The sequence below is a fragment of the Bombus pascuorum genome, chromosome 10, assembly GCF_905332965.1.
Source record: "Bombus pascuorum chromosome 10, iyBomPasc1.1, whole genome shotgun sequence".
NCBI classification, from domain to species: Eukaryota; Metazoa; Arthropoda; class Insecta; order Hymenoptera; family Apidae; genus Bombus; species Bombus pascuorum.
In genome coordinates this window covers 11,232,258-11,334,076 of record NC_083497.1, presented here as the reverse complement: position 1 = coordinate 11,334,076, position 101,819 = coordinate 11,232,258, and the positions used below count along the sequence as shown (strand labels likewise).

At 39.2% G+C, this 101,819-nt stretch overlaps 15 protein-coding genes across 24 annotated transcripts; 6 read left to right on the top strand and 9 right to left on the bottom strand.

The window, feature by feature from the left end:
• Window positions 1-12,709: 12,709 nt before the first annotated feature.
• LOC132911489 (uncharacterized) lies at window positions 12,710-28,370 on the bottom strand. 2 transcript variants are annotated; one of them, XR_009659013.1, is made up of 16 exons: window positions 27,808-28,370; window positions 27,046-27,184; window positions 26,743-26,876; window positions 26,379-26,619; window positions 26,168-26,284; window positions 25,337-25,566; window positions 24,017-24,226; window positions 22,595-22,838; window positions 21,852-22,126; window positions 21,452-21,770; window positions 20,724-21,200; window positions 19,572-19,702; window positions 14,803-14,954; window positions 14,430-14,692; window positions 13,271-13,978; window positions 12,710-13,234 (listed from the first exon to the last, which is right to left on the bottom strand). XR_009659013.1 is itself a non-coding variant. In XM_060968144.1 (15 exons), exons 2-15 carry the CDS (start codon window positions 27,179-27,181, stop codon window positions 13,698-13,700), a joined length of 3,210 nt encoding a protein of 1,069 aa, XP_060824127.1. In that variant the 5' UTR covers window positions 27,182-27,184; window positions 27,808-28,370; the 3' UTR covers window positions 12,710-13,697. The 2 variants fall into 2 exon arrangements, 1 of the variants encoding a protein (XP_060824127.1); XM_060968144.1 differs by having other exon boundaries at window positions 12,710-13,978.
• A 585-nt stretch (window positions 28,371-28,955) lies between these two features.
• LOC132911520 (partner of Y14 and mago) lies at window positions 28,956-30,360 on the top strand. The gene is made up of 3 exons (XM_060968222.1): window positions 28,956-29,111; window positions 29,386-29,482; window positions 29,558-30,360. The coding sequence occupies exons 1-3, from the start codon at window positions 29,081-29,083 to the stop codon at window positions 30,081-30,083; spliced, it is 654 nt and encodes a 217-aa protein (XP_060824205.1). The 5' UTR covers window positions 28,956-29,080; the 3' UTR covers window positions 30,084-30,360.
• Window positions 30,361-30,495: 135 nt separating this feature from the next.
• On the top strand, window positions 30,496-31,815 carry LOC132911519 (GATA zinc finger domain-containing protein 1). The gene is made up of 3 exons (XM_060968221.1): window positions 30,496-31,092; window positions 31,171-31,373; window positions 31,453-31,815. The coding sequence occupies exons 1-3, from the start codon at window positions 30,817-30,819 to the stop codon at window positions 31,664-31,666; spliced, it is 693 nt and encodes a 230-aa protein (XP_060824204.1). The 5' UTR covers window positions 30,496-30,816; the 3' UTR covers window positions 31,667-31,815.
• On the bottom strand, window positions 31,812-34,165 carry LOC132911524 (AP-3 complex subunit sigma-2). Of its 2 annotated transcripts, none has more exons than XM_060968227.1 (3): window positions 33,706-34,150; window positions 33,249-33,632; window positions 31,812-32,440 (listed from the first exon to the last, which is right to left on the bottom strand). In XM_060968227.1, exons 1-3 carry the CDS (start codon window positions 33,772-33,774, stop codon window positions 32,318-32,320), a joined length of 576 nt encoding a protein of 191 aa, XP_060824210.1. In that variant the 5' UTR covers window positions 33,775-34,150; the 3' UTR covers window positions 31,812-32,317. The 2 variants fall into 2 exon arrangements, with proteins under 2 accessions (XP_060824210.1, XP_060824211.1); XM_060968228.1 differs by lacking the exon at window positions 31,812-32,440 and adding an exon at window positions 32,537-32,839 and having other exon boundaries at window positions 33,706-34,165.
• Window positions 34,166-37,373: 3,208 nt separating this feature from the next.
• On the top strand, window positions 37,374-42,020 carry LOC132911510 (beta-1,3-galactosyltransferase 1-like). 2 transcript variants are annotated; one of them, XM_060968203.1, is made up of 5 exons: window positions 37,374-37,764; window positions 38,414-38,654; window positions 39,212-39,477; window positions 39,549-39,820; window positions 39,900-42,020. In XM_060968203.1, exons 2-5 carry the CDS (start codon window positions 38,414-38,416, stop codon window positions 40,321-40,323), a joined length of 1,203 nt encoding a protein of 400 aa, XP_060824186.1. In that variant the 5' UTR covers window positions 37,374-37,764; the 3' UTR covers window positions 40,324-42,020. The 2 variants fall into 2 exon arrangements, with proteins under 2 accessions (XP_060824186.1, XP_060824187.1); XM_060968204.1 differs by having other exon boundaries at window positions 37,376-37,764; window positions 38,414-38,597.
• A 149-nt stretch (window positions 42,021-42,169) lies between these two features.
• Window positions 42,170-44,375, bottom strand: LOC132911506 (G patch domain-containing protein 4). Its single transcript, XM_060968197.1, has 2 exons — window positions 43,905-44,375; window positions 42,170-43,730 (listed from the first exon to the last, which is right to left on the bottom strand). Exons 1-2 carry the CDS (start codon window positions 43,951-43,953, stop codon window positions 42,274-42,276), a joined length of 1,506 nt encoding a protein of 501 aa, XP_060824180.1. The 5' UTR covers window positions 43,954-44,375; the 3' UTR covers window positions 42,170-42,273.
• Window positions 44,376-44,526: 151 nt separating this feature from the next.
• Window positions 44,527-47,790, top strand: LOC132911501 (peroxisomal targeting signal 1 receptor). Of its 2 annotated transcripts, none has more exons than XM_060968175.1 (8): window positions 44,527-44,792; window positions 45,109-45,479; window positions 45,574-46,021; window positions 46,106-46,649; window positions 46,721-46,889; window positions 46,967-47,124; window positions 47,188-47,355; window positions 47,432-47,790. In XM_060968175.1, the coding sequence occupies exons 2-8, from the start codon at window positions 45,132-45,134 to the stop codon at window positions 47,469-47,471; spliced, it is 1,875 nt and encodes a 624-aa protein (XP_060824158.1). In that variant the 5' UTR covers window positions 44,527-44,792; window positions 45,109-45,131; the 3' UTR covers window positions 47,472-47,790. The 2 variants fall into 2 exon arrangements, with proteins under 2 accessions (XP_060824158.1, XP_060824157.1); XM_060968174.1 differs by having other exon boundaries at window positions 45,104-45,479.
• A 1,218-nt stretch (window positions 47,791-49,008) lies between these two features.
• Window positions 49,009-53,366, bottom strand: LOC132911488 (BLOC-2 complex member HPS3). Its single transcript, XM_060968142.1, has 3 exons — window positions 49,481-53,366; window positions 49,276-49,390; window positions 49,009-49,205 (listed from the first exon to the last, which is right to left on the bottom strand). Exons 1-3 carry the CDS (start codon window positions 52,703-52,705, stop codon window positions 49,024-49,026), a joined length of 3,522 nt encoding a protein of 1,173 aa, XP_060824125.1. The 5' UTR covers window positions 52,706-53,366; the 3' UTR covers window positions 49,009-49,023.
• Window positions 53,367-53,850: 484 nt separating this feature from the next.
• LOC132911514 (borealin) lies at window positions 53,851-55,127 on the bottom strand. Its single transcript, XM_060968210.1, has one exon. The coding sequence runs from the start codon at window positions 54,864-54,866 to the stop codon at window positions 54,006-54,008; it is 861 nt and encodes a 286-aa protein (XP_060824193.1). The 5' UTR covers window positions 54,867-55,127; the 3' UTR covers window positions 53,851-54,005.
• Window positions 55,128-55,266: 139 nt separating this feature from the next.
• On the top strand, window positions 55,267-56,292 carry LOC132911522 (leucine-rich repeat-containing protein 51-like). The gene is made up of 2 exons (XM_060968225.1): window positions 55,267-55,667; window positions 55,757-56,292. The coding sequence occupies exons 1-2, from the start codon at window positions 55,550-55,552 to the stop codon at window positions 56,236-56,238; spliced, it is 600 nt and encodes a 199-aa protein (XP_060824208.1). The 5' UTR covers window positions 55,267-55,549; the 3' UTR covers window positions 56,239-56,292.
• LOC132911508 (cyclin-L1) lies at window positions 56,232-58,483 on the bottom strand. The gene is made up of 4 exons (XM_060968201.1): window positions 58,161-58,483; window positions 57,876-58,060; window positions 57,198-57,782; window positions 56,232-57,107 (listed from the first exon to the last, which is right to left on the bottom strand). The coding sequence occupies exons 1-4, from the start codon at window positions 58,389-58,391 to the stop codon at window positions 56,861-56,863; spliced, it is 1,248 nt and encodes a 415-aa protein (XP_060824184.1). The 5' UTR covers window positions 58,392-58,483; the 3' UTR covers window positions 56,232-56,860.
• Window positions 58,484-59,001: 518 nt separating this feature from the next.
• LOC132911359 (serine-rich adhesin for platelets-like) lies at window positions 59,002-70,268 on the bottom strand. Of its 4 annotated transcripts, none has more exons than XM_060967977.1 (7): window positions 69,548-70,268; window positions 65,054-65,205; window positions 64,890-64,980; window positions 64,705-64,808; window positions 64,096-64,511; window positions 63,180-63,709; window positions 59,002-63,107 (listed from the first exon to the last, which is right to left on the bottom strand). In XM_060967977.1, exons 2-7 carry the CDS (start codon window positions 65,166-65,168, stop codon window positions 60,053-60,055), a joined length of 4,311 nt encoding a protein of 1,436 aa, XP_060823960.1. In that variant the 5' UTR covers window positions 65,169-65,205; window positions 69,548-70,268; the 3' UTR covers window positions 59,002-60,052. The 4 variants fall into 4 exon arrangements, with proteins under 4 accessions (XP_060823960.1, XP_060823962.1, XP_060823958.1 ...); XM_060967979.1 differs by having other exon boundaries at window positions 59,002-63,271; window positions 63,380-63,709; XM_060967975.1 differs by having other exon boundaries at window positions 59,002-63,709.
• Window positions 70,269-76,640: 6,372 nt separating this feature from the next.
• Window positions 76,641-89,541, bottom strand: LOC132911494 (polycomb group protein Psc-like). Of its 3 annotated transcripts, XR_009659014.1 has the most exons (5): window positions 85,805-87,069; window positions 83,810-83,950; window positions 82,779-83,380; window positions 80,639-82,555; window positions 76,641-80,582 (listed from the first exon to the last, which is right to left on the bottom strand). XR_009659014.1 is itself a non-coding variant. In XM_060968155.1 (4 exons), exons 2-4 carry the CDS (start codon window positions 83,925-83,927, stop codon window positions 80,759-80,761), a joined length of 2,517 nt encoding a protein of 838 aa, XP_060824138.1. In that variant the 5' UTR covers window positions 83,928-83,950; window positions 89,427-89,541; the 3' UTR covers window positions 76,641-80,758. The 3 variants fall into 3 exon arrangements, 2 of the variants coding, with proteins under 2 accessions (XP_060824138.1, XP_060824137.1); XM_060968155.1 differs by lacking the exon at window positions 85,805-87,069 and adding an exon at window positions 89,427-89,541 and having other exon boundaries at window positions 76,641-82,555; XM_060968154.1 differs by having other exon boundaries at window positions 76,641-82,555.
• A 1,096-nt stretch (window positions 89,542-90,637) lies between these two features.
• LOC132911491 (116 kDa U5 small nuclear ribonucleoprotein component) lies at window positions 90,638-95,167 on the bottom strand. Its single transcript, XM_060968150.1, has 8 exons — window positions 94,912-95,167; window positions 94,381-94,655; window positions 94,054-94,325; window positions 93,294-93,982; window positions 92,991-93,220; window positions 92,192-92,910; window positions 91,492-91,772; window positions 90,638-91,219 (listed from the first exon to the last, which is right to left on the bottom strand). Exons 2-8 carry the CDS (start codon window positions 94,624-94,626, stop codon window positions 90,714-90,716), a joined length of 2,943 nt encoding a protein of 980 aa, XP_060824133.1. The 5' UTR covers window positions 94,627-94,655; window positions 94,912-95,167; the 3' UTR covers window positions 90,638-90,713.
• A 249-nt stretch (window positions 95,168-95,416) lies between these two features.
• LOC132911523 (ras-related protein M-Ras-like) lies at window positions 95,417-101,086 on the top strand. The gene is made up of 4 exons (XM_060968226.1): window positions 95,417-95,585; window positions 95,862-96,183; window positions 96,311-96,627; window positions 96,732-101,086. Exons 2-4 carry the CDS (start codon window positions 95,994-95,996, stop codon window positions 96,819-96,821), a joined length of 597 nt encoding a protein of 198 aa, XP_060824209.1. The 5' UTR covers window positions 95,417-95,585; window positions 95,862-95,993; the 3' UTR covers window positions 96,822-101,086.
• The last annotated feature ends 733 nt before the right edge of the window (window positions 101,087-101,819 follow it).

The following is a 101,819-nucleotide window of genomic DNA, read 5'->3' as shown; positions in this document are numbered from 1 at the left end:
ACCAAATTTTCACTAAAATCACCGACCGTTGCCGGAACCGTGAAAAAAAGCGCAGTTGCTGCGGAAAATTGGCAGAAATTGGACTTCCTTCGACTAATAAAAGTTGGAGAACGAAAGGAAAACCCTCGACGCACAATTTCATTGGATATTTAATATCGATAATTGGCACTCTATGTCCGTGGCGAAGCATCGTTAACACGAGCCATCGGTAGTTCGAACACGACTTCGCATTAATTGGCACGGCGCATTGAAATTGCAACTGCAGTGCGGTTGCCTCGAGGACACTCCTGCGAGCTCGGAGGCGTCGTCGCAGGATACAACCGCCCGCCAGTTCGGTTGACATCGTATAACGAACTCGAGTTCAACCTTAACAACGTAACTTAACAAGCAACACAGAGGAGATTATTAATCGAATTGAAAAGCGATTCCTTCGACTTTCCAACAAAGTTACCGTCATACGCGCGGAGCTTGCTTTCCCATCTTTTCGATGAATGCCCGAAACACCGACCACGGCTAATATATCAAACTTCTGACAGGAACGTTCGCCGATTCAACGAGAACCTGGGAGTAACGGCGATTATGCGACGCCCTGTGTATTTTCACAACCTCTTTTATCGTCATCCCTCATTTACCTCGACGCGCAGAAACTTCCAGGAATATCCGATGAACGTGACGTCTTCGGCCTGGAAATTATTTTCCAGGTAGCAGCTCCTTGTACAAACTATGACCGAGTCAAATTACGTTCAGCTAGAGTACGTTCGTGGAAAGTCCCTAGTGTACTGGTTCATCGAGAAGCGTTAGGGGGTAAAGAACATTCAACGTGCAAATTTATGGAAGGAAAAACGAAATATTCTCTTTGTCGCGGCGCAAAGGAAACAAAAATTTCCGACGAGCAGCAGTCGCGTAATCAACGGGAACGTTGCCTAGCTTGTCGCAATCAACGGTGAAATCGCGGAACCGCAGAAACGTAGGTGCCCGTGAGCCGAGATTTTAATGAAAATTTACATTCACCGCCGGTGTTCCCGGAATGCCTGTCAGACTCGGTACGTCGTGCATCTTCCCGAGAAAATCAGCTTAACTCGGTTACCGTGTGGGAAGAAGATGATTCGCGACATGGTTGCTCGTAAGTGGACGAAGGGTCGAACAGGCGGGCAAACCGCCTTCGAGATTCGTTCTCTCGGTTCGACGAACATCTGGCTGTTATGGCGGTTTAGTAATTCTTATGTAACGCGGCTTCCCCAAGATCGCGATGCCGATTTGCATAATCGAACTCGCCCGTTTGGTCTCTCGTGCTACTAACAGCCACGCCAGCTAAACGCAATTTCGGCATCTGCGACGTTAATAAGAAACTTTCTCGGCATTAATTCCATTAGGTTCGTTTAATCGACGCCGTGGCAGCGACTTTAGTGACTGTCTGTTTTAACGGGCCACACGGAAATACCGATCGGCTTGGCCTAAGAGTCTAGGTAAGTAAATACGAATTTCTAAGGGCGCCAAAAGTCGTCGACTCGTTATTAGTTCATTACACAGCTAGTTAATTTACTCCGAGTCTATGGACCATTGAGTGGAATAAATTTCGCGAGCTTACCCGCTGGGAAGATGGCGAAACATTTTGGACTTTGATCTTCGATACTGCTCCGAGGCAGGAACACGCTTTATAATTAACTTTTGCCGGAGTTCCTTTTGCATCTCTAGTTTCAGCCGACGCTCGTTAGTGGACGGAGAACGGCACTCGCCTCGATTAACTATTTCCTTGCCTGACACCGATCGGTGAATCTATCATTGAAAAAAATCTTTGGTGTAAAGCGAATTTTATCTGTGAGTTATAGCATGACATGATAATGATAATTTTCGGAAAGAGAAGAGCTGAAAATCGATGATTTTATAATTATCGTCTTGACGATCGATCAAACTGTTGGTACGTTTAATCAGCCGACAAGTTTTTGATCAATCGCCCATCGTGTTACTACACAAGCTACGCGCCAAATAACGAATGATCAATTAAATTACGCGACCTTTGCCAGTTTAATAGCCCTAATTACTAACTTAACGTACTCAATGCGCTCTCCTTGTACAATGAAAATCACGCTTGTACGGTCGAGATAAAAGCTGGCTCTAGTCGATAAATTTCTGGCAAAGCATGCTTATTTAATCGTATGCATTTGTAAAAAGCTCGCGCGTATAGAAACCGATCAACCGATCAAAAGCAAAGCAGAATAATGAATTTCGTTAGGCTATTTGGCATTCTATACAGATTCTGCGCTATAGCATAGTTAATCAATCCTGTAACCTACTTGATAATATTCTATACTACGCTAAAATAAATAGCCTATTAAACGAAAAATACAAACTTCTTGCGATTTTGTTGGAAAAATAATGAATTAATCTTTTCTACCGATAATACGTATCTTTCTGTAATGTACCTCTTTTCCAAGAAGCACATTCATGACGTTTGATTCGAGGAGTATGAAACTTCGAATGCACTGTATTCGAAACATGAAAATCTGAAAAGGCAATGTAACGATCGTTTCTACTGACTGAATGATTCCCTTCGATCGATATTAACCCAAAAGAAAGTCGACGACGAACTGGAATCCGAATCCCAGCGGATCGAGAAAGTCACTGGTGAACAAAGGGCACATCATCTAGCCCGAGCTTCTATCTTGTGGTTGAACTAACCCCTATTCTGTCCAAGTAAATGATGCGGAAACTCTGAAGCCTGCATAAGGATGCGCTCTCCTGAAAATGCACCCGAAAATGAAGGCAATTTACAGCCACGTAATTTGCGACTGTCCGTGGTGCTCCTTTATCTAATAATAATGGAATTTTGGCACCGTCTGCTAATAATTGATCCTGCATTTCAATTTAATCTCAACGTGTAGGAACTTAATATACGTATAATTGATATGCTATGTATATATACAATATACAATCCTTCGTGACAAAATTTCTACCAAAAATTGCTTCGATTATATTTATCACTGTACATAGGCTATCTGTAAAAGTTACGGTAATATAATATCGCGACCCAATAAGTTTTCAACTTGAATGAGATAATACGGTAACTTTGGAAGATTCTGATAATTTTCTAAAATATAGCTATTCAAATTTACTTAAATTTCCATACGTATCTCGAGATCTATGAACGAGAGTGTAGTTTTATAAAAGTCCGATGCTCCCGGTGGACAAATTTTCAACTTCTTAATGTTTAACACACAGTTTTCATGAAAACGTCAAACTCGCGAAACTTTCTCACAAAGTTTTAGTTTATTTCTAGTGAACCAAGTCGATCGTATATCTGTTCGCCGACGTGCCTGTTATCAATGATACAATCGCGTTTACGACACTGGAAAATTCTCCGGAGTAATATTCCGGCAGAATGTTTCGCAACATTGCATCGCCCGTGGCGCAGCATCCTGCCGACATGGTGATTCATGGAAGCGGTTGGTCAAAGGGCAAACGAACTGCTTACCGAACTGAAAATTTATGTATTCGAGATACCAGGACTATCATAGGAAGGAACGCCTGAGAAATTTGCTGAACGATCGTCGAGGGTTGACCGGTCCCTCGTTTCGCGTACCATAGAATTTGAAACAAGCATTACTTTCGACCTTGTCCTTTTCTTTTATGAAAAGTAAAAAATTGCCTGAGGTAAATGAAAACATCAAAAATTATACTCTCTGTCCCTCGCTTATGATAGAACTTTCCTCCAAATGTCTTTATCCTTATCCTTATTTTCAATTCAATCTCTTTCTTCCGTGAAAACCGAATATCGTCTAAAAAAAAAACGAAACGATTAAAAATTGTTCCTCGTGTTCCCTACTGGTAATGGAACCTTCCCCAAAGTAACCGTTACTTTTGATTCAGTTTCTCTCTACCATGAAAACCAAAAATCGTTCCAGAGATAACCGAAAAAGACCGAAGATCGTTCTCCTGACTGGTAATAGAATTTGCGATGTGTTGGATCGAGCCGACATTCCAACTGGCTACGTAAACGAGTCTCGAAAATTCGCCTTCCGCTCGGACAAGTTAGATCGCTATCGAATTCCGTATAAGCGACGCAACAATGTCGTAATGTTTTCCCATGGAATGACGATAAACGTTTTATAGACGAATACGTATAGGATAACGTTTCGTTGCTGAAACGAAGGACAAAAAAGACAAAGAGCAGAAGAGAGACGGGGCATAGCGTTTTTCGCGAGAAAATGAGATTCCCAGGCTTTTCTACAACCTGTGCGAACATACTGCTTCCATTTCCCTAGCCGATTCTATGTTTCAAGGCGTTGAACGTGTGAAACACACACGCGCAGATGCGAGGACGTCTAGGAAGTTGCCAGTGGCAAATCGAAACGCGCACAATTCCAGAGAATATCGATCATGAAATACACCGATAAGATTACAATGGAGTTCCGTTCGAGTGGTTTTTCAAAATTTGTCAACCGTAAATTCTTGGAAAGCATATTCCGAGGTCGAGATGCACGTTACCAGTTGTCTTTACGATCGCCAGACCCAGCTAGGGGTAGGTGGGTCGAATCGCCAGAATCGGTGCGTAATTTAATTAAATCGCGTATCGTCGGACATTCCACGGTCTGGTCGTTGTACAATTAAACATGGTCTGACGAACATCGAGCGTAGAAGGGATGCAAGGTCGACCCTTTTGGCGAATCTACACTGGCCTAACTTTCTGCTCGATAAGATCCTTCGATCGCTCGTTCGACTTTGAAAGACCAGCAAGAATACGCTTGGCTACGCTAGAGATGCCAGTTCTTCGTGTACACCTTATTTTTACGTTGTGTAACAGTAAACTGAGATTCTCGAAAAGCAAATTGATCAACTCTACTTTCTATTGGTTTCTTAATTTTGTTACACAAGTACCCTACTATATTATGTAATTAATTAACCTATATTATGCAGAATGACGGTACACGTCGGTATCGCCAAGCTCTTTCGATAAGTTGATTAACGAAAACCCGAGGAGAAGACTTGTCGAACGTCACGACTGATCCGCGAACGTATCTCAAGCAATCAGGCCATCCAAGCTAAACAAATTTTGTTGCAGACGAAGACTAATTACGAAAATCTAATAAGATCAAGTGGTATATCGAATTATGGTTGTCAGGAGGAAATCAAGCCTAATTACTTGGATTCCCTGTAACAGAGCCAAAGATAGCGAATATCTGATCAAGAACCTTCTACACAATTTAATCTAATATTATTAATGGGATTTTACAAGTCAACGAATATTATACGGACTATACTATTACGAATGGAATTTTACAATTCTCTTTCACCGTAGATATAAATGATGAGTAATCGTGTACAAGGGTGCAGAAATTAATTTCGTCGAATTTCGCGTTATACATCGGATCGTGTAACAAGTACGCTGTAATCTTAGGAATTTCGCTTCGTAAATTAATTAAAAGCCGTAAAATAGCTCAAGGTTCGTGGTTTAAAATAACCCTCGCATTGTCATTTCGATCTCATAGAAATGCCTAAGAGGAACACTTAGGAATCCGAAGAGAAATTCCTACTAACATTCCCAAGCATGGTACACCTTTAAGAAGATCTCGTCGCCTAATAGAATGAAAGACAGCGCACTTTGTGCTTGACGAACGTTTCCGTGGTAACTTGCGATTCGATTGGAGGAGGGGGTACGCCACCGGAATAGACTTTCCGGTTCCGATTCTGAAAATGACGAGTTGCACGTGCTTCGTGCATCGGTGGAATCTCTCTGTTGGGAAATTCGCCAAGGTTCGTTAGCCCACTCAATTTCGACGAAGACCTTTTGAAAAGCGTAGCCGTGGTAGTCGCTTGTTACAATAGTCGCGTTCGATATCGCTCATCGTCGATTGTTGTACGGACACGGAATCGGAGGCGGTTCCTGCCTCTCTATAGTTTCATAACGCCTACAGCGGTTAAAGAATAGCTGGTCTGTCTTCGATGCAACGAACGAAGAGACAAAAAAGGGAAAAACATTTACAACGTGCAAGGAAAAGCAAGTATCGAGATAAGGAGAAACGTCTCTGGAGAGACTGTTTTCACCGCTATCTTAGAAATGGTGGCGCTAATAGAATTCTAGAAGCTGTTAGAGGCCCATTCAGCTGGTTGATGGCCTCCCATTGAATCGTAACTTCTTTAAAAACCCAGTAACGCGGTCTTCCCCCTTCCAGCGGAGTTAAAGATCTCTTAAGACGTTTCGCGAAAGCAAAGGCGCACGGTTTTATACATGGAATCAAAGCGATTGTATTAATTTACGTGCAAGCATAATAACTAAATAATTAGCTCAGTGTCCCTATCCAAGAAACGTTCGCGCGACGAACGACAACTCGAGCTTCAAAGCGAACGCCGCGTCGTGAAACAGAGCGTTTGACACAAGCTGTTAACACGTGTACGGCTTGCCAGACATACCGACCAAGTCTGTCGATGTACAGGCAGCCCGCAAAGTGCATGCGGTGCACTGCAATGCAATATCTCGGCGATGACTTTAGGAATGCACGCCACGATTCTAGGGAACGTATAATACATATTTCGAGTCTGGATGTTTGACTGTTGCAGAAGTACGGGAAAATCGTCGACGTTTACCCAAATAGAGCACCAAATATTGATATTAAACGCATCAAAAGCAAGACAGCCACGCGAAATACGAATACCGAGAGAAGATCTCGAGAGGAAATAAAACGTATTAATTAAATTAGTACCGGGAATATTAACGATACTGGGAAGAGAACGAGGCAACTGTCCTCTGTTGATCTATTACTCTACTTTATTTCTAATTCTGTAATATTTCTCGGAAGCCGTCAATCTCCGAAGGAGTTTAAGACGTTCCCCTCCCCAGACAGCAAAGTTGTTCATTAATTACTCGAGCCGGTTAATTACAGAATTCCTTTCCGGTGTACATCGTCGTGGAGCATCTCCGGCGCGCAGTAACCGGCGAACGAGTCTGCCGAGATTTCTCCCGGACTAAATTTTTCCCGTGCGCTGACACCATTAAACACCTTGAAAATAAATCAGCCTGACCCGTAAATTTCCGCAGTTTATCGCGTTCTTTTTATACGACGACTATTAAAACAAGACTTTGAACTTTTTTTTCTCGCTTCTGCTTCCTTTTTTCCTCAACGTCACGAAACACGCGCAGTCGCCGTGAAAAATATCAATCGAGGCATTTTGAAATTTTTTCGACTCCCTCTACTCGACCAAATACGTAAACGAAGAGCGAAAGTGTCTCTTGGATGATGGTCGTTTTCACGTGCCGAGCTCGTTCTCGCGACGAACGCCGTGAAACGGTCGGTCGGTCGGTCGAGAATAGGATAGAAACGGACGAGAGAACGTTGAACACGCGACGACCACTTTGAAAATCATCGTATAGCGAGAGAGTGGTTAGGAGGGGTCAAGGGGTGCTTCGCTGCCGCTTGCTCCAGTTAAGTCGAACTGCTGACTGTACCACCGGGTGACGATCCGACAGATGCTTCTCTACCATCAAAAGCTCTCGTTTTTCTACCACTCACGAGTCCCGCCGCTTCTTTGGATTCTCCGTCTACGTCGAGAAATCTGTCTTCGAAACGATCCTCGTTGGAGACGAGCGGAGATACATCCATTTGAGAAACGTAAACGTTCCGCTACACTTTAGGGTGGCGAATGATAATAGAGAGAAAGTGCAGGTCAAGGAGTACTCCTCTCAAGAGCTGGAATGCAGCTCGCCGCACACCAAAACCACCCTTTCGATCTTGTTTCCTTGTCCGGCCACTGACACCAACTTACTTCCAAGCAAATGTTCGATAATTCCTTGGCCAGCCTCTGTTTGTGCCACGCCTTGCACGGCTGAACAGAAATTAGTGGCAGGTATATACAATCTTGTAGTTGTTGCTAATCGCTAAACGTTTCTCGGCATTGTAGTTTCCAACTACGCTGCGATTTTGCTCGCAAGTAAATTGAACTTTGAACGTTTAACGTGCAACGATAGTTCGCAACCAGTGTATTGTAAAGAATCGATCTCGGCTACTTTTCAACCTTTTTTAACAACGAACGAATTAATTTCCTACGGGCATCCGGCGCCGTTGGAACGAGCGCAGAAATCATAATTGATTCGACTAATTTATGAAAAACGTCGGAGGAAGCAAATGAATTCATAGAGCGCAAGAGAGCGTGGAAAATGGAAGGAGACAGGGAAAGCCAGGAGAGAAGATAAGAAGAATAAGAGAGGGAAGCAGGATAGAGCTCGTTATTATCCTCTAGAGACAGCCTGCGGAATTCCTGAGGAACAGTTTCACGTACTGTACGGCCACAATGCGAGCGACACTCAGCGCGTAAAGCCATTATTATTATTGGCGTTACTATTGTTCCATTTTGTTCTATTATGCCGCCATTTATGCTTCAAGAATACCGTGAAACGGTTGCGAGTGGTAGAACAACAAATGAATTCTGACATATATCTCCGTGGCCGGTTCTTGCTATTGGAAAAATGTCGTTTGTTTAAAAGCATGCTGCAATTATTTGCCGGTCGATCGCGTTCGAAAATCGGTCCGAAAACGACTCGACCTCGAGTTGCTCCTTCTATTCGGGTCAACCATTCGGTTGGCAAATGAATGGTTGAAATATTCAAAGGTAATCGCCACGCGTGCGCCAGCCGTGCGCTATTAACATGCGAAAATTTATCGCAATCCCGATTGAGGCTCGATCCGTTAGTGAATATAACTGATCGGTCTTACGAAAATGTATAGCTTGGTCGTTTGTATTCGATATCACCGACCTAAGCACCCTGCCAGGCAAAACTTCCCATTTGACGAAGACAAATGTGTATTTGTGTGCTGGACAAAATTTCATTTCCAAGAGTCCCGAGGATATTGGCACGGACTGCTCTAACTACTTCGTAACTTTCCTCCAGTTCAAGTTATAAATAAAGTGATCGCATCGTTGGAGAAATCGATCAATCAACGGGAATGCGACTTATCGTTCGTTAAAAAATTATATTTCTTGGATAAAAAAAGAGGAGACTACGTTGTTCAGATGCGACGCAAAGGAAATTACATCGGAGACGGTTAATGAAAAAAGTAGGAACAAACCGTAACCTTTGTTACGCGATCAGAGCAGCTGAACTCTGTAATTCTGTATTTTATGGCACGGTAAGTTGTTCGTCCGTGTTACAGGTTTTTCCTTCAAAATGAAAATCGACTTAAACATAAGAGACGGTAATACGTCAAAGGAGTAAGATGGAATAAAGAGCACGAACGTTTGCCTCTACGCTTACACCGCTGACTCAGCGTGTCTGCTACGTTTCAAATTCGTTGTTGCACAGAGAAATTATTCGCTTATCGAGTTACGTGCCTTCGGTATGACTGCTTGTGTCCCACTTTCGTTGGAAACGGCATTCGATTCGTGAACGCACGGTTCCTGTCGGCTACGCGAATTCGATTATCCTTCGTTCGATCATTCGATAATTGCAAGAGATCGCAGATCGGTGTGCCAGGGAGACGCGGACGTTCGAAAATCAAGCAGACAGTCGATTTATGAAACGAATGACGGAGAACTCGACGCGACATCAAGCATTCATCGGTGCATCGTTTAATCGAACGATTGTGGAGCGTGACTGACTTTGGTCCGGTTAAATTCGACGGAAAATAGCGTCGACGCGAAATTAATCACGGCTACGATACCTCGTTAACTTTTCTGTGTTCAAAGTGCCGATACCAAGCTTGTAATTATCTCTTTGCCGCGCAAGGAAATAATACTAGATATCGTTGTTGCGAAAATTTATCTGTTTAACACCCTTACCAACAATGCGTAGAGAATTATTCGAGAAGAATAGAGAAACAACCGAACCATTTTTTTCACGGACGATACGCGTTAATCGCTCTGTTCTTGCGAGATTATTCAGATTTCGTTCGGATTAAGTTCTTTCTTTTCTTTTCAGCTGGCATTCCTGGATGAAATCCATGAACGTGCCAAATCCGGAAGACCGGATCTCGTATATCGAAGAACCAGCATGGGAGTACAATGTTCGGGAGAAATACGAAGGTCCGGAAAAGGTTCGCCATAAATCAAACGCATCGATATTGGCGTTGGTTTAATAAATGACCGTAAAGCGTAGAAAAAGGGGAGCACAGTTCGTTCCCCTGTATTTCCAGCGTATCTGAGACACGCTATATATGATTTACATGAGAAATCAGCGCTATCACGGATGTTACTGGTTGATCGGAACGTTTGCAAAATATCCGATATTGCGACAAAATACATTTTATCCCATCGTTTTCAACTCTACTGCTCGATAAGCTCGTCTTTCTCTCTCTCTCTCTTTCTCCCTCTTTCTACGTATCCCCCTCTCTCTCTTTCTCTCTCTTTCTTGAAAGAAAACAGAAAATTTTAGTACGAACGAAGAAACCAACGTTATAAGCAATAGTCATCGATCAATGATTATGCATGAACGCAACGACAGCGTAGCGAAGGGTATCAAAAGTTATCTGAAACGGAAAAAGCAGCAACTGAATAGCAAAGTAGTTTACAGACCGTGATAAAACTCGTTTGAAACTCGTAAAATGATTTCCAGTCTAAGTTTGATACAATTTGCATATGCAGTATATTTCAGTAACGTCCTCTCACCTTTATTTCCAATACAATACCAGCTTCGTATATATCTCGACTTCGGTTTTCAACTGCAACTGCACCGCCAGTTTCTAAGGCGACCGATTTTCCGACGATTAAGTACATTACTCGTAATGACGGTCCAAGGGGTTCAAAGGATGCTCCGCCGTCCTAACCAGTGACTAGAAGTGGGGAATACGCTATTCTCTCGAGGGTACAATCGACAAAACGGTTCTCGCGGAATTCACTACTCCATCTCGTAGAACTAGCCAACAATTAACGGTATATACGGGCGTTCCGACGTTTAAAAATCAATGCCGGATCCACCGTGTCCTTCGAGCCGGAGCAAACGCGCGACATACGCGATATACGCGATCCAAGATCAAACGTCGATACGTCACCGTTTCGCGTGAAAGGTTAGAAGAAAAACGTACAAATGGTGCGAGCTATAGACACACTGCGACGCAAAAAGCTACGTTTGCTTACCAAGTTACACGCGTCGGGACCTCCGCATCGCGCACCATTATTCTGCCAGTCGTCGCTGGATCACCTATCGCACGGTAACATACTTCGCAGATGCGTTAAACGCGAATGTTACAAGCGCAAAGAGAATTTTCACTCGTCTCGTTATCTAACGCGACTCTCGACACCGTTCTCCTTTACAACTCGACTGAATCCACTCGCCAGAGATGCTAAATTCCCGATGGAACGTCCTACAGCGTATTCGGCTACGAATATCGAAGAGGCGAGTATATCCGAGACGAGATACAACGAGGTAAACGCGGATAAAAACGACACACCTCTATGCCAGCGACGACAGAGTTGATGCGGACCGCGGAAGGGAGGCTGCGAAACTGAGATGAAACCACGGCGCAACCCTGGTGCGCGCGCGCACCAAAACCACCCCCGGAATACACGGAAGCAGCCCGGCCGAACGAACACTACCCCTCGTCCGTCCCCACTTAGTTCTCTCCAGGACTACCTCGACGAGGACGATGACGATGCTCCCGCTTCCATTTTTCCTCTGTCTCGCTCCTTTGTCCTCCTGCGTCTTCTCTCTCGGTCTTCTCCCTGCCGTTTGGTCGCGAAACATCCATACGAATCCAAGTCTCCATGATTTTATGAACAATATCTTTTTGTTATCATTAACCGATGCATCCTTCTCTGTAACTTTGTCGACTTTACGATACATCTTTTCTTCTCGCTATCTCATTGCCGCGCAATCTTGATCGATCGATTTGCCCATTAGCAAGTGGTCTGTAGATCGAAACTAGTTGAACTTAATTGCGAGGACATCACGGAGTATAGTATCAAACTATAGTCCAAAGTTGTTTGGAGGTAACTTCGATGCTGTACATTTATATATATAAATCACCACGAATAACCGTACGAAAAGGAAAGTAACGAAGAGTATCTCGATGGACGTTAAACGTTCACGTAACGAGAAAACCGACGTGACTCGTATCCCGAATGTTCGAAATTTGATACTTTGGATTCGTATACAATAGCTGGTCGTGAAAAAAGAGAGAAGAATAATACAACGAACTCGAGGCTTTTCGGGCCAGTGAAATTCACGCGATTAGAGCCCACATGGGTAAAGCTCAATGACTCGTCGATGATGCTACAACAATGTTGCTCATTCCAACGACTTTAATTGGCAATTGCGAGGCTGTTAGCAAAACTGCGCTTTTTTACATCCAGTTAATCGAATCGCGCTCTGATAGAGAACCTTTGCCTATTTCCAATTACCCGCGATCCTCACGTTAAATCGCTGACTGACCAATACCAAACGAACTTTTTTCTACTTCGTCTAGTAAGAATAATCAGAGACCTTCTGAACATCCTAGATAGCGCGTACGCGATTAAACTCGCTACGAAATCCGTAGAAATCGAATATGTGTACAATGATATATGAGAATTTAAATTAACACGTATCCTGTGTATTGTCGATAGTGTACGTAATTACAACAGGGAGGATGCAAATAAACAAGCTGGAAACATAAACGAACAAGCAGGAAATGCAAATAAATAAAACGAGGTTGCAAGCAAACACGCCAAATATATAAACAAACAAAGGAAAAAGGTGAATAAATGAATTTTCTAAACGGAACAAAGTCATCGACGCATCACGGTCTTCGTATGAAAGTTTATTTTCTATTCGGTGTGTCGTATAAAGCGGCGCGCGATTAAATAATCCTAGCGTTACATCTTTTCACAATTTAGGGAGCACAGAAGTTTGGATATTAGATGGAAACCAAGAGACCGAGTACTCAGGAAAGCTTCTCCGAGAGGAAACCTTGCCGGAGCTCTATACTGGGGATCCTTAATAAAAATGTACGGTCATGGAGCGTAACCGTAGGTGGTGAAGATTGATGGAAGTATAGAAAGGAAGGACGGTGTGTTGCAAGGAAATTTTTCTTTCGTCGAATTTGCCAAAATCAGTCGACGTTAACTCGGATCGCTAACGGAATTCCAATCAGCCTGCGGTTCTCTTTAATTAACGAAGGGTCAGAACGAAAAGTGGCAAGAGCTAAACGAACGTAATCGTTCTCAGGCATAGATTAAAATTTAAGGCGATGTTCTAGTTGCGCGTGTACCTCTGCCGAGTTTCACAGCTTTCTCTCTCTCTCTCTCTTTAGCTCTCTCTCTATCTATCTATCTATTTATCTCTCCATCTATCTATCTCTCTATCTACCTATCTATCTCTGTAATCATTATATACTTACGAGTCAACGAGACGCATTCTCGAAACACGAAGTTACCCGTTGTCTGCGAAAATTAAGTTTTCATCGCGTTTCATCGAAGAGCTGAACAAACGGCAAAGCTCGATACTACCATAGCTCTACTAAATATCTTGCAAGGGAAACATTTATTTGACGGTTGCGAAAGCACGAAAGTCGTGTCGCGAGCTGTTCAGCGGCGCTTCAAGAGCTTGAAAATGTCGGCCAAGTGTCAAAATCGATGAACATGTATCTTAAAAGTGATGTATCCGGGACAGGAGGGGCATCAGGCGTATTCGCGACATGCTGAAATGTAAAAACGATTCCACCTAGACAATTTCCACCGACTCGCCTCGAGATAAAAAATTCATTTCCCTGGAAGCACCTACTACTTCGAAGGAATCATTCTCGCGACTTCGCCACGCAGTTTCTTCCAATACTTTCATCCGTTTCCAAGGATCCTAACAGGGCGTTGCCGTAATTACACAGCCTCCTATTCAGAGTTGCCTCGAGCGTATCCCAAGATGGCAATTCGTCTCCATTCTTCGACTCGGAGCAGTCCAACTTCCTTCGAGCATCTTGCGTGCTCCATGTCGGCGATTCCTCTCGGCTTATCATCTCGTCGAATTTATTTTTCTCGATATTACCATCCACGCGCAAGCTAGACCCAGCCGGTGAACTTCCTGAAATTGAAAAATCGATCGCCGTATTGTTTGCACGGCGTTACCAGGTTCCGTTTGGAGAAAAAAACCAATCTCGCGCTGCTGGTAAATTGTTGCCACGTTCGTATTAAGCAATCGAGTGCCTCGAAACGAGGCGGGAGTAAATCAAGTGGATCGCGAGTCGGGTTAAAATAATTGACTTTATAAAAGATGGTAAATGGAATGACTATTTCAACGTAAATACAGTGGCTCGCGAAAAGGTTGTCTTCTTTGCCTGTAGTCTTCATACGTACGTGTAAGATTTTATACATATATACATTTTCATATTAATTTCAAATTTTATCGATATCATGACGATACGAACGCGTCATGTGACACCGACAAGAAAATTCCAAAATGTTGCATATAAGACACAGAATGCATACCTAAAACATGCCACTGTATTTCTAGAATATACCACAAATAAAATAACCTTTGATAACGTCCCATATTGGAGCGCGATATCTTCTAAGGCTGATCGTGCCCGCGATAGAATCGATCGAAGAATTCCAGGAGGACAACGAGTTCGAGTCCCAGACGTTACACGGACGTCGTCTTCTCAACGCGTTACGTCTCACAGTGTCATGCATCTCCTGTATCTCTCTCTCCAGCTGTTTCTGATGCTCCGCGATGATTCGCCGCTCGCGAATTCCTGGCGACAGACGCGCGGCTGAATCCAGAAAATCCGACTCCGGTCTGAAACGAAGAAAACGGAATTCGTTATACATCGAGTACCAACCAAAGGGAACCACGCCCATTAACGACTCGTTAAAAGCGAGGATCTTCTCAGAGAGACGGAACCGTACCTCGGTCTGTAGACTTGGATCGGTGAACTGGATGTATACAAGCAGGTGGTCTTCTTCGAACGACGAGAGGATTCTCTGGCCACGCGTTGTACCATTTCCAACACGGCCACTTGCTCCTCCCGTGGCAAAAGAGCGGCGACTTCTTGCAGAACCTAGAGAGAAGAAAAAGTTTCGTACTGACTTTACATCCGATCCACGATTTAGCTCTGCACGTCTGGAAGATTTAAAGGAATAGGATAGCTTCCGAGTAGATAAAACGAAAAAGTATTTCCTCGTGTTTTTAAAACACTGCTGATGACGTTAAAGCAGCGTAGAAAGGTTCCTTTTATTTAACGAAAAATTTGTTCTTTGCTAAGAATCTTTGGTAACTCCAGCACTGCTAAAATTCCCCTTCGTTCGATGGTTGAACGAGAGGAAAGTGGTGCTCGGCAGTGGCGCGTAGAACATGGTTCGGCGGTAGCTAGGATTAAACTTAGTTTCGAAGCGCAAAACGCATTTTCCATAAGCATAAGGGGGTCCCGGTGAATCGGGCTGTCGCTCTTTAAGTAGAAAGTTACTTGGCACATGGAAGACGGCGACGAGGGGCAGGAGCCAAGAGCTCCTCGGTGTGCAGAACGCGCGAGAGCGCTCCGGGAAAGTAAATACGTGTCCATTTTTTCCCTTTTTATTCGTCTTCAGTGGCTCTGGAAAAACATACATCCGGAGTGCCAGAAACACGAGCGAGTCTCTCTTTTTACTCCATCTTCGAGACTGTTTCGTGCATCAGGTTCGAACGATTCCTCGGCAAAATCGTTGAAAAATACATATGAAGAATCGCTGACGACCCGGGCGTAATCCAATCGAAAGATCTTCGCAAACAAGCCCGCGATCCGCGAGCGAAAACTGCTTCGATTTCACGTGTACTGATTGGTACGACAAACAGAATGAAAATTTCTCACAGTCACGATCTGGGGGAAATTCCATGACAACTTTACGACGCACGGAAGGGAATCGTTCGCGAGATAAAAAGTTCGAATCTATCGTCCAAAGGAAAACTTCTTTCTGAAACAAAACTGCGCACAAGAATGTTGAAGAGATCGATTCCCGTCCAAGCGCTACCACATTTCCTAAAGGCTATCACGGCAGAGGTACGCGCAACCGGAAATTAGTTGAAATGGAAACACCTGACCTCCGAAGATCCTCTCTTCGCTGCTAGGAATAAACAAAGCGAAAAATACGATCGCACACTTTCATTCTTCTCGACTGCGTAAAAGTTTAACGATATTAATTCACGAAGAACTTCTGTGATCATTCGAGTTTCATTCGTTGAAAAAGATGGTCGAGGACTCCGCGACGAAGTTATCGTTGCTTCGAAGAAACTCACGATCTATCGTAATAATAACGTAAAGTCGAAGAAATATCAAACCATATCTTGCGCCGATGTAATATTACGAAATGAAATATGTAATAGAAAAGCATATCTTCCTTTACAAAACTCTATCACCCGTTGGACAGAACAAACTTTGAGGAGCTTTGAAAACGTTAGATTCTCTACTTACTCTCGTGGGAGATACGAACGAGGAAAGAATCGAGTGTCGTTTATTTTGTTCGAAAGAACAGCTCTAGACGCCGATGCCTCGAACGATGGGGACGTTAATCAGGTAAGTAGGAACCGACTCGGAACCTCTATAGAAGAATTCCGCTCTAACTGTACCATTCTACGCGACGGGGGAATTGGACAGAGTTTTATTGATCTTACATGGAAGTCTCGCTGTGGATGCCGCGGATCTAATCACTTTTGAGGCAGAAAGCATCCTCCAAATTGTTGAAATCATTCATCCTCGAACTCTTCCGCTATAACTTAACATTCCGACTAACAGTGAAAAGCTCTATATGAAATTTTATTCTAAGAGAAAAGCGAAAATGTCGTTCGATACGATGGAAAGTAGGCAGGTTATTTAGTTCGACTCGTGTTACTTCACCCAAAGAAAACAGGATCGAAACAATTTCGCGGTGAATGACGTTAGTCGTGGAAAATAGGATCTCAGGACGTCTGACGAAGAATTTCGTCGGTACTAGTTTATCGGCCAGGGTATCGGCCAGGATATCGACCAAGGAGGATTTTGGTCTAACGTCCACCCAACGCGTGTAAACTCGTCGACACCTATTAAGTTTGGTTTAACTCGATCCTCCGAGCCCTACGAATGCTGACACGTTTAAGGTTCTCTGGAGACTCGCTAACCTTTAAGAAAATCCCTTTGATCCCGAGGTGAAATCTCATTGAGAAAGTACGCGGAAACAGGCGAGCAGAGGGAACGATTCTCCTGACAGACAGTAAAAAAAAATCGGCCTTCGTAAGTGCGGGATCGTGTCCTCTCATTTACAACTCTATCGCTCATCTGTTTCCAGGGGAGCAAAGTGCCTTCTGTCTAATTACCCTCTGAGTTCGATCGAAAGTTCTCGTAATAGCTCGGAGAAAATTAAACTGTCGAAGACATATCAAAATGTCATTTTGATAGATTGATAAACGCTGAAAGAAGTTGGAGCTAAAATTACATTGCAATTGTTAAAACGCGATTAGAATTTCTATTCTGGATTCGTTTACCGGAACGTCTACATCTATCCTTTAACTGTTCTCTCTGCTTTTCTCTTTACAATCGTCTGCTCATTCATTGAATAAAAGACGTTACTAGCGATCGACACATCCAACAAGATATTTATATCATTTGACACCGTAAAGAACTGCAAAATGATCATAAATACGGTAAAATGAAGATTAAATCCAGAAGGTATGAGTATAGGTAAGAAAGTATATCCCGTAATAAGATTCATACTACGGATATTTTCAAGATAAAGTAATTTCCTACGTTATGGGACAACGCATGCGATGATAATTTTTGACAGTCTATCGATATCGTTTGCGAGAGCATCGTTCCCATCGCTACCTTTATGAACGTCGTTGTGGCAACAACCTTCTTGTCGTTATTACGGTAACACGATCCTTTGAAGTAACATTGCAGCCCGATTTTATGATCTCTCCGTAAACCGAGGTTTCACTTCGCAGTTTCTCGTCGTCGGCTTTCCCGAAGCATTAAACCGGATTTCAAACTGCCGCTCGAAAATGCAAGAAAAACGGAAGTCGTTTTGACGCGGGCTAAAAAGCGGACCCGTTCGTAAAACGCGAACGTCTTTTTAGCCGTCCCTTTGATTACGCCCGTTTCAAATTTAATCTCAAGCGTAGACATCCTGGACGAACGCGTTTTTCCCAGCTGCTCGTTCTCTCGAAATTATTCTTCATATTAATTAACAATTACCGTTGCGCGTAACTGTTTACGAATAAACGTTGCTTTATTAAAATTGAAAGAGTAACACGGTCCAGAACAAAAGCTGATTTCTCTGCGCCACCGACGACGATTTAAATAATTTGTTATAATCTCGGTCAATACTGTAATCGTATAGTCGGATGTTTCGTGTGAAATTTAATAAAAGGGCCGATTTAATATACACGTTCCATTAACTCTTATTTGCGCCCCGATTAAAAGTCAATTTATATTCGTCGAAGATTTATGCGAACGGAAAGAGGAACGATACACAAGAGGGGCCGGTCTCTTAACAGCGACGTGTGAGCGACGTTTAATTCGCGTTGTCAAGGAAGAAGCCTCCTGGTGAGAGATAACCCTTCGTCATACATATATACGTATATACATATGCGCACATACGATCACGCGTTGCACGCGCTTAAAGCCTTACGGAACTTTTGGCTCGTTCTCGCTTCTCCCGTTACAACAACCTTTCGAATTTGATTCGATCCTCCCCTTCTTACCTTTAATCCTGTCCGTGAAAAAGCATTAACGACCGATTCAATGGCGTTCTACCGGCGCGAAATTCATAAAGATCGGTGGTTTTTCTATCTAGGGTAGCTGGTCTTAACATGGTTACCAGCGTCGCTATTAAATCGACTGAGACTCGATTATACAAGCAGAGGATAATGGGCCGCCGCGCGTCAGAGAAGAAGCGGATCGTCGGAAATGGCGGAATTCGAGCAACGAAATCTGCAGTTCCTTCAAGTTCCGCCTCGATATTATTGTCGTAGAATCTGGCGCGATTCGACGTCGTTCCAACGTGTTCGCACGGCGGACACCCCTGTGAAATTACTGTCCTGGAATTGCCTTCGTGCACCGGAAATCCGTGCTCGTCTAATCTAATGAAACTGCGCGAACTGTGTGTAATTAAGCTGCCTCGCGTCTGCCGCGCGCGGAATGAAAGCTGAGCCGAAACTCCAAACCGAGCAAACACAGTAGAACGCGAAGGACCAGGAACGCAAGTTTCACCGCGGAAATTACTCCGACAAATAATCGGCCATCGAACCTATACCTATACCGCATTGCAGAATGATATACTGGTCAAAACGCTTGCAACTGCCACCAGCGTTTGATTTACATACGTTCAAACTGCTGAATTGCCCATACGACAGTACAGAAATTCGGTACTTCGAAATATCCATCCTACGACGTAAGACAAATTTCGATCGAAGGATTGCTTAATCTCTCGGAGATATACAAATACGGGAAACCTCTTCGACTACCTTTCTCTCGTTGCAGTAGTTTATTCGGAAGCTTAGACTGTTCTCGATATGTTTGCGAGGACACTGCAGGTTGCAAAAATATCTGAAAATAACTAGAACGGAGGATGTTGAGTTAAGTTAAAGTAGACGCGAAAGTTGAGACGATAAAAAGAAAAATCACGAAAATATGAGAGAGGTTGTGAAGTTTGAAAGTTAGACAACTCACCCTGAACTTGCCGAGGGAGACCATGGCGGAAATCAAATCGCCAGGACCACGATGTCGAGCTCGCGATCTGCTCATCGACGCGACGTATGTCAAAGGGCTGGCATCCCTCAATTCCGTGTGTCCTGCAACCCCTAACGAAAATATTGATTTTGCGACACGTACCGCATATACGTAACTTACGTAAACGCTTCTGTGATCCGGTGACCGAACATCGAGACATGGACCAGAAATTTGCCTACGTCACCGAACGACGACGTTGATTTAAAACGCGAAGCCCAAACCGCTCTCTCCCCAGCAACTCGCACGGTTGATCTATCGCTCGGCATTTTCAACTCGAATTTTACGTGCCCGCTACGTATGAGATTCTCTGGCGACGTCAACGTAAATCTTTGTCTCTTCCGCGCGTTTAGCCTCGCTCAACGAATGACACTGCTCTTCAATTTTTAATGCCAAACACGTATATTCTATGCACGATCGCGGCTAGATAGGGCTACCATACAGTGGAGAAAGGATTTTGTTCGATGGCCTTTCCAAAGCTGAGTGAAAGGATTTCGGCTACTACTATCCTCTGTCCAACAATGGGGATAATTTTAAACTTCAGTTGAATCACGTTCGATGGGAACAAAAGATGTCAGCAGGAAATAATGCTCACACGAAAATCTCACATAAATCTTTATCAAGAGAAGAGCGAATATTTTTTTGTTTATTTTCGTGGTTTCCCAAACAAAGCTTTTTACGCGAGAAACAAAAGCCCCGCGAATGACGTATTGGAAAAATTGTACAGAAATGGTTTCGTCCGGTTTTACGGTATCGACCTTTTTCTCTCACCGATGCGGCAATGGCAAATGCGAATTTATACGCAACACGGAAATAATTAATTTTACTCGTTTCTATTAACCGGAAGAATATTAGACTAATGTTTTCCAACAACCGTAACTAGAAGTTTCACGTGAAAACGGGAACTCACTCGAATCACGGCTGCGGCTCTAATTAATTCTCGAAACTCGAACACTCGGCCGAAATTCGTTATTACTACGTGACAGTTTCCGCGAGTAAGATAGCGAATTCTTGTACCTATACTGTATACTACTCCGTTTACTCGCTTATGAATTCGATGGAACAAACCAGTAAATATCTTATATTTCCTCTAACCTTCCTTTTCAGTCGAGGCAATCGATCCTTGTAACTTCGATAGAAAATCAAATAGCTCGCTGATTCTGTAATGTATACTTTTCTTCCTCACGATCGTACTGACACTCCTAGCTTTGCTCCACGTGGAGAACGAGCTGAGACTCTTGTTCTCTGTGAAAGTTAAATTGTATTTAATCGCCCTGTCTCTGGGAAGAAAAATCAGACGCAGAGAATTCCCCGAACGCTCGATCATCTTCGTCATATTTTCTGCCCAGCGCCAACCCTTTGATAGATAGTCCACGATCCCGTTAGCAGGTGATATTTCCTCGCTTATCACAGATTTACAGAATATCGATAGCGATTGCATCTCGGAAGCATAAACCTCCTGTCCCTTCTTCCAAGACGTTGCACACCAACCATGTTCGTGAAGGCTGTTGAAAAGATTGTTCAGATACGGACGTAAAATAGGCTCGAGAAACTTTCGATCATAGTCCATACCTTGAACAATGAAGTATTCTTAAAATTAAAATAAAATTTGGTATTTCATAAATAAACCGTGGATATTCGTGCAAATATTTTTATGAACACGACTAAAGAATCTAAATAGAAATTTATTTCACCTACTACGAGTATTTTACTTTGGATATTTTATATATTTTTGCGCAGCATTCTATACATTTTTGAATCTTACATTTTTTTCATAAATGCACAAACACTCACAGTTTATTCATGAATAGATATATTCCTACCAAAGTATAGCCATTGTAAAAGTATTTTGGTCATTATTGGAAAAGATTCCAAATCCATATTAGCTGTTTCTCTGTCTCTTGCGATAACATCGATCAGCAGTCCGACCGAATAATCAAACTGACTGCTCGTATTGCAATGTCTTCTTTTTTTTGATTCCTTATGATCGTTCGTTCGCAGCTTGCGATTCGCCATCGGATAACTCTGGTTCTTGGCCTGTGTTAGAATTAATTTCAATAGGAACACGAGATTCTCCACCTGTTCCGTCATACAGTAGGATAATTCCGAGAAATTCGAGTAACTATAGTTGTCCGGGTAGTTCTGTCAACACAGAAAACGAGTCTTTGTCATACTATCGGGAGCTGTAACAAGCAGCAAGCTGTCCTGTCGTGGAAATTCTACCTGTAACAAAGCGTTCTTTGCTCGTAGAACTTGCTCTAGGATCATGCTAAAATATTCCAACTGTTTCTGGCTATATCCGTAATCCTCATTGGACGTTTCTCTGGGCAACGCGGCAATGATATCTCGCCATCTCACAATGAGCTCATTCTCCATAACGTCTAAAGGTCTTGGTACATCACGTGTCATGGAGAAAGAACGATAATGAAGAGTCTCCAAGTAAGATTCTAATAATCGACGATCAGAGACGTAAGAGTCCTCGTGATACGCCATTCCTCCTTCAAAATACAAAGACATGAATTCTATGGGCTATGGACTATGAATTATATCGAATTCAAGTCGCGCGCGTCCGTGCTAGTAAATTTTCAAGCGTCTTAATTAAATCACGCTACGATTAAATGATACACATCGTTGGACGTAACAGGCGTGACGCGAATAAACAGGCAGCCGGTGAGTAAAGCGCGATGAAAAACGGCGGTTCGATCGAAGAGTATCATCGAACAGCTTATGAATGCATACAAATTGCCGATACATTCAACATTCTCAATAATGGTACACGTCGTTATCATCGCTAATTAAGAATTTCCATGGAAACCAGACGAGCCGCGCGTGTCGCCGAGATATTGATTGTTATATGAAAAATAGCAGCGAAAAGAAATCGGAGATTGGATAGAGCGAGTTCGACGAAAACAACACCGGTTCCATTCTTCTAACACACTTTTTTTTCTTTGCTCAAACTGAATTACCTCTCGCGCATTGTAGCATCACGTTGCAGCGCGGATGAAAGTAACACCTCAGGCTCTGGCATTTCAGAGCAGCGACTAACTCGTCCAACGCTAATAGAACATGACACGAAAGGGTATCGGGCGCCCAGCTCGTCAACGGATCCGGTCCTGTTCTTTCTAGAGCCCATCGGTGCACAGTTCTCAGAATATGTCTGGAAACTACTCGTAAACGATCTGGAGGCGAGGGGCCGTTTTTCCGTCCTGCCTAAAAAAATTTCACTCGTATATAAATTGCGAATTTTCATGCATTTATGGAGAATTTAAAAATGTAAAAATGTGCGCAATGTACGCATGATATGCAAAAGAGTATGTTAGATATGCGTAGCATATAAGCATCGGATGGTTTGTAGCGTTTTTGACAGCCGATATATTCTATTACGATCTATATACATATTACTATTAAAAATATTCACAGTCTACCCATATTTATCTACGAATAAGCATTGTTAAAATAAGAATGGCGATCAATAAAGTACAACGAAACTAGTCCGCAAGTGGAGGAAGGAAAAGAAGGAAACTTTAAAAATCGATTCAACTTTTCTCATTACGTATTCATCGATACGCCCTCGATTACTGCAGTTTCAAGAGGACAGATAAATTATTTTTGAATCCATAAATTGTTAATAATAACATTTTTATTAAATAGCTAGGAACGCAATGGCGTGGTTTGAGAGAATAGGTGGATCTCAGGCTTCAACGCCGCAGTAGGATCTCTATCGTGAAAAGAAGAAGGTAAGGAAAAAAAGAAACTGGTTCGTGTCAGAGGAGGGATGGCTCGTATTTCAGAAATAGGCCAAAGAATTGAAGATCGCGTGAATGCAAGCTCGTCTGTGTGCGGATACGATGCACCAGCTAGATGCACGTTGAATTATAGCAGAGACGTCGTGTGAAATCAGTCGTTGTTCCCCTGCGACAAGTGCAAAGGCATGATATGCACCTAATATTCCCATAGATGAAAACGTCAAAAGGAACAGACCAAGCTCGCCTTGGAATATCTCTAAGACGATTGTCGCCAGCGACGTCCAAAAAAGACAAATGATATATCCAACTGAGTTATTCAAATGTAAAATCCATCGAGACAAAGTGTATGTGTCGAAAATGTAACTGGGAATCGGATTTAAAATATTATATGCAACATCTTGTAAAACAGAATAAAGTAGGGATATTTGAGTCATCTTATATTCAACGTTTTAAAATTCTAAATCTTGAACTTTACATGGAATAATCAAACTCGTATATTATAAGAAATCATTAGCCTTTGAGGAAATACTATGTACTTTTATATCTAATACGAAAAAAATATAAAAAATGGGAGAATAATTCTTTCGTAGAATCAACGAAGCGGTAACTTGCAAAGTATTGATTGATTGAAGGATCGATTACCTTTGGTTTCGTCGGTAAATGCAAAGTACGGCCTTCGCGCAGCTCATATAAAATTTCCAAAAGCACGGATTCAGTAAGGGCTGGTACACTGTCGGCGGCGTAGTGTTGACTCATAATTTTCTCGGCTGCCGGAACACGTACTCTCCAGAGAGTTGCTCGGTTCTCGCAACGTGCACCGGAATACGGACCGACGACTACCGCGTACATGCCCTGGAACAGCAGCGACAAACAGATGACGCGAAACAAACGAATCTGTCCATTTGAGCAAGAATATGGAGATTGCCTAGTCAAAATCAAATCTTCCACTCTCTCTCTCTCTCTCACGCACGCACTAACGCACGTTCTAACGCACGCACGCACATACATACATACATATACTCTCGAAAATTCCGAAGCGAGACATTACAGGCACGTATACTTGGGAAAAACTCATTTGCCTTTGCTTTTCCATTAACGCATCAATCGTATAAAGTGGCACCAGCAAACGAGTTAATTCGTTTAAATGGTTACCGACTCTGTTACGTTCGCGGAATCAAAAGGGACTCGCGTGGTGAAACGATATACCAGTCTCTCGTTCATTAATTTAATTTACCAGTGAATCGGTTGAATCGCTAATAACTTCAACCAACCAAGGATTTACCTTGCGGACCTCATGCAAATCGATGTTTCAAGCAATCCTCGTTTATACGTAACAAGCGTTACATCGTCGCGTCAGTTGTGCAGCACTACGTTGCGCGAGCTATGCACTCAGCACGCGTCACGGTACACGGTAAACCGATAGATCGTTAGAGCGCAGCCAAGAATAATAAAAGATCGCGTCGGCATCGTTTGTGGCGGAATGCAATACTTATCTCGAGATAGTAGCTCCGATGAAAAGTGTGAAACAGAATTTGACGAGAGCACTCGAGACTTTTTGCGAGAAAGCATCCAATGCTGCGTATCGGAAACAAGTGCACTTAAAGCACCTCGTTCAAGAAAACCTGCCTTTCTGTTACCTTATTTTCCACCGATGAAGAACGCATAGTTTTTGGTTTTTAAAGCCTCGTCGATGATTCCCGCGCTATTTAATAATCATTTATCTACGAACGATATAATGAGGATAATCAATGCTCTAATTACATGACGCGTGCGTAAAACGCGAGTTAATAAACTTCACATTTTCGATACTTTTGTATTGATGAAATGGAGCGGAATAAGTGCCGACGCGATAACGAACTCAAAACTTGATAAACAGGTTACGATCTATCAATACGGCGTAAAAATAGAATCAAAAAGCACGCAAATTGATATCGTAGCACTTATTTTTTTATATACACGTACACTTTGCGCTGCGGTGTAATGAAGAAGAGCATCGCAATGATAGAGAGGTATCCGTTGAGGATAGTCCGCTAAAGTGGGCCACGACGACACTCCGATACCGATTAGTAGCCTGACTTCAACTTCGCGAGCTTTAAATTTATCCAATCCGATTCTAAGCAGTATCCCTCCGGAATCTTCGATCAAGGCCACTCGATGATTCCTTGGCTCTGGTAATGGTCCGTCCGAGACAGCTAGAAACAATTACACGATCCTGTTATCTAGGGAACACTGTTAAAAAATCACATCGTTAGCTACGGTTATTGTTTCACACGAGACTCGGCACGACTTGATTTATAAGATGCTCCTTAATACGGTTATACGGAAACTGGGCGATACAATACTTGCTAGGTGCTCGTTATTCTAAATCCCTTACAGTCGTTATTAAGCAACTTTGCTCGAGCGCCTTGTCCTGATTTATTGAACGCTCGGTATATCGAATTACCAAGTTACTTGGTACATCAGTTATTTAGTACAAGCAGAGACTAACAGGAACAGAGAATTAAGAATGAAAAGAACGATTAAAAGAAAGCGAAAACGAGAACAAATCGTTGAGAATGGGTTTGGGGACACGCGTAATGCCAAGATAATATTACATTGATAAGGAGCACGAAATGTACGAAATGCACGAAATGGAGAATTGGATGAATAATAACGAAGCGATGAATACTTTATTCTTGTTTATGGTCCCTCGACGAGTGACTCTTGTCGACTGCGTTGCATAGAAAGAATTTATCGCGCATTTCTATTGTTCTTAAATTAACAAAAGCATTTAAATATAATTTAAAACATTACCTGACCCGTAAAATATTCGACAGTGGTCCGGTTGCTTCAATATCTTGTCGAGAATTTCAGCATCGACCACTTGACCAGGTGAAACACAAATTCCGTCGTTCGTTTGATCTGCAACGTCTGAAACAGCGACTCCACATTTGTCCCTGTTTAATTTGTTTAATTACTCTGTGAACCATTCCGCAAACTAAAGAATTCCGTAGATACGAAATACCTCGTTTAATAGCTGTGGCCAATAAATTTGCCAATTTGGCTTTTACAAGATCTCTCCTCAGCCTTCCTGCGACATCCACGTACTCCCGCCAGACTTCCGCCCCAACGCCAAGCATCTTCAGCCGAATAAAGCCTGGTAGAGAGGCATCCTCCTCGACACACACCATCGAGCGTCCCTGCTCGGGACTTACACTCGAAATCGACAATGCATCTATCCGCAGCAGATATTCAAACCTACCTTGCTAAAAAGGAAAAAAAATATAATTCGAAAGTATTGGTACTTCTTCTTCCTATGGGGTTTACCAGCTTCTCAACTTGACGTTATGATTACAATTCCAGAAATTCCGATCTCCTCGCCCTTTTACCTTTATTCGTCGAGGTTCGTTTAATGAAACGAGAAACATAGATGAGAATCTTCGATCGAGATTACCAGCGCTTCGCATCAATCGTTGGACCAATCTTTCCACGATAGCTTCGATCGCAAATGCATTAGAGGAATCTGTAACAAATCCATTCGATTCGACACTCGACTGGTAAAACTCTGGCGGTTCACAATTTCCTCTTGAATTCAATATTTTTATTGTTCTCAACGCCTCCACAGACGGAATCTCTCCATTGTTCGCCAAATCAAAGAGTAAGATTTATTGAGAAACTGGTTAAGCATTCACCATTCTGAGCCTCGTCGACCAGTTTGCGAAAATACGTGTTCAGGTTGCACAGCTGACCCTTGGTGAAAGTAAGCTTCGTAGTCATTAATCGAATGCTGCCCTTCTTGCACGATGATCCACTAGGTACGCAGCCCATCCTCTTCCGAAAAGAAGGTAACTTATAATAAACTGACATTTATCATAAATTCGATACATTAATCTACAAAACTATAGAACAACCAATATTTTTCAACTCAAAGAAGGAAAGGAGGAAAACTTGAAATATTTTTTTCAAAGTAAAATGTATCGTTATAATTCGTTTTCTGAATCAATCAGCATCACAATAAAAAGCAGGCAGTTAAACAAGAAACGATGCAATAAATTATTAGAAAATATCAATATTTCGAGAAAAGGGTTTCTAAAAAATTGACAAATACAGACTTATCGCTTTCATTTGATCCATTATCTCCTGCGTCTAAAACTGTACCGAAATAATTTATGTAGGATATTCCACAAACATGCACACTCTACTTTCTCGACAGATTATATGCACATGCGTATTTCTGTCAACTTGTTACATAATTTCACGTTCATTCATCGTGATAGCAACCCTTTTCTCCCCGTTGAATCTTGTTCGACTCCCTTCTAATCGTCTCGGATGACTCGTCTTAAGTAACATCAATTTAGATGTAAATATATTCTAAGGATTTCGCAATAATGTAAGGAATATTTCATCACACACGAAGACAAAAAGATTCGCTTCATTTTACTTTTAGTACGTACCTTCGAAAGGACGATGAAGTCACAGGCATAGATTCACGGCAAACGCTGAACGAACACTATATCACGGAGCAAAGCCACCGAGTGACGTTTCCATTCCATCCGGAAAGATATTGACACTCTGCGATCGTGACCATGTAAATGCACCGAATGCCAATTATTATTCAGCAGATCGGCTAACAATACCATCACAGTGTTCGGCCACCGGAATTACTTCCGATCCTGATTGTGTGTGCTTGACTTCCGCTCCGATGAACGTGTATCCGTTGCTTCCTATACATTATGTTACCATTACAATGTTTCCTAACTACGCGTACAGAATCTTCGAGTTCACTCTATGAGCAATAAAAAATAGACCTAAAATTGTCAAATTACAGATCTATAAATCATTATATATTGAAATCATCATATCTACATAAATCATTTTTTCCCAAATATCTTTACATTTTCGCTATTTTACTATTATAGATACACAAACTATAAAACTAATTTGCTGCTATGACTTCATACCAAACAGATCAAGAACTTAATCGGAATCGTAAAAGAATATAAATAGATAATCATTTTACGTACATACATATATAATTTAAATTAACAAAAAAAGAATAGAATTTCTAATAATATATTTTTATAATAATAATTACTACGAATATATTCCTATAGCAATTAAATCATTTGTCTATATGCCGGGCTTAAAAATTTTGTTCACTACTATATGGTTCTTTAGATTCAATTGTGAATACATAAGCGTAACAACGACTCTGATCTCATTTATAAAGTTTCGGTATGCAGTTTCTATATTTTCGATATAAATTGTATAATCTGAAAATCATAAATATAGATTGTAATTTCAAAATTGTAGAATATTAATTTTTGTGTTTCAAATACATTTTCCAATCGTAGTTAATGATTATACTCGATGCTGAATCGATAACGTTGGAAGCAATGCCAAATGGTAATGGTTTATTAAAATAATATCCTAGCTTAATTATGTTTCTGAAGATTAACAAAAATTTCCAGTTATCCCCAACTAGTATTTCATGTGCCCATATTCGCATAGTTGTACAGCAATATTTATTTTAAAATCATATTGGAATAACTATATAGTAGCGACATCTTACAATCATATGGAACTATACACGTATTGTTAATTTCAAGACACATACTATTTCTCAAGGGTTGAGGTCCTCACGATCGCAAAATGGCACGCGGATAGTAGGAATTATTAAGAAATATAATAAAAAATATTCACGGCGAACGATCGTACTGAATAACGATGGCGTCGGCTTACATTAAAGATGAACAAGGTGATAAATTTCGTTTCATTCAATCATTTGATTTATTTTAGCTGTTGCACTATTTATAACCTGCAACATGTAAACAACCATTATTTCACAAAATTTAAGTCAAGCTCTGATACTCATCTTTTTTTTTAAAGCATTAATAAATATTAAAAATATTTACAGTAAGATATGTACGATGTTTTGAATGAAATTCAATGATGTTAATGTAGCAAAGATATTTAAAAAATAGATTCATGTTAATTCATAAAATTCATTTCTTATTACAAATTTTTCATAGGTGGAACATTCATCCCGGCTAGTCAACGTCCTGATGGTACATGGCGTAAACCACGACGTGTGAAAGATGGCTACATACCACAAGAAGAAGTTCCACTGTATGTAATAATTTATAAAACAATACTAAACCATTCTATACAGATAATATTGTTAGTATCACCATTTTTTTCCAGATATGAAAGCAAAGGCAAACAGATAAAGAATAAACCTATGTATCCAATAGGTGCAAGTCCAGAATTCATAGCAGAGCATAAAGCTAAACAGGAAGCACTACTAGCAGCAAAATCTAAAACTATTCCTGGTGCTCCAGTTAAAACAGAAGTCAAAAAGAAGAAGAAAAAGAATAAAAATAAAACAACTGAACGTATAACAGAAGAACTGGCTAAAACTACACTCTCAGAACCAGATCAAAAAAAAGAATCATTATCACAGAACAGTAAACCACAAACTAATATAGAGATAGTATCCAATAACCAGACTTCAACACCTAAACCAAATGTTTCAACTCAATCTCAAACTTCTATATCAGATCCACAGAAAAGGTTGAAAAACCTCAGGAAAAAGATCAGAGAAATTGAAACATTGGAAGAAAAGATAAAAAGTGGATTGTTAAAAAATCCAGAAAAAGAAATACTTGACAAGTTGGCAAGAAAAGCTGAAATTTCGAAAGAAATAAAACGATTAGAATCAAGTCAATAAAAAGAGGGAGTTGAAAAAAAATATATTTACATACTCATAAAATATCACTTTATAGTTGTACCTAAGCAGATGTGTGTTTTTCAAATTTTTAAAAATTTTAATATGATCTTATGTAATGTCACAGTTTCATCCTCTTTATACAGTAAGCTAATAGCAATATAAAGATGTACATTTATATACAGAAGATAAAAATTAAATACTAATGAAAATTTAGTATGCTATAATATCACTATGTGAAAGACCAATCAGATTTAATAAAAATTGTTTTTGCATATTACATGTTGTTATTTATATCATCAAAAATAAATATTATGTCTATAATAATGAAATTCATTTACGTTTCTTAAATTCCTGACTAATTTAATGAAACTTGAAATACTAGGGATTTTATATGCTGGACACACTGACTAGCTTTATTTTCTCAGCAGCTACTGAAATTCCTACAGTGTATATTCTGTATTTGCAGTTTACTATATACAATCGCGTCTTTTGTACTTAATTTATTATGTGAAAAATGGAAAAACTCGTATAATCGTTTTACTACATTCTTGTCTTTGATATATTATCATAGACGAAAGCTTGTAATTTTTATTTATTACAATATCATATACAATTAAAATGATATTTAGTGAAATTGAAATTATAAAACGATTGAGACGCAGATTAAAGCGAACGGTTGACGGTTGACTATCGATGGGTAAATAACTAACAAGATCGAATTAATTAAAATTCGATGCCTCTCGGCAATAAACCTGAATGTGTCAAGTGTGGGACAAGAGAGACCCCACTTTGGCATTCAACCGAAGCCGGTAATCTTTGCAACGATTGTCTTGAAGAAGAAAGAAATTCAGAAGCGAGTACAAACGTAAGAAACGAAGATGAGGATAAGGGAGGTCTGTTAAAACCTACCAGGAGAAGTACAAGGATTACAAGATATTGCAATTCTAAATCAGTTCCACATAAAATTATACCCAAAGGGAAAGGAAGAAGAAATTTGTTCAAAAAAACTGTATGTTTCTTGATTTTCTAATTACTGTAAGTATTCCAAAACGAAACATTATATATTATCTTGTTCTCTTATTTTTAGCCAGTTAAGGCGCCAACAGCTACAGCAACTCCTGTTACAAGCAGTTATGTATTTTATAAAGGCACTTATTTTCAAGTAGGTGATATAGTTTCTATGCAGGATATTGACGGAGGAATTTATTATGCTCAAATTCGTGGTTTACTCACAGATCAATATTGTGAAAAAAGTGCCGCTGTCACTTGGCTCTTGCCTACCACTGCAAGGTAAATTATTAAAGCCTATGGTAATTCATTTATTGTTCATAAAGTACCAAAGTAGTAAAATTATGTATTTCATGTTTAGTCCACCACCTGATGAAGGATTTAGTCCTGAGACATATATTATAGGACCAGAAGAAGATCTCCCACGCAAATTGGAATGTATGGAATTTGTAATGCATGCTCCATCAGATTATTATAAATTAAAAAATACACCATATCCCCCACCACCTACAGAACACGGTACTGGATATATTTGGACTACACTCAGAAATGAAATTGCTACATGTAAAAAATGATCTTTTCAATTCAGTTGTTTAGTTGTTTTTATGTTAATATTTTGGTTTCTTATGTACATTATGAATCTGGTATAGAAAAATAAAAGAAAATAATTGAAGTATATTTATAACTGTTTAAATTTTTAAAAATAAAATTTATCGTGAATATATATTATTGCAATATTTATTACATCTTTGTTTGATACAATATAACATTATCATTTAATACTATCTTTGAAAATAATAGAATGGAAGTGTTCAGTAATGAGTTAACATTAAATATATTACTTTAGATATAATAATGAAAATGCAATTTCATAATATTACACTAGGTATGATAATACAATCTCTATAAAATGTAGTATCAGTATTTTTAAATTTATAAATTTTTACCTTCTTTCATGTATTGAATTTAATACTTCCAACACTCCAGAGATCCTTATGTTTAGATACAGATACAATTTTTCAAATTTCATGGTACAAATCCTCTTCTTTGGGAATCTTCATTGTTTAACTCTGATACTGTTGAGGTGAAATATATGAAGAATTTGTGGACAGTATTGGTGCATTCTCATTCACTTGAAGAGAGGGAAAAAAAACCCTTGTAGTATCACTTGTATTTGGGATTGTGGTTGAAATCAGTCAGCTTGGAGCCAACGAAGTAACGGCTGGTCAGAATTTGAGATCTTTTATAGCTTGTGGTAAATCAGGCAACTTCATATCCTTTATCTGTTGTGGTATGTTCATATTCTTGACAGCAGAAACAGCACGCGCCGGCGCTGCTGTGATTCCTGCCTGCACATACCATATGGATGGAAAAAATGGAAAATGGAGAAAATAAAGGATATTTGAATATAGATTAATTAATAGAAGTAAATACAAATAAGTAGCTACGCAATACACATTTTATTCTTAGAGCATAGCGACGTATACATTTGCATTAAGGCACTATTTCCGAGCAGACATTTACAAACGACTTAGCACCATCATGCGTGTTATGAGTATTTATTTTGTAAAGCTACGGAAGATTTATGTTTTGAAATTCTTGGTGAAAAAAAAAAGATCACAGATAGATTACACAAAGGAATGAATGTGTACAAAATGATCTGATTTTTACTGCCGATTTACTTAGGGAGGGGGCCCCAGAAGGACAAACGGACGAGGTGAGCAAGATCGTCCTGATTTGTAAGTTCCCTAAAATTCATGTTAGCTCAATCAGTTCTACCACCATATGAAACTGCACTACAAAACATTCCGACGCATGCACAGCTAACGAATAAACTGCAATAGGCTGTTAACTTCTTCAAGCCCAGAAGACTTTTATAAGAAATTGAATGCCTTTTTCTTTATCACTTTGTCTTACTACTTAAAAATTTTAAAAGAATAAAATTTTATTGGGCCCAAAAAGTTAAGGGATGTTTGCATAAATTAGTTATTACAACTGTGACTTGGTATTTTAAACTTTATCACAGTGTACTGCTATATTATATAAAATTATATGAAATTTGTTATCTTTAATATTTATAAAATATATAAGTAAAGCTTAAACATACAACGCATATATTGATATTTCTTAAATGTCAATTATAAAAATATTACTTACCTCCTGTTTTTCCAATTTATTTTGATCTTCAATTCTTGTAAGTATTTCAGTCATATTGGTTTCTAAAACCATTCCACCCATCACTAATTCATTGAGAATATAATGAACTTTGTCTACATGAAAGATAAGGTCAAGTTCACATACATTTTCAAAACATTTATCCAATGTTTCAACAAAAACTTGTATCAAATCTAAGATTCCCAACTCTGATTCTGAACTATCAACACAGAATACAAAATATAATGTAGCATAATGCCGATAAATCAACTTATAATCGGATCCACCAATTAAACTTCCACCTTCTAGAAAATTACAAACATTATCATCTCTCTTCGAAACTAATTGAAATGTTTCTTTTATTATCTGTTGTTGCATATCCTCATTCTGAAAAAAAGATACAGTCTATTGAATTCTGCAGTAGATTATAATAACAAATTATAACTGTTGTTACACTTACGAAGTATTGATAAAATTTAGAAAGTCTAGGCTTCCCATGATTATTAAATACTAAAATAGCTTTAATCATGATTCACGATCAATTAAAAAAATAAGGTCTAATTTTATTGTTAAGAAAAAAACAGTCGTTTCTTTCATTCGTATAGAGGTTACCTTCGAACGTTAGAAATGTACTTTAAAAAAAATAACTTTTTTCCAACATTAAGAAAATTTTATTAAGAAAATTCATACTAATAAAAATTTAATTTAGGAAAATAAATATTTAAGAAAATTTAAGCAACTAAATATTTCATTTTGCAACTGTCACTGTATTTATACATTATTTATAATCATTAATTTAAAAAATAACTTAAAAATTATAGTAATTATATGCAATAAAATAAAGTCACAATAAAGAGAAATTTTTCTACGTAAATATTTCTCATTCCATGTGAACACTATACTATTACCACAGACAAAGTATAGATTAGATATACTATTCAATAACGAATCTTTTGACTCAACTCTCTGGGTTCCCTTACCGTTTTAGTATCATTCCCAACATTATCGATTCAACATATTTCAAATGTACTGTAATATTATTTGAATTGATAATACTATTTCTAAAGTCCTTTCTTTATTTGACTTTACTGATTTCTAAAATAAAAAAGAAGGTGCTTTCCGAGTACATTCGAAACAACTCAAGGACTGCATAAAAAGATAATCGCGATCGCAGCCAATCAGCTCGTGTTATTTGTTATACAATTCATAATTGTACCATATATATAATGATACAATTAGTAATTGTATATCAAATAATGATTGCCCAGGTCTCACCGCGTGAAGGTTGCTGCGGATGGAGATCCACTCTATCCACGACCCATCCACCCTCCTTTTACGCAAAAAAATTTAATATTAAATTTAAAACATTAATTTATAAGCAAATGCTTCTTTTAATGTGCGTTTGCAAAAGTGTTTTTCTATCTCGTAACTTTAATTTACTACATTCACATATAAAGTAAGAAATTCTCAAAATAAATCGCGAAGAGTGTCTCATCACTTAATATTAATTAATTTTCAATAATTTTAACCATCAGAAATACAGTCAAATAAGTCAAAAAGAAATGTATAATAAACCAATCATTTACAATAATGAAACCAATTATAGTGAAATAAAGTAATAATAGAATTCAAATTCTGCCTCAAAGACCGATAATATGAGCTATCGATGATTGTAACTTGTCAAATACACAGTCAACGATAAAAATAAAAAAAAAAATTTCTTAATTTTATTGAGATAATAATTAATAAATAATTAAATACGAACATACTATTTAAATGAAGCGGATAGAAGTGTAGAAATGTTGATGAAGTCGAAATGAAAATACTAATAACAACAGGGTAACGCTCGACGAGACGAATTTTCGCTCCACGACATTCAAGAGTACAATGACACCTCAGAGCACAATTCTCCGCGAAACTACGACATTTGAATATTTCGCACCAATAGCAAAGCTCCATTTGACGTGACAATAAATTACACCAATAGAAATAACGCTCAATTTCATTTGAGAATATTCTGCACCAATAGGCACGCTTGATTTGACTTTGACAATATATTGCGCCAATAGGAGCGTTCGTATATACAAGCACGCACAGATTTAGCGTATTCAAATAGTCAAATTGATGAAACTGAGGAATAGAAAACATATTTAAGACAATGTTCAGTAACAAGTACGAATAAGATTATATTCTTAATGAAAAGCTTTTATGTTTCATCATAATTTTATGTTCATCATTAAACATAAAGGGTAAAAATGGAGACTGAGGAAAATCTACCATAAAACAAAGTATATTATAATTTGTTTTTAAAAACATAGTGTTGATTATTCAAATTGTTTAAGTTAATTAAAGATTGTTGTTTATTAGACTTGAATGTTAATAATTGTTAATATGTTAAATGTTAATAGAGGTTGATATTTTGATAACAACAAATATCATGAAAAGCAAATTGTGAAGAATACAATTGCAAAGATACTTACATGCTTGACTTTTGAAGTTCTTCCTAGAAAATATGAAGAAATACAGTTTATAAGAAATCTGTAAGAAATCTGTAAGAAGATCTGTACTGATAAAAGTTAGATGTCGCTAATATACAGAACTTACGTTTTTTACAGGAAAAACAGCAAAATGTCTATTACAATTTTTTACATAAATTCAACAAAATTTAGTCAATCTACTTTAAATTAAAAAATTTACTTAAAAATTCGACTCTTTTTGACTCTTCAAAACCATACTTTGAAACATATAAATAAAATATTTAGATTGAACCGATGAAATAATTCGTTTAATTTATTTGGAATAAAAAAATAATTTAATATATTCTAATTAGCAAGGTGATTTCTATAATCTTTCCTAGTTTCGACCTAATAATTTCAATAAACTACCAAATTATTTAATATTCAGTTATATTACATATTAATTATATATTACGAAATTATGTGTTAAATTATGTATCATAGAGTAAATAATTATATACTAAATATTATAATACCAGTGATTTTCAAAAAGTAATGTAAATTGTATAAAAGTTACTAAAACCAATGTAAATGTACATGTAGGACTGTTTCTGTTACAATAAATTAAACATTACCCAACTTCCATAAAAAATCACCATATCTATTTTTAATCATCATGGCATCCATATTTCAAATTTCTATTCCTTGCATGCTAATCTCGCCGTCAGCTAATAATCTGTAAAATGAAAACCAACAATTTAAAACAAATATGTAAAATGAAAACCAACTATGTTAAAAGATTAAATAATAATTGAATTTAAATTGTCTAAAAAGTTAATAATACAATTACCGGTAACTCTAACAATCGAATACGATACAATGTAATCTTGTTATAGTAATGTTTAATAAATTAGTAAATAAAAGCGTATTAATTAAAAAGAGCTAGTAATAGTAGCAGAACAGTAATAGAAATATAGCGCAGTTTATAAAAAAACGCACCTATTGACATACGTATCAACGACATGACTTTCAAAGGTACAATGACACTCTGTGCCACGGCTACCTACACGTGTTCGCTCGGAAAATTTCGGCTTTCCTTTCCATTTAAATCCGTATGGAGCGAAACAAAATTTCATGCGTCGTAAAACTTGCCCCGCTCAGCAAACTACAAAACACTACAATCAGTATTTTAAAATAGATTAAAGTATTTTCTCCCTTTTAGTAGTTGCAGAAACAAGAAACCTGAAATGTAATATCTTGATATTTAAATATATATTTCCTATTCACTATTTGATACTCTCAGAAATATGTATTTATAGTTTCACTGTCTTAGATTCAAAAAATTTTTATAACATTACAGTATCATAGTTATTTTGTGTTTAAGTAAATCTCACCGTGTTTAACTACTTTCAGTAGGCAGTTAGAAGTTCAAGCGATTTCTACTACTTACATACGTATAAGTATGCAAATTTTATGTGGGGATGGAACAAAATAAGATCTTTTTGCACGTAACAACTATCCAATTCTAGCAACTTTGATAATTAGACTGATTATAATTTCTAAACCGCTTTAAATCATAGGGGGCATGTCAAAACCTCTGATTTTTTACACAATCGGTATTTCAGAATATATAACATAACAACATAGCCCATAAGATGTCAAGTCTTCATACTACAGCCTTAGTAAATGTTTGTACTTCGTATAGTCTGTGTTTGTATCTCGTCTGTGCTGTTATAGTTGTCACCAGAGAGGAAATTTCCTCTCTACTGGTACAGTGCAATAATACAGTGCAAAACAGAGAAATCCAAGTAATTAACACTAGGTGGAACTGCATTCGCGCGATATCTAACAAATGACGAAATGACAAACTATTTGGATTCAAGGTGCACTCTAAGAATCACGAAGATTTGAGTAAAAGCTTTTCCTTTTTTTTTTTTATTTTTGTCATATACTGTAACGTCAAATTTCTGCGATATGTTTTGGTAAATCGTAAGTACGATCTTACGACAGAGGTAAATGGCGAGTTGTCAAATGCAGCGTAATACAATCATCGCATTTCAAAGGTAAGGTTGTTTATAATGTATCCAACTGAAAAATTGAATTTTTTGTTTTATGTCAATATTTAGCAATATTTATTACAGTTTATAAAGATAGATCAATTTTGTATCGTAAAAAATAATAAGTAATATACATTTATTATATCAATATTTTACACTAAATTTATGTTTGCTATTGATGCATTTATGATTGAATTAAATTGTTACATTATTTCTTAACTGATATAATTTAGGACATTAAGAAATGTAACTATTAATAATTTCATTAAAATAATTTTAAAAAACCTGACTTATGACTATCTATGTTATGAAAGTGTTTTTAATGTTTGAGACCATAACATTTGATTTATTACTTCATTCAATTCCAAAGTTGACATTTATTTTGTTTCATAATATTATTATAAATGTTACCTATTTATTTTTCAAATAATCATTTTCATTGAAAAATGCATATATTGATAAAATAGCTCTTATGTTTTTGTTAAATAAAAAATTTTATACAGAGGATCATCTTAATTGTTGACAATCAAATAAGATAGAATTAAATGAGTAAAAAAATTAATAAGGTAAGAATATATAAGGAAAAATCCAACATTACTTATTGGCCATCACAATATTAATATTATATATTTGTATTAATATTATTTGTTCTTAGATGGGCAAATCGCGGCTATTGCCATTGAAATTGCCATCAACCACCAATATAGTTAATAATGGAATAGTTAAAGGAAAAATATCATTTGTCCGAAGATTAGCAGTAGGATTTATGATCTTAGCTACACTTGGTTTAATATATGTACCAGCATACCATTCAGCTCAAGGCCCATTTTTAGGCTTAGGTGAGACTCCATCTTCTCCAAAACACATTGGTGTTTCACATTTGGTAGCCTCAGTAGGTATGCATTCACTAACATTGCTAGAGCTTCTGTTGTGTTATAAACTAACAAGACTTGATATGTAAATCTACTTTCATTTTTCTCTTTATAATTATTTGTCAGTTACAAATTTAAATTCTATGGATTATAATAATGTAAGCTTAAAAATATTGTAAGAATTACATAAATAAGTATAGTTTATATAGAACATATTTATATATTACCTACTATCATATTAAATACCCAATGAGTCAAGGATTCTTTTTCAAGGGAAGGGATTCTTTTTATAATGATAAGTAGTAGGTAATTTATTCAGTTGTATATTCATGGGAATTCATGTTAGAATTAGCGAAAAGAAAAAATAAATTTGAATAGTAGAAAAAGTATCTGCAGTATACTTCAATCTTCCTTTTTCCATCCACTTAATGTAGAATGCTTGAGTGATGCTAAAATAAAATAATTATTTAATTTTATTAAGCATGCATATGAAGTCAAAGCTTAAGGAAAAGAATTTCATGAATACAACTTTCCTTATAGAATTAAGATAAAATATTTCTGTAAATATAAATAATTTACAGCGCAATTGCCAGGATGGGCATATAATACTTCAAGAGATCTTTGTGTATATATTCATCCAGAAAATACAACTTCAGTTTTAAGTCCTAATGATATATGTTCTTCATCACCATATCTTTTCATAGTTATTTGTTCAGCTGTTACAAATATCCAAGCTCGAACAGCTATAAGAAGCACTTGGGCTAATAAGAATAATTTAGATAATATATATAACTCAACTGTAAAGATAGCATTTCTTTTGGGACAGAGTGATAATGATACACTTAATGTATGTATGTATGTGTAAAATTTCTTAAATGAAAACTGTTACAACAAAACCAATAACAAATTACATTACAGAGTATAATAGCTGAAGAAAGCCACCAATACAATGATATCATTCAAGAAAAATTTTATGATACTTATAATAATTTAACATTGAAATCTGTAATGATGTTGAAATGGATAACATCAAATTGTGGCCAAGCAAAGTATCTCATGAAAACAGATGATGATATGTTTGTAAATATTCCTAGTTTAATGAAAACTTTACAATCAAAGTCACTAACTGATACATTGTTAGGTTCTCTCATCTGTAATGCTAAACCTATTTTAGATCCAAATAATAAATGGTAAGTAACATACGTATCATAATATAAATATAAGATAAGAATATATACAAAGAGAATCCATACAAATGTGTTTAATTAGGTATACACCAAAATATATGTATTCAGGGAAAATATATCCTAATTACTTATCTGGTACGGGGTATGTAATGAGTTTAGATGTGGCATTTAAATTGTATCATGCAGCATTAACAACACCATTACTTCACTTGGAAGATGTTTACATTACTGGTCTTTGTGCAAAACATGCAAAAGTACGACCTGTAAATCATCCTGGATTTAGTTATGTTCCACGTAAACTGGATCCTTGTACATTAAAAAATGCTATTACAACACACAAAGTGAATGTGTCCAGTATGTATGTTATATGGAACAAATTGAATGATACAAGTCTCTCTTGTAGTAATCATTCTCATATTGATAAGAAATCAGTTACATTAAGCAGAAGTGGTAGAAACATTGGATATTATACAGTAAAGAGAAGACCTATTAACAAATGTGTTTAAATTAACTAAAATTTTTAAGTATTAAACCTGTTATTTATTATTGATTTAATATTTATTAAAACAAAATAATACTAAGAAATAATTCTCAATGAGTATTATGATAATTATAAAACAGAGTCATACTAAAATTATATTGACGAAGAGAACTTTTTTTTAAAGCTACAATAAGAGAGATTTATAATTGATGTTTGAATAAAAGTTTTACAGACTATTTTTCCATTTGAATAGCAATAGTTTTTAAGAAAAATATTGTCAATTAGACTTGCTCTTATGAGTTAATTTCATTTTTTGTGTAAAAAGATCTAAAGAATTCAGAATTTCCAATGATGATATATTACTCAATTTAATATAATTTTAACAAAAATTAAAAAATATATAAAACATGTTACAAGTGTATTAAATTACACTCTTTGTCTAAATTGAATGATATTGATATTTGATATTTGATATTTTCTTTGATATTTTCTCACAATTCTAAGAGAATTGTTATGAGAACATATGTATATATACATGCGTATATTTTGCTATTTGTACCTATTGCCAGTAAGTCTAATAGTTATTTCTTTAATAAAAATTTATTTAGTTTAAAATTTGTTCAATATTATAAAACATTGGTATATTTTCTTACACTCAAATATCTTAATTATTTTAGTAACCATTTGCGTAATTTTAAAATTCGCCGCTTGTTATTTATTACCTATACATAACACTATATACAACTTAGTAATTTTAGTTGGGACTATTAAAAGTAGAAAATTCATCCATCCAATTTTGACTGTATGTATTTTGTGCAAAATACCATTGTTAGTGTCGTATTATGATATTTACATATCAACGACACATATATTTAGCTAGTATGAATTTGATGTAGCCTACTGTATGCTGAGGATACATAAAATTTTGTAAAAGTTCGTTATAACGTATTAATTAATACTAGTAATATTCATAATAATAATAATTACATTTCTTGTACTCCAACTAATCGAAACGATTACCATTTTATACGATATTTTAATGATTATGGATATAAAAAAGAATTACATTCCTTGCTAATCCTAATGCAAAATGCATTATTAGTACACCAATGTTTAAATCAATTATTAACTTATTAAATAATACGAATTCATACTCATTAAGCTTATTGAGTGAGATTCGTTCACTAGTGAAAGCAAAACTAAGATTATTAACGACTCTACGGACTATTCTAGTGGCCTTAGAGAAAAAGATCTTGTTTTATTTTATATAAATATATTGCTAGAAAAATTGAACTCTGAAGTTTTTCTAGCATATTACGAAATTTGGTGCTATATAGCAATTAATTATACGTTCGCCGGATGTACTTTTTTACAGATCATCATTTAATTTTTATGAAAATTAAGTTTTACATGGTAGTAAAAATGTATTTTTGAACATAAAAACGATAAAATTTAATAACAAATTTTTATTAAAAATATTACCACGCTTGTTGTTTCTTGGATGGACTGTACACAAGTGCATACGGTATTGATATATACGAAAATTTAACAATGCATTTATCTTTACAAATTTATATATACATATATATATATATGTATGTATGTATGTATGTATGTATATACAACTGATTTGTTACGCGCATCTATTAAATTGTCAAAAATTTGTGTCCATTAATAAATTGTATAACAAAAAGAAAAAAATATTGTTTAGGGTATGAAAAACGTATTCTTTTTCTAGTCTTCCTCCCATAAAAAATGAAGAAAAATCAACAACATTTGTAGCAAATTATTATTCCATAAAATTTTAATAAAAAATACCATACTTAGAAAATATTTAAAAAATTATGTTTAGAAAATAAATACGCAGTAGATATTTTATACGTATTACGACATAATTATTGTATGCATAAATATTTATACACAATTATTACAAATAATTATGTAAGTATATGTGTATTTAGGGACAATATTCTGTTTAAATACTTCTTAATAATATAAGTGCATCTTGTATCCTTTTCTGTTTCATAACTGGATCCCTTTTAAAATCAATACAAAATAATTTCTGTAATGCTTTCTCTACTTCTTCTTCGGTATATTTTTTTGAAGCAGATTCTTCGGTATTAAGACGTACAGCCTTTAAACTTTCTGTTAATTGATCTAATTTAATCTTTTCTTTTTTATGTAACTTTGACCGTTTCTTTTTCTTTATTTTAGCATTTAAATAATCCACTTTCTTTTTCAAGTATGCATCTGATGTATTTGGAAGAGTCTTGGCTGTATCAACTTGCTTTACAGCTAATTCATTACAAGAATGTTCTGTTTGAAATTTGATATCTAATGTTTTAATATCTTCATTGTTGATCAAAGGTAAGTCTGATTTATTTTTATGTGATCTTTTAAATTTCTTTGCTTGAGTACCATGCAATTCATCTTCCCATGTATCAGTGATATTAATGAGATTATCTTGATCTTTCTTCTTTTTTAATTTCTTCTTCTTCTTCTTCTTTTCACTTTTTTTTGTTGGTAAAGATGTATCTGTATATTTGTTTTTAGTATGATCATTTATTTGATCCTGAATGTTTTTTTTAGCTACAGAATGCACTACATACTTTAATGTATTATCTTCTCCTTTTTCGGCACTTTCAATATCACAAGAAATTGAACTTCTCTTTTCTTTCTCTCTTTTCCTCTTTCTACATTTTTCTTTATTTTGCTGTTTTAATTCTCCTTTTACTGTGGCATGTATATTTTTTTTATCACTATCACTTACATTACATGAAATATCTAACTGATGACTTAAGTTATTTATAAGTCTTTTATTCTTTCTATTAGTGGTTTTACTTTTTTTTGGAATCATTACGCTTTCAATAGAAGTCGTTGGTAATACTATATTTTCATCATTAATCTCTTCATATTCATTATTATGGGATATGATATTGTTTTCCAATTTCATTGTGTTTAGTAAATACTTTTCTTGTTCGGCAATTCTCTTCAATTTTCCATTTAATTCTAATCCATGTCTGGCTCCTTTGTGGGCAGTTCTACCACAACATAATTTAAATAACTCTTCATCTAATAAAGAAATATGTTTGATATCTTCTTTGATATCTTGTTTTTTATGCATATTAGAATTATTTTCCAGTATTAAATTGCCATTAAGTAATGTAGTAGTTTTAAGAAAATTTCCATATTTAGATTCATTTTTATTTAACTCTTCTTTAGGAAGATCATTAGTTGTATTTTCTTTTGAAACAGATATCAAAACTTCATCAGCTTGTGATTCAACTTTGATACTACGAGCTGCTTTGTTAAAAGCATTTTCCCACCAATTATTCCAATCTGTATCTTTATATCCCACTCCTGCTGTATCAAATTTTAATTTTTGTTTTAAAGGTTCTGTAATGCCACTTTCATATTTACCTAAACCTTTACCTATATCAATAAAAAGTGAAAAAACATTTACAAATGTTTATTATAAAATTTACTTAACAAATTTATTTAACAACGAAGTAGATGAATAAAAATTTAAATACATAAGACTCTAAAGGTATTAAATGTAATAGTTATAACCATTATTATATCATAATAATGCTTGTAAAGTTGTACCTTCCTTCCAGCCATATTTCATAAGCTGAGACTTTGCAAAGTCATTCATGTTTGAACTTTCGTTACTATAATCTTATACTAAAAATGGTTATTTTAACAACTTACAAACACAACATAATTTACGAATGATACACGTTTTTATTAACTAGAAGCAGAATTTACCTAGTGAATGAAAACTATGCTATTTTCTGGATATTCTACACATTGAAATTTTCATAACATCCGTATTGTGGCGCTACTATACAAATGTAAGCTAGTCTGCGATTCACAGAAATTTTGTCCAATTTTAATATCTAAGGATTTTTCATAAATATTTTCTTTTTTAATATTTTTATTTTTATTATTTTAACATAAACATTTCATTATTAATTTCAATTTTTTGCTCTTATATCAATAATATTTCTTTGTATAGTATCTTTTATACATATTATTTATATGTACTTTGTTAATAAAAAAATCCTAAAATAAATATTAAACATGAAATGATGTTATCAATATTTTTAGGGATTATATAATACTATTAGACGAACAGCTTTTATTTAACTAAAATAAAATATATTAAAAATATATTTTAGTACTGCGTATGTATCATATACCACACAAAGAGGATGCTCAAGTCTTCAGATAGATCTGCAACTTGTCCACGGTTTGACGTTCGTTAGCCAACAAACACATAAAAAATGGCTTTATAATACTCGTCTTGTCTTAACGTTACATTTGCCATGATAATACACCATTATACAACGAAATTTATTCGACTTATAGTACCAATATTGTTCGATGGCAAGGAAATGAACAATTTCAAACAGTAGATTTGATGAAACACATTTAATATCTCGTAACAATATCATCGGAATATTTAATTATACATATTAAGAACGAAACGAGGTTTGTGAACTTTATACCTTTACCAATATTTGTGATATTTTACGAAATTTGCATTCATTTCTACTTTTATATAATATCATTAGATTCTAATGTTGTATAAAAAAATTTTACGCAAACATTTTATCTCAATTATACCTTCATTCGATATTTAATATCGAATAAAATAAATGAAATTAATAAGCATCTTACTTTAATTGATTGAATTAATGATATTAATGTTGTAGAATTATTTTACTATAATATAATGTTTCTAGATATATTTTGTGCATTATTACTTTTTATTTTCAAAAATAACACATTTTTTAAATCAGTTTAGGTAAATATTGATACTATAAAAAGATGGCATTGCGTGAATTGGTGGAGGGTGACTGCGGTGGACCCAGTTCTTTAATTCATTTAACATCACATTTTGTACGTGATCATGGATTCAAAGAAGAAGGAATACGTCATCCTTTTGATCATGTGGAACCTTTCCAAGCTTCAGATTCAGATCAGTTAGTTAAACAATTTTTAGAAGAAAATCCTTCATGTCCTCAAACATTTAGAATGGATAATTTATTGCAAGAAATGCGTGAAATTGATCAAAATATTCATCCACCTATAGCAGCACCAGGAGTTGCTCAAGAATTAACCAGTTTAGATACAGCTTGGGCAAATCAATATCTTGAATCAGGACGTCATTTTAATGTAATTCTCATTTTACCATTGGAATTCATATATTAACAGCATTATAGTATAAAACAAATATTTATTACAAATTTGTATTTTCTAATTAATACAGGAACACCATGCTGATGACATTTGGCATCATGAGATAGAACAGAATTCAAACATTATAACTCATCAAAAACATGAACTTGGATTAGGACCAAAATGGGCAGAAGAATATATAGAACATAGCAAAGATACTATACAGAATAACATAAATATGGAACACCCAACAGAAGCAATAGAAAACAGTGATAATCCTAATTTTGAATATTCAAAGTTTATGAAATTTATGAAACAGGAAGGAGATGTTCCCATAAAAAATAATGAAGAATCACTGCCAGATGTTCAAAATACAAGTAAAGACTGGACAGAACAATATGAAAAAGATAATCAAAAGACTGAAGACAAAATTTCTATCAATAATAGTCAAGAAAATGAAGTGACAGCTAAGGTAGAAGAAGAAGTAGCTGTTGCTAGTAATTGGATAGATGAATTTCAAAAAGAAAATATTTCTTCAGGTTGGTAGACATATTAGTATCAAGTTAGTATCTGTAACTAATTCTCCTTATAGACATATTTATAAATACAAACTTTTATTCTAGAGACAGATAATTATGAATCTACATTCTTGAAGTTTCAAAATGAGTGGGAAAAGATTTCATCATCTGGGGAACTATCTTCCAAGCATCCATGGCTTTCAGAATATGATACTTTTTATGATCCATTTAAAGATTATGAATTTCATGAAGAAAATCCTATGAAAAATTTTCCCAATGCATTAGAAGAGGGTAAAAAAAGATTGGAAGCTGGAGATTTACCAAGTGCTATACTTTGCTTTGAAGCAGCAGTACAACAAGATGATAAAGATTCAGAAGCTTGGTTACTCCTTGGTAAAACTCAAGCTGAAAATGAACAAGATCCATTGGCTATTTCTGCTTTAAAACGTTGTCTAAGTTTGGATCCTATAAATGGTGCTGCTCTTATGGCGCTTGCAGTTTCATATACAAATGAATCTTACCAAAACCAAGCATGTGTAACACTTAAAGAATGGTTACTAAAAAATGAAAAATACAAGCATCTATCAGTACGAAAGTCTAGTAGTCCCGAACAACAATCAAAATCCAATGTGTCAACTATTTTATTTGAGTAAGTAATAATTAGTTTAACAAAATACACATATATAGAGTAATATCTAATATTCTTCTTACTTTTTCTAGTGATGTACATGAAGAGGTAAAAGATCTTTATATTCAAGCTGCACGAATGAATCCATGGAATGAAATAGATGCCGATGTACAGTGTGGATTAGGAGTCCTTTTTAATTTATCTAATGAATATGATAAAGCTAGCGATTGCTTCCAAGCAGCGCTGCAAGTACGCCCTGATGTATGTATTAAATCAATCTTTTGTAATGCATATTAGCAAATGTTAATATATTATCGAAAACGTAATATTTTTGGAAGGATTCTAGATTATGGAATAGATTAGGTGCAACTTTAGCTAATGGTCAAAAATCGGAAGAAGCTATAAATGCGTATCATCATGCTTTAAAATTATCACCTGGATTTATTAGAGCTCGTTACAATCTTGGAATTTCTTGCATTAATCTTGCTGCATATAAGTAAGTAAAATTTTTACATTATGTGTAATTTTTTACATGATTGAATTATTTATTTTTCTACAGAGAAGCAGGTGAACATCTTGTAATAGCGTTAAACCAACAAGCTGCTGGTCGTGGAGTTCACGGTGAAAACTTTTCACCGAAAGCGATGTCGAATACCATTTGGTCAACACTGAGACTTGTCATTTCGCTTATGCACAAATATCACTTAAATGAAGCTATAGAAAACAGGTATGGTTAATAAATATTTTTTAATAAAAACTATTAAATTTCATTATATAAACGGTCGTACTCTTTATTATTTCAGAGATCTAACAAGGTTGAATAAGGAATTTGAGATTGTATAAAATATTGTTGACTTCACCTGTTAAAAAGTATAAACTCTTTTTAACTTAGTGTATAAGGTATCGTAAAATAAAGTAATTAAAAATATTTTTCGTAGTTGAAAAGTGTACATAAAAAAAAGCAACATTAAAAAGATGCTGTCATATAATTTCTTTGTTATAAGAAGGGTTAAGTCACATATATTAGATGTCAAAAAACTAATTTGTTGGACACGTTTGGTAGATACACAACTTTTTATTGTTTTATCTTATATAAATTAAAAACGATTATACTATAATAAAATTGTTATGCATTTAATAAGAATTAGTTAAAATAATTGAATCCCTGAGATAAAATATTTCAACAAAGAAAAATCGACGGTAATATACATAAAAAAAAAGAAACGGAACGAGCGATCCTAAAACAATAAAATAATTTCCATCCTTCTTTTCCTTTCTTTCTTTAAATAAATAAATAGTATTATGAAAATATGATTACATAATAAAGAAGCGTTCTGATATGAGTTACATCTATGTATTATTTCTTTATAATTTATAAATATCATAGATCACTTCTAACATAATTATATTACATTTGTAACAAAGAGAAATTAATCCTAAAGGCACATTAAAGTTACATATAATGTAACATTCAGAAAGTGATGAAAATACATTATAGGATCAACAAATATAATAAAAAGTAACTACCTTAGCAATACGTGATTTCCTAAACACATGCCACCCCGCCCTTAGCGGTTAAAATATAAACAATTTTTAACAAATTCTTAGAAATATTCAAACAGCAGTCAAAAATACAATGATCGTTACTACAAAATTTCTTAGTTCAGTGTACAAAGCAATCTATTACATTAAATATTATATATAACATTGTAAAATTTTAATATCTATATGCTTGGTTCTCTGTATAAACTTTTCATAATTATGATTCAACTATTTCATTAGCTAAGGGAAAGATAACATACGTCTAGATATAATACAATATATCTATATAGAACATTTCAACAATCAATAATAGGTGAATTAATTTTATCTATAGTATTTGTCTTTAGTTTCTGACAATTTGTTATATATAATACAACTTTTTATCCATAAAAAATCTTATGCGTGACCAAGATTTTAATCAAGATCGAGCATTTTAAATAATCACATTAAAATAAACGTGTACTTTTAAAAATATACAAATGATGAGTATATTCAATAACGATTTGTAAATTTATAGTTATATTCAATAAGAAAAAAACACCTATATAAATGAAAAAGGTGTCTGAAATGTGAGATCACAGAGATAGAAAGTCACTAGTTACGTTAAACGCCAAGTAATTTTAAGCAAAAAGTTATAATTTGTGAAAGTCGTGCCATATGAAAAAGTATCGTTTTCAATAAATTCGATTAAGTATAATTTGTTTCGAATCTATTTTCTCTAGAATGTATAATTTTTGTGCAACACAATTTTTTGTTGCATTTAGATCATATGTTTTTTTTCTTTATAATTGAAATAAAATTGGACCTATGCTATCATCAAATGACGATAAAATTGATCAGTAGAAATTAGCGCTCACAATTTTAAAGTCGATAAAAGTTGTTGTCCAGTTTCTATTATTAAAGATTTAACATGTTCGGCGTGCATAATTTGATTACACATTTCACTGCATTTTTGAAATGTTATTACATCATCTTTTGGAAGAACACGGTGTAAACTTTTTAAGGACAACGTATGTGGTAGATAATTCAAAATTGCTAAAACGATAAAAAGTATATTATAATACAATTTAATATACTTCAGCATAAATATATTGAAAAAATTTACCTTTCATAATTTGCGTGTATAAACACTGCAATTCTTGTCGAGAGTTCGATACAGCAATCTTATTTTGCGTTAACTCGATTAAATACTTCCATTCAGAATCTTTAGTATACATGTCCTAAATTTGTAACACAATTTTATGAGATTCAATCATAAAAACAAATTGAAAATACCGTAAAAGTAGTGGATTGAAATATATGGTATTTACCTTTGCATACTGCACAATAACTTGAGGACAATTATCCATTAAAAGTGTTGTTGCTTCTTCAGTATTTTGAATGCACAATGCTTTTAAAGATAAACTGCCATCAATCTCTTGTGTTTCAAGAAATTGCTTAACTTCATATAAGCACTCATTTGGTATAAAATCACAAGATAATACAGACTGTAATTTAAACAATTCCGTTGGTATAGTTTTTTCAGAGTCAGTCTTATCGATATCAGTTAAATCTTTTAGATCGCTCACATTCAAAACTTTTTGATAATCTTTCGCATACGGTGGCATCCCGTTTAGATAGTGAGGTCTAAACTTCACAAATATGAAGTTATCATAATTTTCTTGTACGTTTTCTTTATTTTCTATTTTGTACACTTTTGTTTGTGTTAACTTTCCTAAGTATGATCGTACTAGTAGCTTAAAAGCTTCAACCAAAGCGAAATCCGTGCGTATTTGATTTTTATTTATAACAGACGAATCTATAATCAATTTTGTACTAAAGTAGTTGTGAAGATATTTTTCGAGAAATACTTGTAATGTCATTGCTGCATTATGCCCATCTCGTCCTACTCTTGATGGTAAATATTCTAAAAACACCTGTATAATTTGATGAAGAGATAAGATTCCATCCTCTTCGATTAATTGTATTAGAATTTCAGCAAAGGTTGAATTTTTCTGACGCATTAACGTTCCGGCGAAATCTGAGAACGTGGGAATCATTGGACTTCTCTTTTTCATCGCCGTCATATCAAACAACAGGTCCCAGTGCTCTAAAACTATTTTCTTGACACATAATGCTGAGACTGGTTCAAGTACTTTCTCTGCTTGTTCTTGTTTTTCAGCTTGTATGTATAAGAGTGCCAAAGCTAACTTGACTAATTCGTCCGTTTCATATAATAACAAAAGATGTATTAGTTTTTCTGTAGTATATTCTCGTAATACGGGACTACTGAAGATCAATTTCAATAAGTCTGGTTTCTTTAATTTACATATTATTTCTACAATATTAAATCCTTGGAACAAGGCATCTGCTTCAGAACCACTTTTCATCGTGAAAAGTATATCAGTTAAAAAAGTAACGAGACCCGGTGCATCTTGACTTGATTTCCTAGATAATACTTCTGAAGGTTTTAAACCCGACATTTTATAATAGGGTATACAGAAATCCCAATCTGAGTCATATTCGGAACGAATATAATAGTCTCCAAGCAGCGCACATGATTGATTATACAAGTTCTTCAATTTCAATCCATTTTTATTTGCGATATCATCAAACTCATTAATGTCTGAGCAATTATACACAGCATCTTTAGCTAAACGTATCAAAGCATGAGCCTCTCCTAACAAATGTCGGTATGTGCTAGGACTAGAAGATTTATGACTCCTCGCTGCGTTTAAAACATCGTAATACAAATTTTCCAATTTAGGTAAAATTAAAGAATACAAAGTCCAAGAGTTTTCTGCTTTGGCTAAGAGAATTAGATAATTTTTACTATGTAATAATTTCTGTATCCCCAGAAATGGCCTTAATCCTATTAAACAAACAGGCTCAGAGACAGTAGGGCATGTAACTCTTACATTTTCTATATCATTAGACATTCTAGCAACATGATGAGATAAACGTAGCGTGTAAGATTCAAGACCAGCTTCAGTCAATGCATGCAAAGCAGTATGCTCCAAAGCTACGTGATTAACAGGTGCAGTAAATGGATAAGTAGTTAAACAAGTTGCATCTGTAGGATTTGAACTAGTGGCAGAAAAATGATAAAGATATCCTTCTTGCAGTGTGCATAAGAAGCAGCTTACGCCCTGCAAATATGTATATTTATCTGATCTGAGGATTGATTTTTTTAAACAAGAAGTATTACACTCCTTCCTCATGTATAATGGCTTCAATAAAGAGCAGCTGAACAGTTCAGAACTTCCATCAAGTTTATTATTAGCTGCTATTACTTTAAGAGACAACAAATTTTTTATTGTATAATTTTCTGACCATCCTAAATCAGGAGAATTCGTTTTAATTATAATCCTTATTTCTGATGGGTTTAATACGAAAGGACTTAATGTATGCCCAGGTCCTGCTCTTTCCAAACTTATAGATGGTAAATTTATAGTCAAGGGTTGTGAATTTCCATCTACAACTTCTTGGTCAATTAATCTTTGTAATTCATCCTTTTCATTATACACTAAATGATCCAAATTTATAACAGTATCGTTATTATTAGATTTTATTTTTCTGAAATCTCCTGTCTCCAATTTACTCCATATACTTGTTTTGGAACTTCTATGTCTCCTACCTTTAAATTTTGTACTTATTCCACTAGAATCATTGTTTTCTGATACAATAAAGTGCAGATCTTGACTAGAACTTTTACATTTTGAATTCATTCCTTGCAATATTGTGTTATCATCTTGATTAGTCATATTATTACTGTTTTCCACAAGGGAGGAATCAGTGGATATAGATGTTTTATCAATAGATGAAGAGTTTGTGGAAGTTAGAGAACTCAATTGATCAATATCTTCATACATTGAATTAGTCAATCGAAAAACACATAAATTTGTTTTATCCATAATTGATATGAAGTCTTCAACAATTTCCATGTGTGTAGGAGAAAATGAAAAGCCTAAGGACCATGGTCGAGCCTCAAAATCTATAAACTTCATCTTTGATACTTGCTGTGTTTCAATTTTAAATTCATGTAAAATAGCACTATTTCCGGAAGCCACTAGGAGGTTGCCAGTACTTTGACAGCAAGCAATGAGTGTAGGTTGCACATTTAATGGCAACTCTATCATTTCTAAGCTATTCAATGGTCGATTTAAACTTGGAGTAACACGCCCAGCTATTCTAGCACGCATAGGTTGACTTTGATCTTTCACCATAGCCCAGTTAACATAAATTCTAACAAAATTATTAATTGTTTTCCCTGTATGATTATTAATGCTTGCATCTCTAGATAATTTTGATTCTAACGTTACAACATAATCTTCTTTGGTGCAGTGCACCATTTGATTAATCATATCAACTGTTGGAAAAACAGTATGTAGTTTAATATCAGACATCATCAATTCCCAAACTTCGACACAATGAGTTGACAATGCTAGGAGTAGCATTTCATGTCCAGATGCATTTGCTATACAACTTGCAGTTGGCTCCTCAATTTGAGTGATATTTTGCCCCAGAAAATTATGTACTGTGATTACACGCACCATGTTGACGTTTGTGCTAAAACAGCTCTTTAAACATACCTATTTTACGTATGAAAGAAAATTACTATATTTAATTATAGTAAATTGATCACCTTTTCAACTAAATTGAACATGAATTCAAGTTAATAATTATTTTGTTTAAATCTGATATAAAACCTATACTTTTTTACATTACTACATGATGTGATCGAACAATATTTAAAGATGTAAATTATTATAAAATTCGTTGAAGGTTATTTTGCATTTTTAAACTATTAATACACAAGTTACTTGCGAAATGTGTGACAGAATAATAAGTTCGTTGTTATTTTGGATTTTTCAATATCAATGAGATATAATATATATATAATTAAGCGTAAGAAGATATCACCGAAATATCGCTTTCTTTCTGCTCCGATTAATAGGTATATATCTTAGACCGCCTAAAAATCCGTGTTAACGAACTCAATGACGCGTACTTTGACATTTCTAATTCATGTTTTATACATTTAATATCATCATTATGTGACAAACATTGAATATTGAAAGTGACAAATTACGATAAAGTACGAGAAAACCAACTAACGTCGTATGGAAATGAGCACTACGATATTTTATACATGATTTTGTACAATCTAAAAACACTACGAATATCACAAAGTAGAAGAATGCAAATATAGCTCGTTCGTTTGACAGATCTTTTAGTACGCGCATGTACACTAATGGTTAGAACATAATCGTGCTACATATGCGCTCTACTAGTTCTTGCCCGCCAAATGCGATAAATATGCTGTTTTAAAATGTAAGGTAATTATAAAATATAAAATGCAAAAGAACTCTGTCCAGAAATAGCTAAAATGATATAGTATATATATAGTATATATATAAAAATATATATAAACGAGTAATCTAAATATTAATTTTTGTAACGATTCTTTAAAATACATCCTATAATAAATTAGATATGTTCAAGTTACAAATCACAATTCATCTTTTAATTTTTATTACATGAAAAATTATACATATACATGCATTGTTATCATATTGGTCTGATTTTAAAATATCAATTTTCTTATTCTATAATCATATGTTATATTAATTAATATGTTATACAATTATCATTATCATAAGGTATAAAAAGATTGCAACAAATACTAATCAAATATATATTAAATGAACATATAATAACATTTATTTCATTCGTTATTTGCAATAAAATTACGACACAATCCAAAAGATACTTTGATCTAAAACCAATTTCATTGACACACAATGACAATGTGAGAAATGGATCCTATAAAAATCTACCTTATGATTATCTTAATTATTTTGTTGAGATAACTTTCTCAATGTGACTTTTTAGAGTTTCTAGCTGTTTCATAGTTTCTGCATCTAATGTAGGAATGTGTGACATACGTAAACCATCATTAGGTAATAAGGACATAACATTGCCATTACGCAAAGGTACATTAATGTTAGCAATGTCTTCTTGAATAACCGCAGAAACCAGTAAGGGGCTACCTTGCATGCTAAGAACCATTTCTCCTTGCCTTGGACGTCTTAATACATTTAATGGTGTATTAGGTTTTATTTTTGGAGTTACAAGATCAAATTCATTGAACCCAGGTTTTGTAGCAGCAGGAGTTCTAAATTTATCAATTTTCATAGATTCCTTGATATGTTTCCTTGTTGTCTTCCTTATAGTTTCTTGGTTTATTTCACTAAGCTTCATTTTACTATTTCTTGAGGTACTACGTGTTCTTCTAGTAGTAGGAGGTGCGACTTTTTTAGCTCTTGATGTACGCGTTGTTGTAACACCTTCAGTAACATATCCATCGTCTGTCCCGTTAGTAATTCTTTTACCAACTTTCTTTCTTTTCTCCGTTGGAAGCAATCTTAGTGAACGGTCATCGACGGACGACGAAACTTCATTACAATTTTCTTTCTCTTCACCGGCCTCACAATTGAGTATCTCGCCAAGAGTCATCTGTCGTATTTCAGTCGGAAGCCGAGATAAGGTAACATCAACAAAAGTTTCAAGACCTTTAATCGCCATTTTTGATTCTGCCTCCAGCTTAGATATTCGTAAATGTGCCTGTCGTTCAAAATCTTTGATTAATAAGTCACTTTCTTCTGCAGAGTGCCGTTCTTGTTTTGGTTTCCGAACATGTTTTGTGCGCGGCATCTTTAGCAGGAAAAAGGTAAGGAATATAACCAAACTGCTTCTTTGCTCCTTTTATCACACGTGATTTATTCAAGCTTAAACTAAATGTGAACTTACATATAAATATTATTCACAAATTCCTTACATTAAAATTTGACTTACATTAAAATGTTTTCAATCTATCTTACCGCCGTTAACAGTTTATAATTCGATAGCAATGATTATAAAAAAGTACAGAACGACAAAATGGTTAAAGAATATGTACAAAGAGCAACCTGTCGCCGTTTACACGTATTACATTCTATGTGTTCAAAAATACACTTCAATCAGTGTACTCAGTTCGATTTAAATTACGCGAAGAAAAAAACCCGCGTCAAATTTCTTAGGTTGCGTATTATTTTATTTCTCATAACTATGAGCTGTTAAAGTAGTTAAATTTATTCATAAAATTATATAAGTAATTAAAATTATTACTTTTTGTTTTAAGTTATATACATAACGGATGTATGACAATAATTATTGGATAAATGACTATCTATATAAAAAATTATGGAGACAAGAATTTTAGACGAAGAACGAAAGTTTTAGTAATGATATTAAGAATTGGCAAATAATTTCAAGTGAACGTTTCGCATACATTCTTAATATTAATATTGGCATAGTTTCTCCAAAAGTTGTCAAGACCTTATCATTCAAACATTAAAATGGACACTACCATATATTATGAAAAACCACTTTCTGATTATAGACGAAATGAACGGCAAGAGATGTTGATAGCTGCTCCATTAGACTTGTCATTCAAAAAAGCAACCACAATGAATGGTATGTTAGTAATATGATGGACTATTAAAATTATATATTTTCTGAATTCAAAGATAATATTAATAAAAATTTTTATTTTGTTACAAGAGAATTGGCAAATAAACGTCCACAAGCAGTACGAACGGGTAAAATTCCGTTACGAACAGCTGCAGATCGTTTTGTAACATGTTCTTTGTGGTTAAGCAATAATTCATTGACATCAATGTTCGGATTTGAAAATCTTGCACAAAAACTTCTCGATGATCCATCGCACCTTAGTTGGCTCGATCTTTCTTTCAATGAGATAGTACAAATTGCTGATGACATTACACATTTTCCGAATTTAAAAATTTTTTATTTGCATGGAAACAATATTTCGGATATAAATGATGTTGTAAAATTGAAAAAGTTATCAACTCTTAAATCTTTAACGCTACATGGAAATCCCATTGAAAATCTTCCATATTATAGAGGATACATCGTTCACATTCTTCCACAATTAACAACGCTAGACTTTTCAGCAGTACTATCAACTGAGAGGAAGAAGGCAGCACCGGCTGGATTTTACAAAATAATATATGGTAGTACATGAATATAAAACTTTATTTTCAAGTTTTGTATTAAATACACGCCTTCTTAAGTATCATTACTTGTAATATTGTGTACCATTTAAAATGTACCATCTTCCTTGAGGTACATGTGACTTATATCTTAGATTTAAAACCTACTGTTATCATCATTAAATTAACTCAAGATACCGTACAATAGAATCGATTGTTCTATTTAAATTGTATTTTAACCCATTTGCATCATGACCCTACTCAAGAGGACTGGTTCCTATCACAGCGCGCGGTCGGTCGTAGGTGCAGTAAAAGACATCCGAATTCTTCATTGAATTTATCGAAAATTTACTGTTCAAAACTATTGGTAGGCAATGTTAATTCGTAAACATTGTATCTTACATTCTTTCTAACAGAGAAAAAAAGTAAAAATTGTTTAAATTAAAATGGAAATAAAAAAGAACAGTTGCAGCGCGCGTAATAATCCGCGCTTGCTGATAGAAAACAGTCGTCCGCAGTAATTTGTGCTTGGATACAAATAGATTGATCAACAGAGATAAAAAAGGCCACGTATTATAGTACAAATTGAATACAACTTGTTCACGGAATTGCAATATTCCTTTTTGCAATGTACATGATAGTCCTCTCATACATTCAATGTCGTCTGTGCTTACTGCGGTGTTTACTTGATTTTTCTACATCTCTATCTCGAGATCGACTACGCGATCTATAACGACTACGTGATGATTTATGACTGCCAGATCGTCTTCGCTGAGCCTTTTTCGGTTTTCGAGATCGTCCATGACTATGACTGCGAGATCTGCTTCTACTATGTCTCTTCCTCTTGGAATGCTTTGTTCCTTCGCCTCTAGATGGTGAAGTACTTGGTGATTTTGATCGCCTAAAACAAGGTAAACATGATTTTGGACATTAATTACATTCTATTACATTTTATTACATTTTATTTTCTCACTCTTTCACGACATCATACCTGGGTGACTTTGTTCTTTCTGGAACAGCATGCGTACCACTGCGGCTAATGAATCCACCCCAGGCATTATGATGTTTAGGCAGTGGTGGGCTAGGTGTGTGACTATCTACATCCCCACTTCTTGCTTTGGTTCTTGCTTCCTCGTATTGTCGACGAAGTTCTTCTACTCGTTTCTCTAACTGTTCCGGTTTAACATGAGGTCGGTAATAAAGTCGTAATATACGACGGCAAACATCTCTAATAGCAGATTCGTTAACTTTAAAAAGAGAAAACCAAGGAGGTGAACTAGGTAGAGGTAATTGTAGCTGTCTTGCTCCCAAATATACACATGCGCAAGCAACAGTTTCTGGTTGATGTCTTAAGAACACATCAGATCTTAAAGAATCATTCATATAATTCCAACATTGTTGCATTAAAGCCTGATTTTTTTCATGTCCCAGTACTTGTAAATACATAACAATAATTTTGTGAGGGTGTTTTACATGGACGCAGAAACCCAACTCCTTTAAAACTCTCCTTTCAGATTTAATTACTTGATTCTTTAGGGCTACGTAATTCTGATCAAGTATTACGGGTTGTATTGGTCTATAAAAAAAAAAAAAAAGAACAAATATAGTACATTATTGTTATTCATATATATAAAATTTAATAACATTAAAAACAAAGTATCATACTTACTTTTGACTGGAAACTTGTTTTATGTGATTAAACACATTGATAACATCCCTGATACGTCTCGGGGCCTCTTCGATTTTACTAGCTAAACAAATACAACCCATTGCAGTTGTTTCCATATTATGTCTAACTAACGATTTACTGTAATAAAATCGTTGAAATATTACTTGTCCTGTGGCCATTGCAACCTATTCAAAAAGATAATAAAAGTAGATATTATGTGTTCCGAGGTTATAGAGGTTATGGCGTTTACAAACATTTTGTTTACTTGTGAAAATAATTACTAACCTGTGGTAGTTTCAGTAAAATACCAGCAGTTTGTATCAATTCGCATCCTAATATCCTTAGATCGGTTTCAGTTTCTGCATCTAGTCCGTCTAAATGCGATGGCGTCGAGTTTAGTTTTTCATCAGGTAAAAGACAATTTTGAAGCGTTAGCACGATTTTTCCATGAGCTTTCGTATTAACATTTACCGTACTTTTTGCCGGTATCGCACAATTTTCTTTCACGTTACTCATTTCAACTTATATTAATTAAACAAAGGAAATGTATGTTTATTCACGAATTTGCGATGAAAAAGGTTAGACTACCAATTTCTTCGACAACATGCCCCCGCTATATAGCGTGCATCTAAGCGTGTTTGTTTCAAGAAGTGACTTATATAGAATTTGTTTATTCTGTGGCGCTAGTGTCTACTTTTGGTAATCAAGCGAAGTTTTAAAAATTCGACTTTGTCAAGCATTTTTATTAAAAAATACGTTTCAAAAAAAAAATACGTATTATTCTCGTTATAATAAATTTAATATAATAAATTTATTAATAATAATAATTTTATTTCTGCGTTTCTTGCTTTGGAAAGTTTGAAGTATAAAGTTGTAGAATGGTTAAATATAATTGGATATAAGACTTGCAATATCAAATAAAAGTCAAAATATTGTATTCTTACCATATTAAATCCATCTCCAGGAATCGGTGAGTGTCTTTTTATATCTGTACGAATATTGTAAATATTCAATTCGAACAATCATTATGCGACGCCATGTTGTAAAATGCCCGCGCAATTTAAAGTATTTGATATGCGTATCACGTTCAGTCTTCGGCGAAGGGTAATAAACAGAACTATAACGATTTTTAGTTTAAGTATATAATGATATATTCTTTTGTTATTACATGTCAGTTTCTTGTCGTTTAAAAATCAACATGCATGCAATTGTGTTTTAAAATTTGAACGATGTACATTCACACGAATTTTCGATCGATTAAAATTGAATCTTACAAAGTAATAGGATTTTGCGCGCATCTTGTAAGGATGACATATCAGCGCAATAAATATATACATATAAAGAAATAATATATATAATATAATACAGTCGAATAACATAACAATTATTATACAACATATACATAATAATAACTCATAGTAAAACGTAACGCAAAAGTAAATGATGAAATAACAACAGCATAGATATCATTCATACGTTTCGCAAATAATTGTATCTAGTTTCTTCGATTTCTTTTCTTTTTTAATTTCGGTCCCTCTGTTTCTTATTACGTACACGTTTTATAATTGTCAAACGAATAGGAAAGCAAGTTCGGTATCGGCTATTCGATTTTTCGTTGTGCTGATTAGCTTTGCGTTTCACGTAATCAATCATGGAGTTTGAATAATCGAAAATTAAAATCTTGGCAACGAATTTTTACACAATTGCGAGGTACTTCGATGAACGTTCTGCTTTCGCATAATCATAGTGTGGACCGAAGTAGGAACAATTTTCACATTAGAAATAAAATCAATCTACGAATAATATCAATCATATTTGATAAACATATTTTTGTCCATTAATCGCTTAAAATGATATTTTTAGTTGAAATCGAGCGACTCGTAGAACATTGTTGTTTCGACAAAGCAACTACACATATGGATGAAATTTCTTGAGGGATGTATGGCCTTAAAAAATTTGAAAAAATAAAATTTCCAGCATCTGTGCTGTATTTTCCCTGTATTGTACCGTATTCCCCTAATAAGACCTTAAAGCATTTCAATTATTTAGAAATTGGTACTCGTATCCACGTTAAGAGTCATTCGATAACATTACATCGGTATCTGGCAGTGATGTAGCTGATGTATTCTTCGTTCAAACAGCAAGCGTTCGATTCGTCCTTAAATCAATGCTTGTATTTACGATGATTCGGCAACGTCTGTTCGAGATTTCGACGACACCTCGTTATTTAAACGCGTTGCATCGTTGCACGTGAGTTGGCTCTCGACCTTTTCCGATCCCCTGCTATCCATTTTATTCTCTGATTTGATCGACGCGTTCAAACTTTTCAAGAAGTTACCTAAGTGTTCCGCAGCTATCGGGTTATTTGCCCATTCGTTAGAAGGAAACGCAGCCAGCAACCTTTTTTGAAACATCTCCGAAGTCAATTGTTTCGTGGCAGGTTGCTTGGTGGAAGCTTTGTTTTCGTTATCGTTCGTCGAGTCCTCTGTAACGTTATTCTCAACCTTTGTCGAATTCTCCGATGATTTGACCGTATCTGACGTTTGCGAGGGAGAAGGACATCCTTGTTCCACCGTGGTGCAACTTTTGCTGGAAGGACTTTCGATAGTTACCGAGCTAGAGTCTGGACTAGCAGGCGATTTGCTACTCGATACCTCCGCACCTACGTTGTTCTTCTTCGTCGGACTCGGTGCAGGTAGATCGCTGTCTATTCCATTGGAAGCGGTGTTCATATTATTGGTATGACCGCTGGTAGTTTCGTTACTCGTATTCGCATTAGTATCTCCAGGTGGTGGCGATGGGGAAGCCGTAGATGATACTCTTGGACTGGCTGCTTCGCGATGAGGCGTCTGTCGCGACGAATTGTCCGGTTCCTTTCTTGTATCGTTACTAGTTTCCAAATTAGAATCACGAGTCGCCTCGGTAGACGTTTTGTTTTCGTTGTTCATGTTGCTGTTATTGGTAGCTCGCGGCGAGTATCGATTATTAGCTTCCGCGGCTGACGAGTACTTGGTTTGGACGGACAATTGTTGACCAGACTCCGTGGAGTCGAGAGATTCGTTACCGCGAAACACAGATGTTTTACTAATCTCATTCGAGACGGATTTGTTTATACACGCTGATTTATCGTTCGATTGTTGTTGTTGTTGTTGTTTAGTTATCGCAACAGCCAAAGGCGCTACAGACGATCTTACCGGTTTCACTGGCGCGCATTGGGCAGCTAGATGACTTTTCCCGGATACATTAGCGTTCATATTTCGATTATCGTTGTTCGATATGGTGGAATTCGCGTCCGTCCCTCGAGGTAGCCTTAACCTTGCGTCTGTCTGAAACTGCTGAAGATTCGGTGCTTGGCTCAAGGCATACAGACTTTGCAGACTGGGAAAAACGGATGAAAGATTTGTGTTGTACCTGCTGTTGCTCAAAGGACTGGAGAATCCAGGTGCGTAAACCGGTGTTCTCGAAGGCGTTGGAAGCGGACAATCGTTCACTCTATGCGCTGCTGGAGTCAAAGAACCTGGTGGTGCGCGATAATATCTATGGCCACCAACGAGCGTTACAACTTGTCCCTGATCCGAGATATTTGGCATTTCTCTGATCGTCGATTTTGCTTTAAGTTTCGTCACTGGCTGTGGTATTCTCAACGGATGTATGTCCATCTTCTTCCCTCCGCTGAGATCCAAAATGTCTCTCGATTCCTGGTCCCTTTCTCGTTTAGCGGATGAAGACTGCCGTTGTTGGTTCGCATCGCGTTCCGACTGCTTAGGCTGCCTTGGTTTCGACGGTGCGGGCATTCTAATCTGTCCCGTCTTCAAGGCTTTCAGTACTCGTGGATCGACCGATCTATCGTTAAGAGTTATACTGGGACTTACTTTTCCCAGCGTATTCTTTCGATTATCTTTGGGATCGTTCGGTTCGATAAATCCAACATTGTTCGCGGGTGATTTTGGCGCTGTCAGAGTTATACTGAGGCTCGCAGGAATGTTCAATCCGCAACCGTCTAATATATTCCTTGTGTCGTTGGAAAGTACCGGAGTCGGCGAAGGTTTCGAACTTGGTGTCGTGGGTGCTCGACTAGGACCAGCTTCTGCGACTATGTTCGCGGCTCGTTTCGCCGAAATAGCGTGCTCCATTGGAAGTTTTCGAGGCGACTTGGCGTTGTTTTGCACGACTGCAGGCGGATGTACTTGAGTCTGCTTCTTCGGCACTTGGCTCGAAATATGCTGTTGCTTCTTTCTCTTGATATCGAGGATCGGTAGACCTGGCGGACATTTCCTTTTCACAGCTCCCGCGGGAACTACCGGTGGGTCGTTGGAAAACGTATACACATCCATCTTCGCGGGATTGCTATTTACGTTGATGTTCATACCTACGTTCGTATTCTTCGAGTATCCAAATGTGCACATATCCACGTCACTGCACTGTTTATTTGCATTCACTCGCGCGTTGCCAATTCCGGCCATAGTTGCAACCCGTTTATTCGCACTCGCAGCGTTCCCACTCGCATTTACCCCAATGTTCTCGTTGTTGCTCTTATTCTTTGAATTCTCGTTTACATTATTCGAAGTTTCTGTCGCTATACCGTCCTCCTTCTTCGACGTGGCATTGCTCTTGTTTCGCGTCTCATTCGTCTCATTGTTGGTATTCGCTTCGTTAAACTTGGAGGAAGACTCTAAAGCCATTTCGGTTGCTGACTCCCTGGCTGTTAACTGAAAACCTTGGAGGAACTGTTTCTTCTCCTGTTGTTCCCCTGGTTTCTTCTGTATACTCTTTAACGCGTTGCTAGTCACCGTCTTCTCAGGGACAGATCGTTGTTCTACGAAAGTTACCCTCCTCTTTTGCTTCTCCTGCTTCTCTGTCTGACGTTTCTCCTTATCTCTGTGAAGCTGCTGTATCACTAACGAATCAGGGTTATCTTTGTCAACCTGACCGCAATGCAACAACACGTTGCTGATAACTTTCGGCTTGCTGGGACTCGCATTGTTCGGCGTACATTGCTTCAACGTGATTTTCACTCCGTTCGAATTCTGACCGTTGCCTATACTCACGACACTAAATTCTGGATTCGCTGGTTTCGTTTCAATGCTCCTAGCACTCTGTTCTTTCGAATTCCAACTACCTGGCGGACTCCTTAAGACTTCGTACCTTCCGTCTGGATTCTTCAATATTTTAATAGGTGTTTTAATTTGTTTAGTTTCGCTATTTGACGTAGACGTGGACGTGGACGTGGACGTGGACGTGGACGTGGACATGGACGTGGACGTGGACGTGGACGTGGACATGGACGTGGACGTGGACGTGGAGGTAGACGTGGACGTGGACGTGGACGAGGCAATCGTGTCGGTTGCTGTCGTCGTCGATGTGCTATTTGTCGATGCTACAGAAACCGTCGTCGATGTGCTATTTGTCGATGCTACAGAAACCGTCGTCGATGTGCTATTTGTCGATGCTACAGAAACCGTCGTCGATGTGCTATTTGTCGATGCTACAGAAACCGTCGTCGACGTCGCGCTTGTCGACGTTGTTACCGTAGTCGACGGTTGTTCCTCTTTAGTAGTCGCTTCCTTGGTTTCATTCGTGGGTGCTTGATTTTCGTTCGAGACTTTGCTCTGATTGTCCAACGCGGGTTTCTCCTCGGTATCGTTCGAAAGCTCCGTTTCCGGCTTAGATTCAATACCGTTCTCAGGCTTCTCCGAGTTATCGTCATCCCGTGTTACCGCGTCAACAGGAGGCAAACTAGCACCTAAACCTGGCGTGGATGGCCGGTCGTGAGGAGGTGCCTCTAATCTCTGCTCTTCCAACGCTACTCGGTAAAAAAATCTCATCGGTGCGTTCTAAAAATAAAATTGTCAAACGTTAGGAAAGAGTAGTCGAAATATTCGTAATCGAACTATTCAGAAAATCTTTTGAAACGTTTAACACGTTGCCACGTGACACGCTGGCTTCTCACGATATATCGCGATTTACAGTTGACAGAATACTTGTAAGTATTATGGCTATTAGATAACGTAATTGACGTGTCAAGAATGTCCGTGTTTCATCCATATAGAACGATGCTTTAATGCTTCAATGCTTTAATTTGGTCGAAGCAACTAAATCGAATTTCGTGTACCATCGTTTTGTACCTTGAGCACATTTTTACATCTCGAGAGAAGTGAATTTTACAGCGTGCCAACCAATATGTTAAAATATTCGCTAATTGAAATTTGCTATAGTTTACCCTTTTCCACGCGTAAATGTAAGCGACGTCCATGAGAGTCCAGTGTTCCGGAAGCGGAGCACGTCGATGGCAAATTTCGATGTTGTATCTCGTCATATCGACGCTGTATTTCAAAGCTAGGAATTTCTTTAAATGCGCGATAGTCACAAGTGCCGGACACTGAAGGTAGCGCCTGTTACTTGTGTTTGCGCTATGATTGCCAATACCGTTGCTATTGCTATTATTACTACCGTTGTTACCGCTATTGCTTTGACTGTTGTTCGCGTTGTTGGTATCGTCGTTGGTGCTAAGAAGGATGGTCAGAGGATCTGCCCCGGGCGGTAGATATTCTAAGCTCAAGCTAACTGCGTCTTCTGGAGCGAAGATCAACCTTCCGCTCACGTCTTCTCCGCGTTGTTCTGGTGTCGCTAAATCCGCTGTATAAAACATTTGCATATTGAGATAATTTCCAAGAAATACAGCATGCGTAAATACGAAAGTGAGACGTAACGCGCGTGTATTTCAAAAATCTTGGCGGACTTTGATACGGTTTTGCAACACGGCTACGAATTATTTTAATTCGCCACGCTATTCAGATACACGTAATCGAATCGCAAGGAATAGTCTTACCATGTTCAGGATGTTTTTTGTAAAATTCCCTTCTCTTGCGCATCTCTTTGTGATACAGTCCGGGTACCAATTTGTACACGATATCTTGCAACGCCTTGTCCGCTCTGAAAATAAAAATTATTCGGTCAAGAAACAATCCTCGCGGATAGAAAATTTGGAAATTTTTGAAAATCAAGGCCAGTTACTTGATGTTCGGCTTGGCTTTGTTGAGAACATGTTTGCACGAAGGACAGTGAGCTTCCCTGTTCAGATGCTTCAGGATACAGCTCCTACAAACTGAACATCGAAAAACCAACGTATCATTATCCGTTCCACAGAACATAATTCCAATTCGATTAAATTTACTTACACGAATGTAAACACTCGACGACGGTAGTCGCGTCTATAAGATATCCTATGCACAGCGGACAAATAAGGTAGGGGTTCACCTCGCGAAGATACGTCCTTTTACCTATTCCCGACATTTTTCTTATTGCGCCACCGAATTGTCGGTGATTGTATCTGCAACGATAAACACAGTTTCATGTAATACCTTCGACGCAAGTCGACAACGTGGAAGAAGTCAATCTTGTGTCTATCCACAAATACTGTGATTCGCCAAAATCTTAAAGGAGAATCTTGTAAGAAGCTAGTGCACGTATAGATCGCTTTGCCGACATTGTTTCCTCGTCATCTCGAGAAATTAGAATACCAAATGCGTTACATACTTGTCGTGCTCGATCGTTTTTCGAAAAGCCAAAGTATCACCGAAAATGTCGATCTCGACACGGTCGAAAATTTCGGCTCAAAGCACGAGAACAAATGTCCCGTAAAAGATCGTTGGAACGTACGAGTTTGAAAATATCAGTCATGAAAAGCTTTCATAAAACATTTCGATACTTGGTCGGTACTGGAGAGAGACACGGTCTAACACGATTAACACGATAACACGACGAACGTTATTATATCGATCGAAAGCAATCTGAAGATGCAAGTATAAAAGTTGCAAGGTATTTAACGCGATGTACATGTTCAGATTCGTTTCAAACTTTACCAATATAGTCGCGATAGTTGGATCTCGTAAAGCTGATCGTAAGAAGTTGCTACAAGTGTTCGAATACTTTCGTAAGCTATAGCACGTGTAATTTTGCATCTCGCGCGTTATTCCTCGTTCCTTGATCAACGAAGCAAACGAATTAGAATCCCGAGTGTATATTTATCGTTACGCGCTAGTCTCCTTTGAAAAGTATCGAAGGAAATCCTACAGCCGTGATGGTTTCTATTGGGTAAAAAAAAGAACAGGGAATCTCGGTTATATAGAAAAACCGCATTAGAAGAAACATTTTTCCTCCATCGAAATGAAAGCCACGTACCTATACTCTAATAACTCGTACTTCGAACAACGAAACAAATAGATTAGAATTCCAAATGCGATATGTATTTATCGTTATGCGGTGTTTTCTTTCGAAGAGCAGCTGGCTCGTCCGTGAGCGACGATAACGAAACGTTCACGACGATAATTCGCTAGTTTTGCAGATAAATCGCATGACATAGGAAACGGTTGGGCCGCGTCACAGTGTTTAGCCCACTTTCCCGAAGGTTCTTCAGGTAGCTAGAATCCCGTTGCCTCGTTCTCCCCTCCATTTAGGTTTCAACCACCCGTAGGTATACGGGTGCGTTTTATCCTCGTGCTTTCTCCCTGTCTCGAAATTCGTCCTTTCGGTTTTTCCACTCGCCGCCTGACGCGCTGAAACCGCCAAACAGCGAGCCCCTTACCACGCGAACGAAACGCGTGTGCACCCTGTGCGTCGAATACCTGCACGTATTGATCGAATATCGTGGTATTTCGCAGAGAGCCAGCGATAAGTCGGTTAGGCGCTATCGCTATCGTTGCCAAGAAATTAGCCTCGCTCGTTTCCAGATCGTTCTGCGAATCCTAAGCGTCTTGGCCGGTCTCCGGGTACGAACGAGATCGCGAGGACGGGACGATATGGCGGAGAATTACGTCCGATTCTTAACGTCGCTCGTTATCGCGTTTGCCACGGCGAATCTACATGCGTTAACCTGTTAAACGGCGTGTCTCCTAACCACCTTGTTAAAAATTAGATGAGCTGAATCGAAGAAACGTGGAACTGTGACCTTCGTAGGTAAAAAGACGGGGCGAATGTAGGCAAAGATATTGCTCGAAGGACGCGTCAATTCGTCTTCCCCGGTCAACAAGTTAACGACGTCGTTTCATGCAGTCGTCACAGAGACAGAAACTAAAGAGGATCTTTAAAAATTCTCCGAGTCTGTTTCTCTCGTTTTATCTGGTCCTCTGCCAGTCTCTCACGGATCTCCTAAGTTCTCGTTCGATCGTTCGCGTTCGTTTGCGCTTGGACACTTTGCTGCGACTATTCTCCGAGTGCAGCACGTGTCGCGAATGTAAGGGACGCGCCTAAGTAAAGGCCCGTACACAACGATCGGATCGATCTTGCAAACGAGATGCTATTAGACTTTTCCAAGCTACGAACGAGCACGGTGTGTTCGTAAAGGAGAAGGATCGTAAATAGACGAGCATCGAGTGCATTTATCCCCGTGGATATTAATTAAGATTATTTAAATAGCGAATCGGCCCGCCTTGGCTACACGTCACGCGTTCTGCGGTGTCTAGTATATCGGTGTCTATTTATATCGAGCTGCTCGGTAAGAAGAGAAATTCTCAAATGGCGTCGCAAGTGGCGATAGCAAGAGGGATAATATCGCCCCGAATCGAAACTAATATTCGACGACGATCGTGAAACTTTCACACAACCAAGGTAAAATAGACGCGTCGACGATTTTAACGCTGATGTTTGCCATTTCGAGTTCCAAACGTTCTACAAGGTGTACCGGAATGTTTGTAGTTTTCTTCAAAGTTGCAGCATGATCATTTGTCACAATCGCTGATGAATTCGGATAAATTAGAAATTAGAAAACTAATTACAAGATGTACGAATACGTTTGTTCTAAACTTACACGAAGAATCAATACGTATCGATACAGCATGATGCAATACGATGAATAATTTACCGTTGAGATGCTTCGGTGGATCTGTGCGAACTGTACGCTCGTAATAAATATCTCGTGACAATATGATAAATGATAAATCTCGTGTTTTACGTACGTTTTCAAATTCGCTTCGAGCTTGTCTGTAGCGTTTAAATTTCATTGGAAAATCAAAGGGTTCCGAGCAGAAATTAAAAACGTTGGAGTAGGTATTCCTAAAGAGAGCAACACGGACGAGATTCATTTTTACAACGAGCCCTTCGATCTTTGCGATTTAGAATACTATTTCGATACTTTTTCACGCTATGAGATATTACATAGGAAAAGAAGAATACTTGCGCGTTTCGTTCGTCGAAAGATGTTTCAGAACGTTCTTAGCTTTTTGGTACTCGTTTCGCGACACGTTACACGTTGGTAAGACACGCTAGAAGGAGTAAAACGAGGAAGCTCGTTAAGAGATCGTTCTTCCAACGGAATGCACACGAGCGTGCCCTCGTTTTGGATCTCTCATTTTCTCTTGCAAAACTTTAGTAGTCTTATCAGGCGTTACGCGCGTTACAGATTAGACCCCCAGCTGCTCTCCGATCCCTCTATCGTCGCTTGTATAGGCTCGTACCCCGAGAAAGGAGAGTAGGGAGACGACGACCCTACTGTGCGGAAGACCGTGATTCGAAGTAACCTAGCGACCGTCTACAGAGATCGCGAAAGAAAGGCATTCGATCGGCCAGCCGGTCGTTCAGGGAAAAAGAATTCTATGCTCTCGAAATATTCGAGGCTCGCGAACGTTCGTCTCCCTTTGTAAAATTCGTTGCGAGACGCGATGGAATCGAAAACGATTGGGCAATCGGATATTTTCGATCGATTTGTCAGCGTATACGATAGGCGCTCCGCGTTGGATCACGCGACGGTACAAAGTTTCTAATTGACGAACCGCGAAACGGGAGATTCGAGCAAAAGGTCTTCGAACTTGATTTGATCCGTCGCTTCGGCAGGAATTTCCCGCCTATTGTTCCCGTTGCTTTGGTATTCCGCGTTTCACGGCGATCTGGTTGTCGAGGCAGCCAGCTGATTAATCAGTAGAGACACGTTTCCTCGTGTATCGTAGACGACAGAGAGGTTCGCGCGATCGCAAATGCGACCGTGCCACGACGAAAGCGGCAAGACGAGTTTTTTTTTTCTCAGTGAAAAGCATTACCGTTACCTTCGATTTCGGACAATAGCGTACTGCTAGGGTCTAGTGTCCTAAAAGGCGGGTAGAAAAGTTGGCGGATAGACGGACGGAACAGAGAGCCGATACTGCTCTCGCGTGCTAGCTAACCGCCTGAGAAACCGGCGATGTTCACCGAGTCGATGTTTATTCCATCGTCGCGCGTATCGCGAACGCATACCGAGCGATTTCGTCGAGGACGAAAGAGGAGGCAGCGCGAATATGAGAAAACGCATAAATACACGAGTTGGCGTACGGGAGCAAGACAGCGTGTGCTAGTCGAAGAAAGACGGAACAGCCGCAAGAGGATAGAAACGAGGAGAGGAGCAAACGAGTAGTAACCGAGAGAAAGGGAGGGGAAGAGCGAGAGCGGGACAGAAAAAGAGAGAAAGGAGGGAGAAAAAGATGGAGGAAACCGCCCTCTCCGTCTCGCTCTCGTATTTTCTTTCTTGTCACTCTGTCTCGCTCTCGTATTTTCTTTCTTGTCTCTCCGTCTCACTCGCTCCTTTCCCCTCCCTGTTTCTCCCTGTTGTTTCTCAGCATTCAACCGGCGAGTAGGTCTACATGCACACAAGCGTATTTGGTGGAAAGCGCTATATTGGGTGGTAGAGTGTGCGTGCGTGTACTTACGTGCGAGCATGCGAGCCGTATGTGCGGCAACACGCATACGAGAATCGGAGTAGCTAACGCTATCCTCTATGGTAGTGGAGCATACTGGCCGCGTACGTACACAATGCGATGCCGTATCGTTGGTGGTCGAACGATAGCGTAGAGGAAACGCGATGTTGGTACTAGGTTTGAGTGCGAATATTCACTTCTTCTCGAGCCGAGACGCGGCTTGTCCAGGCAACAACGGCGACGTCGCGTGCTCGATCTGTACGCGATTTCGCGACGTACGATCAGCTTCCCTGGCATTCGAGTAAGCTCTCGACGGGATTTACTTTCACCTTACCGCCGACCGTACACACCAGCCTCCGAAACTACAACGGCACAGGCCTGTTCAAGCTCTCGGGGAGGGGGGAGTGGAAAAGAAAAATAGTCAAACGATACGCGATATCGAGCAGTACTGACCACAACGGCCACGATGACGACCACGACCACGACCACTATCACGACCACGATCACGACGAAGACAACGACGATGACGACGACGGTAACGACAACGGTAACGACGAGTATACTACTAGTCAGGAATACGACGAGTCCGTACAAAGGCGCCGCCGAACAGTGTGCGGCGTTTTATGGAACTAAACTGCGGAAATGAACGACATCGAGCGTAAAACGGTCGCAGCAACGCACAAAACACCGAACTGTACCGCGACTCACGCCAAACTAAACTGAAACCCCCAGTAGGATATGCCCTTCTCCTCTCTTGCCCCTCAATGCCAGTCCCTGCATCCCTTTGCCGCGCTCCCCTTTTGCGCTCCATCTTCACCCCCTCCATACTCTTTCACTCCTGTCCTCCAGGCTCTACACGCTCCTCGCTACGCCTGCCGTTTCGTTTTACTCGTCTCTTCTCTTCTCTACTCTTCTCCCTCTTCTCGTTTCGTCTCCTTGTCTCGCTCCCTTGCTTCGACTCTTTCCTGCCCCTTCGCGAGTACATCGTGTCTCTGCACGGCTGTTCGCCTCGCTAGCCTCTGCCTAGCCTGCCTGGCCTGTGCCGGCTTGGCTCGCTCGACTCGTCTGCTTTGCCTGCCTGTCTGCCTGCCTGCCTGCCTGCCTCGTTGCTTGTACGAGTCGTTTTTCTCTTCACTCCTCTATGCTCGCTTCTGGCCACCCCTCCTCTCTCTTACGGAGTGGTACGTACCGACACTAATGCACTACACCGAGCACACCAACGAGTCGACTACTCCCCCTTCACCCCATCGAGGATCGCGTCGCGTTACCAGCCGGGTTACCAACTCCCCTCTATTCGTACACCGATACCTCACCCTTCTCGTTCGCTACCCCTCTCTTCGTACGTTCTACGCGTTTCCTCCTCTCTTTCTTTCCGCGTATCTCTCTGATCATTCTCCTTCGTTTTACCGCGATCGCAGAAACGACCCCCTGGCTCGCCAGCCCCGATTCTTCTTTCGCCTCTCTTCTTCTTTCATCGTTCTCCTCTATCTCGTAACCTCTAATTACAGCGCGCCAGTAACGGAAATCGGTACTCGAGACTTCGGGGCCAGATGGATTTCCGCGTGCGTTTGAATAAATGCGCGATAAACCCGTTTACGTTGGAAAACCAGTGTCGGTTGGCGTACACTCGCCGCGCTACCGACCAATGGGCCACCAATCCCCCGGATAAAACCAGATAGATTACGAGGAAATCCATGGACTTTTATTACGGATGTTAATTTCACGAGCGCCCAGTGTCACGATACGTTGGTCATTCCACTGCCAAGTACCCGGTATTTATTTCATTTTAAAAATTTAAAATGAAATAATTTTCCGCGAGATTTTACGACGCAGTGTCCATTTCCGATTTGTAAAAAAACCTTTTTCCACGAAACCGTTTCTATCGTGAATTTCCGCGTGTACGTCGATGATGAGCGTTTTCGCGTTTGTCACGGCAAAATTTTTCAGAACCTACCATCTAGATTACCTAGTATCAATCTTCCATCGGTTACGAACTTTGAAATCGTACGTCGCTAAAATAAAAAAAAGAAAACGAAAAAGACGGAACAATCCGTCTGTCACGGAAAAATTTTCTTTTAAGAAGTAACGAGTATTGTAAAATGCCTTATTCTCGATTAACAACTCCGTCTCCCGACTGGATGTTAAAAGTTTCTTTCTTTACGCATTCATCGAAAGATTAACGGAACAAGAAATTTAAGAAGAGGTATAAGGTAAAAGCTGTATACTCCACTTGGGAATTTAAAAGAAAAGGATGTTTTTAAGGGACGGGGATTTTACGAGTACGCAGAGACAAATTACAAAAGGAAGAACGGTTCAAAGTTGAGCAATAGGCATGAAAATTGACGGACAAACGATCCTATACCGTTTCGTGCTACCTGGGCTGGTGATAAATTTACTCATTCTGTCTGTCCAAAATTAGCAGTATAGTTTACCTTGGAACATAGTTGTTTACCTCCCTGTCCGTATGATTAATCCGAGGAATCTTTATCCCCCCGCGATGACGCTTACTGTGCTATAAACTCCGCCATTTTGGTCCCTTCCGAAAACAAGCGCAGGTACATCAGCATCGTAATCTAATCTAGTTTCTAATCGTAGCCAAGTTGGCCAACATTTAATCACACGTCCGTATCCCTTTCTTACCGTGTCCAAACGTCGCAGGCTACTGTTACCTAGTGTTCGTACACTTTCGTGCAACTTTTCCATTTACAGTAAAACTTTGTTCGCATAATTCGTAATTTATATAATTGGAGTTGTCATAACAGGATTCCACCGATTCTCTCGACTACTTGTGATATTTCGTTCGTGTAATAGGACTTCACGTTCACGTTCGAACAAGCGAATACTCGCCAACTTACATAGGCCAGTCCAATTAGTCGGCCATTGATTAAAATTAAAATTTAAAATGATTAAAACGAAGATCTACCGTATATACGAGTGTTCGACTCTGATTCTTCGGACTCGAGCTGCTGTTACGCTGGATGGAGTCAGAACGATCGAACGTCCGATAGATTCTCGTGCATATAACTTGGATCTGCGGATGCTTCGGTCGTCGGAACGACAGTTTGTTTTCTGGTAATAATCGTAGCTTTATTCTTCGGTCGGATGACATGTACGAAAACGAGAAGACGAGAAGCAAAGTTTGGCTCGGACAGGTCTCGAAGGACCGAAAAGATTTGAAAGCAAACTCGAGATAACGGTATAGCTCGGTCCCATCGGCTGATTGTTTGCCTGTTTGGTCTAACAATTTGCGACTTTTCTGCTCCGGAGGGTCAATTTTCTCACGATGAACGAAGGTTGGAAAGTCGGCATGGTACAGAAACAGGCGACAGGTCATAAATTATCGCGAACACATGCAAATATATTCGTTCTCGAATCGCGTCCCCATCTGCGTACCTAAGTGTCCGAATGCGAGTCTTCGTGTGCAAGTACAGCGTACAGATCTCCGTGACGTGCACCCGCTCGCTATTTGCACGTACGCCGCGCTTGCGCCGTCGAATAATCTTTCAATCCGCCAACGCTTTCGTCTCACCAGGGACACCGGAGCACGTCACCATCCTCGAGATCATCGTTAAAAATTCAACGACGTCGGCCTTAGAAAAATGTATCGCTCGGCAGCAGCGCGTAACAGTTTCGGCGGATGATCGGCGATGATGTCGGTGGCAGGACCATGTGAATTCGCAATATCGTTAGAACGGATCGCCAACGGTTGGAGATCCGATGACACGGGTCTTGATGATAAAATGGACGAACATCTTGTGAACGATATACGCGGAAAACGAACGTTACGCAACGTGTTACGAAAGACTGGAGAATTCGGCTGGTTAGATCGATGAGAACCAAAATGGCGGTAATACAGCGATAGTGGAGGAGCTGGTTTCGTAAGTTGCAAACGGAAGAGCTAATCGTTTGGAAAGTTTAGAACGTAGGTATGCGAGTACGATGTATTAAGACGAAGCCGGCGGCGCCGTCTTTGTCGAGCATTCAATGCACCGTGACAATATGCATAATTAATCTCTATGCCGAACAATGAGTACGTTCGCATTCGTGCAACGCTGCATCGATGCGTTGCATCGGCTTTCCAGCGAAAGAAAGATTCCACCAACTGGATGTTACGGTACGCGAACGTTTTTAAATTCGCGGAGGGTCAAGGTTCGAGAAGTCCGCGAGGCAAGTCGGATTCCAGAGAAGAGATCGCCGGTGAAAAACCGATGACGAATCTCGGATGACGAGGAAATATTAATTACGGGCGTTTTTAATTACACCAGTCAGCTATGAGGCAACTAACAGCATACTCCCACCACGGCAATCGACCTTCCAATCCTGACACTCCCTGGGTGTACTTTAAGAACCGTTCCCCCTTCTACCGCTTCCCAAACAGTTGGAGGATGCCGACAAAAATATTCGCATGGTGCGTGTGCGTTCCCTTCCCCTCGAATCATCGAGCCCTACAGATCTCCCCTCTGGCATACATGGTTCGAAAACAGCGGCCGTAGGCTTCCTCCCGAAGCTTTCTCTGGAAGGATCCCTTGGAGGGCTATCCCCACCAGCAGTACTTGGACGGATGGTCGGTCGTTTAGCTGTGGAACGCGGCTGGAATCACGAGCGAATGAGACGCCGCTAGATGGGCTCCGTAGCTGTCTCTTCCTTTGATCCTTTCTCCGCTTCCTCGGCTCGTTCTTTGTCGATCGTTCCGCGAATCGTTCCCTTCTTCGTGCATAGAACCTGTAGGTGATACGTGGGCGGCCCGATCTCAACATTTAGTCGGAGGATATACATTGGTATACGTATACAGGATCCCCAGTGAGCCTGCGCTGCGTTATCGGTCGATATACGCTTTTGGGAAATTTTCCACGTGTTTCGTGGAGCCGCGTGACGCCGATTCTCCTTCGTTCGCCTCCTGCTACTCCACCTATTTGCGTGTGCCGATCGAAAACGAGTCATTAAGGTTCTCTGCCACTCCCTCGTACAACGTTTCGCGAACGAGGGTTGCTCTATCCAACTTGCCTACTTTATCATATTACCGATTTAGCAAAATCATTCGCATTCCGCGTATCTTTCAGTTAATTTTACCTCGCACCAACGATTCTGTTTGCAGCCGTAAATCGTCGACATGTCGATTACCGGTCCTACGAGTAACGACAGTCAGCTTGCTGAAAACAGCTGTTTCGAAAATATTTTTCACCAAGGTCAAGAAAACGATCCATCGATCGATTCGTTAACGCGTTCGAGTCCGCGGTAGGTGCCAGCGCCAGCCTGAACGGCGGCATCCTACGATCGCCTACGTGCAATCCTGTCGCAGACGGCCACGCCGTTTCGATAAACGGCCTACAAAGCCGTCGGAGGGGACGGGCCGATGCTTACATTCCCTGGAGCCCCTCCTGACATCGACTGTACGTGGGTACATTATTCATTCTCTACTACATTCGGCAGCAGGAGGGTGCGGACGAGTGTGTGCGTATCCCTCGTAGTCGATGACACGACATGCACTCGCGTCTCGTTTCTATGTGTGCCGTTCGTACAGATACGCGTGTACGTTTTCTCTCTTTTCCGACGCATCTGTCTTCCTCTGTCCCACCCTTCCCTTTCCTCCGTGTTTCTCCTTCTTCGTCTACCTTTCTACCTATACGGCCATCCTTTTTTCTCTTCGTTTACATCCGATTCATACCGTCTCGCTTGCGCTTTCCCCGCTTTCTTTTTTTACTTTACCTATCCTCCCCTTCTTATCCCTCTGTCTCTTTCCTTCAGCCCCCTCTCTGTTCATCCACCCCTCGTCGGGTATTTCCGTCCCCCTTTTTCCTTTTCTTTCGCCTCTCTCTCTCTCTCTTTTATTCATGTTCGATGCGAGCTTGTACGCGCAAACAGAAGCCAGTAAAAGGATAGCTCGGTGGGACGGAGGGCGACAAGGGCAGGCCACGACGGAACGGCAGGTTCGGTGGAGGGATCGAAGAGGTGGCGGCATTAGTGCGACCGACCGGGGCCACAGGGTGCGAGAAGAAAAGAGGGAGACCGAAATCGGAAGAGCGTCAAGGAGAAAGAAGGAGAAGCGGGTTATTAGAGAGAGAAAGATGCGATTACCTCGATAGGCTGTAGCACACGATGCGCAGGGACAGGGTCGGTTAGGGCTCGGTGATCGTGCCATTATCCTCTACGGGGACCGACCTTCCGCCTCGTGTACAAACGGCTCGCTCTAGGCACGCTCACCCCTCTTCACTTCCGACGCTCACGACGCACTTCCCTGGGGGAGCTTGTAGCCAATCAGCGATCGAGTTTCCGTGGCCCGCGGCCGCAGGCTCACTCCACGTCTCCCGTACCTAATGTAGGTTGTCGAAGGTAGGCATCCTTTGTACCCTCCTTGTCTTCGTACCTTCGTTCCCTACCACCAACCGAGCCGAAGGTAACGAAGGTCATTTACAGGGCCCTGTACAGTATTCGCGTTCTCTCTCATTTTCCTCTTGTTTCTTACACCGGTGGTCGCTAAACCGATCGGCAAACCAAAGCATCCTTCCAGGTAGTCGATATAACTTGCCAGGGTACTGTAACTTTTCTAAATCCCTCATTTCCGCCATTTCACTGGGGAACCCTTTTCGTAATTAATTTCGAGGATCGTTTATGGGACGCCCGGCCTCCGTAATTACCAAGCTTTCTTGACCCATTCTACTTATTTCGTCCTATCGGTATTCCCCGATGTCCCTCGAAAATTTGCTAAGATTTTGTTAGATCGGTTAATGACTCGTTTTCTATCGTATTGGTATTTACGAACGATTTATATCGTTGGACTATTTTTTACGTTTACGATGTTCCAGCAGCTGTGTACTTACCTCGCTCGAAGGGCTGCTTGGTTCCATCCGAACGCAAAAATGGCGCGTATGTGGAGGAGACATCGAATTAACACTTGTATCGTGAAGAACTAAATGGTTCAGCTGTCTGTCTTTGCGTAATTTCTAAATCACGTTTAATTGAACGTATCGCGCGAACGCTGGCACGATAAAATTCGCCAATCTTCTAAGTACGTTTCGATTGTTATTTTGTATAATCCACGTACTAGTCGCGCGATGTTCAACGGGTTAACGTTAAAGGAAGAGGACGAGGTAACACGTACGCTCGATTATGATTATACACATCACGATTTATTGACGAGCAATGGATCGTACACTTCATGTAACATGATTCTCAAAAACAATTTTAACAAAACATCAAAGTAAACGCTAGCTAATTAGCGATAACAAACATTGCCGATTACTATTCGTCGGCAAGATGTAAGGCGACGTTTTTAAACGCGCACAACCTCGCGATAATGACATGGATAATTAGATACTCGAACGATCAATGATATTAGATATATAAGTAGGTAGTAAGTAATATACGCGCTTATAGCCTGGGTTATTTTGCTCACTTAATCTACGGTAATTTTCGATTTTCTTCCTGTCGATTTTGATAAAACGCAATACGCACGCCGCTTCGTTTACATCTTCCAGTCGCTCGAAAGTTCAATCATAACGGTCGAGTGGCGCGCAATGCTTGAAAGAAAAATCAGCAATCCTAGGACCGTTTTGTAAGCGACAACGAAAAAGTTTCGTAAAGTGTTAAATGAAAGGTAGAAGATGAAGAACGAAGAAGGTTTGGAATATTTGAACAACTGTATTCTCAGTGATTATTGACGTTCTTTGTTCGATTACAACTCACAGCTTGTTTATTATGGAAATACTGTATTGCATTATACGTTTAATATTTATGAGAATGGACATTGATAATAACTGCGTTGATTACTTGTAGTATACTATTTCATCAAGTTATCGTGGAAATATCTTCGAAGTACAACCGATTACGTTTATCATTACAATCCTACGGTTTCCAAACAAAAGGTTCACGTAATTGCGACGAACGATTTCGCGATGATAAAATATAACTTGTTCCGTTTTCTTATTAATTTCAATAACTTGGTTTAAAATGCGAAACATTCGCATAAGCTTTTTGATCACAAAGACGCGATTTCGTTTTCCTTTTGCCTCTTCTTTTCAGACGTTCTATGCTTACGATACGTCATCTGTTTATTTTCTTCCAAGGGGCACATTAGTTTCAAGCAATGTCCTCAAGATATTCCAAGTTGGAAAGGATTCTTGATCCCTTGTCGTGGCGCAGCTATCTATTCTTCTGCGCGTTAAAGTCTTTTCGAACTGTAACTTTAGATACGATACATAACGATTCGTGTTGTTAACAAGTACACGAACGTTGCTCCAAACAATGGGTTAATATTTCAAGTAGAACTTACGTAGGTATAGTCACATGGCTGCTATTCAACTCTTGCAACAAATCAGATATTAAAATCTTCGCAGTCTTCGTGGGCTACGTTAATCGCTTTCGTAAACCATCGGTTCGAACGAACATTGTCTTACTAGTTGTTCAACGTGGGCATTTTATAATTGGCGGATCGATGGATAAAATTACGATCGATCGTGATGGTTGAACGTAACGTGATTCCGTTTAAAAAGGCCGTAGAAAAATAATATGTAAAAATCTGGGTCCCTTTTACTTCACCGTAAATCCTAACGAACTGTGACTCTAATGTAATCCTCGTTTTCCTAAACTGGCAGTTTTTTTTTTCTTTTTTTTTTTTGATTATTAGCTAATTCAAAAATCGCGTGGTTCCCTTTTTTTTTTTAAATGTCGTCGACCACGCGTAACCATGTAACTAATCGATGCAAATTTCCTAACCGATTCGAACGTCCGACTTCGTCGCGAATCGTGGGTATCGATATTCTCCATTGTTTCTCCGCACTCGTTGGCACCGTTCCCCTATTTTCAGTATTTATCTCGACTAGACGTTTAAAACTCTTACTTTTACATACCCACCTTGACTCTCATTCGACCATCGACATACATCTTTTTTACGCAACGTGTACGCTCGATCGATGTGCAATACCGGAAACGCTGAATTATTCTGATCGTTCGAGTAGGATTTGGATTCCTAGTAAACGTTTCGTTTAAAATTTCTTTGAAATCATCGTGTTCATCTTTATTGCTGTCCTTGTACGAACAGGAGCAGTCTGTACAAATTCCGATACAGCATTAAAAATCGCCATATATCACGCACAACGAGCTTACAACGCACTCGATGTTATTCTTTATCCGAAGGTTTTCAAAAAACCGCTTGATCGTATCGATCTCGGACGATAATACCTACAATATATTATTCATAAATCAGTAACAGCGATATGAGTTTATACGTCTTCGTAGAATAAAAACTCCCTTAATATCATAGGATACGACTTACGAGTGGTAGGTACGTATTTTTCATATTTAAACTTCCAATTGAAAACGATACACCTCGATACGAAGAATCGAGTGTACATTACAAGGATTTTACAAAGCTCCTCGAAGCTTCTCACCTAATTTTTTTAAAGGGTTGCCCGTTGTTATATGTATTACTAGCATGTTCCCCTCTTTCTTTGTTTTTTCTTTTTTTTTTCTTCTTCTTCTTTTTTTTCTTTTTACCACGAAATTATAATCGGCCTTCTATCGCAATAAATCGCACGTAATATATTATATCATAATAGACGATAATTAAATTGCACTAGTACATTGCACACGTTCTCTGGCGTTCTTTGGCATCTCTATGAAGTACATATTTCTCTAAGGTTCTAAAAAAGGAAGGACAACACGTGGGGACAAGAAAGTTTATCCTTCATCCATCCGCCGTTCCATTCTAACCATTCATCCGCTATCCTTGTCTCTACATCCCTTAACCATACGTTATGCTACGTCTAATATATCTCTGTCAGGCGTTGTGCCATTGCCAATAAAGCGGATCCGCCAAATTGCCGACTCTTTCCGCAAATTAATTTGTCAGCCTGGCCACAAGTAGGTATACTAATTTGCATTTAATGGTTGATCATAGACAGACACACACGTACATACATGCATTACAAACATACCGCCATTGTTTCTCATTTGAGAGGAAAAGACACAGGGTAACACCTGTGTGTGTGTGTGTGTGTAATTTGTTTTGTCGCTATTTTTTTCTTCTCTTTTAATGTCAAACATTCTGTACCAGACGATCTTCTTTTAGTCTTGTTCATTTTGAAAAAAGTATCTAATAGAATATATTTACTCGCGCTGTATTAAATGTCACAATCATTCTATCACTTTCACCTCTCAAGCTGGCGCTCTAGTTTATGCTACCGGGTGTACCATGTGTCTTTACACCCACACGAAACTCATCACGTTTTACGAAACATTATAGGAAGCGGGGGAAAATATATGGTAACGTACAGCCTTTGGATTGGTCACGTAGGAATCTTATTTCCGTAAGAGCGTCTTCTAAATCTAATAACAGGAAGTGGTAATATCGTGCGATTTGGTCAGCTTCTCCGATCTTAAGCAGCTGTTTAAATGAAGCGACATGTCACAAAAAATAACGACGCAGGCTATGACAAGTACTTTGAACTTTACGCGAGAACCAAACCTAAATCTAACTCCCATGTCGCGAAAATCCTGCAGAATGTCGTCGTTTTTATCGCCCGATTCGATGACACTAGGGTCGGTTCTAAACCTAAACCTCGAACCGTTTCACCATTTGCGTTTGACGATTCGTTCAGCGTGGAAGTAAAACTAAAATAAAAGCCTAGAAAGTAAAAGCTGTGCAAGCTGTGACCAGACAATAACGCTGAATGAGAAAACGCGTAATTATAGAAGGATTCACCTCGCGGTCGATTATTCGCATAACTTTGTGGATTGCGAGTCAGATACTTGGACGCAACGTAAGGGCGATCGACATTTCGTTGCTTCACCTAATTGAGATTCAACGAATTTATTCAGTTACTCTTTAAAGCGATTAAGCAGCGAAACGCTGGCCGGCCGCTTCGCGCCGATCGGATTAGTATTAACCCAACCTAGTCTGAAAATTAAAGCCAGGTTATTCGTAAAGAGGAAAATCTTTCAAAACGCCGAAATCACCGGAGAGGATGCTTCTCGTCGACAACTTGATCGCTTTAGCTGCAGTGGACGAGTTCGTAAAAATAAAAACGGCGAAGCGAAATAAAAAATTGTACTTGCGACACATTTTTTTTCGCGATAGGTTGCTCATTCTTGGTGACGATTTTTAACGCATTAAAGTTGGAAAAAGATCAGAGACACCGACCAGATTGTTGGCTATTACCATAGGAAGTGGTAAAAAAGAATGGAGGATACACAGGAGGATAGCTCGTACTGTTAGCGGAGAAAGAATTACGGTGGCTGTTGCGAGGCAGAATTGAAGTAACTGACTCTTTGATTCCTATATTGCGACGCGACCACAGCCTGAGGATTAGGAATGTGCCTGATACTCAAGTTTGGTTTGATTTTCATTCCGAAACCGGAGATTCTATGATGAGGTTGCGGTATTCGCAGAGCGACTTTGCTGGCGAGGTTGGCAGAGTTGAGTACCAAAGGTTCGATCGAATTCTCGTCGGTGATGCAGCTGCTTAACAGGGACACAGCCGCGTCGGAAAGTGTCATTAGATTGGAGTCTTGACCTCGTCGTTGCTCCCCGTCTTTCGCTTTTCCTCTTAGTAAGTTTCCTGTCGGGATCGATGGTCGCGATGGCCTTGGTTTTAACAAGGTCAGGGAACAGGACGACGAGGACGACGACGACGACGACGATGACGACGACGACGACGACGACGACAAAGAGGACGAAGGTGAAGAGGACGAGGACGAGGAAGGGGACGAGGAATAATTACCGACAGATAAATTCGCAGATAAATCGAGAACGTTATTGTGAACCGCTCCACCGCTGCTTAGATCCAGCGGGATCTCGTATTTGGAATTGTTCGGTTCTAAAATGGCGCTCGACGTGGCAAAACCGGAAGGCTTGGCGACGCGCAGTGGCGCTAGTGGTGGCGGGCCTTTCTTTTTCGGAGGGGCGCTGACCTGAATGGGTGCAGAATGTTGTTCCTCTTTCGTCTTCGACATTGTTTTCAACGTGTCGCGCATCTGTTTCTCAGCCAGCAAGCTTCTCACACGATTCGCTTTACTTTCGCGCAATTGTTTCTCGAGTTTCTCTCTGTTCAAGTTATCCATCTTCTCCCCGTTGTTTTGCACGCGTTGCTTCGCTTTATCCTGGAAATTGTCGCTGGTTTCGTTCACGGCTACCAGACCCAATCTTCGAAGAATCTCCTCGTCCTTCTTCGGACGTTCTGGTTCAACCTGTTCCACTCTTTTCACGATTTCCGGCACGGTTTCTTCCTTCTTCGACGATGGTCTACAACTCTGCGGTATGCTTCTTTGATCCACCTTATCGGCCGAGGTGGAAGTATCCTCCGTCGAAGGAGAAGTTATATTTTGTGCGATTCGAACGACCTCGTCGGGTATGCTGTCTATAATTTCTTCGATCGTCTCCTCTGTCTCTCTGAGGTTCTCTTTCGTAACGGCACCTTCCCCTGGAGCCACCAACGCGCCTGTCGATCGTTGCTGATTTATCGTCGTGGCTTTGATCTTTTCTCGTCTAACGGCTCTCATCTGCAACAATTTCTCTTTTGCCTGGCCGGTCGCGCTGCTCGACGTGATTCTCGGTGGACACGGGGTCAACCGAACCTTCAGTTTCAATAGATCCTCCCGCGGCGTGGTGGTGATCTCAGCGATCACTCGTTTGTTTCGTCGTTTCCTGTGCTTGTGGTGTTCCAGCTTCGTCAAGTCTTTGGTCTTGGAACTCTCCGGTGCGTGATTGTTTTGTATCGGTACGAGATTAGGAGTCCTCATAACCGGAGTCACTTTGCACCTTGGTTTCTTCGCCTTCGGTTCCTTGTCGCGTTCCAAATTGGTCTTCAAGGATCGAGGGGGTACGTTGCTGCTTTCTAAAATCCTACGAGCCTCGACATCGCACTCCTGCGGTGGCTTGGGGCTCGGCGGTGGTGTCGGCGGCCTCTGAATATTTTCCATGGTCGCGGTATCCTCGGTCGTTTCGTTGTTGAAGGAACTGTCGCTCGATTCAGGAATAACAACCTCCCTGCGCGTAATGCGATAAAACAGCTGCATGGGTGCTTCCTGCAAAGTCAAAATTATCGCTTCCCCTATGGTATCTTGCAGCATCACGAGAGTTCTAAATACGACTGACGCAATAGGAAATGATTATGACTATCGCGAGGTAGACGATCGACCTCTACCGTGCGACCATGAGTAACCGACGAACACGATGCGAAAGGAAAGTAAATTATGGGCTCGCTAAATAACAGGGCAGAAGGGGTAAATGATAGGGGAAGAAACTCACTCTTTTCCAGTCGAATATGCAGGCGAGGTCCAGTAGAGTCCACGATTGGTCCAGTACCATCGTTTTCGTGCTACTACGCCGATTCTCGTCGCTCTTCTCGCAGAGAATCTCGATTTTGTTGACGGTCGACCCGTAAGAATTCGCTTCCTCCCATCCTCTCTTCAGCATCAACAATCGCACCAGGTGACGAACCGTCACTCCTGCCGGACATTTGAGATACCGCGTGCTTCGAACCTTGATCGGGTCCTCGTGTTTCGTTTGATCGGTATTGTTCGTTCGGTGTCGTGACCCGACACGGTTCTCCGGCTCGCGAGCGACCGCCTCCTCTTCCGGTTCGTCGAGCTCGCACAAGCTCAGGCTGACGAAATCGTCCAAGGTTAAGTCTAGGGCACCCAATGGAAGGGCTAAAGGTGGGCATTGCGGATTGACCAGCCGGAAATGACGCCTTCGTTCGAGCTCCGACCGGAAGAGGCCGGGTACCACGAGATACACCAGTCGTTGTAGCTTTACGTCCGGCAAGAGCGGCGGAGACGTTGCGACATTGCATACGGGACACGCTCTGGCACCACTGCTCAACCGTCTGACTATGCAACCTCTGCAAACTGAACATCCTTCGACTCGTACCTAGTTTATATTCCACGCGTGTTCTTTCCGATGTTTAATTACGCTCGTTCCATCGCGAACGCGGAATCTTCGCGTTCGGAAAATGTCCGTTCGTCGGGAGAATATTAGAACGAAGAGCGGCAGCGGTTAGTCACCCTTCACGAATTTAGCCACCCTGCCAGAGGGGCGGACGAAGCGGATAGACTATTTCACGCACGCGAAGTAGATACGGCCGTCGTCATTTGGCGTCGTCACCGAACGATATTCATCGACGACTTTGCTACGTTACAGCCTTTTTCTCATGCAAATTAATGTTAACGAGCCGATGAAACTCGAGTCAGATAAGCGAAAATCGTACGATGACCGGCGACGAGTAACGAGACGGGACGAGCGTTACTACGGGACACAGAATTGAAAGAAATACTAACAAGAATGCAGACATTCCACGAGAGTCGTTGCGTCTACGAGGTAGCCTCTGCAGAGAGGACACACGATATGTTCGTTCAAGTCTTTAACCAGCGGCTTCTCCCTCTCCTTTGCCTCCATGTCGTTAGTCGGTTCTGAAACAGCTGTGCCATTCGGATTGTTAATCCACGGGACCAAAGAGCAACGATTAGATGCTTTTTTTAAATTAACTGCGCAGCGTGCTGTCGTCGCCGTACGCGTCGCACGGAATCATAATTCACGCCTGCGTAAAAAATTTCCACGCATTGTCGCGATTCGTCGTACGCGACAGCGAGTCGAATCGGTGATCGCCGATCTCCGGCTTATCTAAAATTAAATCGCGTAACGTTACGCGTTAATATACCGACGTGCGCGATATCGATGCGCGTTCTAATAACGGTCGGAGGATTCCGAAATGCAGGTAGCCGCGCGCACTAGCTCGAGGGGGGAAACGCACGCACGTAATCGCGTTAAGATACGTTCGAAGCGGCGATTTCCATTTACGCGAGACTCGTGCGTACCGTCGATATATTTAGAATAATGAAATATCTCGTGAAATGCAAGGGGGGAGAAACGAGTTACGCCGGGGCTTTAAGGTCTATCTCTTAAAGGGGATGGTTTCTCTTCCCTTTCTCCAATCCGTGTCTATCCGTGCAACGGATATTCGATAATATTTTCGACCAGATATGGTTGCCACGTACGGTCTCGTTCACGACGAACATACGCGAGACGAGATTTAGTCGGTATCGCGCGAACGAATCTGATTTCGCGCGTGCTATGCTCTCGCGATCGGTTCGCGCGCGCGCCAGCGCTACGGCGCTGCTGCTGTAACAGCTTTTCGCGAATGGCCGTTAACCGGTGGCTAACGAGGAAGCGGCTTCCTATCAAGTTTCGTAGCCGTACGATGGCGGGAGATTTAGCAAGATTTCGTAGGCAACGAACGGGAAACGCGTTCGTCGAAGTATCGCGCGACGAGCAACGAGATCCTCGCGTGAAAGGTATACTTGACAGTGAAACCAGCTTAGTCACGCGATACGTTGGCTTGGAAAAACTAGGTTTTTAGAGCTCCCGCGTACAGATCTCCCGCGCGACAATAACAGAGGCCAAGTGTCACTGCGCATGGCTAACGAGCTCGAAGAAAGGAGGAAAGGCTCGACCACCTGCGTCGACGATATAGTCGACGGCTCCGCGTTCGTGTAATTTCGCTCTGCGAATGATCCGTCAAGGCCGGGAACGCGACAGAAAAGAGGTTGGTTTACGAGGAATGGTAAGAGTAATGAAGAACTTGGAGGAAAGGAGGAAAAAAGAAAGAGAGAGAGAGAGAGCGTGCAAGCGAGGGGCAAAGAGAGAGGGCGAGAGAGAGAGAGAGAGAGAGGAAGGACGAGTAGAAAGAAGGGCTTCTGCGTTCGAACTTGAGAAAGGTCTGGCGCCAAGCGAGCAGAGAGAGAGAGAAAGAGAGAGACCACCTAATTCGTTGATCGTCGTTGTTACGGATCGACACGATTCTTCAGAGAATCGCGATCTTCGTTCTTGGACTTGGAAATGTCCGCGCGATGCCGATCACGTCTCGCATGCTCGCGACGAATCGTCACGAGGCAACGTTTGATACGATCGAAGGAAGAAAGTAAATTGGACGGCGAGACGATAAAGAGAAAACGGGAGGAGAGATATAATAGAAAGAGCGGCGATGGAGAATCGCGAGGGTAAGCCGTCGTCGATAGGAGCGTTGCCACGGTAACATCGGTGGTTCGAGCGTTTTTGCTGGAACGTCGACGTATACCGGTCCGAGAGAGCACGGTAGCTATTGCAGGCAACAGGATCTCGCGGGTAGAGCATCGGCATCGCGGCGAGCAGCGGCGGTGTCCTATCTTCGGCGGAGGATCGCGAGTACCGAGCGTAGTACGGACTTGTTGGTCGATTCACGCGACTACCATACGTTTCGCAGGGCGGTATACAGAGGCTTACGTGTAGGTGCTTACCAGCGTAGCGAGAGAGATGGTCGCCGTGGCCAGCAGCGAGCTGCCGTCCCGGCTGGCAGCGGAACGTAGCAGCGGACGTGGCAACGACGGTGTTCTTGGTTGCCGTATCGCTTCTCGCGGTGCAGCGGGCGAAGAGAGGTGGCAACGCCGCTCCGTCCGTCGGCGTGCGGCGCCCCGAGGCTCTCTCTCGCGATAGCGCGCTCGTTGTCGTCGCTCACGCCGTCGCACTCCTCACCATGGTCGTCACGAACCCGTGACCGCGAGCAATCCTGATAACTTGCACGCCGCGAGCTACGTACCATCACGTCCCTGCTGCCTGCGAGCACAGCGCCGCGCACATGTCCGACGATTTCGACCCGATTCTCTCTTTTTCCTTTCCCCTTCCTTCCTTCCTTCCTTCCTTCCTTTCTTCCTTCCTTCCTTCCTTCCTTCCTTCCTTCTACGCTCTACTTCCCTCTCTTTCGTTTCTCCACTCGCTCTCCTCCGTCTATCTCTCTCCCCTTGCTCCTCCTTTCCTACGTTTTTCTTCTTTCCTCGATCGTTCTTCCTACGTGTTTACGTCGCCCCTACTCGCCGAACGAGGGAACAGAAAACGAAACTCGATCGTGCCTTTGTTATCCTCGTGCACCGCTTTCTTCCTCGATCCACGTCGTAACCGTCGTCGTTGCCGCGATTGTCCCGTCGACGACGTGGTTGTCGATCGACCGGTGGGTCGACAGGCGCGCGCGCGCGCTCTTGCCCGTGACGTTCCTTCTTTCTCTCGCTCTCGCTCTCCCCTCTTCGTCACCTTTTTCTCCGTCTCTGTCGCTCGATCTTCCCCTCCGCGCTGCCCTCCTCCTCCTCCACGAGGACTCACGGGGTCTTGTCTCGCGACTCGACGTAACGTAACCGCTCTCTCTGGCCACGACTCGATTCGGTGCACTCGGCCGACTCTCGAACGAGTGCGACGATGCACGATGATATCGGGGATCCGGTGGCGGCGGTGGCGGCGGAGGCGGCGGTAGAGGCCAACGAGAGAGTGTGTGCAGCGGTGGCGCCGAACTGCGGCGGTAGCCGCTGCCACTTTTCGATACGGTGCGATTAGAACGACGCTGCACGGAAACGACGGGAAGACACGGGCACTGTTCGTATCGACCCCGCCTAAACCCCGCCTCGCTGCGACGGAGCCGCACGAGCGACGCCGAGCGTCGGCGAGCGTCGACGAACCAGCCGGTTTCCTTTTCCGACTTCGTCCTTTTCGGTCGTTCCGACCTTTCCTCTTCTTCTTCAACACCCCTTCTCCTCCTCTTAGTACTCCGCTTACGTTTTCACCTTTCGCATCCCTCGATCGTCGGATTCGTCGATGAATTCATCGACCGATTCGTCGATCGATCGCACTCCTATCGTCCAGCGTTCGCTCGCAAGCTGCTAAAGAACCAACTGATCGATTCGAAGCTAGATCGACCGTAGATCGTCCCGCTTTTGTACACCGACGCGCGAAAGCAACGGTTCGTACCCGACGTATCTTCTTCGCCCTTTGCATCCTTTGTTTGCGAAAACGACGCTTTCTTCGTCCGCTACGAGGCAGCGGTGGATGCTTCAGCGGAGATTAGGACGCTCGAATAAACCGAAGCCAGCGCGTTTTCGAATCGAAAAGGAACGCGGTCGAAGTACAGGTACGCGCGTTTAATCGGCGCGAGGAACTCCATAGACCGTACGATGTCCCTTTCCATGTCGCTCTAATTACCAGATGCCTTTAATACGTTACGATCACGGTACATTCGACGTAAAAAGCCGCTTTCCAACAGTTACGGATCGCCATCCGTTTCCTGTGAAACATCGCAGGTATCTACAGCGACGAATCTGCGTGCGACATATACGTACGGACGTGACGGTGGTACTGCGTGCTAATAAATATGGGACACCGGTAACGAAGCTGCTTATTAAACGCGTTCGATCAGCGATTCGTCGAGGCCTCCGGTTTCGTAACTTCGGCCTGTGTGTCAAAGAAACGAGGCAATCGTGATTGGCAAACGAGGCAAACGTGGCTGCGCGATCGTAAAGGCGTTATTCTAGTTACGATAGCTACGCATACAAGCACGCCGTCTACCGATAACGCGCTACGAAAGTCACCGAACCGTATTCGAGAAATATCTTGCGCACCAACAGCGTGTCGCCCGCCGGCAGATCGCACGCTATTGTAAATTTAAATTGTTGCGCTATTTATAGAACGAATAACCTACGAGATGTCCCTGATTGGCCGCGCCGTGTACTTTTCTCGCGTTTCTCCGATTCTTTTCATTACCGATTCTCCCATCGTCGCGCGTTTTCTCGCACGATCTTTCTAGACGTTGCTCGCGTCTATCCGACTTGGACAAAACCCGACTTTAATTTTCTTTTCGACGAAGCGTCGTGAAAGGGCTTCGGTGTCGATTTCGGCGATGCGGGCTCGACGTCTCTAAGAGAGAATTTAGTGCACGACGCGACGTAACCGTGGAAAATCGTAGCGCCATACGGAACGTGGTTAGACGCTCGAGGTTCGTAGCTCTCGTTTTTCGGTAAGAGCGTCGACGATTTTTATTCGAAAGTACGATTTTAGCGCGAAAGCCGAGCGAAAAGAAGCACGGTTATGCGTGTACATCAGCGCGAGTACAGAGCAGAGGGGGAGAAAGAGAGAGAAGTACGAGAAGTCGACTGATCGATCGGCGGCGACGCGGTAGACCGCTTCATAACGACATCGCCTTGAAAAGAGACAGTCGCCGGGCGAACCCGGTTTTGCGTCCATCGAAGCAGCACGACTCTCTGGTCGATCGACGCTGATGGGCGGACGGATGGGCATGGTTATAGTTGGTAAAATGGCGCCAGGCTCCGTCCACTTTGACCACCCATACGACTGTGCGCAGTTGCGGCTCCGCCTGCAAACTGCGCGCGCTGCCTGCCTCGCACTTGTATCTTACGTCTCGAATCTCCGACGTACGCTGATCGTTTTAACTTTTTCGCTAATTTCTTTAACTTTAGATTTTCTCTTACGAAATTTCGTTGGAAAATATTAAATATTTTGGAGAGGAGAAACGGACGGCTTCGATATTTCACGAGTAAACGATAAACGCTTAAGAAGCGACACAGTCTCGTCAACGTACGAAATGGGACGATATACTGCACGTGGGACTATTTCGTGAAACTTAAGCGGCTGCTAAGCGGTTATGATAACAACGGATGCGTGTCCTGACTGTAAACGATACGATGAACTCGATACGTCCAAGTCAATCAATATATGCTATTTAGATTCCTACGAGTACACGCATTTCTTCGCATATTTCGTTCGTCGTAACGACCATTCGTTAGAGAACACGTATCCGCTGCGATCGTAACCTAACTTTCGCGATCCGATGGTTGAGTCATTTTCGACGCAGCAGGCTTAGCGCGATTCAACGTGTAACTTGCAGTTTTAGCTTTTATTTGCTCGACACTGATAGCGAGATGATTCAACAAATTTCAAATTTTCTTTTATCGAATAGAAAGTGTACGTTGTATTCCTAGCTTTGTCAGTTTGCAAGTTTTACGACAACGCTGACTCATTCTCAGGTATTATTTTGTTTAGTTAGTATAGCTATACCTTAGTTATTATAGTGGCATATCTTACCTACTATCGGTTCGATGATGTTCCAATGATTTACGACGATTTCTTTGTGGCCTGTGTTTCTTTCAAGAAAGCGTCTCCTCTATCGACAGTTCCTAAAAATAGTATCCTAAATCGACAGTTTTTCACTTACATCACAACCAATGGCTTTATTCTTTATCTGTGTAACGAAGATACTTGTGGGAGAAAATTGTACAAATTTGAATATATATATAATGAGTACGTGGGTTCGAACTGAACCTATCGTTGTACTTTCTTACTACGTAGTTCGCGATTCGCACTTCGAAGATTAATACGATAATTTTCACTGGAAAATCACTGATTACTCGGAAAGTCACGTTAATCGCGTGTCTAGACACTAAACTATGTATCGAATGCTGTCGCGACGGATCAGCTAGCTACATCTATTTATGCGATATTTAACCTCTCGCTCTACAATTTTAGTTCCGAACGTGGCCAAGAGAAAAAAGTGTTTGTCGCGTGTAATCTGAAGAACGTACGTTTTGTGCTCGTATTGTTTATGTTTGGCTCGAGAGACGTACCACCTTTCTCGCACGCGTTCTTCGTGTTTGGGTCGAAGTAAGTGAGCCACGAGTCTGACTCGACGTTGTAGGTTAAGGGGCTAAAAATTTTCCGTTGTAATCTTCGTTTTGCATTTGTTTATTACGATACTCTGTCTATATCTATGAGTAGAGTCGAATCGTTTATCGAACATCGATTCCAATAGTGCATTTGAGTGTTTTAATAGCAGATGGGTAAACGTATCGGATATTCGAAGAATATTCCCAAGATTGGATAAACGAGTTAATCGATTCTTTAGAATGATACCTGGATTTTGTTTTAGACGTTAAAAGAAGTCATAATTTGATGTTCGGTGGGTCTATTTCTAAAGAAAGTAGGTGGACAGTAAAGCTTTGTCCATATGTTGCGATCTACTTTCGAATGCGGCCTCGAATGTGTTCTATATACATATTTTAACAGTATACTCTTATTTATAGCCGTATAGTTAGATCAGAGGTTCTTTATTTTATATTGCAGATAGTTTGTACCCCGTAATGGCGTTACGATACAGGAAACGCGTCTAATTTTTCACGAGTTTACAGCGATTCAAGAATTTTGAATCGTTTTTTTAAGCAAGTTTTACGTTTTTGCCGATAGAGTATTGGGATATGGAAATGGAATCAGGTGAAAGTGACAAATCGATAGACACGCGGTTTTCGTATAAAATTAATTCTTTAATGATAACTTGTCGTAGTAAAATTATACAGGAAATTGCTCTACGGTTATATTTTATAACGGGTAATTCAATAGAACGTCCTGTCGGGCTAATTCCAATAACATAGGATCGTCGAAGAATTTGTTTATAGATACGTCTTCCGAAAGTCCCTTTCGCCTCCTTGTCTTCAACATAAACTCTCTAGCTAAGTGCGTAGCTGGCTGTGGCTCCAGTGGTCGAATGGTAATGCTTTTATCTAACGGATCGCCAGGCACGATCTGCCAATGATGGAACACGGACAGGCAGAACGCCTGGCCTTGCGTATGTGTTCGCAAGTCAGTCTCGAATCCGAAACTATCGATTGCCGGAATGAATGCTTTGATGGTATACAAGGGACTTCCGGGAACGGGAGCGTCTTGAGTCACGTGACCCCTTCTTTTAGCCAGCACGGTATAAACTGCTGACACGCAATCCGCAGGCGCTTGAACTTCGACGAACAAGTAGGGTTCCATCAATCTGGGCGTTGCCATAAGGAAGGCAGAATAGGCTACCCTTCTGGCCGTCGGAATTATCTGACCACCTGTAAAACGAAACAAATTAATGTTGTTCGCAATAAGAAAAGGGTGGAAATTATTTCTCGTCGCTTCACAGAGTCAAGCGGAGTCGGAGAAAAATATTATTGGCTGATTAATAATAATTAATTAATAATAGTAATACGGTATATGCATTCTGAGTGCTTTCAAACTTAAAAGGTAAGAACCACGCTCGATTTCAAATATTTTAACGTACCTCGAGAAACAAAATATTGAGAGATAAAAAACGAAACTGCAGTAATTCGAACGAAATACGTACCTCCTCGATGAAGAGGTTCTTGAGCAATCACGGCGTCCAGGATTTTGAACTTCACGTTTCGAATCGGTTCTTCGCAGAGAGGACCTTCTCGCGTACCCCACTGGAAACCCTGAATGATGGCGTCACGGGCGCTGTTCAATAGCGTCTTGTCTACTTCTGATGGCAAAGTATCGTCGACCAGAATATTAGGACCCGTGGCGTCTGGACCAAACGCCCATATGCTTCGCGCCGCCAATAAATCCCAGTCGTACTTCGTCTGGAAAAATTCTCCTAGACGTTTTCTGCAAAGACGAGTAGATTTTGTTTTGAGATTTTTGGAACTTTCGTGGCTCGATACCGAAGAACCCAGACTTGCGTGTACGAACCGTGTCTTTACTCCCTATCAGGGTCGATCGACCCTATCTGATGAAGCTATATATCCGTGAAGCCTGCATTAACGTACTATTCTATTTTCTATATCGACAAATAGGCTGCGGATATTTGTGCAAATTTATACTTTTATAAACACAATTAAAAAGACAGAACCTAAGCGAAAATTTAATTTCACCCACTAAATACGTTGCAAGCAGTACCGTATTTTGGATATTTTATACGTTTTTGCGCACTATGCGCATTCCGTGTATTTTTGCATTTTTTTAACTTTTTATAAATGCGTAAAAATCCACGATCTACTGGCGAGGCACAGAATTTTTCTACTTACTTGTTCCACGTGATTTTAACGTGTTCCGCCTCGATGTCTTCGGCCAGGCCTCTCTCGAGTGGTTCGGCGATCATCGTCAACTTGTTCCGTTTATTGGGTGTCTCGGCGAAACACTTGAGAGAACTCGTTTCTACTACCGTCTCCGCGAAAGCAACGACCGGGTCTGCTACTTTTATATCGATTTCCGAATACATACGACGCAGGTCGTGCATCGCGCAGTCCAAGTACAATTCACCGGTACCTAGGACCACGTGTTCGCCGCTCTCCTCGACTCGCGTGCCCAGCAATGGATAACTTTTATTCACTTTTCTCAGACCGTCTAACATTTTTGGTAACTCTGATGGATTGACAGGTTCGACCGCGATTTTGATCACGCTCTGAGTATTGAACTTCAATGGTCGGAAGATATGTAAGTCGTCCGAATTACTGAGATCGGTAATGGTGCTCGTTTTTACGATCGGCCTGTCTATACCTTCGATAAGTACCCAGTTGCCCGCGGGAACTCTGTTCAGCTCGATCGAGTAGCGTGCCTCGCTGATCCACAACCTTCCCACGGTTAAAACGCGAGAATCTTCTTCGTCGGTACGCGAGTACGCTTCACCTAATACGCGGACACGTTGTCCTGCCTCGAGTGTACCTGACATCACCCTTCCGAGGACCACGAATAGAGTGCAGTCCTCGGTAGGATACATTTTTGTGCTGTGAATCATTAGCCTGCCCTGCAAATATCGTTTCCGTGTTAAAGTCTATGTGGAAGGACACGAAATACTCGTAGTATAAATATTTCGCAAGTACTAACGTCAGGATCGCAATTGATCATATCCTGCGCGAGAGACGAATCCATAGAGCCTGTGTACACGTGTTGAACTTTGACTGGTGCGTGTGACTGAGGACTAGGGACGTGGGCTACACACATATCGACTAATCCGCACATGTCTCCCAAGAAACGCGTGCATACCAATCTCAACAGAGGTCTAATATTCATTTTCATTTCTTCTGATGTTAGTCTTATGCCTAACTCGTCCAGTACTGTGGAATTAAGTTGCAATATTATTTCACGGTGAACGAAATCTACTAGTTTAATTTAGAAAAATTGACTAACCATCGGGTAAAGTTGTGTCAACATCGCCGACAACTTGCGCGAAGATCTTGTACAATGGCTCGAGAATGAATTCGATAAAGCTGCGCTGTGCGGTATTGTGTGGCGGTTTTTTCGTAAATTTCCGTGTTTTCGAGTTAAAGTATATATCTCCCCATAGTCGTTTCGAAAATTCATTGGCGTTAAGCGAGGGATGGATCTTAGCGTAAAGCGCCGCAAAGGATTTCAGGGTGAAACAGACATTGTACTCTGAGCTCGCAAAGCACACGTTTCCGATTGCAGGTGACACGAAAGATGGATTTTCAGAATCCGAATATAGCGCTATCAGTCCATTAATTTCTTCGATGATGTGTCTTAATTTATAGTACGCGTCTAAGGGGGGCAATTTTAGTTCGAGGATCAGTCGGTCTATCTTATTTATACAAACTGTTAACGCAAGTTTTTCCTGAAGCGCGTGTTTTAGTAAACGTTCTGTATTCAACATGACGCCTTCGGCGGCATCGACGATCAGCACCGCTCCATCGGATAAACGTATCGCCGCTGTCGCCTCGTCAGAAAAATTTACGTGACCCGGAGTATCGAATATATTTAAAAGGTAGGACTTTGATTTTACGTCTTGCAGTAACAACGTCACGGGTGTTGCTTTCGTCGATACTCCTCGCTGTTGCTCGGTGAATAACGTGTCGGTATACCTAGGAACGTAGATATTATGTAGTTTTTTGTTTAACTTTGAACGGCGGTTATTGAGAGTATTTATGAGTACCTTAAAGGTTTTTCGTCTGTTACGCTGTGAAGATAGGGATGGGTCTGTCTCACTAGACAATCGACCAAAGTAGTTTTGCCGTGATGTAAGTGACCAAGTAGAACAACATTACGTATAAGGTGAGGTGCATCCATCATATCTGCTAAAAATTCTATGCTATATGTTGTCTCTGGTAGTTGCTGTTGTTTTATTTGAAACTTTGGTTTTCGTGTTGGTGCTATCAGCGGTTTATCCAATGGCTGCGCATCTTCTTCTTGTACCAATGTCTCTACCTATAACGTATTTTAATCAAATATATATTAATTAACAATTAATTGTTCAATTTACCTCTGGCCCATAAACTTCTAAAGCACTTGGATAATATCTTTTATCTTCGTGCAATACAACTGCCATGGAATTTCCTTGTTCCGATTGTTCTCTAACTTCATCTCTGTCTTCTTCCATTTCCTCGTCGGAGCGTTCTCTGTCTTCTGCGTCGTCTCCAGCATTTCCATATTCATTTTCATCTTCGCTATCAGAAGCCAAATCGGGACCAATATAATTGCCAAATTCATCGTATAGATCTGCATCCATGGTTATTCTCTTTTTTATTTAAGTAATAACTGCAAATATAAAAATTACACATTTTAAATATCATTGATCATTTTTATGTGGCATAAGATTTATTTTTTGCTATATTTTTCGTTGAAATTACGTTAATCCTGATTGTTTACAGGCGGTTAGTTCGAACATAACCTTAAAATTAATGACAACAAATGAGAGATTGTAATGATGTTAAAAACTATAGTAATCATTAATAAATTTTGTTAAATTTGCTTTAATATCTACAAACGGTAAGTACTAGTACGGTATGCTTACCAAAATTAATATTATTTGACTAGGAGCACGGAAATGGCTAACCAACGTTATAACTGGTTACACTTGATAAACATACATCGTATAAGTAACGTTATGAAATGAAACACATACGGGTGTTTTAGCGATCTTTAATTATTAGATCAACGGTACAAATATAAAAGTTCACTAATTGCTTCGTATAAATTACACGTGTATTATTCGTGTTTTATCGTTTATACATATTTCATATATATTTGTATGAAGTAGAACGAAGTAGCTACGAGGAAGTATAAAGTGGCCTGCCAATATAACGAAATAGACTTTTCGCTCTTTTTAAAGTGTATATTCAATACTTTGCGACATATTAAATGAATATTCTCAAATCGACTAAGCGAAATCTTAAGGATTTCACATTTACAAATAAGAGCAGGTTTTAATTGAAAGTTACATTTCCATTACTGTATTATTTTGGGTCAAAGATTGTTGGCACCACTGTAATAGGTGTGATAATTGCAGAATATGCCGCTAGGGTAGTTATGTTTCCGCGCATGGTCATAAAAGTATACAAGACCTATTGTATACGCTACTACGTTAAAGCTTACACAAACATACTTTCCACATTGAAACGAATGTTGCGCACAGTAACCCAATTGACAGCTGGGAGAACGTGAAACAGGAGTGGCAGATCATGTAAGGTGTGTACTTATTTCATTCAAATATAGACTACATTGCGACAATTCAACTGTCATAGTACAATCTGTAAACTCCTAATCAAACCCTGGGAACTTCTCATCTAATTTTGTCCTATTAAGTATAATTGACACACCCGTTACATCGCGACCTCTCCAGGATAACTTTCTTAGTTCTCGTGTTCATGTAAACAAAACTGATACATGTTACAACAGAAGTTGTTGAGTATATAAGCAACACATTGCGAATTTCGTCGGTTCAATGTAAGTTAACCGTTTCAGGGTACTCTAGTCGAAGAGCGAGCCTTGACAATTCACGAGAAGACACACTGCTAAGAATACATTAGAAGAGTTGACAGGATAGGCAGAAGAAGGCAAGGCAGCGGGGGTGGGGGTGGGAGAACAAGAGGCGGTATGACACGACCCCCTAATAATGACAACCTTATGACCTTCAAATTGGTCGTGGTTGGTGATGGAGGTGTTGGAAAGAGTGCACTCACCATACAATTCTTTCAAAAATTATTTGTCACTGACTATGATCCTACCATCGAGGATAGCTACATTCAACATACAGAGGTAGACAAACAATGGTGTATCCTAGATGGTAAGTTGAATTCAGTTGCTTTGTCGCGTTTAATTCTGCTATCTGCTATTTTTGTGTTACGCTTAGCGCATCGCATTAGGCCTATAATGCATTCTTGTGTGTACAAAAGTTTATTTGTGCCTAACAGTGTTAGATACAGCTGGTCAAGAAGAATTCAGTGCCATGCGAGAACAATACATGCGCAAGGGTGATGGGTTTCTATTAGTATACTCTGTAACTGATAAACAATCTTATGAGAATATCATGAATTTTTATACCCAAATACTTAGGGTAAAGGACAGAGACGTATACCCTATGCTTCTGGTAGCCAATAAGGTCGATTTGGTACATTTGAGAAAAGTTACAGAGGAACAGGGAAGGGAGTTGGCTCACCGCTTGAATATACCTTATATCGAAACTTCTGCCAAAGACCCACCATTAAACGTAGATGCAGCATTCCACGAGGTAGGGGACCATAAGAATAGATAAAAGAAGGAACAAGATGATTATTGTATATATAGTTGCACATGGGTGAAAGTAGTCAAGGGATTTGAATAATTTTGTTCTAGGTTGTTCGTATTATCAGAAATCAACCTCCGGCTGAGTTGGAAAAGAATCGGAGGAAACGAAGACGTTCAGGAAAATGTAATCTTTTATAAAGCCCTAAGAATACTGAGCGAATATTGGGGCTGTGCAATGATTACGAATTACCTTTTTAAAGAATCACTTTTTGCCATAAAAAGTGAAACGCACCTGCCAAAAAACAAAAAAAAAAGACGAAAAAATAGGTCTTCTGTCCTCCATCGTATATAGGTATATGTGATTCGTACATTTTTATTTTGTCGCCGATTCACGTATGAGTTCATAGTATTAATAAGCATCGATCCCACCCTTGTAACATAAGTGTACAAAATAGTAAGGATAAGAGATGCATCGATTGAAAAAGAAAAAAAAAAAAACGATACTATATGTCTCGGAGACGCAACTAGATTTTTTAAAAAATCAATTCAGTATCAGTTTAAGAGTTAAAAGACCGAAAAAATTTGTCGGAGTTATCGACTGTTCATCATTACGAAAATATGAGACCACGTCTCAGTACGCGTATATACATCAATTTTTTACCATTGACAAAACACTATGGAATTGAGCGTTTTTTATTGCACAATGCATAATTCTATAGAAATCTTTTTACTTCTTCACGTAATAAGATCATGTCATGAAATGACTATAATAGTTTCATATATTGACTCAGCTCCTATTTTAGACAGCGGTAAAAGGAATTATAGCTTCAAGCGTCTTTATTTATTTATTTAGGTTAAATGACCTTTTACCTTTTCTTTACGTGTATGATGACTGTATGTATTTCTTGACAATTTATCGTTTACTCGAATCTTTCTTATGATATTTGTTTCATTGAATTCACGTACAGATTTTTATTATATTTTCAGTCATTGTCTTTTTGTAGCGATGTAAATAATATTCAGAAAAATGAATTCTTTAACAATAAGTTTCTCTTTTTTCAATAAATATACCATTAGGTATTTAGAACCTAATGAATATTTAATAAATATTCTGAATCAAGAATGAAATATTCAACGTAAGGCAGTATTGCCTTTGCTATTAGATTATTGGCTTTGATATTTATAGAGGTCTGATATAAAATATTTATTGTGTTTGAGTATTCAAGTAAATATATACAACGCGAAGTATTGTGTTTAGCCAATTAAAGTTGAAAAATATAGTGTATTATTAAAAAGAAAGATATACAATGAGCAATATACATATTGCTTTTGTAACGCAAGCAAAACTTGTCTAATGTCTTTTTTTCTGTCGATTATTTTAGTTTCCAACGTTTGTCACTCTATCAAGTGCGATACGTGAACTTTGACTATGTCAGACCTTCTTACATATATTTAAGGAAATAATGCCATGGCCTACTTTAGTATTTAAATGTGAAAAAGGAATGCGTACATTTAAGAAGCGTCCCAATTGCGTGTGTAAGTGAAATTTAATGTTACATGTGAATGCAAATACCAAACAGTGAATTATTTTTCGTGCTTATACAGACTCGAACGTTGCAATCTATATCGTACATAATATTCGTCTTACATCTTCTACGTACTCGATACGGTACTCGTACGGTATTCGTAAATGATAAGATTATCAACGAGGACGTTACAACGTGAATGAAACTTTCTCGTTTGATTATCTTCCGTTGGTGTATGATAACAATAAGTATTCATTTGCAATGTTAATTCTTTTTTTTTTTTTTTTTTTTTTGTTGAAAGGTTTAGCTCACGGCTCGCAAAATAAAATATATTCGTAATGTAGCACAATGAATATTTAATTCTTCGCTATATGTTAAAGATAAGTACACGTTATTTGTAGTGTACATGGCGCTGTGAAAGCACAAAACGAAAAGGCGGTTCAATTGCTTTAGACGTTCTTTAAGAAACTTTAACGAAGTACTCTGCTTCGATTGTCTTCATGATTGCGACACAATCCTTGAAAATGTAATATTCGTTTTACTTATCGAAATTCGATTCTAGTATTATATTTTGGTGTACGCACAAAGTGTTTCTCCTATACGTAGGAACGGTGTGAAACTGAGCAGTAATATATTATGGTACGTAAGCACAAAACGTGCACAAATATCTTGGCGCCACCGATTAATTCTAACAGTGAAACATATTTGCCTTGAGATATGAACGATTTGTATTATAAACGATGAAGGTTAACGAAGGAATGTGGGGTAGTTGCCGTAATGTAGAAAATCCACTTCGATATTCTCTAACGATACAAAAGAGATGGTTGTTATATTTTATGACCAGTCGAACGTCGGATCACAATAGGTCTGATAGTATTCTTCGTTAAAGAAAATGTTACAAGGCGTCGTTCTTCAAAGTGCAACGAAGTATTAGACAAAATTAAGAAGAACTGAGAAACAACGTATGTATTTTGCTCTATCGATACTTTCGTTTGCCAATGAGAGGTTCATAAATTAAGAGCGTTATTTTAGCTAATCTATTCTCTTAGATTCGGAGAAAGCTCAATGCGTAGTTAAAAACTGCACCGCACGAGTAAACGATTGTGCAAATTTTACCGAAACGTTTATACGACACTCTAAACTTATGATTCCGTTACAGTTTCGGTATGAAATATAACCGCGAATCGTATCGTTCTGCATAAAATTTGCAAATTGTAAGCGTTCGTACGTTACTATTATGTATTCACGAAATTCACCGAACGTGTGGGCAACCGAATTGATTTCTTTATTGCGCGGACGTATTGTTCGCCTGATATAATACGAGTTATACATGTGCATTTCTCCCACAAGGTGAAACGAATCACCGCTTCGTTTAAAGCCCGTTCATTTGGTAGTAGATTTAGTAGTTACATCGCGAATAAACGTGGACCATCCATCTCGGTCGATCGATTGGAAATTTTTACGTCAGAAAAAAGTCATTACAGAGGAACATCGTGTAGATCCAATTAAAATTAATCGAACGCGATGGTTCGATGCCTCACTGGTTTTTAGCAGATATAAAATTATTATTTCGTTTCGTAAACGCTGTTTCTATCAATGGATTATATTAGATTACGCGAATAAAAATATTTATACGTTAAGAATCAGATTCTAGATTGAAAGATTGAAACAGCGATGGTCGTTGTTATTTCGGAGTTGAAAAAGGAAACAAACGAAACGAAAAAGGAAAAAACTGTATAAATACGCGCATATTGTGAAGATTTTTTAGACTCAGGATTTAGCGTTCCTCGCATGTTGTAATAATCTCAAAAGCGCTACGTTTTTTATCGCCGTCCATGAAAGAGGATCGTGATTGAGCAGATGAAAATAGAAACTCTCCTATTGTTTCGTATGCAGCGTGTACGACAATTAAAAACAAGCACGATGTCGTATATCAAATTGAATTTTAACATGGAACGAATATCGTGCAACGTTGAAGAAGGGAAATCCGTAAACGCAAAACTCGTGACGTTAGCGTGCAAACTTTTAGGTCATTTAAAAAGGGAAGAGTCAAGAGGATTAATTATGAAATAGTCAATACGTTGAATCATTGTGATACTGAGGTGGAGAAATCGCAAAACGTAGCGAATACTGTGGTTGTGCGAGCCATCGAAGTCAGTTGGAACGACGTTTTTCTTTCGTCTGTCAATCGAGAAGACGAGAATTTCGAATTTTCATCGTTGACAAAATTGCGAGATGCATCTAAAAGAGAAACACAGGCGAATGTTCTTTACAGAAGGAAACAACCGACGATATCGTTTAATTAAATTACTGTTATACAAACGAACGGAGGAAAATTTGGAAAAGTCCCTGACTTCGTTCTCGTTCCCTCCCAGTGTTTGCTAGTCACTATACATTCAAATACCGCACGTCAGCATAGCTACTTATTATTAATTTTTTTAATGGAAAAAAGGAAAAAGAAGTACCGTATAATGGCACACAGGAAACAATGAACTACACGTAATAAGAGAGTTGTAGGTTTAAGATAAAGTACGATCGTTTCCGCCGTTCTTGTCCTTAGATAGCGACGAAAAAAAGAAAAAAAGAAAAAATATATATATATATATTTTGAACAAAAAATAAAGAATGAGTATTCCTCCTTAACGATAGTTATATACGAGCGATTTCGACACAAATGCAATTATATATGTAAAAAGAAAATTATGTATGTATGCTACATACGTGTACATGTGATATACGTGTATTCTCTGTATGTGTATACGTATACAGAGCGTGGGCGTATGTGTATTTTCTTTGTTGAACGAACGTATGGATGTGAATGCGTGTGCGTTAATCGTGCGTGTCACTACTTGTGCAGGTCACTGTATGGAGTATACAATTGATAATAAATTATGGACACGCGTTTGCGAAAAAAAAGCAGAAAAAAAAAAGGAAAAATCAATAAAAAGGAATCGTCTGGCCTACCAATTTTATGACCTGAAATCAATAGGGATAAACGTTCGTTAAGATCGAACGAATGAAAAAGCAATTCACCTTCGTCGATGAAATGGATTTATCGTCGGAAGAGTCGAACACTGAAAGGAAGAAGTTTAATTACGCGGACAGACGCGACGATTTTGCTTGAAATTGGCCCTACCTTGGAATTATCCGAAACTCACGCCATTTTCTACGATTTAAGAGGACTTAATGCTTCGGATTGTTCCCGCGTAGTACAACGGAAATCTCGAGATTTGCTTTCGAAACGACGCGACGCGACGCGACGTCGTCTTCTCCTATTAAGCGCTTTCAAAAACACTCACCGCCGTTGGATCGCTTTAATTAACGCCGATTACGTCGTTTCAATCCGCGCGTTAACTTTTATGCGTCGATGATAATTTCCCGACTGCGTACAGTTATTTCGTTCACATTGATATTGCGTATATTCGCATCGTGCGACTATGAGTTATCGTACAGAATAATTTACTGTCGAGGATTCCTTTGATATCGCGACTGTATTCATAATTGACGCGTTAGTTTCGTTTACGCGGCCACCGCGTTTGTTAATTATTTATGCGTTCGCTCGAAGCGTATCAAATACGAAATTTTGTAAAACAACATAGTAATCTCGTTAACGTAAATCGGAGCATCTCGAAGTGTGCTAACTATTCGTGGTTCGTTATACTAGTTTGAT

Bases quoted from the DNA above. Each gene is read 5' to 3' on its own strand.
- LOC132911489 (XM_060968144.1), bottom strand. From the start codon at position 27,181: ATGGGCTGCGTACCTAGTGGATCATCGTGCAAGAAGGGCAGCATTCGA. The intron at 26,877-27,045 runs GTGAATGCTTAA...GATTTGTTACAG, and splicing joins GGTCGACGAGGCTCAGAATG to ATTCCTCTAATGCATTTGCG. The intron at 14,693-14,802 runs GTACGGTTCCGT...TCTTCGTTTCAG, and splicing joins ATCCAAGTCTACAGACCGAG to ACCGGAGTCGGATTTTCTGG.
- LOC132911520 (XM_060968222.1), top strand. From the start codon at position 29,081: ATGGCGTCGGCTTACATTAAAGATGAACAAG. The intron at 29,112-29,385 runs GTGATAAATTTC...AATTTTTCATAG, and splicing joins TTACATTAAAGATGAACAAG to GTGGAACATTCATCCCGGCT. The intron at 29,483-29,557 runs GTATGTAATAAT...ATTTTTTTCCAG, and splicing joins CCACAAGAAGAAGTTCCACT to ATATGAAAGCAAAGGCAAAC.
- LOC132911519 (XM_060968221.1), top strand. From the start codon at position 30,817: ATGCCTCTCGGCAATAAACCTGAATGTGTCAAGTGTGGGACAAGAGAG. The intron at 31,093-31,170 runs GTATGTTTCTTG...TCTTATTTTTAG, and splicing joins GAAATTTGTTCAAAAAAACT to CCAGTTAAGGCGCCAACAGC. The intron at 31,374-31,452 runs GTAAATTATTAA...TTTCATGTTTAG, and splicing joins CTCTTGCCTACCACTGCAAG to TCCACCACCTGATGAAGGAT.
- LOC132911524 (XM_060968227.1), bottom strand. From the start codon at position 33,774: ATGATTAAAGCTATTTTAGTATTTAATAATCATGGGAAGCCTAGACTT. The intron at 33,633-33,705 runs GTAAGTGTAACA...TCTTTTTTTCAG, and splicing joins CTAAATTTTATCAATACTTC to AATGAGGATATGCAACAACA. The intron at 32,441-33,248 runs GTAAGTAATATT...TGGTATGTGCAG, and splicing joins ATAAATTGGAAAAACAGGAG to GCAGGAATCACAGCAGCGCC.
- LOC132911510 (XM_060968203.1), top strand. From the start codon at position 38,414: ATGGGCAAATCGCGGCTATTGCCATTGAAATTGCCATCAACCACCAAT. The intron at 39,478-39,548 runs GTATGTATGTAT...ATTACATTACAG, and splicing joins GTGATAATGATACACTTAAT to AGTATAATAGCTGAAGAAAG. The intron at 39,821-39,899 runs GTAAGTAACATA...GTGTTTAATTAG, and splicing joins TTAGATCCAAATAATAAATG to GTATACACCAAAATATATGT.
- LOC132911506 (XM_060968197.1), bottom strand. From the start codon at position 43,953: ATGAATGACTTTGCAAAGTCTCAGCTTATGAAATATGGCTGGAAGGAA. The intron at 43,731-43,904 runs GTACAACTTTAC...TTATTGATATAG, and splicing joins GAAATATGGCTGGAAGGAAG to GTAAAGGTTTAGGTAAATAT.
- LOC132911501 (XM_060968175.1), top strand. From the start codon at position 45,132: ATGGCATTGCGTGAATTGGTGGAGGGTGACTGCGGTGGACCCAGTTCT. The intron at 46,890-46,966 runs GTATGTATTAAA...TATTTTTGGAAG, and splicing joins CGCTGCAAGTACGCCCTGAT to GATTCTAGATTATGGAATAG. The intron at 47,125-47,187 runs GTAAGTAAAATT...ATTTTTCTACAG, and splicing joins ATTAATCTTGCTGCATATAA to AGAAGCAGGTGAACATCTTG.
- LOC132911488 (XM_060968142.1), bottom strand. From the start codon at position 52,705: ATGGTGCGTGTAATCACAGTACATAATTTTCTGGGGCAAAATATCACT. The intron at 49,391-49,480 runs GTAAATACCATA...TTACAAATTTAG, and splicing joins TTATTGTGCAGTATGCAAAG to GACATGTATACTAAAGATTC. The intron at 49,206-49,275 runs GTAAATTTTTTC...TTATCGTTTTAG, and splicing joins ATACACGCAAATTATGAAAG to CAATTTTGAATTATCTACCA.
- LOC132911514 (XM_060968210.1), bottom strand. From the start codon at position 54,866: ATGCCGCGCACAAAACATGTTCGGAAACCAAAACAAGAACGGCACTCT.
- LOC132911522 (XM_060968225.1), top strand. From the start codon at position 55,550: ATGGACACTACCATATATTATGAAAAACCACTTTCTGATTATAGACGA. The intron at 55,668-55,756 runs GTATGTTAGTAA...TTGTTACAAGAG, and splicing joins AAAAGCAACCACAATGAATG to AATTGGCAAATAAACGTCCA.
- LOC132911508 (XM_060968201.1), bottom strand. From the start codon at position 58,391: ATGAGTAACGTGAAAGAAAATTGTGCGATACCGGCAAAAAGTACGGTA. The intron at 58,061-58,160 runs GTTAGTAATTAT...CTTTTTGAATAG, and splicing joins TTTTACTGAAACTACCACAG to GTTGCAATGGCCACAGGACA. The intron at 57,108-57,197 runs GTATGATGTCGT...ACCTTGTTTTAG, and splicing joins GAAAGAACAAAGTCACCCAG to GCGATCAAAATCACCAAGTA.
- LOC132911359 (XM_060967975.1), bottom strand. From the start codon at position 65,168: ATGTCGGGAATAGGTAAAAGGACGTATCTTCGCGAGGTGAACCCCTAC. The intron at 64,981-65,053 runs GTAAGTAAATTT...TTCGATGTTCAG, and splicing joins CGTCGAGTGTTTACATTCGT to TTTGTAGGAGCTGTATCCTG. The intron at 63,710-64,095 runs GTAAACTATAGC...TTTTATTTTTAG, and splicing joins ACATTTACGCGTGGAAAAGG to AACGCACCGATGAGATTTTT.
- LOC132911494 (XM_060968155.1), bottom strand. From the start codon at position 83,927: ATGGAGGCAAAGGAGAGGGAGAAGCCGCTGGTTAAAGACTTGAACGAA. The intron at 83,381-83,809 runs GTTAGTATTTCT...AAGGATGTTCAG, and splicing joins CGTGGAATGTCTGCATTCTT to TTTGCAGAGGTTGCATAGTC. The intron at 82,556-82,778 runs GTGAGTTTCTTC...TTGACTTTGCAG, and splicing joins GCATATTCGACTGGAAAAGA to GAAGCACCCATGCAGCTGTT.
- LOC132911491 (XM_060968150.1), bottom strand. From the start codon at position 94,626: ATGGATGCAGATCTATACGATGAATTTGGCAATTATATTGGTCCCGAT. The intron at 91,773-92,191 runs GTAAGTAGAAAA...TCGTCTTTGCAG, and splicing joins GTTAAAATCACGTGGAACAA to AAAACGTCTAGGAGAATTTT. The intron at 91,220-91,491 runs GTACGTATTTCG...TTCGTTTTACAG, and splicing joins AGAACCTCTTCATCGAGGAG to GTGGTCAGATAATTCCGACG.
- LOC132911523 (XM_060968226.1), top strand. From the start codon at position 95,994: ATGACACGACCCCCTAATAATGACAACCTTATGACCTTCAAATTGGTC. The intron at 96,184-96,310 runs GTAAGTTGAATT...TGTGCCTAACAG, and splicing joins ACAATGGTGTATCCTAGATG to TGTTAGATACAGCTGGTCAA. The intron at 96,628-96,731 runs GTAGGGGACCAT...ATTTTGTTCTAG, and splicing joins TAGATGCAGCATTCCACGAG to GTTGTTCGTATTATCAGAAA.